The sequence below is a fragment of the Prionailurus viverrinus genome, chromosome E3 (genome assembly GCF_022837055.1).
Source record: "Prionailurus viverrinus isolate Anna chromosome E3, UM_Priviv_1.0, whole genome shotgun sequence".
Taxonomy (NCBI): domain Eukaryota; kingdom Metazoa; phylum Chordata; class Mammalia; order Carnivora; family Felidae; genus Prionailurus; species Prionailurus viverrinus.
This window is the reverse complement of record NC_062576.1, coordinates 23,838,242-23,975,000: the sequence shown is the minus strand read 5'-3', so window position 1 is coordinate 23,975,000 and position 136,759 is coordinate 23,838,242. Positions and strand designations below refer to the sequence as shown.

Genomic DNA, 136,759 nt, shown 5'->3' with positions numbered 1-136,759 from the left:
GAGACAAAGAGTGTGAGCGGGGCAGGGGTGAGAGAGAGGGAGACACAGAATCTGAAGCAGGCTCCAGGCTCTGAGCTGTCAGCACAGAGCCTGACGTGGGTCTTGAACCCATGAACCGTGAGATCATCACCTGAGTTGCTCAACTGACTGAGCCATGCATGTGCCCCAAGAGAATTTTTAAGAAGAAATCCCTACTTTGGAATACTTGAAAGGGAGTGAGACTGGATCACAGCAGGGGTGCTGCAGTCCAAGTGTGGGAGACAATCACCTGAGAGGCTTCCCCAAGCACACAGGTCCAAGTGCCATCCCAGAAGAGTATAATCTAGAAAGGTCAGGCAAGGGCTGAACAGGTACAAATTGAAAAGGCCCCCCTGATGATGCTGGTAAGCGCTCCCAGGGAAGAACCACTGAGCTAGATGGATGACCTCTAAAGCCCCAACCTCAACATTGGCAGTGACTCAGGTCCTTTAAAAAAAAAAATCTTCATAAATCTTCAAATACACACTGAAATAGAAACATAAAGGGCATGACCACCATGGGTTGGGGAGTATTTTAATACACACAAAGATGAGGGTAAGCCTGAAGCTCAAGATTCTCTGTTTCACTCAAACACTGAGGCCCAAAGGATTCAAGGAAAGAACTCTTTTCGAGGCTGTAGCACGTTCCCTGACATATTTGACACGTGACGTTTGCTTAAATAACCTCTTGGAAAGCCGCTTATATGCTTGTGTGAGTTTTTAGCTTCAAGCAACAGATACTGATGCTGCCTGCTTTAAGCTAGAAAGAATTCCATTAAATGGGTATTAGAACAGTGTAAGAAGGTTTTAAAATATGCCTGCCTTAATAAAGCATGATACATCAGCGCAATGACTTATTATACGGCCTTTAGAAACTATCACACAGATTAAAATGGATACATTTAGTGGGTGTGTGAAGATGTCCACAGTATAGGCCTCTGTGAGAAAATTAGGCTACAGAACAGGATGTAAGATAGGATGTAACTCATTTTCATAATAACATATTTATATTAGTATTTACATACAAAATCTGGGGAACATCTGAACCCTGGCCTAAATCTTATATTTTATAGAAGAACTTACTAAAAATGGATCATCCAAATAAATATAAAATGTAAACCTACAAAACTTGTAGGAAAAAAAAAACCCAAGAGAAAACATTCTGGATCTAGGGCCACAGGGTTCTTAGACATGACACCAAAGCCAACTCTGTAAAAGGAAAGATTGATAATTTTGACGTCATTGAATTAAAAACTCCTGTGCCGCAAAGAAACTGTGAGAAAAAAATGGAAAGAAAAGCTGCAGAGTGGGAGAAAAGATGTGCAAACCACATATCCAGCAAAAGACTAGTATTTAGACTATATAAGGAACTCCCAAGAGTCAGTAGTAAAAAAACAGACAAAAAAAAAATCAGAAAGTGGGCGCAAGACATGAAAAGCCTTTCCCTCATTAGGATATAAAGATGCAAAGTGAGCCCATGGAAAGATGTTCAACATGATTAAGTATCAGGGAGACGTAGTTAAAACCACAATAAGGGATCACTAGGCACTTATCAGAATGGCTAAAATAAAAAACAGCAACAACACCCGATGCTGGTGAGGATGCAGAGAAACTGGACGGCTCACATAGCATAAGACAGTATGGCTAGTCTGGAAAACAATTTGGCAGTTTCTTAGAAAGTAAACAGGCAATCACCATTTGATCCAACAGTTCAGCTCTTGGGCATTTACTTATCCCAGAGAAATGAAAAGGTATGTCCACATAAAAATCCATACATGCATGTTCCCAGCAGCTCTATTTGTAATGGGCAAAATTGGAAAACAACCCAAATGTCCTTCAGCGGGTGAATGACTAAAGAAACGGATACATCCATACTAGGAAACACTAGTCAGGCTCACTTAAAAAATATCTAAGAATAAAGGAGGGGTGACATAAAGAAATTTTATAGAAGTAATCCTATTGGTGCACGGACGGGTAGGGCAGAAATTATGAAGATGCCATGTAAATGACTGAAAGTCAAAACACCCTGTCCTGGAATGTGCCCAATTCCCTGCTCTCTCTCTCTCTCTCGCTCTCTAAGGAACCCAAGCACAGTGGAAAGGGCACAGAAAATTAGAGAACCCCAATAAATGCAATCCACATCTTTCCCCCTTCCCTTTTATTGACTCATACTTAGAAGTGGGGGGGGGCGGATTCTAGACATTAATGCATCACCTCCTTTATATGTTAATAAATGATCTGAAATGAGTGATGGTCCTTAGAGCTCCCAATATCATTAGACAGGGGTTAGGGAAGAGGCAGTCACTGATGAAAATAAGCATTTTCAAGGTCTGTAGCTAAGCCTCAAGCCATCACTGTATAAGCAAGGAAGTGTTAGGAAGTTGTTTGTGTGAAATGGAGTGTAAACTGCAAACATGTCATAGAGGTGGAGGGGAAAGGACAGAAGGAGTCACCCACAGAGGAAGCATTAGCCCCCACCCTAAGTGGGAGACCGTAGGAGTCTGGCGGTCCTTATTTATATGATACCAGATAACACTGCAGCTCACACTCCGTGTGTTTGCCGCCGCGTCTCCACCAACAGATGGAGGTAATAAAGAGGCTAAAAATGGAAACACGAACTGGTGTGTAGCTTTGTTACGGCAGTTTGTCACAGAACAGTCAAGAATCCCGCGCCGGTAAGTGTGTTTGTCAAGGTCACCCCTGACCTCTTTGGTATTAAATCTAACCGACACTTGGCTGGCCGGGCTGTAGCAAGGCCAAGGAGGCCCGTCTCTTGGGGCATGAGGTTGGCCGCTGCCCACTCGCGATCGGCCGGGCTCAAGCAATGGTTTGGCTTCCCTGGGGCTTCTGGAGGCTGTTAGTTCCAGCTTTGGTCAATAGCCTATGTAATTAATCAACTTAAAGGGAGTGCTGGTTAGCAATGGTTCTTGACCCTGGCTGCACACTAGAATCACCTAGGGAGTTTTAAAAATAATACTAGGCCTAGACCTCACCCAGAACCAACCGGTGGGGCTGAATATAATAAGCAAGGTGATTCTCATGTGTAGCCAGGCTAAGAGCCAAGAGGCTAGATCATTAAGGGGCCAAGTTCAGACACATGGGAGATGCCAACCTTGTTCCTTCTCTATTCTATGACCTCCTACCTCTTCCTAGTATACTTTGAATTGGGGTGGAGATATGGGATTGGCATTGAGAGAGAAGGGACTATAATTTATGTAAGCGAAAACCAATGGGATGCAGTTTTAAGAGAGTTTCTAATTTCTTACAAAAAAAATGCTCTGATGAACTAATCACCTTACACGCAAACCTTTGTAAGTATCCATAATGTGTTTTCTTGGGATAAATTCCTGCTCTGAGTTAAAAGGTATGAACACTTTCTAAAGTTTCAATAATTCAAAAATTTAATAATTCAAAAAAGTATTGGCCATCTTGGTTGGTAATAAGTTCTAGTTAATATCATTTTATCATTTGTTATCTTTCACTTCTTTAATGTTCATTAATTCCTTTTGTATATTAGTCATTTGTATTTCTTCTTTTCTGAAGTGGCTATTCATGTGCTTTGACCACTTTTCCATTGCGGTGGTCTTTTTTTTCTTATTGATTTTTTTTTTTTTTTTCAACGTTTATTTATTTTTGGGACAGAGAGAGACAGAGCATGAACGGGGGAGGGGCAGAGAGAGAGGGAGACACAGAATCAGAAACAGGCTCCAGGCTCTGAGCCATCAGCCCAGAGCCTGACGCGGGGCTGGAACTCACGGACCGCGAGATCATGACCTGGCTGAAGTCGGACGCTTAACCGACTGCGCCACCCAGGCGCCCCTCTTATTGATTTTTTAAGACTCTTTATATAGAGTGTATTAAACTTGTATGTCACATACATTGCCAATACTTTTCTTGATACAATATTTTTCTTTGTTTTTAATTTTATTTGAGACTTTTAGGTATACAAGTGTAAATTATGTATGTAGCCATGCAGCCAAATTTACCAGTCTTACCCTCCATGGTCTCTTCCATTACTTTTAGGTTTATTAAGTTTTTTATTGCAAATTGTTCTTGTAATTATTTTATGGCCTAATTTCCAACATTAAATACTTTGCTCCATCTGGAATTTCTTTCGGCAAAGAAACTGCCTTAATTTCAACAGCCAGATGGCATACCAAACACGAGGGCCCGGGTGTGAGCTTTCTCTTTCACCCCACTGATCATTCTGTCTGTCCTGTCTTGAGCTAACAAACACCACACTGTTTTAATACTGTAACTTTATCATTTACTTTAAGATCTTGCAAAAAGTACAGTTGACCCTTAAAATAACACAGCTTTGAACGATGCACGTCCACTGACAGGTGGATTTTTTTCCTGATGAATACAGTCCAGTACTGTGAACATATTTTCTCTTCCTTATGATTTTCCTAATGGTATTTTCTTTTCTCTAGCTTACTTTAAGAATACAGTACAGAACACATATAATGTACCAAATATGTGTTAACTATGTTATCAATAAGGATTCCAGTCATCACTAGGCTATTAGTTGTTAAGCTTTTGGGGAGTCAAAAGTTATATGTGCATTTTCGACTGCATGGGGGATTGGCACCCCCAACCCCATATTGTTCAAGGGTCAAATGTGTATCATTCTTATTTTTATTTTCCAAAAGCATTCTGCCTATTCTTTGATTCTTGCTTGAATATTATTTTGGAAAAGCCTTAAAATTATTACAAAATTAATGCATATTAAGACAATATTGTTTGCAAATATTGACAAATAGATCTATGGAACCAAAGAGAGAATCCACAGATGGGAAATATAGTATTTTATACCTGCAAGAGAAGAGGGGACTATTTAGTAATTGATTTCAGACATTTGCTTATCTAATTGAAAATATTAGAGCGCTACGTCAGATTACATACAAAAATAAATTCCAGCAAAATTGGCAAGCTCTGTGAATAGTCAGTTTATAGACAAGGAATTGAAATGGCCAAGAAACAAAAAAGAATCAGGGGAACGCATATAAAAACAATAACTAGATATCATTTTTCTTCCATACGAACTGGCAAAATTATTTTTAAAATATAATATCTTAATATGTAGAGGTGATGAGGTTGAGGGGAATTGCTGGGAGGGTATGGATTAGCATAAACAATTTGGGAGCATCTATTAAAATGTAAAACACACACACACCCTACGACCTAGTGTATCTACTCAGAGAAACACCAGCACGTACACATACTAAGGGCAAGTGTAGCCAGGACTCTACCAGTTGCTAAGATACGGAAATACTTCTCTTTTGGTTGGGAGACAGCCCCTACCTCAAGTCCTGCAAGCGCCCTTGACTCCCACTGCCCAGGCCACTTTAACCTTCTCCCCTCTGCCCCATACTGTTCTGTGATCAAGAGTTAATGGGTTAATTCCAGACAGAGGTTAGCTCCCAGATCCCCTTGCAGCTCTGGAAGCTATTCTAGTTGGTTGGGGATATTTGACTGTGATCCCCGTGTTCAAAGATGTTCGTTGAAGCATCGTTGTACGAACAGACTGGAAACGACTTGAAGCAGACACTGCTGACTGCCTGCCAAATATCCACCTTCTCTCTCAAACCAACAGAACCTAGTAACATTTCCATCCATCCACGGCTACCCCTTGCTGCCAGAGGTAGCCGTGTGATTGAATTCCAGCCAACGAAAGGTGCGCAACATTCATGTGGGATTTCTCGGAAATCTCTTCTCCTTCTTCCGTGCAGTTGCTGGGATGGAGATGTGATGATTATGGGGACCGCAGCACCCAACTTCAACCACAGGAAGGTGGGACACACCCAAGGTTACCAAGAGCCCAGGTGGCTGTTAACTTCATGGAACCCCCATGCTGATGATTCAGACCGCCTCCTTCTGGACTTCCTTTAAATGAGACAAATTAATATCCTATTCAAACTGCTGCTACTTTGGGTTTCTTGGTTATAGGCAGCCAAGTTTAATCACAATGGATACAAACCTAAACTCCTATTAACAGGGAAATGGCTAAATCAACCATGATATATAAACAATATAAATCGTAAATAAGCTGAGACATCACGTATTTGATGAAATACTTGGCAGGGACCGAGTTAAATCTACAGGCATTTCCATGTTGAGTGGAGGGAAAAAAAAAAAAAGCAAGGTGCAGAATGTCTTCATCGTACATGCCCTCTCCACTCCAAACCCCTATTGAACTCTGCTGGGTTTTCCTAGTTTTCATGAAAGCACAGAAGAAAGACCGAAAGTGTACCTCACAAACCATGCTAACATTAGGAACTTTGGGGGAGAGGAGAAAAATTGCTGGGGGGTGGCCAAAGGGCCTCTTATCTTTGGCCGCACCCTTGTACGTTCCTACAAAAGGGGTGATTCCTGTACTACTTGAATGGTACAAATTAATTAGGTTTTCCACCTACCCACCAGCTGACCTTCTCCAACTGTTTACTTGCCTGCTGCTTGCTGCCTGCAGTGTCCATATTTGAGAGCTGTCAGAGCTGAGGGCTCAGACCTGGAAGAGCAGCCTCGTTGGCACATAGAGATTAGCTTGAGAGCCCCCACCTGAGTGCTTTGTGTTGGAGAAGTTCAAGGTTCTTTCAGAACACCCCCGTCACACAGATTGTATACCATGGCGTCTGAGGGAATGAAATACAGGTGTTAATCCTCAAGGACAAAGAGAGTAAGAGGACACAACAGCTAATGAGAAATGACAAGAAAAAACCAGAAGCACTGCTTGACACAGCAGAGCTGAGAAAGTTGAACTGAAGAGAGGAACAACTGCCAGAGGGAATTGTCAAAAGCTCAGTACTTGGAGGCATCGGGGGCCTCAGAGGGCAGGGGACAGGTGCAGGGGCTGAGCAGCCGGCCCCTGGGTACCACTTGCCAGGCATACCACTGCGAACCCGTACTGTCCACCCTGCAGTCACTTGTTTTATAGAAAGCTTGACTAAGATGAGCTCCAGGCAGGGAGATCTCAAATGGAGTAGAGAAGAGAGGTGTGCTGGTATGAACCAAGGGGAGAAGTTAAAACCACCCACTTATGGGGTATTTATTCCTGGGTCCCCTGCCAGAGTCCTCCGATTAGTTCTCATTTTGGAATGAGGCCAAAATGAGATTCCTTGTTGCTGGAGAATAGTGGGGCGAGGGGGGCAGGAGGGAGGGGAATGATCTGGGTAGTTGGCAGTTTTCTTTCAGGCTTATTGTCTCCAAACAATTCTTACCATCTTGACAATTCTTTAGCCCCTGGGGTGGGTCCACCGTCTGAATGAGCTGAGAAGCCACAGACAGCTTTAAACAGAAGGGTGACCCTCACTGTTGAGAATGTTTTAGGAAGGCCAGGTGGAGACTATATTGATCAGTGTCTCATCGGGAAAACAGAAACATCCTAGGCATTTCAGACAGAAATTATTCAACATGGGAGATTGGTTCTAAAAGTGACAGAAGGGTGGATGGAGCAAGAAGGGGAGGGTGGGGTTACTCAGAAATTAGTAACTGCAGGAGCCAGCCCCAGGCTGTGGGAGCAAAGGGGAAAATGTTAGCAGAGCCCGTGACTGCTCCATCACTGTGGGTTCTGGAGGACCTGTGACTGTCACTGCTGCCCCAGGGACCACAGCCACACCCACCTGGCAACAAGCCAGGAGGTCACACTCCCACTAATACTGCAGGATCCTCCAGGCCCCAAAGGTGTCCATGAGGTGGAGGGCCTGCTACACCCAGGAGATCTGTGCTGCTGAGGCCACAGGGGTGCCCACTTCAACCTCCACGCTTCACGAACACGTTAGAAGCCAGCTAGGATGACAGCTGTGGAGGTGGTGAGAGGCAGTCAAGTTCAGTATGCATTTTGAGCAGGGAAACAACAAGGATTTGCTCACAGATCAGATGCGGGGGATGCAAGAAAGAGAGGTCAAGGCTAACTCTGGGTTATTCTTGGCTTGAGCAAATGGAACAGGAGAATTGCCATTTACTTGGATGACCAAAATTATGGTGAAAGCAGGTTTTAGGGAACTAGGAAGAGTTCAGTTTGGGACACGTTTGGTTGGAGACCCATCAACAGACACTCTGGGGGAAGGAGCTATGAATTTGAGATGCAGCAAAATGCGTTTGCTACACCCCTATACAAGGGGTGTAGACACCAGGAGACCCAAGGTGTCGCTAAGGGAGGGAGTGTTCACAGGAAAGAGATGATGTTCAAGGACCAATCTCTGGGATAGTCCCAAGTGAGCGGTCCTGGAGGTAAAAAGAAGCCATCAAAGGAAGCCTAAGAGAAGCAGAAAAGTGAGAAAAACACCAGAAAAATGCAACACCTTCAAATCCTGGTGAACAAAGTTTCAGGAAGCAAAGGGCATCCACTGTGTCACATGCTGTGCATGGGCCAGGTCCCACTAAGATGAAGAGGTGGCTTGAGTTTCGCACTATGGATGTCACTAGTGACCTCAAGAATAACTGTTTCAGAGGAGAGGAGGAAGCATAAGCCTGACTGGGATGGGCTCAATGGTGAGTGGGTGGAAAGATTTGGGAACCAGGGAGTAGAGCGCTCTTGAGGAGCTGAGCTATCAACAGGGATGGTGTGCCAGTCGGGCTGAGAAGTGAGGTCAAGACAGTATTGTTTTTCTCTTTTCTAAGATGGAAGAGATATCAATTCATTGATATGATGATGAGAAGGACCCAGTGGAGAGGAGGGGACACTGATCATGGGGGAGAAAAAAGGAAGGCTTGCTGGGGCCACGTCCTTGAGTGGGCGAGATATAGTACACAAATGGAGGGGCTGGCCTTATCAAGAAAAACATAGACCATGAACATTAACAAGAGAGAAAATAAAGCATGTGAACATAGCTACAGGCAGGTAGGTAGAGGTGATGGTAAGAGTTCTCTTCCAGTTGCTTCTATTTACCCATGAAGTACAGAGGAAGCGAGGCTATCAGATTGATCAGGATGGGGAGGAGATGTCTGAGGTTCAAGAAGAGGAGAGAAGGAACCAAATTGTTACATAGGAGAGTGAAGAATGAATGGACGCGGGAAATGGAGCATGATTGCCAGGAAATGTGAAGGGTCCACTTGAGATCCGGAATGATGAATTCTAAGTGAGATTAGTCACCATGCTTGTGCGTTTGCTGTGCTCAGCTGTGTGGGTGCAGGCACCGGGCACTGAGTGGGAAGAAAGTTGACTTTAACCAGAAAATACAGCAGTGAGAGAAGGTCAAGGGAGTTGACAGTGTAAGTGCAAAGTGACTACGTATCATGTTTATCTGTGCAGAGAGGGCATGAAGGGGGTGATCAATGAACAGAAAATTCAGTCTTTTAAGGTAAGTTATGCTCTATCTTCATGCTAAGATTGTTGTCCTCCAGGCAGAGGGGTCTTCGGGGGTGGTTACCTATTTATTTAATATTCATTTACTGAACACTTGCCATGAACTGGATCCAGGGTGGATAGGTGGTTACTTTCCTGGAAGCATCTAAAGTATCAGGTAGATAAGCTCAGGATCCAAAGCAAGAGGAGTGTTAGGGGATTGCTGAGAACAGAGGTTGACTTTATTGTACTGTCAATAAAATTTTCAAGTAGGTTGAAAGATGCAGATCTAGTTGAAAAGTACATACTCCTATCAATCAAAATAAGTAAGCAAAAAAGAATTTATGGATGCATGTAATTGAAAAGTTTGCAGTATAATAATGGCTGATGTTTATTGAAGGCTGTTAGCCAGGTTCTATTCTAAGTGCATTACATCTATAATCTTTTTTTAGTCATACTAGCAGAGCCAGAATTTGAACTCAGGCAGCCTGCTTCCAGTCACTGAACTCCTAACCACTATGCTTTACTATCTCTTGAAGAGACAGCTTCAGGCAAAGCTGGATCTAGGGAGTCAAGCACTATTACCGGGACTCAGTCTTTCCCTTTCACTCTGCTTACTTACATGCTGAACTAGTTCACATGTGTGTTAGGTTCTCTCCATTCATAGTAGCTGCAAATTTACACCATTCTTAGAAAGAGAGAAAGCTATTTTCTCTTTTTTAAGTTTATTATTTTGAGAAAGGGAGAAAGAGAGAGAGAATAAGTATGAGCAGGGGAGATGCAGACAGAGAGGGAAAGAGAGAGAATCCCAAGCAGGCTCCACACCAGCAGCATACAGCCTGATGTGGGGCTCGAACCCATGAACACTGAGATCATGACCTGAGCCGAAAACAAGAGTCAAATGCTTAACTGACTGAGCCACCCAGGTGCCCTACTATTTTCTCTTTCTGAAAGTACTAGACCTTCATAGGTCTGTATTTAATGATATAAAACAGATTCACAAGGGACGCCTGGGTGGCTCATTCAGTTGAGCGTCCAGCTTCAGCTCGTGTCATGATCTCACGGTTCGTGAGTTTGAGCCCCGTGTTGGGCTCTGCACTGACAGCTCGGAGCCTGGAGCCTGCTTCAGATTCTGTGTCCCCCTCTCTCTCTGCCTCTCCCCAGCTTTCACTCTGTCTCTCCCTCTCTCAAAAATAAACCTTAAAAAAATTTTTTTAAATAGATTCATAATATTGTCAAGTAAAAAAGCATTTTATAAAACAGTAGCTATGGGCTGACCCATAAACAAACAGATACATTTTTAATAGGAAGGATGTAAAAAAGCATTTGATAGTTACTTCTAAGTATCATGATTTGGGGGACTTTTTTTTTTTTTTTTTTTTTTTTTTTTTTGCTTCTCAGTATTTTCATTTGTTTCTACATCCAGGATAATATAATCTATAATAATAATGTTGAAAGGAAACACAAAACTCAATACAAGCCAACAATTGTATCTCCCTAAGTTGTTCTCTGTAGCTAGGTACTCTTCCTATACCACTAAGATCTATATTTCAGAAATAGATACATTGGGGGGCACCTGGGTGGCTCAGTCGGTTGAGTGTCTGACTTCAGCTTAGGGGCCATGATCTCATGGTCCATGAGTTCAAGCCCTGCGTCAGGCTCTGTGCTGACAGCTCAGAGCCTCCTTCAGATTCTGTGTCTCCTCTTTCTGCCCCTTCCCCGCTTGTGCCTCTGTCTCTCTCTCTCTCAAAAGTAAATAAACATTTTTTAAAAATGGGTACATTGGGGGCCACAATGGTGACATTCTCATCTGCTTCCATTTGGTTAAAGACAAGGAGATGAGAGGGAGTATAACCCGGGTATTCCAGGTCAGCCGTACCCCATTACTGCATAAGTGAACAGGTTAGTATCTCCCCCAATAGTCCATACAACCCACTGTGGATAAATTTTGAAGTGAAATATAAGTTTCTTTCTTGGAAGCCCTAACAGGGTAATATGTATTGGTCCGTGGTCCATCAAGGAGGAGAAAGGAGATCAAGAATCCAAGGGGGTCCCAACATGAATATGCAGGCCAGATTCTCAGTACGATGCTGATTTGTAACCAGCTGTTGAGTCCCTGCCCCAAGGGACAGTTGCATTAGGAAGGCAAAATGGTTAGATAAGGTGAGCGGAAGATTGTGTGGGTTACGTAAGGCAGATTGTGTGGGTTACATAAGGCAGGATGGGAGGTGGGGGCAGGTAACAGTTCTGACCCAAGGGAGGGTTGTGGCTGAAGCTGATCATTAGCCAGCCCATCGTGTTTTGCACTGGTTTCCTCCTTCTCCAGCCTGTATCATCTGGGAGAACACGGAAAACCTCCTTGAGATGGTTTCTGTAGGGACAGTAGTAATCCCTATCTTACCAGGTTATTGCAAGGGTTAAATTAGGTACTGTATCCAAATGCTTAGCCCAGTGTCTGGTGCTGAATAAACGCTCAATACGTGGTGCACATTATTACGATGATTATTATTGCCAACAGCAGAAGTAAACCAACATGGAGATGACAAAAGATTTGGAATCTTACAAAGCAGTACTTGCAATCAACCGCAACTGCTGGCCTTCCAGATTGGTTCCCTTCTATAGGCAGCATCTGGCCCCTTGAACTTCCGCCCTCTGACTTTAGCTAGAGGATGGGGCACGTAGAAAACCTTCTCTTTATCCTCACTTTCAATCCATTCCTAAATGGAGAGCGTTCATGCACACCCTCCTGCTCAGATGTGAACTCTGCCCCTCACACAGCCTGCAGACCTCGTGAGTCCATTTCACAGTCCTCTCCCTCTTAGGAACCACCCTCTTTGGAACATTTTCTCACATTTCACAAAACTCAGCCCTGGGGGGGAGGGGGGAAGGAAACTTACACTGAAATAAAACTGAATAATAAGGCTTGATTGGGTCCAAAGACTTAAGGGAAAGAAAATTTCCTTGTTTTGTTAATTTCCAATTCAAGGTCTTAAATGTAGGGTGTAAGGGTGGGAAGGAAGATTCAAGAGAATTCAGATGCAAAAGAGCAAACGAAGACTCAGGACGGGAAGAGAAGGATGTCCGTCCTGAGGTTCATTCTGTTGCTATTCTGTTTATGCACCCAGTCCACCTCCCCCCCCCCACCACTGCCGTTCCAAATCCCTCTTCTTGCTTATATTAGCCACAGTCAGCTTCTGTTGCTTGCGACTCAGTAGCCCTTCCTGGTTTATAAATAAAAGGGAGTAAAAAGGCAGTTAAAAGTGAAGAAAATAAACAAGGTCCAAAGAGGAACAGACAAGATGGGGAAAAGTAGCTGGATCTTAGGACTGTGTCAGATTTTGAAGGATTCCAGTCCTAGTCTGTGCGTACCTGCCCTCCCCGCCACCGCCGCCATGCTCTTAAAAGAGAATCACAGTACTTCTGGAAAAAAGATAGGGGTGGGGGGTGATGAGCAGGCACATCTGCTGTCTCACTCCTGAAAAATTCTATGCAAATCACGGTCACTACTGTGGTTGGAAATTTGAAGAGGCAAATTTGCCTGGCTCTGATGGGTTGGAATACCCAGGCATTTCACAGCTTATGAATTCAAAGGTAAAAATAATTTTTAAATTGAGCCAAGTAGAGAATTATGAGAAGTAACTACATTCATTTTTTTTCCTAAGAAAAAGTTCTTGTCAGAGTGGATTAATCCACGTTTAACCTTGTGATTTTAACAATAAGGTGCAAGAAATAAATAACAGGTTCACAATGTGAAAAACTTTTGAAGGTCTATATTAGAGCTACTTCCAACATATTTGTTTTGATATTATTATTAAAGACCTGAGTGAAGAATTAATTAAATTGCAATCAAACACGGAGATGACATAATGTCAACAGAGTGGTTCATACCTTGAATAAGGGAGCCAAAGAACTACACAACATCAGAAAACCAAGGTTTTCATAGTTAATCCTGCCTCCCCATTTTACAGCTGAGAAAACTGAGGCTCAGAAAGATCAACCCATTTGCCGAAGAGTAAGGCTGCCAGAATTCAACTTTTCTACGCGTTCTTTTTGAATAAATGAAAGCTGCATTGTGATTCAAGATTCAACTAGACATTTGTTAAAAACTAGAGCAGTGAGCTGATGAGACAAGATAAAATTTAATCAGGTCAGATGTGTAAGGACCTAACATGTTGGGTCCAAAAAAGCCCACTGTACAAGCACAGTATGGGGTAGATATGCCTTAATCAGCAGCGCTTGTAAGAAACACTTAGAGATGTTACTCAGCTGCGAGCTTGAGATGTCAGCAGTGTGATAGAGCTACAAGAAAAAGATAATGGAGTCACAGGTGGCATTACTAGAGACAGTTTACAGAAGGGAGGTGAGCATCTCGGTGAACTTTTCAACCTACAGCTGGAAGTCCTCATTTGGTCCCAGGTGTCAGGCTTTAGAAGTAATATAGACATGTTAGTTCACAGCTGGGAGAGGAGCCTGGGATGGAATTCTGGGAGGAATGATCAAAGGAAGATAGGGAATTGCAAAGCACTGTCATTAAGAGCCCAAATCCTGAGTCAGTTTACCACCCCCCCCACCCGGCCCTGTTGATTACTGATTGTGTGTTCCTTAAACCTTACTCTCAGTCTGTAAATTAGGAATTATAATAGTATCTGTTTCCAAAGACAAGGGAGGTAGTGCATGTCAACTGATATGCACATTATTGGCACCAAACAAGCACTCAGTAAATGTTAGCTACTATTAGAATTAAGGAAGTGAGGTGATGTGGGGATAATGGTAACAAACTCATCGGGTTGTGGTCCATATTAAAGGAGTTAACCCTGGGAGGGCTCGAAACAAAGTTGGTAGTTATGGTCTGTAGTAGAGGGACTGGCCTAAGGTTTCTAGGGATAGGCCCGTTTGGGGACAAAATATTCCCTGGCTAGGGCTAAAGTCCACAGAACCTGATTAGATTATTCTCTGAAGAAGGATGTTTAGTTTGTGGGGGGGCAGGCAGTGGAGGCGATGGTGGTCGCTCAGTGAATGGTGTGTGGGTAGCACTTGGTGAACACCTGGGCACAGTGATTTGGCATTCCTGTGGGGTGACAACCTAGCGTTCTTGGCCACGGTGATTTAGGTCTGTTCTGATGTACGGTTCTGATCCACTAGTGTGGTCACTCAGGGCAGCACTAGGGTTGGTCACCCATGCCTGTTCTGCGCATGGTCGCTGAAAACTGTCCTGCGGGCAATTGCCAGGAAATCATTCGAAGAGGAAATGCTCCTGGAAAAGTCCTCCCTTGCGTTTCCTCCTCATGCCACGGCATGAAGTCCACCGCATCCTGGACCTCAGGGACGCTGTGGGACCCCCAACAGCTCCCCGGGGAGCAGTTCGCCGCTAGGGGGCGGCCGCTAAGAGAGGAACCGGCCCCGCGCGGAGTCCGCTCCTTTGGGGTTCCCTCGCCTGCCGCGTCCCGGGAGCTGTGGAGTGACAGTGGGGTGGGGGCGCATGCTTCATGGGTGTGAGACAGAGCGAGCCGCCTGGATATGAGTCAGCGCGCGGGGGGCCAAGGAGCTCCGCGAATAGTCACGGAATCTCACTCACGCCCTGCTTCTCCACCCATCCCCGTCTAGAGCGTGTGTCCCAGTCCCGCGCGTGTGTGCGCACACGGCACGATGTCTGATTCCGGGCTGTGTGTGTCTGGTGAGACGGGGGTGAGGGGGACAGGGGAGGGTCCGTGTTGGTGTTTCCACGCCCTTGTGGGGTGAGGGGGTGTGTCCTGGTCAGGGTACGTGTGTACCTGTGTATGTGCGTGCGTGCGTGTGTGTGTCAGTGTGGTGGGACCGTGCATCCGTGTAGAGTGCTTGCGTCCGCGCCGGGGTCTGAGGCTGGATGTTGGCGCAACCTGGGCCGGGGTTCCCACCCCTGGGGGTGCTGGGGGCGTCCGGCCTCCTGGAGGAGTAAATGCCTCGCCACCCCAAGCCGGCCAGGGCTGCACAGGGAGCGGCCTGAACCGGGAGGGTCCGGGTGGCGCGTACCTGGGAGGGGCAGGAGAGTGGGGCGCAGGGGGCGGGCCAGGTCCCAGGGCGGGGCGCGAGCTCGGGGGACCCGCGCGGCTGACGTCAGGCGACTCCTTAAATAGAGCCGGCAGCGCGCGCGGCTCGGCATTTCTCGAGGAGCCGGAGCGGGGCCCGCGCCAGCGCCACCGTCCGGTCCGCCCGCCAGCCCGCGCGGCCGCGCCGCCGCCGAGCGTGGGGCGCCGCGCTCCGGGGACCAGGAATGGGGCTTCGGGCACTGAGCGCGCTCCGAAGCCGGCGCACGTGAGAGCCGAGGAGCGCCGCCCGGAGCCCCGTGGTCTGGGACGGGGAGATGTGGGACGCACAGCCGCCTGTCCCCCGAGGAGCCGCCGTCCCCGGGATCCCCGGGCATGGTGCGCGCCCCGGCCGGCAGTGCCCGGAGAAGACGGCGCCCCCCACGCCCGACCCGCGGGGCCCGGGTAGCGCGGCGCCAGCCCTCTAGGCGGCCGCAGGGCCACGACAGCTCCGCCGCCGGCGCCCCCCGGAAACCATGACCCCCGGCGCGGGCCCATGGAGCCATGGCCTATAGGGTCCTGGGCCGCGCGGGGCCAGCTCAGCCGCGGAGGGCGCGCAGGCTGCTCTTCGCCTTCACGCTTTCGCTCTCCTGCACTTACCTGTGCTACAGTCTCCTGTGCTGCTGCGACGACCTGGGCCAGAGCCGCCTCCTTGGCGCGCCTCGCTGCCTGCGTGGCCCCGGCGCGGGCGGCCAGAAACTTCTCCCGAAGTCCCGCCCCTGCGATCCCCCGGGGCCCACGCCCAGCGCGCCCGGCGCTCCCAGCTCGCCCGCCGCTGCCGCTGCCGCTGCCGCCCCTCGCCTCCCGGCTGCCAACCACTCGGGCTCGGCCAGGCTAGGCACCAAGCGGCTGCCCCAAGCCCTCATCGTGGGCGTGAAGAAGGGGGGCACGCGGGCCGTGCTGGAGTTCATCCGCGTGCACCCGGACGTGCGGGCCTTGGGCACCGAGCCCCACTTCTTCGACAGGAACTACGGCCGCGGGCTGGACTGGTACAGGTAAGGAGGGGGCGCCCCGCTCCGCGCGCCGGGGCCCCAGTCGGGTCCATCCTTAGGGCCATCTCCGGCGTCTCCTCTCCCTCTAATCCGGCTCGTTGTGTGGTTCAAGCTGACACGTGGGGGGACTCTAGCAGGATTCACCAAGAACTTCCCGGGGATGGTGTAGACGGGCACGCGCTTTGTCGAACTGCAAAGGGTGGTTGTTTCTGGAGTCGCCGGAAGGGAAGCGGGATGTCTAGCCACACCTCAGGGCGAGCTGGTGAGCTAGCTCCGTGTCCAGCCTTTGGGGTGGAGCGGGATGCCCGGGGAAGGGGCGGGCCGGGACACGTGCCGCTTCAGAACAAGGCCCTCTCCTGACCTTCGTTCATCTTCCCCGGCGTCTGAAGGACCCTGAGAAGGGAAAGTCAGAATAGGGCCCCCTTGCGGCAGGGCTCTGCGCTTGGATGAGGTCCCCGGTAGTTCAGGCACACGGAGAGGGCATCCCGTGATGAGTGGGGATGAGGTGGGGGGGGTCCCTTCTGGAGGGTCATTTTTTACCCAGACTGAGACCCCCCACCCTGCGCCCACCACACCCCGGTCGCTCTGACTCTGAATGAGTGGCCTTAGGGTAGTGGAAAGGAACTCTGGATTTGAGTCATCCTGTCACTTAGCTTGAGCAAATTCCTGAAATGCTTTGAGCCTCGATTTTTTCATCCATCCCAGTGGTCAGGAAAACAGCCTCGTCCTGGTGTGCCTCCTAAGGCCTTTCTAAAGTACCTTCAAAGTGTAAAAAAGACACCTGCGCTGGGTGGTGCTTCTAAACCCACAGCCAGGATGTGGAATTTGGGATACTGGTGGGCACCTCAGATAAGGGCTGGCCAGGGTCCTAGGGACAGCCAGTCATAGACTGTCTGCTCCAGTACACTGGCAGGGCTGAGAGTCATCTAGGTTGGTGATGTCTGGGGATAGCCTGAAGCTTCTGGAAGGTGACAGCCTCTACTGTTCAGTGCCCGTCTGCCTCCCAATCCCTGAATGGTGCTGAGGTGTAGGACTGGCCCAAACGTGGGCCGAGTCAGGGCATCCCTGGGAGTGGTGTCAGGTATGGGTTCCCCGAAACACATGGATCACAGAATTCCCATCATTCATCTGACCCTTGAAGACCTTCTAGAAATGTCTGCATAGTATTGGAATTGGGGAGGAATAACATGGTAGCTGTTACAGGAACTAGAGCTAATTTTTAGCAAATGTTTCTAAAAGTAAACCCTTTAGGAAGTAGCAGCCATAAGCATCCTGGACAGATGAAAACTTTGTTAGGGGAGCCAACTAGGCTCATACTGAGGGGCTCTGGATTTGCAAGGGGGCAACAGGGCCGATAGCCCTGGCCTGCACTGGTCGTGGTTGTGGGGGCAGGGGATGGGACACACACCCCCCCCCCCCTTAGGAGGCAGACACACACTGTGACTCCAGTGGAGCCCAGCAGGGGATACCTGGCCTGTTGGTGACCCCTGGCACCATTATGTTGGCTTAATGGAATAGGGCAACACAGTATGGGAGGTCTGGTACTTTCCAAACTGTGACCCACAGGCATCCCATTTGGGTGTTTGAGGTGTATAAGGACAGCGTCAGAGCCAGACCTCAGGGCGAGGGAGGCAAATTCATGGAGCAGCAGAGCCCTGTGTGGGTCAGCCATGGCCACACACTCATGCCCAGCAGGGTTTCCTCGATGGAAAATCTGAAGATCATTACGAAACCCTTGGCCAGTACGAAGTGCCTTTTAAGTGCAAAATAGCAAAATTCTGAGCATCTGGCTTTTAGATATTGTGTCCTCCAGTAAACAATGATAACCCTGCACCCAATGTTTACACTCCCCTCTCCCTGGCCCATGGGCAAGCAATTTACCTCCGGCTTCCTTCCCAGAGCCCGTGTCATTCAGGGATGGCTGCCTTTTATTTTTAACCTTGGCATGTGTGATTCTAAGCCAGCTTAGCTGTGAACCTTAGAGATGGGAGCCGTGCCTTTTTTTTTTTTTTTTTATAGCACATTTGGATTCTGCTAAAATTCTCAACTGAGCCTTGGTAGGTTTTATTTAACATCAAGCACACTGACAGCTCTACTTCTCTCTCTCCTCCACCCAGCTTCCCAGGGTCTGAGTTACCCTCCCTTTCACCCTTTGTATTTCTGGGAAAGGTTAGCCTGGAGGTCTGCCCTATTCCCACTACACCCCCAGGGGAGGGCTGGGAGCCTACAGCTCAGGAAAGGGCTATGTGGTTTGTGCATCTGTCCTTTGCAGACCCACACCCTGGGAGTCCAGGGTTTGGTTGTGGATTGCCATTTCTACGTAAGGTGATGCCGTCCCATTTGGATGCTGTTTGCATACTTTCCAGAACGTTTCTCTGAAAGTGCTTTATCCTTTATCATCGCTCAAGAGTTATGCATCAATTGCAGAAATGTCCAGGATTCCTGGGATCCCTTTTAAAATCCACGTTCTCACTTTATTCCTGCATTCTGGGAGTTAGGACAGCAGGTGATAAGATGCTCCTCTTTCTGCCTGTTGCCCTTGTCATTTCACACTTGTGAAAACTGCAGCCCCCCAAAAGTCTGAAATGGGGTCACAAAGCAGGCCGATGAGCCAGAAGTCACTGGCATGTAGTAGCCCATGGAGACACACATGCTCGTGTGTGTGTGGCTGTGTGTGTGCCTGTGCATTGCCAGCTAAGTGCTTTAACCACTGCTCTGCATAGCTTGCCACTATGGAGCCGGTGACCCCTGGGTAGACATGGCCAAAGAGCCCTTGCACCCAGAGTGGCGGACCATGTTTTACAAAGGCGGAGTTCAGAGTGGCAGAGTTACAGGCCATGGATCGCATTATAATCTGCCCACAGTTAAGCTCCTCGGGACAACTTCCTGGGTCCCGAGGCCTCCATATAGAGAGACGGGAAAAATCCAACTTCACTCTCAATGCAAAGGAAAGAGCCTTCTTTCTGTGGAGATAAGCCAGAAGGGGTCAAACAGTGCCTGAAGGCGGAGTGATACAGCCAGGGAGACCAGGAGGCAGAGTCTGTGTCCTCCTTGCCTCCAGCCTGAGCCCCTCTTGGGAACCAGCCCGGGAGAGCCCAGCCCTCTGCGGTGGGATCCCTCCCCTTAGAGGTTTCTGAGTTCCATCACCTGCATGTCTGGCCTGGCTCCCCTCTCCCAATTTCCTCCCCGAGGTGACAGCTGGGTCTATGGGGCGAGGCCGGCTGCATGCTTGGACAGGGGACAGGTAGGCAGAAATGACAGCAGGCTGATGAGGGAACCAAAGATGGTCTCCAGATGCTGTGCGGTTGGTTGAAAGACCGTGATCATCCTGTGTCTCGCCTTCCTCATGGGATGGGGCCCGTAGCAGTCGTCACAGAAGGCTGTTGTGTGGGAAGGTGTCCCGGAAGAGTCTATGGCACATAAAGGTATGGCAGCCATGTTTCTGCTGTTGCTGCGGTGGCTGCAGCTCCTCACTACCAGTGCTTCTGGGATCACCGTCACACTAGTGTGAAAACTTGGTTTCTGCCCCTGCTGCTATTACCAGATTGGGCTGAGGAGTTAATTAGTTGCTAGAAAAGCAGTCCCAGGATAGACTAGGTAGGGTCCCGCTCTTAATTCTAGTGTCAGCTCTGCTTCAGTTTGCTTTCTTATTTTACAGTCTTCCTTCTCTCTCTCCTTTCCTTCCTTCCTTCCTTCCTTCCTTCCTTCCTTCCTTCCTTCCTTCCTTCCTTCCGCATTGGTAAAAAGTCACTTCACACGTCTGGGTGTCCGTTTGCTCACCTTTAAAATGGGACTGATGTCTGACCTGCTTTCCAGTCTTGTGAAACTCAAGACGGACCATGTGAAAATCAAAGATTGTATTTGGGGTGCTATGATTTAGCAAGGGTCGGGTGTAAGGCAGAACAGTCCAGGTGTTCATCTTTCATAAAGCGATAAAAACTGTGCGTTGTCTGGTAGTTTTTAGGGTCTTAGAGGAAGCTGAGTTTTGTCCTAAGTGTTCTTGATTTTGCTAGTTTTCAGGGACGGCAGGGGGCTGAGGGTGGGGGGTGAGGAGGCAGCGGATCTTCTCTAAATGCACTGAAATGCCAACAAGAGCAGGTTAACACATGATAATTGACTCTGTGCTCAGGTGACAACATTATGATAGATAAGCCTGTTGGGTAAACTTTAGACTTCACAACTCGGGTTATTTGTTCAGCGTCCATGGTGTTGTTGGGATGGTGTAAGTCAGAGTAGACGTTTGCCCCAGAGGCGACGGTCCAGGGAAGAAAGAGAATCAAAAGCAGAGAATAAGGTCTGTCGCTGGTTCCAGGTCATTTCAATCAAGAAATCAAATTCTAACAGCAGAGCAAACAGAAGGCGAGGGGAGCGGTTAGTGCAGAAGACTCTGCTGTCTGAACAAACTGAGCAGCACCTTCAGGTCATGGTCTCACGGCTTTGTGAGTTCGAGTCCCGCATCGGGCTGTGCGCTGGCAGGCATGCAGACTGCTTGGGATTCTCTCTCTCTCCTTCTCTCTCTGTCCCTCCCCAGCTAGTGCTGTCTCTGTCAAAATCAATAAATAAACATATAAAAAAAAACCCTAAGCAATACCTGACACGGACCGTTCCACACTTGTCAGGTGTGCGCAGATGTATGCCCTTGCACACTCCAGATGTGCCCTTGCACGCACAATTGCAGTGTCTGTGCAGACACATGTCTTCAAAGGAGTTTTCCTGCCTCGGTCCAGGAGGATGTCATATGCGCTGGTTAAATGAAACCCTTGAGTCCATAAATCCAGCGTCCATGGTGTGCTGGCTGTCAGCCTTGCAGCACACTGGAGATGTAATAGTTAGTTCTAGCGCGCCTACAGTTGTCAGGCACCAAGAAACATTCGGGATGGGCAGGCAGAACTGTCATTGCTCAAAGACAGGTTTTGAAGAGCTGGCTTCGCTTGCCCCTAGAGCTTACAGGGACGGTGGGAGAGCTCGCCCTGGAGCGGGCTGTCCCCACGGTCTCTGGTATGTGGCTCTTTAGGGGGGAAAAGACTCTAACAGCCCTGGTGCTTTTCAGCTGTCACACATTGTTAAGCCTGCTTTGGGGTTTTGTTTAGTTTTTATTTATTTATTTTGAGAGAGCGAGAGATAGAGCACAAGTGGGGAAGGGGTAGAGAGAGAGGATCCCAAGTAGGCCCCGCAGTGTCTGCACAGAGCCCGATGCAGGGCTCGATCCCACGATGTGAGATCATGACCTGAGCCAAAATCAAGAACTGGATGCTCAACTGACTGAGCACTGACTCAGGCGCCCCTGTTAAGGCTGACTGAGCCCCTGTTGGATGGCCTGACTGAGCCACTCAGGTGCCCCTGTTAAGGCTGTTTGGGATGCAAAAATGCGAAAATACCATTTATCAAAGGTTGTAAGAGCACACTTTCCCCCCACATTTTAACATCTCTGAATGAGGATATTTGATGATTGATGGGGTCTTAGATTCAATGAGGTATCATGTTTCCATGTTCGATGGAAACTCTTTCCCCCAGAGGTGCCTTCTGCCGTGGGGACCCACTAGACCTTCTGAAGAGCCTGAGACTAGGTGGCAAATGCCGGGTCCTGGAGGGAGCCCCAGATTGCTGTTTCTGCAGCCATCAGGGGCTTCTTCTGATTGGCCAAGGAGCCGCACCCATCTTGGATCTATGTTACCCATGCCATCTCCCTGAAAGCACCCATCCCAAAATGAGAGAAAGTGCGGACTGATTCCCACAGGGAGTTAACAAGATGATGTGGTGGGCACGTTCTTGGTGGGCTGCTGGGCCACCCAGATATTTGGAGGCACGTCCTGAGAGTCCCTAACAGGCTCAGGGCAAAGGCAGTGTCCCACAGGTGCAATTACCTGCATGCCTGCTAATGTTCCGTGCATCTGGCGTGCAGGGTTATAGGACAACTTCTTTCCCTTTGGTCAGACCTCCATGAATCAGCCCTGAATGACTGAGTGACGGAGGGGGCGGGGCGGGGGTGGAAGCACACAGCTCCCCATTGATCGGGGTCCCCCGGAGGAGGACTCGGAGGGGAGGCCGTCTATGTGCAGAGGGCTTGGCAGCAGGGGGAGCGGGTAGACAAGCCCACAGCCTGTGAGTCAGGCCGGAGGGGCTGAAAGGTCACAGCTGGTCTAAGCCTATGGGACTCAACGTCTCCTCCAGAGCTAACCCCGGGCGGGTTAATCCATTTATTTGTCAAACGCCTACCATTTGCCAGGCTCAGTGCCAGGCTGCTGTAGGCCAGCTCTTGCTGACACTTTGTTCTCCTAATGGGCTGCAGCGCTTTGTAGTCCATGGGCAGCTTGACGAGGTGGGTAAAAGCCACCAGTGAGTGGAAATAACTTAGCATTTCAGAGGTAATTGCTGCCTGTCAGGCTACGCAGCTGGCCTGTTGGCTCAGTCCTGCATTCATGGGGGGGCTTTCTCAGCAGGATAACAGCAGAGGGAGAGGGGTGAGGGGTCATTACCGAGCAGGTTCTTCAAGGCGCGTGGGCCAATGGTACTGGTTGGGTTATCTGGGGCTTGAGCATCACGTGGTCTCCTGGGTGCAAGTCCACTGGGGGAGTGTCCTCCCGAGCTTTGGAATCAGAGGCTCCGCGCCCATGGCCACCAGCTCCCATGAGTGTCCGCTCGGGGTGGAGGCCGGGGACCCCTCGCCACTTCTGAGGGGTAGCATCGCTCCCTCATTCTCTGAGGGTGGCGATTTCCAGGCTCCAGGCATTCTCGAACCCCCTTCATGACATTTGCCAAATTCTGGCACGGCCTCTGCTCTTATTTTCTTAATATTTTGTTTAAGTTTCCACACTTAAAAGATTAGAATTTTTTCATAAAGAGCTGCGTTTATTTTTTTTTCTCCAGTGCATATATTTTGGAATAGAGAATATGTTCACATAATGCAAACTTGAAAAGTGATCAAGGCTGTCCCATGAGAAGTATTCCCCTCCTTCTCACCCCTGTTTGTGTGCCATGTGGTTCCCCTTCCCAGGGTTACCACAGGCATCCACTGTTGTGTGTCCTAGATGTGTGCTGCTCATTTGTCCGCCTAACGCACAATATGCGAATAGAGTGGGAACACACATATTTTCTTAAAACGACTTCATTTGAAAACCGCCCTATGTGGAAAACCAGCCCCACTTTGCCATCATTAGAAAGGAATCGTAAAAATACATAGACTGCAAACAAAAGAGTGCAATTGAAGTTTTGCTTCCTAAGGTGGCTGGACCGTTCCAATCCTGCAGCCTAATCAGTCTTTGTTTAAAAGTGGGTACTGGAGGGGCGCCTGGGTGGCTCAGTGGGTTAAGTGTCTGACTTCGGCTCAGGTCATGATCTCGCAGTCTATGAGTTCAAGCCCCGCATGGGGCTCTGTGCTGACAGCTCAGAGCCTGGAGCCTGCTTCAGATTCTGTGTCCCTCTCTCGCTCTGCCGCTCACCTGCTGCTGCTTTGTCTCTCTCTCTCTCTTAAGAATAAATAAGACATTAAAAAAAATTAAGTTTGAAATAGAGTACTGGAGATACCACTAAGAACAGCTAGAGAAATATTAATTGCAGCATGAGACTTTTCTTTCTCCTCGATGTAGGAGAGAGGAGAAATGGAAATGAAATGGAAAAGATACAGATTTTCTCACTGTGAGAAATATTAAGTGATATTTAATAAATATTTAATAAATAATAACTACCCAGTGGTCTTGGGTAGGTTGGTGGAGTACCCCCAGATTATGGAGATGGGCCACATATCCGACATCTGGGGAAACCCTGCTAGAATTTGCAGAAAATCCACCTTAAGTAAATCCTGAGAGGTTTCTAGCTTTCAGATTGCTTTGATGTGTTAATGATTGGAAGAGACAAGCCAATGGAAGACTCAGGACAAACAAGAGGCTTCAGAGAACTATTTCAACAAGCAATATTTACAAGGGAGTCTAGACTTCAGGAGAACAGCGTTCCCAGAATAAAAGGTGTAGCAGGTATTTAAAGGACCCCCCCCCAAAGTTGCCATTGGTTTCTTCATTATTCCCATGGGTGGAAAAATGATCAGATCTACATAGGTCATTGCATCCATATCTGCAGGCGTCAGTGTTGCAAAAATCAGATGTCAAGTTGTTTCCACTAGAGACTCAGCAATCTCTGGCAGTTTATGGGAATGGGTCTCAAGCCTCTTTTTTTTTTTTTTTTTTTTAATTTTGATGCTTATGCAAGACAGGGTATCTTTTTAAAATTTCAAGATGCAAAGTCCCTTTTCTTCTACTCTGTGATGCATGACGTGAGGCTTCAACCTAGGGCAAGGTGTCACTTTTGCTTTCTCAGCTCCGTAGAGGGAGCTCCACAGGGGAAAATTGTCCCTGGGACTTATTGTCCCTGGATGTAACAATACCCAGCAGCAGCCGTTTAGAGGGTGTCTGTGACAGCGGGACACCCTGAGCTTGCCTTCAGTTGGGTAGATAGCCATCAGTGCTGATGAAGAGGCACCTTCCTGCAAACTCAGGGCACCCCCTGGTCTCGGCGCTCATGGCTGGGAGAAGGAGACCCGCACCCACCCTGAGGCTGGGGAGAGGTGAGCAGGGCATTGCCGCGATGGCTCTTGGGAGAGTGGGGCTCCTTGTGGGGTGAGGGGGAGGGATGGACAGACGCATCTTATTGGAAGGAGGAGGACAGCCCAGATTCAAAAGGCATGGGCGAGATGACCTCAAAATGAGGGTAAGGAGGCAGAAAGCACCAGGGCAGGCAGCTTCAGCGCAGTGATTAAAAGCTTGGCTCTGGGAGGCGCCCAGGGGGCTCAGTGGGTTAAGCATCTTCGGCTCAGGTCATGGTCTTGCGGTCCATGAGTTCTAGCCCTGCATCGGGCCTTGTGCTGACAGCTCAGAGCCTGGAGCCCGCTTCAGATTCTGTGTCTCCCTCTCTCTGCCCCTCCCCACTGGCTCTCTCAAAATTAAATAAACATTTAAAAAAAAAAAAAGGAAAAAAGCTTGGCTCTGGAATCAGAATGAATGGGTTGGAATCTCCTCACTTGCACCACCTGCCAGGTTTGTGTCCAGCAGCCAGCGGCTTCTCTGTGTCTCAGTTCCATTGGCACACTGGGACGAGCCCTGTGCCTTAACCCCACAAGCTTGCCTTGAGGATCGAATGAGTGATAACATGCACAAGTACTCAGACTTCTGGCATGTGGAACGTGTCCAACAAGTGTTACCTGTCATTATTAGTTATTAATTCTTTTTCATCATATCTGTATGGAACCAGGTGCTGAGGGCCTAGAGGTAAATAGGACACAGGTCTTGTCACGGGGCTGTTCACAGTGTGATCCGATTTTGAGATGCTCATGGAAAATCAGATGCTGAGAGATACCATAATAGACATCCAGGCAGAGCTCTAGCAGTACAGAAAGGAAATGAGATCCACTTGGGAGAATTTTGGAAGGCTTCCTGGAGGAGGCAATATGTTATTTGGGTCTCCGTGGGCAGAGAGGATTTTCAAAGGGAGTGGCCGAAGGAATGTTGTTTCTGAATCCATTCATTCCACGACTGCTCTTCTGATCTCAGTCCCACACACCTTTATTGGCCATCTACTATATGCCAGCTGCTCTGCCGAGCCCTGGAAAAGTGCAGACGAGAAGTAGGATCCCCTTTAAAGAGCTGAAGGGCACACACGTCCAGTAGCAAGACTTGCAGACACAGAGAGAGAGGGTGCTCCCAGCACTGTGGGATCACGGAGGAGGGGGGCCTCACGCAGCGTGGGTTAGAGAGACATTTGGGGGAGCTGATGCCTAAGCTGTAGGGTGTTGGCATTTGCTGTATCCTAGATCTGGCTGCTTCTCATCATGCAGGTTCCAGCTCAAATGTCACCTACTCAAAGACATCTGTTTCAGACGCTGGCTACATCCTGGAGGTACATTTGCAGAATTTGCTGAGGGATTTCGCAGTGGCAAGGTGTGAGGGTGGGAAGTCAACAGGGTGGTGCTGCTGCTCCTATTGATGACACCCACTAAGGGCTTGCTCTCTTTCAGGCCCTGACAAGTGACATGCTGGGGTGGGACCCTAACATGCTTCCTAGTACAGCCCCTGGCTTGACTAACCACATGTCTACCTGCAGGTGTCCTTGAACTGTCCAAAGACCGGGAAGTCGTGTTCTGCTGTAGTGAGGTGGGGGATGGCACAGTCCTTCTCCCTCTCTCTGCGGGTCCTTGAGGCCCTTTTGACACCTGCAGCGTTCTTAAGTAACCGCTTGAGATCCTTTGAAGGTTGAATTAGCTTTGCTCCAACCCAGAAAAGGTATGCGTGTCGCCCAGTTTGTCACTGTCATTCCAGCCTCATCAATGTGCACGGCAAGGCAGCTGCCTTGATGGCATTGCTAGATCTAGGGGACTTACGTGTGTGGGGCCCTTCACATCGAACCGAACACCGTAACACCTGCCTGCAGGGTAATCGGGATCTGAATCTCTCCGACTTCCCCAAAGCTGCCGGAGCGTGGGGAGACGTGCTCTGCACTGGCAGCCTCTTTGCAAGTGTTTCTGCTTTGATGGTTTTAATGAAGATATGAAATCACCTAACGGCTTTCATTTTGCTCAAGCGAGATGGCTTAAAGCGGAGCCAGCATTTCCCAGGATCAATCCCCATTTTCAGAAGTGGTTGGTTAAACTCTCTGCAGTTTATGGCCACTTCTGGCTGAAGCAGTGGGGGATCTGAATTATTAATTCCGTGAAAAATGAGTTAAGTCACTGCAAAGCTCTGTGGTGGCAAAATCCCTACTGTAGGCCCCTGTTCTGGTATTTTCTCTAGCACAGACCTCTCCATTAACCAGAAATCCTTGGGCAACTTGTCCACATCGCTGTCTGTCTGTCATTTCTCCGGGAGGGGAAGGGCTTGACTGAATTCGGTTGTTCTTTCCTGCCGAGGATGAAGAAGAGGGGATGGGCACAAATGGCTCTAGGAGGTACTTAAGTCAAGGCCATTTTCACAGGCACTCGAATTTGGACATTGTTCAAATGACGAGTGTGCCAGCAAGGTCGTCTCCCAGACATGAACCCTTGAGCACCTCTACCCGATCCGGGTGGCTGATGGCCGGGAAGTGTGTGAAAGCATGGTGAGCTCAGAGCTGGTCTGAATATGGCCCTATGAACAGGAACAGTGACCGAGCTGCCCAGACCTTGTATCTTGCGGAGGAGCTGGTTGGGATAGGGGTGGCGTCCCAAACTCAGCATCCTCCAGGGACGCTGTAGGCACACACGTGAGTGAATGAAGTTGGCTGTGGGGCAGTAAAGAAAGAGAAGGGGCAGTAAGGGCAAGCCCCAGTTAGAGAGGGCGCTTGTCCCATTTGGAGGGGACAGCCACTAGTTAATCCCAACAGATTTTTTTTTTTTTTTTTGCCATCTCCGTATTGCCAGATCTTCTAGGTTTTCCCTTTTTTAGAACAAAGCTTGAAATATGGCACTTTTTAAAAAAAGCGAATCTCAATTTATAATTGTGACTTACTGATTCACAACTTCTATAGAACAGCTGTGGACCAAACTGAACATGTCTGTGGGCTGGATGTTACCTGTAACTGTCCTATCTTGACTTTGATGGGCTGGGTCGTGGAAACAGGCACTACTGCTTTTCCAGTCTTGCCTCTGGCACATATTAGCTGAGGGGTAAGTTGCCGCCTTCCTAAGCTTTGCTCCCTCCTATGCAAGATGTGGCTGTTGTGTGTGTTCGTCCTTCCCAGATTGTTGTAGTGATTCCATGTTGTAAGTACGCATTAGATTTTATTAGTCTTGTGATCCCCCTTCCTGGATTCTGCCTGGAGGAGGTAAGCTGATGGGCATGACTGGAAGACAAGAGGCCTAACATGGACCTTTGTCAAGGTGAGGAAAGCTGGGGTCTTATCAGTTGGACCAAGAGGGAGGAGAAGAATCTAGAACCAGGATGACCCATGGTTGGAGAAACCCATGTGCTTCTAGAACTGGCCCCCAGGGAGGGAGCCCGCAATCCCCAACACTCGTTGTCATCCGAGTCCCTGGAGGATGTTGAGTTTGTGACACCATCCCTGTCCCAGACCACTCTGTGCAGCTGGGTCACTGCCCCCCAGCGCACAGTGCCATTTACAACAGCTCGGGGCTCTCCATCCTTCTGCGCGCTTCTTCTGGCTTTCGTGACTGGATGGGGTAGGGAAGCTCAGAGGTCCGTGCTCTAGAGATGACCTTGCTTGCACAGAAGGTGACTGCCTCTCTGATTCGGTGGTTTGGTGTAGACAGAAGTCCAACCGGGAGAGTGAATCTTGCTAATAGGGAGAGGCTAAGGGATGGCCAGGGGTGGACATGAAGAATTTTTGTTCAGCCTTGATCAGTAGTTGGCACCTTCAGAACAACAGACAAACACAGGGATGGGGGTGCAGAGGAGCCTGGGGCCAGAGATCATGATGGAGCCCAGAAGGCATCCACCCCTCAGGAGAACCAGGTGTGTCAGAACCGGGCACGACTCCCTTTAAAGCCAAGCAAAGCCTTGATGAGAAGGGACATCCATTGGGATGGGTGTACGGTCAGTACTGAGAGCCCGGAGGCATGAGCTGGAGGTGGGAGAGCGGGCTTTGTCATGCCCGTGGGGCAGTCCTGTCCACGAGTCTCCTCAGCCATCAGGTCCTCAGAGCTCTATCTGAAATCTGACCACACATCTCCTCCCAACCTTCAGGCATTTGGGTACCATCTTCACGGTTTATTTTTGGATGTGTCTACAGATATTTTAATTTACTTCACATGACCTTAAAGTCCACTCATAACTTGTGCTTTAACATATTTACTGAAACGTGAAACTTCCTATCACCATCCGACATGAGAATCCCTACTTGCCTGGCACAGAAAATTGTCATAAACACAAATGTGGTAAAAACCAAACAACACAATTCAGTTCCAGCCCAGACGGTTGCCTGTGCCACCAACGGCCTTAGGCACACGGCATCAGGCAGCCTCCCGCTTTCTGAGGATGAGAGAGAGGAAGAAGCCCCTTAGAGAGGTGTTAACAACATTTTAGCACCTAACTAAGACTCTCTCCCTGGTGTAATCAGAAGATTTGAATAGAAAGGAAAAGGAAAGATCATTATTTTCTAATGATGTGATTAGGTGGCATTTCAAGTCGTGTCCGTGGGCCGCCTACATCTTTCTCTTTCAGCTGGTGGTACATATTGCACACATTGGGACATGCTGGCCGACCCACTTAGATCCCTCTTGCTTTGATGGCGCTGTATTATTTTATCATACTTGCTTGTCATGGTCCATCAACAGCTTGGGAGGGACTGGCTGACATTACGAAGTCTGGGTGGTTTAAAAAGCTGTGATTCCAATTTTAATTGCAAATTGATGGGGCATCATGGGAAAAGCGAATGGAGACGTGAAGAACTGGAGGAAAAGATTCAGCTCTGCAGTATTTTTAGATTTTTTGTCCCCCCCTCCCCACCTCCCCGGATGGGTTTTGTATAATTTTATCTGGACTCTAGGTTTGGTAAGTTCCAATACCTTCTTCCTACTGCATTACCCGAGGGCTAACCCAAACTTTCCTTACAATTCCAGTTGAAACGACCTATGTAAAACCTTTATCTGTGGTTCCTTTAAAAAACTGTGATTTGGATGAATGTCAAAGGCATTATGCCCAGTGAAAGAAAGGTTAGGTACTGTATGATTCCATTTATATGACACTCTCAAACAGACGAAACTGCAGTGATAGAGAACAAATCAGTAGTTGCCAGGGTTTAGGGCAGGGGGAGGGTTTGGTTATAAAGAAGCAGATAAGGGGATTTTTTTTGGGGGGGTGGAGGTGTGTGATGGGACTGTTCTGTATCCTGATTGTGGCGGTAGTCACGTGAATCTATACATGTGTTAAAATTCATAGAGCCGAACACCAGTAAAAAGTCTGTTTAACTGTGTAATACTTTTCAAAGATAAAGCAAAACTTTATTTAAAAAAAAAAAACACCCGGGATTGTAGAGCTCCACCGCTGATGGGCATCCTGTACGCCGAATCCCGGTTACCAGAAAGCAATCCTGTTCCCACGGGTTTGGAGTTCACCGGCCTCCTTCACTTCCATCCTGACTATGACGGAAGGGATGTAGGTGGCCTTTCAAGTCCTACCCATCCCAGCACCATCCCCCCACTCCCACCATCCCCAAACGATGCTAGGATCTGAAGCCAAGGTTGGGAAGCATCCGTTGAGGTCTGGGGCCGCCGTGGCCAACACAGACGTCCAGCCAGACTTTGCCCTGAGGGTCTGAGGTCAGGACTGTGGCAAGCGGCAGTGGGAAGTGCGTCTCATAATCTGAGTGCCTGCTGGTGGATAGCAGACCTGGCTGGGGTCCCAGGGACAGTTGGGGGGGGGATGCAGCACGGGGAAAAATGGGTCACAAACCCCAATTGGAAGAAGAATCCGAGGATTCCCCCTCAAACAAAACAATTTACAAGGTACTGACAGCATGTCTGACCTCCTGACTACCAGACAGCCTAAGGACTGAGCTAGAAGCTTCCCCTTGCTCACCCTACCCTCCACCCCAGCCAAGCCAGCAGGGACAAAAAGCTCTCAAATGCACCCTCTCGAGCCAGAGCGTCTCTGGATCTGGCTGGGAAAGAGCACCCTGGACTGGATGTGCCCACATTTCTCTCTTCCTGGTAGTTGATAAAGAACCCATGCTTCCCAGAGCCCCACACTGCTAAAGGTGGTCACCCAGTCGTGTTTTCTTTTCCCATGGCGTCTGAAATTGGACACAGACTGTGCATACAACAGAGAGCAGCCATGAAAGCCACAAGGCTCCCCCCATCCTTCCCCAAACCCCACTTTCTGCTGGGCTTGGTTTGAATGGGTTTCTTTTCCTTAAGTGACTAAGACACTACTTGGGTGGCTATAGTGAAGCTACCTGGGCTGGAGCAAAAAAGTGTGAGCATTGCCAGCCTGTGGGTGGTAATTGAATTCATGGAAGTGGCTGCAATAACTCAGGAGCCGGAATAGCTAGAGAAGGAGGTCACAGGTGGGGCGTGACCAGGAAGTAAATGAACACAGTGTTGGGGAGGGCGGAGTGGGGAGGGATTGTGCATAAACCACAGTGGAGCACAGGGCATGCGCACGGCACGTTCGAGGTACCCACCCCTCCAGCATCCCTCACTCGGTGCCAGCCCCTGAGGGAAACGTAGCTTTACATTTCTTGACTTTACCATTTTCCCATGGCTACCGGTCTATTTGGGCTCTTCCACACTCAGCTTTGGTAAATCCTATTAGCCTATTTAAAAAATGATGATGATAGTGCATATGAAGATGTCTGACCTCTGTTACAGTCATCAATGTCCCCAGCATACAAATCCTTGCACTTTTCTGATGATAAGCCATCTATAAAGTAAGGAAGTAAGAAAACACGCAAATAAAGATACAGCCACATGGTGGAATTCAACATAGCAGATAAAGAAAAATACATGCCCGTACGGGAAGTTGTCAAGATGTGCTGTTCAAGTACAAAAAGGAGCAAGGTGGAAAACATATTTCTGAAAATTTTGGCTGACTGTTTCTACTTTTGGAGATTTTTCTTTTTATTTTTAAAAAAAAAAATTTTTTTTTTCAACGTTTTTATTTATTTTTGGGACAGAGAGAGACAGAGCATGAACGGAGGAGGGACAGAGAGAGAGGGAGACACAGAATCGGAAACAGGCTCCAGGCTCCGAGCCATCAGCCCAGAGCCTGACGCGGGGCTCGAACTCACAGACCGCGAGATTGTGACCTGGCTGAAGTCGGACGCCTAACCGACTGCGCCACCCAGGCGCCCCTTTCTTTTTCTTTTTAAAAGAGATGGTTAGGGATTCAGGATGCTTATTCTGGGTTCCCTTCATACTTTTAGTGCCATCTTACTTCAGATGTGTTTCTGGGTGAATAGAACTTGGCTGGCTTTTGTATTTGTCTGTAGTCTGATAATCATCTTTCAGTAAGAGGATTTACATGTTTATGTGTGTTCTGATTATCAACGTACTTGGACTTTTTCTGTCATTTATTTTGTTCATTTTATTTCCTTATTTCCCTTTCTCCTTCTTTCCCAATTCTGGTATTGGATCAGTGAAGTTTTCTTTCTTCTCTTTATTTTTTTAATCTTTATTTATTTTGAGAGAGAGAGAGCATGAGCACAAGTGGAGGAGGAGCAGAGAGAGAGAGGGAGAGAAAGAGAATCCCAAGCAGGCTCTGCACTGTCAGCTCAGAGCCCAATGTGGGGCTTGATCTCCTAAACCGTGAGATCATGACCTGAGCTGAAACCGAGAGTCGGATGCTTAACCGACTGAGCCCCGCCAGGCGTCCCATGGAGCTTTCTTTATTCCCCTTTTTTTCCTTCTGCTGAGGTGGAAGTTATACAAGCTATCTATGTGCTCTTAATAGTTGCCCTTATATGTGACCAAAGCCTCAGCAGAGAGTAATAAAGGGGGTCTTGACTCCCAACCTCCCCTTGCCAACACGGTCCACGGTTATGGTTGCCCAGTATTTTACTCCACTTGCTTTTGTGATTTTTATATTTGTCAAAATAATGTCTACATCGTCTGAACAGTTAAATAATATCATAAGGCTTCTCACAAAAACCGCAGCCCACTGCCTGACCCCCGACGTTCTGATTCCTGTGCAATGGAGGCACCTGATTTTGATTCCTCTGACTCTGAGACTTCTGTGTTCCTCCATATTACTGAATAATATGTTTGTATTGCCATGTCTTACAAAATCACAAATAGCCTAACCTTGGGAGTTAAAATCACACCTCTCAATTGCTCAGGGAAATGAAGACTTTCAAAACTGCGGGTGTACAGTATGTGGAAAGTAATGATAACGCGTGTAATAATATTCGTTGAAACCAGTCAGGTGTACCCAAAGTTGGGTGCTGCAGTTGCCTCGCTTCTGTATGAAATGGAGAAGATGAACTAAAGATTCCACCCCAAAAGTTAGCCGAATGATAAATCAAACAAGGAGACAAGGAAGGAATGATTCGGAAAGATAAAAACAGAAAATGAATCTAGGAAAACAGTAACGTAGATTTAAAAAGAAAAAATAACAAACCCAAGGACTGATTCTTTGAAAGATTGATAAAATAGACAAAGAAAACACAAATAGGCATAATCAGGAATAAGAAAGAGCATGTAACCACAGGATTTTCAAAAATCCCCAAAGGGCTTAAGCATCTTTATGATGTTGTGAAAGAAGTAGATAAAATTGAATATTTAGTCCTCATAAGGCACTCAGTGTATCTAAAAGACATTTTCATAACATGATCTTGAAAACCATTCTCAAGCTAATTTTCAGCATGGTGTCCTGGGCGGATGGCAGTAACTTTGTCCCCAAACTCTATCTGCTGGTAAGTCGGGGACATGCTCGAGAAAGCGTAGGTCCCAGCAGAGTTAGATAAGGCGTGACAGCTAAAGGCAACAGTCTCAGACGAGAGCTAAAGAAAGGTCATCCCCGGGGGCCACAGAGGTTGGACAGTGGTAGCTGCTGTTGCTGACTTTGCTGCTAAGTAATTGTTATTGAATTGTCTCCTGTAACATGTGTTTCAAATACTACATTTGATGTCGTATTTCAGCTTCTAAACCATAGTAATAGCAGAAGTCTGCGTTTACTGGTTCTGAGCTTCCGCTTCCTTTCTCTGTAATTAATACCTTTCTTTAGTTCATTTTTATTTCTCTCTCAACCAGATGACAAACTCTTATAAGGTAAAAAAAAAAAAAAATCTTTTTTTGGTACGTGTTTTAATTTGAGCCCTTTGCAGATTTAGAGACTATCTTCCTGCCTTTCTCATGCACAAGCAATAGTTTGGCTGAATTAAAATTTTTAGGACAAAATCTTTTCAAAAACAGCTCTGAAGACACGGTCCTGTTGTCTTAGGGTGTGTACATGTCTGTGTGTGTGGCAGAGAAGTTTTATGTCAGCTGGATTTGCTTTTTTCCCTTTGCAGACACACTATTTCATTTCCCCCCCTGCCTGGATGCTTATACAATTTTCCCTATTGTTTATTTATTTTTTGAATGTTTACTTATTTATTTTTGAGAGAGAGCAAGCGAGCGAGGAGGGGAGGGGCAGAGAGAGAGGGAGACAGAAAATCTAAAACAGGTTCCACACTGTCAGTGCAGAGCCCAACACAGGGCTCAAACTCATGAGCCATGAGATCATGACCTGAGCTGAAGTTGGACACTTAACTGACTGAGCTACCCAGGCGCCCCTATAATTTTCTCTATTGTTTATTTAAAAAAAATTTTTTTTTAATGTTTATTTATTTTTGAGACAGAGAGAGACAGAGCATGAACAGGGGAAGGTCAGAGAGAGGGACACACAGAATCTGAAACAGGCTCCAGGCTCTGAGCTGTCAGCACAGAGCCCGACGCGGGGCTGGAACTCACGGACCGCGAGATCATGACCTGAGCCGAAGTCGGCTGCTTAACCGACTGAGCCACCCAGGCGCCCCTATTTTTTTTATTCTTTTAAAAGTTTTTAATTATTTTTAAAAATTTTTAACATTTATTCATTTTTGAGAGACCAAGAGACTGCGAGTGGGGGAGGGGCAGAGAGAGAGAGAAGGAGACACAGAATCCAAAGCAGGCTCCAGGCTCCGAGCTGTCAGCACAGAGCCTGACGCGGGGCTCAAACCCATGGACCATGCGAGATCATGACCTGAGCCAAAATCGGACACCTAACCGACTGAGCCACCCAGGCGCCCCTCTGTTGTTTAAATTAAAACATTGAATCTGGATGTGTTCGAGTGTGGTTCCTGACTTTGCCTCAGCACTTACTAGCACTTCTGATCAATAGCATCCCTCTTATCTATTCATCGGGATTCCCTGTTAAATTCTTACTCACTTTTACAGATTTGTTCTCTTTGGGTCTTACCTCTTCTATCCCATTTTTCCTTTGCCTCTGAACTGCCATTTCTCCTGAGTTGTCCTATTCACTGATAATGTAGCTTGAAATGTGGAACCTGGGCTTCCAGCTCTAGTTTCCCATCATTATTGCTTATTGTTTGCAGACGTTCTTGACTCTAGATTATTCCCTCCCCACAGTCGCAGGGATGTAATGTTTCCTTGAGTCCCGTTTAGAATGCAGCTGGCAATTTTCTAACATTACTTTTCTTCTTACAGCAGCTCTACTGCTTTGATAACATGTACTCTTCTTCCTCATACTGAATTCTTGAACTGCCTTATCCATCCGTATATCTGGGGATCTTTCTCTTTGTGGTGGTAGACAGGTGACCCACTTCCCTCCTTTATGTGGCCGAATAATATTCCTCTGGGTATACATACCACATCTTCCTTGTCCATTCACCTGTCGATGGACACTTAGGTTGTCTCCATGCCTTGGCTATCGTGGTCTCATCTTAGATACCTCTTGTGTAAAAAACAAAACAAAATCCTTGGAACTCCTGGCACGTGAGTTAACCGTGTCCCCAGGTCCCAGTGCCAACAAAGATATCTCCTCTGTCATTAGCAAAAAGGACCAGGAAGGTGGGGTGGGGAAGCTGAAGGTGCAAGAAGTCCTTTTCACCTGAAACTAGCATTATAATTGTCTTTTACGAGGCGCCTGGGCAGCTGTCAGTTAAGCAAAACTCTCGGTTTCAGCTCAAGTCCTGATCTTGCAGTTTTGTGAGTTTGAGTCCCATGTCAGGCTCTGTGCTGGCAGCATGGAGCCTGCTTAGCTTAGGATTGTCTCTCTCTCTCTGCCCCTCGCCCACTTGTGCTGTCTCTGTCCCTCAAAATAAATTAATTAAACTTAAAAAAAAATCGTCTTTTACCCCCTAGAACTACTGGATTTCTTTGCGGTGTTTCTCACTGGGGTACAAATTTTCAATCTAGCTGTCTTGCTTATGTCTTGCCTCTTTCTTCTTGTTCCTTCTGTCGTGTCCCTGGGCTTTCAGTGCGTACTCTCTCTCTCTCTCTCTCTCCAGGAAAGAATGCCCTCGCTGAGTGGGATAGGAGTTGCCCTCTAATACATTTTTTTTAAACATTTTCTTTTATTTTTTGAGAGACAGAGCATGAGCAGGGGAAGGGCGGTAAGAGGGAGACACAGAATCTGAAGCAGGCACCGGGCTCTGAGCTGTCAGCGCAGAGCCTGATGCAGGGCTTGAACCTATGCACCGTGAGATCATGACCTGAGCTGAAGTCAGATGCTCAACTGACTGAGCTACCCGGGTGCCCCTGGAGTTGTCCTCTTCTATCCAGTGTTTCTATCCAGCACAACACACACTGGCACCTTATCTGGAGTGCATGAGGCATTGGCACTCTTGACCTTCCCATGTGTCTGAGTTTGGACCAGCAGGGAGTTTATGTAGGTAGTAGTTCTGAAAGCAGGACGGATGGAGAGGCAGGGCTTGCAGGGAAGGAGGAGAGGCTGATTATGCATAGCTGGTCGGCAGTATGGTGATCGGAGCCCAGCCCTGCTGGGGAACCTGAGAACTTCTAAGGAATCACCTTAAGTCGTGCTCAGGGGTCCTGCACCATGAGGGAAGGGAATCAGTTCAACAGTGTCATCCAAAGAATAAGAAACCCACGTTCTAGGTTCAGTGAGTTCATGGACTTGCCTTTGACCTTGGGTGAATGACTTGAGTGTTCTTAGTGTCTGTGTCGTCTTTCATAGAATTACAGAGTTTGACAGGCTCGTGTTTCCTGAGAGGTAAACATGTCCCTAAACCAGGTGGTCTGGGGTGATACTCGAAGTGACTTGGGGTGACACACACTCACGTTACAGACACCAAAACATAGTGCTATCGTGATTTTTCTTTTCAATTTTCATTCCTTCCTCTGATTATATCAGAGAGGAGATCTTGGGTTCACGTTCATGGGCCTGTAACACCTCTCCAACGGTGAAACACCACCTAGGTAGAACTAAATCTTTTCTCCCTCTGTGTCTGGTTTTACTGTCACCTCCTGTTGGTGGCAAGAGATACTGTTTTTCCATTTACGGTTCTAGCAAAGTTTTAGAAAAAAACTAAAGCCATAGATTTATGTAAGTTAAAAAAAAAAAAAGGTGAGTGGATTTTAAAGAGAAATAAAAGTGAACATTAGAGCAAGAATATGGCCAGAATAGTAGAGGTCATATGTGAATGACTCAGTTTGGGGCAGATGAACTGAAAGCCCCTTCCAGTTCTAGGAGCTTTTCCAGCATAAATTCATCACACGGTTGGGACTCTGGAATGCAGTGTCCCCGGCCCGGGATTTTGAATGATCTGTTTCTGATTCCCTTGGAATGTGTCCCCAGCAAACCTACCAGGCACCACCCTTCAGACGCGACATCCCCAACATTGGATTCTAGAGGCATTTTTGACAGTTGGTGGAGGCCTCTCTCTCCGACAGCAGCCCCAGAATGAGCCCTTAAAAGTCATAACCGGTAAATTGCCTCTTTGGCTGCTTTGACATCCCTGTGTGGTGCAATCCAGGTGTGTTGTAGCTGAGTCGTCTGGGCCAGAGTCCTCGCTGGGGAGAAAATCGTTATGAAAAGCTATCGATTAGGTGTCCACAGCTGCTGAAATCCAGCCGCGGAAGCTCCTGGAGCTGCATTTATGAAAGGGCAGGGGTCATAAACAAGGGCGAGAATGTGATTGAGAGAGGAGGCAATTTGTTCAGAGGGCAAGGGTGTGTGGAGGCGGGCAGCCCCCCAAAAGTCCCTTCTTCCTCGCTGCAGGTGGTAGGGTGGGCGGTTCACTGTGGGCTGAAGCATGCCCTGGTGCCATTTGCGGCTGGGGGAGGAGACTGGGGTGCTGTTTGTTCCTAGGAAATCCTGCCTTGGTGTCATTACCATGGGCCTCTACGGGTATGGCGATGCTGAACTTCTGGTTTCACGGCACCATCCCGGGACTGCCCAGTCCAGCCCTGTGCTCCCCTTCGCTGCCAACTGCGAGCCCCCCAACGCCCCACTTCTGACGCTGTTGCCCTGTCTGCGCCCCAAACTGACGAGCATGGTACCTCCCCACAGCGCCCTTGTAGAACGCCCTCCCTCCCTACATGAGATGTTCTCACACACCTATTCGCTGCTGTGAAAACAAGGCACGGCCATGTCCCTGGCTCTCCTCTGTACCTAGCAAAGTGCCCGGCACCTAATAACTTCAATGACTGTTTGTCGAATGAATGAATGAATGAATGAATGAATGAATAAGCGTTTGTACCTGCCGGGCCAGGCGGGGCTGAGCACGGCTCACGGGCACCCACAGAAAGCACACGGCGCCCGCCCGTTTGACTCACGGCTGCAAATGCACGAAGGAGTGTAAAGCTTCTCAGGAAGTCTGGAAGGAGCTCTTGAAAAGAACAAAAGTGTAGGTTGTGAAGGAGGAGCACAACAGTGTTCCCTTCTACCTGTGGCTTTAGAACAGTGGTGATTTTGAATGGTCCGTCAATCACATTTGATACGTGAAATTGTACCTTAGAGCTGCACTTCTCACGTTTTCTTTTTGGCACGAAAGCTGCTGTACAGGTAACTTCTGCGAGTTGTGTGGAATTTTCTTTCCATGGTGGCCGTGTATTAAATGCTCTTTTCTTCTAGATGGTACAGTTTTGCCCCCTTTTACCCAAAGGTCTGATATGCCCCCCACCTGGCCCTCCTGCTAGTTAGAATCCATGCCTTTGATGCTTCTAGCCCCATTTTGCTCATAAATTTCTCTGACAATGTGCTGAAAGCTATATTCCCATCCCCCTCAAATTTATAAATATGTACACGCAATATTTTGCAGTGGATTCATCTTCTTGTAATGGAAATTGATTGCCTTCAAATGCACGCAATAGGAGTGTGATCTTTGCAAAGAGATCTTTTTACTGCAGCTTTTTATGTAAATGGTCATTTTCGGGTTGGGCGGGAAGCCCCAGAGTTGTACAAGATAAGACAAAGAGTAGCCTTCAAGTTTACTCCAAAGGAAGCCCCGTTGCCGGTGCCTCCCGTGTTTTTGGCTTGCACAGACCTGAAATTGTGCAGTGCACGTGTCGTCTTTGACATTGAATCGATTCTGACTTTTGGTCTTGATGGCGATGGGCGCCTGACTGAGAAAGGTAAGCAAAAGCAGATGGAATCAGAGATTCCACGGGTAGCTTTGCCCAAGGAGAGTGAGTGGCCTTGTGTCAAAGAGCACGAGATTTCCCCAAGACTCCTTAAGTGGCATTCATGCCACGTCATTTCCTTTGTACGTGTGTCAGGGAGGTCACCTCCAGCCCCGTCTGCGTTAGTCTTTGCTTGGCAGAGAAACTTCATTATTTTGGAGATGCTGCCTACTTTTGCAGTTATGCAAAGAAGCTCATAGAATAGAGATTCTTTGATGGTGTCAGGGTGCATACAGGAGGTGAAAGCGAGCAGCCTGCTGCACTGGGGCGGTGGGGGGTGGGGGGACAGCCGCACTGCCAGCCAGCTGCGTGCGAGGGACACTGACTGACGTAGTGAGCGGTTCCTCCATGACCTGCCTCACGCTATGGGGACAGGTCAGTGGTTCCACGGCAGATGACCGAATTCTCCAGAGGCTTCTGCTCCAAGCCGTGAGGCGGCTCAAAGCCTCCCTGATGCGTCCTCTTCATTGACTCTGGAAGTTCTTTCTTCTACCCATGTTCTTCTAGGGATCATCCTAATGTTTTACCAGAACCATCCAGACTGTCTCAGGATTGTACCTTCTTCCCGAATAATACAGGAAACGAGGCATACTAACTGCTCTTGCCCCCAGGTACTGTGTAGGACTTCACCTACAGCCCAGATCCTGTTATCATTACTGCCTTTTTAAAATCGTTTTTTTAGGGGCAACCTGGGTGGCTCAGTCATCTGACTTTAGCTCAGGTCATGATCTCACGGCTCATGGGTTCAAGCCCTGCGTTGGGCTCTGTGCTGACAGCCCAGAGCCTGGAGCCTGCTTCAGATTCTCTGTCTCCCTCTCTCTCTGCCCCTCCCTTGCTCACGCTCTCTCTCAGAAACAAATAAACACTAAAAATAAATAAATAAATACTTTTTTAAAGGTTATTTGTTTACCTTGAAAGAGAGTGTGCACACCCATGCAAGTTGGGGAGGAGCAGAGAGAGAGAGGGAGGGAGAGAGACAGAATCCAAAGCAGGCTCCACTCAGGCAGAGTGGAGCCTGACGAGGGGCTCGATCCCATGAACCAGGAGACCATGACCTGAGCCGAAATCAAGAGTCAGTCACCCAACTGACTGAGCCACCCAGGTGCCCCATTACTTTCTTTTTAAAAGACAGTAAATCTCTCTGTAGACTTATCCAGGCTTTCCTAATTACTTTGCTCAGATCACTTCTTTCTCCACTTCCTCCTTCTGAGTTGAATTGCTTTCTACTGAAGTATGCCCTGTAGTCATCTTGTCATTGGTAAAATCTCTGTCAATATCTTTTTTTTCCCTCTGAAAATGTCTTTATTTTGCCTTCACCCTTGATGATTTGTTAGCAGTACAGAATTCTAGGTCGATGGTTATTCTGCCTCCAATCCTGGAAGGTACAATTCTAGCATCTTCTGAAATTTCTAACTATCATTGCGAAATTTGCTGTGAACCTCATCATTCTTTTGTAGGCAACATGTCTATTATCTCTGGTTGCTTTTTGCTATTTCGTTGATGGTCTGTAGTTTCCCTACAGTGTATCTTAGTATGGATTATGTTTTACTTGATTTTGATCAAAACACATTTTGCTTCCTGAATCTGAGGGCTAATGTCTGTTTGTCAGTTCTGGGAAATTCTCAGCCATCATCTCTCTAGGAGTAGTTTTGCTTCCACATTCTCTCCTCTCTCCTTGGAGGGCCTCCTGTTAGACACATGTTGCACCTCTAATGAAATTTTCCTAACATTTCACAGTCTTCTGTTTTCCTTCCTTTAGTCTTTCCTCCTTTAGGCATGATCCCAGGGTCATGGGATAGAGCCCCATGTCAGGCTCTGCACTGAGCGTGGAGCCTGCTTAAGCTTGTCTTTCTCTATTCTCCCTCTGCCCCTCTCCCTCTCTCTCTAAAATCAAAAACAACAACAACAATTTGTGAACAGAAATGAACTCATATATTCACTGTAGATTGGAGCAAAAGATGGTGACTTTAGGTCCAGCTAAGACAGACCTCCTGCACAGCAATTATTTTTTAAAGCATCAGTGTTGAACTATAGACAATTTCCCTTGTAGTTTTCATTTGTTTGAGAGTATCTGTTTTTAACCAGAAAGGGATTCAACATGGGAAGGCCAGAGCTTTTGCCAAAACTTAGATTTGCCTGGGTTTTTCCCCCCTATTTTTTCATTTGTGTTCTTTTTTTTTCCTTTTAATCTCTTCAACTATGTTAAAGATTTATTTTTTGTCCTGTTTTGCACTTTTCAAAAGCTTCCTATTTGCTTTTAATTGAGTTATCACCTCAATTAAGAAAATATATTTATTTTATGTGGCACATGGGTGGCTCGGTTGGTTAAGTGTCTGACTCTTGGTTTCAGCTTAGGACGTGATCTTGCAGTTCGTGAGTTTAAGCCTGGAGTGGGGCTCTGCACCTGCTTCGGATTCTCTCTTCCTCTCTTATCTACTCACGTGTGCGTACTCTCTCTCTCTCTTTCTCCAAATAAATAAACTTAAAAAAATATCTATTTTATAGTTGCTTTTAAATTGTTTTATTATCTTCAGCTCTTGGGAAGATACATTCCCTTTTGTCCTATTTCTTACTTTCCAATATGAAGGATCATTTCCTGACGTGTTTTGTTATTTGTAAATTGCGAGCTCATTCGTAGCTGGGTTGTTTTTGCCCCGTGAGTACCATGTGTCCTGGGTGTGGAAATGTTTCTACTGAGTGACTTCGCATCTGCTGCTTCGGCACCAGGACAGACTCTTGTGCCAATTTCTTGCTTTGGGACTCATGTCCTACACACAAGTTCAGGGTTTCAGTTTCTTGAGACTTGGGTTTTCTCCCCAGGGCCCTGAGTAAAGGCAAAGTCCCAGGTGGTTCTCATGGACCAGCGAGAAGACTTCTCTAGTCTTCTATCACGATGATGGCAGCCCTTAGTAGCTTCCCGGCTCCGTGCAGGGATGTCAGTTCTAGGTAACAGTCTCACATGAGCTTAGGGTCACATATGCAGGGCCTCCTTTGGACATAACAGCTCCTCATCTAAAGCCTGTCTGTGGTCTGTTATGTCTCTGGGCCACTGTGGCACACTCTCACCATCCACGTTATCTTCAGTTTTGGCATTCAGGGATTTCCCTTTTCTGTAAACTCCTCTATGCACTTGCTATTGTAATATTTTATCTAGCACTTCTGTTAATAGGGAAGTTCACATCAACTCCGGTTACTTTGCTTTTGGGGCCTCATGATGCCTCTTTAATCGTGGTTACATTTGCTTTCAATAAGCAGCATAGCAGGACCATGAAGAGAAGGCTTTTGTGTTAAAGCAAATTCAACTTTTGGTAAAGTCCCAGTCTTTTGAAATGGAGTTTCCTTTTCATTAAGAAAAGATCCTTCTGGTCTGACGCCACTTGAAGATGAATAGATATGTGGACCCTTTAGTGGTTGCTGCATTGGGCCAAGAGGACTGGCCAACACCTGCTAATATGTTATTTTTGGCTTTGGACAGTGGTGTCCTCAGTGCATCTCACTTTAAACCCTTTCTGTCCACCCCCCTTTTTTTTTTTAAGTTTATTTATTTATTTATTTATTTATTTATTGTGTGAGAGAGAGAGAGAGAGAGAGGAGGGAATCCATGAACCATGAGATTATGACCTGAGCCAAAACCAAGAGTTGGACACTTAACCAACTGAGCCACCCAGGCACCCCATCCTACCCCCTTTACTACCTCCCTTGTTATATGCTTGGCCTTACTCTGTATCCTCATGTAAGCTTAGCAAGACCTGGGACAGTGTCACATATGTGTTTAGTGTCACCCACAGTACCAAGAACATAGTAGGTTGTTAAAAAAAAATCTGCATGCATGATTTGAACTCATTTATAATTGGAGATATGAAAATTAAAACAATTTGAGGTATCATTTCACACCTGTTAGACTAGCAAAAATTAAAATACCACCACATGTTGATGTGGACATGGGGATATGAGGACTCTCCACCCTGCTGATAGGAAGGCAGACAGGTGTGGCTCTGAGGAGCGGTCTGACCTTACTGCCACGTAAAACCTGTCAAATTCCAGAGTTCCATTCCTGGGCAGATGGCCTAAAGACACTCTCAGAGAACTCCACAAAAGACACAAAGACACTGCGGTGTGGTCATGGTGGTGGGGAGGCGGCCACCACCTCAGTGATCGGCCTGGGAAAGTGGGTGGGCACCGGTGGGGGCACACAGCGTGGAGGAGTCCTATGCCACACGCAGACTCAGCGGATTAGATGGACACAAAGCAACACGGACCTGCAGAGCATAGTGCCAAGTTGACAAATGCAGGAGAAGGAACAAGATTTCCAGCACAATACCGCTTATGTAAATTTTTAAAGACCCACATGCAAAACAATATACATTTTGCAAGAACATACTCAAGCAAAAAGATACACATTAAATCTATGAGGATGGATTGCCCATGGCAGAGGAGAAGGAGAATGGAGGTGAATACATTATTAATAAATAGGTAAGAAAGGGGACACTCACAGACCAGCAGTGATTAGAAAGCCAAAGAGCAAGGACTGTGATTAACTCTCAACACACAGTGTTTTAAAAAAAAGAAGGAAGAAATGAACATTTGTTCAGTTGGGAGTCTCATTTTCTCCTTGAATTCTTGCCTGATCAGGCCGGCCTCGTGTGTTTTCTGGAATCCTGTAATTCTTATTTGAATATGCGTCTTCCCCTCCACTCTCTTGATAAGCCCTTTAAATGCAGCATTTGTCGATTATTCTTTGTTACACGACGGCAGCAAGATGGAGTTGAAAGACGATGGATCTGGGGGCCAGGTGGGCCTCTTCCATGGACCATGTGACCTTGGGCAAGGTCACATCCTCTGTCTGAGCCTCAGTTTCCCCATTTGGAAAACAAGAATGAAAAGACCTCTGAGTGTTGTTACAGGGACTCAAGTGAGGAAGTATGAAATGTTTTTCCCAGTACAGAGCCTGTGCTGGATACTCAGTAAATAATTAAAGCATCCTCTTGTTGATTATGTTTTCTGCGGGCCTCAGCACATTATAGGTGTCCCATCAAGAATTTGTTGGGGCGCCTGGGTGGCTCAGTCGGTTGAGAATCTGACTCTTGATTTCGACTCTGGTCATGATCCCAGGATCGTGAGATCAAGCCCCGTGTCAAGGTCTCAGCTGAACGTGGAGCCTGCTTAAGATTCTTGCTCTCCCTCTGCCCCTGTCTCCTACTCACGCATGCTCCCTCCCTCTCTCTCTCTTTCTAAAATAAAGAATCTGTGAGCAGAAACGAACCCTGATGTTCACCGTAGATTGGAGCAAAAGATGGTGGCTTTAGGTGCCAGCTGAAACAGAACTTCTACACGGCAGGTTGTTTTGGTGATTGATTGATTGATTGATTGATTGATTGTCTCAGGATCGCTTCTGAGCGGTTGGGGAGTCCGCACGCCTCCACACGCCTTCATCACCTCACTCCCCAGCCCTGTGTCCCTGCATTCAGTCCTGGGGACTCTGTCACTTCTCACTCACCTTCCTCCCTGCTGGTCTGGGAGAGAAGTGCTCTGTGTATTCAGGTAGATTTCTACCTCCCTTTTGTTCTCCACTGTCTGTTAGCGAGACCAGAACTTGACGCGGGGCTGGGTGATTATCCCCACGCCTACCGCAGAGTGAAGAAACCCTGACACTCTCCCGTGGACGGCGGTGATTTTCTGAGGCCTTTAGATTGATTGCATTCATCCTAGCAGCAGGTTGTACGCGCTATAAAATTATCCAGCTGCTTTCTCAAATCTTGCATTCACCCTGAGAATCTGTAAAAGCTTTCACATGTTCAAACATTTTAAATCCAGCAGATTTGGACAATGAAACCATGTGATTCAGGCAGGTGTTTTTGTCTCTCTGTGCCTTGTTTTTCTCACCTAGGAAATGGGAGTGAACTTCAGCATGGTGTGCTTAAACGCCCCAAGGGCTGTGAAGTGTGCTGTGTGCCTGAAATAGTGAATTTAGTGGAGAGTTTCTCTCCCTGGTTCTCATTCATCGAAGACCTACACTTACCTCTTTAAAACAGTCCAGTCCTGGGGCACCTGGGTGGCTCAGTCGGTTGAGCATGACTTCGGCTCAGGTCATGATCTTGTGGGTCGTTGAGTTAGAGCACTGCATCAGGCTCTGTGCTGACAGCTTGGAGCCTGGAGCCTGCTTCCGACTCTGTGTCTCCCTCTTCCACCCCTCTCCCCTCGTTCTCTCTCTCTCTCTCTCTCTCTCTCTCTCAGATAAATAAACATTAAAACAATTTTTTAAAAAATAATAAAATAGTTCAGCCCTCCTCCATGTCTTTAAGATCAGCCAGCTCACCCAGAGACCAATGGTGTAAAAGAAGGAGGAAAAAGCCTTTTACTAAGATGTTGCCGCATGGACGTGCTGTGGCCCATCTTCTGTCTGTGGGATGGCACCCGTTTTGTTGTCAAGTTCTCGTGCTAGCTCCACGTACACGCACTGAGTAGGCAAGACTATGCTGTAGGTAACACACAGCCCCAGTGTGTCAGTGGCTTAGCACGGCAAAGGCTGGTTTCTTACTCATGCTATTGTCGTTCAGTATGAGCAGGGGATGTCTGCATCTCATGGTCATGCAGGAACCCAGCTCGTGAAGGCCTCTTCTGGATATGTGCTCCCTAGGTCACCACAGAAGTGGAAAGGGAATGTGCTAAACGGTGTGCACTGGCTCTTAATGTTTCTGCCTGGGAGCAGCTTCAGGAAAGGCTTGGTCCAGGGCCTTCTTTCGGATCTGCTCCCTCTGGGTTATCTCCATCCTCAGGTTCTAAGCTTCACATCATCACAGCACTCAGTTCAACAAGAGGGACAGGGTCCCCTCAAATAACTCTCACACGAATCCTGGGAGTCCCTCTCTCATTGCCCCAGATTAAGTAATATAGCCATACTGACATGATAACCATGCTATGACATTGCAATGCACTATCATCTTAGTGTGGGTCATTTCCACTTCTGGGGCTGCATACAGGAGTAGGGTTGCCCCCATAAAATAAAATTCAGGATCCCCAGTTAAATCTGAATTTCAGATAAAAAATATCTTTAGCATAAGAAAGTCCCAAATATCACAAGGGATGTACTTACACTAAATAATTATTTATTCTTTATCAGAAGTTCAAGCTTGACTGGATATCCTGTATTTTAATTTACTAAAACCGGCAACTCTATATGGGAACCCCTTCCCAAACCACATGCAGGGATAGGGGTGGTTCCTCCAAAGCAGAACAGGGATGCTGTATTATCAGAAAAAGAGACCGTGTCTACTGAGTGGCATAAAGCACAGTTGTTCAGTGTGATAACTGTGGTAGGGTTGAATGGGTGCGATGCTCCCCCTAGCTGCATACGGTGCTATAACCCTATAATACCTTACTACCGCATGACACTGTTGCGGCTGTCTGTGCTGTGTAACAAACAACCCCGCCCACTCCCCCTCCCCCCAGTCGCTTAAATCAGCAGCTTATTATCACGGCTCCTTGTTCTATGGGGCAGACAGGGCCCAGCATCTCGCATGCAGTTGCAGTCATGTGTCAGCTGGTGCCACGATCATCTGAAGGTCCTGCAGGGAGGAACATCCAAGGTGGCCCTCTCACACGGCTGGCAGTTGGTGCCCAGCAGTCAGCTGGAACTGTCAACCAGAGTGATGGCCTGTGGCCTCTCCACGTGGCTTGGACTCCTGGCAGCATGGCACCTGGGATCTGAGAAGAAGCATCTCAAGAGCAAGCATTGCAAAAAGTCCATGCAGAAGTTACAAGACTTCTTATGACCAAGCCTCAGAAGTCCCAGAACATCACTTTTGCTGTGTCTTAAGCAAGCCAGTCACTGAGGGCAGTCTAGATACAAGGGCAGGGGAATCAGAGCCTGTCTCTTCTGGGGGAAGTGACATGTATGTGCAGGGAGGCAAGGAATTGATGGGGTCATCTTGCAAACCGTCAGCCACGTGCATTTTATATGCATTACGTCACTTAACCCTTACATTAACTATTGGGTAGAAACGAACATAGCCCCATTGTGTAGATGAGGAAACCAAAGTTGTAGTGGAGTCAAGGGACAGGCCCAAGGTCAAACAGGTAGTAAAGAGCAAAGCAAGGACTAGAACTCAAGTCTTCAGGTTCCAAGTCAGTCGTTTTGTTCTCTGTGGTAGCCCGCATCCCCTCTTTGGAGTGGCACAGCTGTTGTATGTGGATTTAGGAATAAGGATGAGGGGCACCTGTGTGGCTCCGTCAGCTGCATCTGACTGTGGATTTTGGCTCAGGTCATGATCCCAGGGTTGTGGGTTCAAACCCCACATCCGGCTCTGCACTGAACATGGAGTCTGCTTAAGATTGTCTCTCCCTCTCTCTCTCTCTGCCCCTTACCCCCACTCACACTCTCTCTTTCCCTAAAAAAGAAAAAGGAATAATGATAAAAATTCATCCTCTTAAAGGAGGAAGCTCTCAGATATAATACATATTCTCCTGACCCATGGGAGGCCTCCACCCCCTGCCGGTTGTATCACATCCCCGCTGTGTCCTCTAGGGTAACGTTAAGATAAAACATAAAGAACTTCCTAGACTGATAGAATTTTACGCCAGCGATGGTGTTGATGGCTGGGATCGTTTGGATTGCCGTTCTGTAAATATTCACACGCCTCTTCCCTCCATCATGGCATAGTATGCTTCCTTACTCCAGCAGGGTTGGCCTTGGTCATGTGACACACTTTGCCCAAAGGGATGTTAGTGTTGATGTCACGTGAACAAAGACTTGAAATGTGCTTGGGTCACGGGGCTTGCTCCCTTGTGCTTCTGCACTCATTGCAAGAACATGCCCCAGGTAGCCAACAGGTCCTAGAAGGATGGGAGACATGTGGCGCAGGCCTGGCCCCGACTGGAAGCTTAGACCCAAGCACAGGTGAGCCCAGCGCAAGCTCAGCCTGGAGCAGCGGTTCTCACCTGAAGGTGATGGTAGCTCATGGGGGGATATTTGACAGTGTCTGGAGACTAGGAGGAGGGTGCTCTGTGGGCATCTAGTGGGCCTCTGTGGTCAGGGATACTGCTAGACCGCTACCATGCGCAGGACAGTCCCCCCCTCCCCGCCCCCCCCCCCGCCCCCGCCAAAGAATTCCCTGGCCCCAAACATCAGCAGTGCTGAGGTTGAGAAGCCCAGGGCTAGATCACCAAACTTCCCGCCTATCTATAGATAGCTGAGCAAAAATAAGTGACCAGCCTTTGAAACCTGAGTTTGGGCGGAGGTTTTTAATGCAGCATTGTTGGTAATAAGTGGCAGATAGGATGGCAAATAAGGGCACCGTGTTTTAGGATGCAAGCTCGTAAATGGTTCCCCTTAGCTGAACTTCATAATCTCCTTGCTGGCACTGGTCCCCGGTCATTTCCTTCAGCAAAGGGTGGCCAAGCACAGCAGCTTAGATTCTTACTAGTCCCCAGATACCCCGAGGGAAGGAAGGTACCACCTTGGGCCCCAAAGATTCATCCCTCAAGCTGCACGTCTTCCTTGCCTCCCAAAGCCCTTAATAACTCTCTGCCTCGCGAGACCTGCCCCTTCCCTTCTCTGTCACGTTCAGTTTGTCTGAAGACTTTTCTCCAGCTGGTTGTTACTGCTTGTTTTTTCTCCCATCATTTCAGGCTGGCCCCTCCATCCCAGACGACTCCGTCCATTCAACGGTGACTGTTGTCTCTGAGGAGTCTAATTCATTCTGTACTTTCTCAGCAAAGATGAAAATTGGTTCCTTTTGGTCCTTTATAAAATCCTCACATCCCCTAGGATCTTTTTATGTAGTTTGGTTCCCAAACTGAGAAAAGGATCAGGTTCTGACTAATCTGCACAAAAGAAATTATAGAAGCTTTTTTTTTTCCTTTACCTACCGAACAAGCAATTGCATTTTATATTAGCTTACCTTTTCCACCCACTTGGAAGGATGTTTTTTTCGAATTGAGGTATAATTTGCATATAGTAAACCGCACCAAACCCAAGGGTATGGCTTGATCAGTTTTTACATCTGTATGCACCAGTGTAACCACGACTCACATCAAGATCTAGAACATTCCATCAGCTCAGAAAGTCCCTTTGTGCCCCTCTCCAGGCAATCACTACCCCCTCAGAGGTAATCACTATTCTGTTTTCTGTTACCTAAGGTTAATTTTGCCTGTTCCCAGACTTCACATAGCCTGAATCATCCAATGTCTTGTATAGCATTTACTCATTTCTGTCTAGCTTCTTTATGTCCATGTGGTTTGGACTCTCAATAAATTCTTCCATAGAGAAGAGAAGGGATTTGGAAAAAAATTTCTACTGCTGCTATTTCAGGAGGCCGTGAATGGGTCAAAGAGAATCCCGGACTGTTGGAGAAAACAGGCACTGATGTTTTCCCCCTCCCCCAGTTTCCGCCTCCTCCCCTCCCCAGCCCACAGACATACACACACACACACATTCCCATGAGAATAGTCAACACAACAGGAGGAAAGTCTTGCATTGGTTTTGGATCCTGTTCTGCGAGTAGCGTCACCTGTTTGGTAGAAACTGTAAGGAATCCCTGCTGGACTGGTGGCCCTGAGGTTGGTGTGAAGGTGCATGCAGGCAGCGTCACTCTCCCCATCCTGAGAGGAGGGGACGGGGCCACAGGCAGGCCGAGATTTGTAATGCAGAAGCGGGCATGGTGGTTGGGCTTCCTCCAAGCCTGGAAGGCTGCCATGCACAGAAAAGCTCCATGGAAGGCATGTCCCCAGCACTGGCAGACAAAGCAGATAAAATCCATGGAGACTGGGCATCCACTGGGGCCGGCTGTCTGTGGAGTAAGAAGCCTGGCAGGCTTATTGGTCTAAGCAGGGTGACTCTTCTGGAGATGATTTTGGTGATTTACCTTTTCCTAGAAAAACATCCATTTCATCCAGCTTTTCGTTTATAAGCACAGACACACGTGGTCTCAGCATTGTATTTTGAGTCAGTTGATGATTGGCTGGAGGATTAGTTCAATGGTATAGAATGTTAAGTATTGAGCGTTCTGAGCCTTCTGTAGCTGAAACTGTCCTGTTACTGCATATGGGGACGGCAGCCTGGCTGTGTGTGGAGAGTGCTGGGCTTGCCAGCGGCTTCCAGGACCCTCAAAACTAGACATTGCCTTCTGTCTGATGCCACAGAGGTGACATCTGACTTTTTTCCTCTGTAGGTAGGCTCTTGTCCTGAGAATCTGTTGAGTTCTTTTCCTCGAAGTTAGAACTTTAACCAGGATATGCGTCTAGGTTTTAGTGTCTCTTAATGAATTTTTTTTTTCCTGATAGGATTTGCATTCGTTTTGAAGCACAGATTTGGTTTATCTTTATTTCAGGAAACTTTTTCCTTGTATCAAACATTGCTCCTGCTACATTTGTTTTGGTATTTTGTTCATCGATGCACATTTTGCGTGTGTGATGTCACATGGCTTGTCTTTAGGTATCTCCCGTCCCTCACCATTTTCGCTTCTGAATCCTAGTTCACTTTCTCAAGCTTGGCCTTTTTACCAGTGAATTGCTTTTCTGCATTGCTAATTTAGCTATTACTGGACCAAATGCATTGTTAAATAGTTTAATTTCTTTGTGCCTCAAAACCATAATGATTTTCATCTCTTTTTAAATCTCATCTATGTTTTTGATTCACAATGTTTGCATTTTCTTTAATTTTATGACAAGTATGAAGTAAATGCTATTGGAATTTGCTTCTGTTTCCTGCAGAAAATCATTTTCAAAAGCATGTTTTTCCTGCCCATTTTATGACTCACTTCTCATAGGCTTCATGTTTTTTCAGTATTTTTAGTTGATGAGACTTCTATCCAGGTCTGGCATTTCCTCTCACGTGGAAGTGAGTGGACTCTTCTAGTAACCACACCCCCACCCTGGATCCTGAGCTGGAAGATTTTGCAAGTTCAGGGATTGAGCATCCTGGGGGAACAGAGAAGGAAGAGAAGGCCACAGACAGTCTCAGCACTGGATTGGGACTTCTCCACATTTGACAAGGGCACCATGGCATGGTTCCAACACCCCAGGTGTCCAGAGCCCTCACGGTGAGGGTTTTTGCAAAGCTTGGGACTCTTGTGTGGGAGTGACATAAAAACAAACCCAGACTGGCTTAAGCAAAAGAGAATTTATTGTCTCATGTAACTGAAGTGTTTGAGAGTTATAGTGGCTTCAGGGATGGCTGGGTTCAGGGGTATTCGAAACAGTGCATCAAGTGTCTGTCTGTCTGTCTCTTCTTCCTTCCCCTCTATTCTCAGGATTCTCAGGCTTTCTATGATGGCAAGATGCCCACTATAGCTTCAGCCTTCATATCTTTACGGTTCCAAAAACGGAAGGAACATTCTCTGTTCTCCCAGCATTTTCAGGAAGAATCTGCTTGTAGACTCATTGACTCTGATTAGGTCACGTGCTCCTCTTCGAACCACTCTCATCACATAGTGGGTGGGATTTCCTGCCCAGTTTAGGCATGGGTTATATGCCCACTTCTCAAGCAGGGACTGAAATCTGCCACATCCAAATCCTGAAAAGAAATGTTTGGGTACTGTTACTGTAAGATGGATGAATGAATGGTAGTGGCATGGACAGTAGATGTCCATTACAGAAGACTTCTCTACTTAATTCTGTAAAACTTCTATTTCCACAGAGTAGCAAGCTGTGAACTTACCCAACAGGGCTGCTCTGTATGGTTGGGCATGTTGTGCACAATACAACCATGCCACATCCCCTGGAGCCCAAGTCATATCATAGATCGTATAGATTTGTATAACTTTTAGTTTTCTGACAGATGGAAGTATCAGATGGGGCATCTTTTGCTAACTGCATAAAGGCACCTTAGAGGCTAGTATCAAATAGCAGGCCTCTTACGGTCTTGTTACTCAGTGGTTCTTTTGGCAAGCTTCAGTTCCTTTTCCTGAGCTACCAGGCCTGATGTGGTTTCTTTAGCTTGCTTTTGTATGTTTAAATATGTAAGTCCTCGTGTCATTTCTCAGAAGTAGAAACCTTATTGCTAACATAGGATGATTCTTCTCCCCTGCCCCTGTGCTTAGCCCCCAAACATACACCCTCACTAAGAAACCATGCTTTCCCCATCCCTTACCTCTTAGCATTTCTGGTGGTAGAGAATGGGGGTAAGTCCATTCTGGGACCAGTGGGTTAGGCCCTGGAAGAGCAGGAGGGGCTCATGTCTGCTTCCATGTGGTAGCCGATAGATCATCAGGCTGGTAGTAACTTCAGAGGACCCCAGGAAGCAGCAATCTGGATTTTTCTCTGCCTTGGGCATGCCATGTCTCTCCTCTGGGCCTTTATAGGAGGAGAAGGGCTGAGTAATTTCTGTAGGCTTTTCCACTTCTTAGATCGGATGCCTGAGGGTATCATTCAATTGTAAGAATAAAAACATTTCAACAGTTGTGACGTAATTTCAATAACCTTTTATTCAATACTAATATATAACATAATATATGAGGTGCTTCCCTGGGTGTTTTATATATGCTATGTCATTTAATCCTTACAACAACCCCCCCAGATATATGTTACTATCACCCCCATTTTATAAGTGAGGAACGTAAGGTTCAGAGAGGCTAAATAACACCTGTGTGTTTTAAAAAAAAGATTCTGTTTGGTCTCACACCCGTGACTTTATGTGGTATTTCCTAATGCTAAGTACAGTGACAAAATAGTATTAATTTTAATGACTCCCATTTGTACAACAAGTGTGGATGACCGTGCAATGTGGATTCAGACAGGGCTGGGTTCGGTTTTGGTTTTGTCACTTGACCTCAAACCTTTGTTTTCTCTTCTGTAAAGTGGAGATGGTAATACATGCCTCATAATATGGTATAAGCACTCAGTAAATGGCCTTCCTTGGGGCTCCTGGGTGGCTCAGTCAGTTGAGCATCAGAATCTTGGTTTCGGCTCAGGTCATGATCTCATGGTTCATGAGTTCGAGGCCCGCATCGGGCGTGTGGAGCCTGCTTAGGATTCTGTCTCTCCCTCTCTTTCTGCCCCTCCCCTGGGTGTTCTCTCTCTCTCTCTCTCTCTCTCTCTCTCTCTCTCTCTCTCTCTCAAAACTAAGTAAATAAACTTAAATGGTCTTCCTTGGTTATTTACATGTATTTACTTGTTAACCATGGGTTTCCACGGTCATAATTTTTATATGAGAAAATAGCCTGCATCTTTCTGCACGTACGTTATGCTGGATGATTTCTCTTTAAGAAAGCACCCCCTTCTTATTCCCAGCAAAGCCTCTTGATGAGTATTCGAGATGATTTTAAAGCATAAACAGTGGAAAACGCGTTAATATCATTTCCTTTCCGGGCCCATTTCAAAATGAAAGGGAAATGTGTTTGGGGAAAAATTCACTTACAACTTTGGCCAAATGCCCAAACTCTCAGAAGAGCCTGACAAACAGAACAAAGTTTGACTCTCTCTAAATAAAATCCCCCCATCTTTGATTCCATGCTGGGGAAAGCTTTTGCAGTGATCCCTTTGCTAATGATAGCCCGCACATCAGTAATGGAACGTGAAAGACAATCTTCCAATCAATTTGTTTTTTCTGCTGGTTTAGATTAAAGCACAGAAAATGCCCAAATGCTCCGTCTGCTTCCTCTAAGATTTCTGGTAGGCTGGAGCCCAATTATGGCTGCCTTATCCATTTTTAATAATCTACTTATGATCATGCAAACACAGGGTGTGATTATACCCACATCAGCTCCTGTTTCAGAGCCTCCGTTTCCATCCATAATTAATAAGCCACTCGGTGCATCGGAGGGGAGCTGAAGGAGAGCTGTAAGGGACCATCAAGTAGGATGGCTTTTGTGTTGCTGCTCATTCATTCGTTTTGCAGACCTTCCCTGACGTCTCCAAGGCGCCCGGCGGGCGCGAGACACCAGGGGTGAGAGGACCACACCCAGCTTGGCCCCCTTGAGCGGCTCAGGGACTGTGGAGGCAGATCTGCATAAACACATTTGCGGTGTGGACGGCCCTTGTCTTTGAACCAGAAAATTCAGCTGCTGAAACGACCAAGGTGTTTTACATTCTCGAATCATGAAGTAGGGGATAATTGGATTACTGTATTACTATGAATATAATTCTAGGAAGACCCATTTTAGAACCGGTTTTTTCTATTTGAGGAGCGAGCTATTCTGGGGAGGTAGTCAGTTTAGCAAGGAAACCCGACGAGAAAGAGCATGAAACGTCCCGTCAGCCTGGGTTCAAGTCCCTGCTTTGTACTGTGTGATCTCAGACAGGTCCCTTTACCCCTCTGAGCCCGTTCCTGTGTTGTAAAAGGAGGGAAGTGGCTCTCTTCGCTGGCCTTCTGTGGGATGATGATCATGAATTCACCACATGGATTGCAGAGTGCTACATCAGTATAATACAGAAAGCCCAAAGTCTTGCCGGTTGGGAGTAGGATGAAACCACTCTGTTCTTGGTTTCGGATCCTGTCTCCTCTCCCAATTTTCCCCATCAGATGTTCCCGGCACCATGCTCTGGAAAGAGCCGGGCCCTCACAACAGAGACAGGTATGAGGTGTTTGGCACCACTCACGGGTCTTGTTCCTGTCTGCAAACAAAGCAAACCACCTCTCATCATTTTGGAAGAGATACTGGAGACACACACTTGCAGAGGGCTAAGCGACTGAATTTAGTACCAGCCCTGTAATTATTTGTTGTGAATGTAATTGAATGAAAACTTTACCACTCATTCTCATTTTTGGTGTAGCAGCTGCCAGACTTTGCTGATCTCCTTTCTGGGCTTTTACATCAAGACTCCACCATGCTCACCCTCCTGTCTTAGTCTCGAGCCAGAGCAGGCCTCTTAGACGAAGGGTCCACGTCTGCCTTCAGAATTCCCACTGCCCGTCTTGACGGAAGGTTCCAGCAATCTATAACCTGCGGCTTTGTAGCTGAAGTAAACCTGAAATCTTAATCTCCAGCAGTACCTGGGCCTGACAGGTAGTGAGTGGGACAAGGGGGCTGCAGAGCCGGAGTTCTGATGATGCGCAGCCCCAGGTCTGCCGGACCCCCCACCCCACCGCCGATGTCCAGCACGTCGCTCCTCCCCAAGCGTGTCAGGCACACCCAGCCTCACAATCGCCCTTCGCCGGACTCCTCTCCCCCAGGATAGCCACGGGCCTTGCTCCCCTGTTTCACTCGAATCTGCTTCAGTGTGCGACTCTCCCTGACCGCTCTATTTGAAGTTGCGACCACCCTTCCGTACGCGTCGGAATTCCCCATCCCACTTGTGCTTTGCTTTCCTTCAGAGCAGTGACCGCTTTGTGAGATATGATTTGCTTTGGGGGAAGGGCGTCTCTCCCCCTCTTGGTAGGAATTGACTTGTTTGCTCGCTGGGGCCGTCCCTACGGCGTGGACCCACCTCTGGCACATCGTAGCTTCTCAGTGAATCTTTGTGGAGGGAATGGCTGAGACAGCCAGTCTCGTCCCGGGCTTTGGATGTGGAAGCTACTGTTTTGGCCTCCAGGGCCCCAGCCCACTCTGGGGGTCCACCAGGGGCTCCAGGCCCGTGGGCAGCAGTCTCCACCGTGTCTCTGCTTGTATCCTGCAGCGGCTGGACAGAGCCGAGCCCAGTCCACTGATGGTGCAAACTGCGTGGACATCTGTACCTTCTGGGCAGGTGGTTCTTGTTTCAGAGACACCCGTTGGGCTGGGCTGTGCCCCAAGTGTCTGCGGGGGGGGGGGGGGTGAGGTGACTGGGTGTCAGAGGAGCCACAGTCCCAGGACCAGCCTTAGTCGTCTCTCAGAGGCGGCCACTCTCAGCAGGCCTCTGACTGCTAATCAAATTTTAATCTAGAGGTGGGGAGGGGAGCCTCCTTCTCGAGTCAGTGGAGCTTCCAAGTAATGAGATACAAACCTCTTACCTCGGCCTCTCAGACCTTGGCCACCGTGAGCCTCTGAGCCTCACCTCCTGTGCCCACTTGCCCACTGCGCTCTCGCTGCTGGCCTCCTGTGTTTCCTGAACCCGCTGAACTGCTTCCCCGCCTCAGTCACCCTTGTTCCCTGGAATGCCCTGCTTCCCGGTCGTCTTCACAGCCGAGCCCAGTATATCCCATCAGAGAGACCTTTTCTGTCCAGAGTAGCCTCTCCTGTGCTGTTGATTTTCCTTTTAACACATTTCACTTACCTGTTAGATTTTCACTCCTCGTCCACCCCCACCTCAGCAACAGGAGCATTGTGACAGCGGGGTTTCCTTTACCACCATTTTTCATGCCTAGCACAGCACCCTGCGCTCCCTAGGTGCTCAGTAAGCATTTGTAGAATAAATGCATGAATGAATGGACTCACGGGCCAATTAGGCATTCTTGTTTCAGGATCTAAAGGCAGCTGGTGTGGGTGTCTCATTCGCAAGGCAGGCTTCTCCTCCATTTCTTTGAAGAGAAGCAGCCGTACAGGTTGCAAGCTGGCAGACCGTGGCGCTGGCTGGAGCCTGTGGATCTGTTGAAGTGGTTTGATTGGCCTCCCACGGTGTTTTAAAGGCAAACTAACCAGCCACCTGTTACTCCTGCAATCCCGGCCCTTGGCATCGATTGTCTTCAACTTTTCCCATCTTCTCCGTTTCCATTACCTGCCTGGTTCCTGTAGTGCTTGAGCTTACCCACCCCGGCTGCTGGATCATTTAGACTTGGAACACTCAGACACCTTCTGCGGCCCCCGCTGCTGTCCTTGTGGATCAGAGCCTGTTCGCAGGAGGCCGGCCGGAGAACCAGCTTTCTCCACGTCTGTGACGTTCCCAGGCTCAGGGGGTAGCAAGGCGTGGTTGGTGGCTCTCACTTTTCCAGACAGGTTGAGCAGGGCTGACAGCCAAGAGAAAAGGAGGATGGGCTGGAGAGAAAGCTTTGGAACGTGTCCTATGGGAACGCGGAAGGCAGCCTGTGAGAGCGGGACCCAGGACTGCTCCATTCACTGCAGGTGTCTCTGGTACCTAGGACAGCTGGGAAGATAGTAGATGCCAAGGGAAACTTGAGTTACACTTCTTAAATGGCTGTGGCTAAAATGACAGTGTTTGCTTTTGAATTTATGGTATCCCTATTTAGTTAGACTTTATTACTTTCCCCATGAACCTGCTAAAAGCAGAGAAAGCAGATAACGATTTTGCTGTCCCGTGCTGCCTTTAAGATGCAATGGGGCAAAAGTGACAATCAATACCTGCCAGTGCCAGTGTGTCCTAAGAATTCCTGGGCCCAGTCTGCCTCGTTCTGTGAACTTGAACTTGACAGGAAACAACTCCACCTGGGATAAAACAAAATAAAAAGCAACCTTGTGACCCTCGAGATGAAGGCATGTGGTTGAGACTTCTATGATTATTTCCACCACCTACCCCTCCAACTGAAATCTCAGTCTGTGCACCACCGCCCAGCTTTTTGCACCTCTGCCCTCACACCCACCTCCAGGTCTCACACATCTGAGAACGTCCATTCTCCGCCCCGGGAGTGGCGATTGGTTCTCGGCACAAGCCAGCAGTAGCGTCTGCCTCAGGACAGTCCTGACAGAGTCATCAGGATGCCCACATTCTTCGCTGGGGTTGTTGGGCCAGTAGGATGTCTGGTCCTGCCACGTGGGTAAAACAATGAGGGAGTCAGATCTGAGAAGAGCAGAGAGAGCCCAAGCTCCGAGGGCATCATCTGAACCCCTGGGTCCCACTGGGTCTGCATCTTCCCATTTTGTGGCAAAAATTCTCTCCCCTTTTTGTTTCAGGTTGTGGTTAGTTTTTTAGCACGACCCATAGTTTTCCAGGCCATGCAAGAAGTTCAGTGGCAAATGGCCACCACCCTCTTGACTCCTCATAACTCCTGGCACCCGTGACCAGGCTCCAGCGTTCCTTCCTGTGTTGAGTCTGGCAGGTTCCTCGCTTCATCTGAAAGCCCCTAATCATGGAGCTCTTGTGACCACATGTTAGGACTTTGCGAAATTAACGTTTGTCAAGTGGAGCACAGGGCGCCAGATGGTGAGGAGGTTCAACAAGAGACCACAAGAGAAATTGGAATAGAGACATTAATGACACACGGGTCGTGGAGAAAGTACACGGCACATCATGAGGGGTCACATGGGGAGATCAAGGCAGGGCACAGGCAGAGAGGCAGAACCCGGGGCACGTGCCATTATTGGGGGGGTCCATATGTGGAGGGCTTTGGGCTTCTGGGCTAAGGCCAGAAAACCTAAAAAAGAGCAAGGCTTTGCTAAGCTCTATGAGGGTCTTATCTAAGGAGTGCACAAGGGGAAGGCCCTTATTCAAGGTAAAGCAGAAAATGGGATTTATTAGAGAATTACAGGGGTATTTCATGGAACTAAGTATAGGAAATATGGCGGCACCTCACAAAGCACTGCAGCCAGGGACCAAGGCAGTAGTTACCTGTTTGAGCAAATGACAGACATGCGCTGGCATCTCTGATGCTCAGTTCCACGTTCCCAGGAGAGATTGTTTGGCTGCTGTAGCCTGAACCATGTGTCTGCCCCTGGTCCAGCCCAGATCAGTGAGGGGAAGGCTCTGCAGTCCAAACGTGGCCACAGGGGGGCAGTCCTGTGGGTGAGGGGCTGCTCACCGAGAGGGAGGTGTCAGCCCGGAATATACCTTTTGTAGTGACTGCGGGCGTACAAATCACCCACTCACTACTTCTTCCAGGAGCATGGCCCTCAAGACCCTATGGCTAATATCCCCAAGTACTGCTTTTTTTAAAAGGCAGAATAGGTCTCTGGATAGGTAAATCAAGGGAGAAAAAACCCTCACGTACACAATGTTAGAAAGGCAAAACATTTAAAAAATACTTATGGCACTTATTAGGGAAAACCTCATTTAAGCAGATGGTCCTCTGGGGAAAAAACTGACTCAAAAAGATATAGAAAAACTGAAAATGTACTGATGTGTACATATTTGCAAATAATGGCTCCCCAAAGCTGCTAGACCAAAAATATTTGATGTATGAGTTCAGTCAGATCCTCAGGGAACTGGATTCTTTATGCTGTTCCAGACATATGTATGAAAAACATATTTCCCTGTTTATTTTACTAGCAAGTAGCCAGATTGCCCTGATACCAGATGCTGAATACAGACGCAGGAAACCTGACTGATGCAGGAGCAAATAGTATTCGGCTAAATTAGCAAAAAGAAATACGTATCTAGAGAATAAAAGGGGACCATGGCATAGCCACGTAGTATTTCTTCCAAGAGCACTAAGACTAGCTTGTCGTCAGGATGCCTGCCAACGCCATCAAGGCACTACAGCAGGTGAAAAGAAAGAAAAAAGCTGAATTTGGATGGCTTTTAAGTCAGTGGTCACAAAATACTGAATTAGGACTGGAGAATGCTCTTTTTTATTTATCTGGTTGACTCCCTACGTCACGTTGAAAGCCCAGATCAGCACTAGAATAAGTGTATTTACCTACTATCGTTGTAGAAGGTATCACCAATGCAATAAGAAAAGAAAAAAGAGAAAATAGACACAAATCCTGAAAAGGAGTCATTTTTTTTTTCCAAGAAATAGCAGATGATGGTATTGTGTGTGCACAAAGCCAAACAGAACTGGCAGTCTGTTAGAAGGAATAAGAGAGCTTAGCAAAGTTTGGCAAACGGGGAAACACACACGCACGTACGCAGTAGCCAGTTCAATAATACGGTGTGTGTGTGTTGTGGGAAGGTGGTTTATAACAGAAACAAAAACATTAAACACTTAAATAAATACACACAATGAATCTGTATGAAGGAAACCATAGAACTTTACTAGATACTGTAAACAGAAGGTCTGAGTAAGTGAGTAGTCTGGCACATACCTGGATGTCAATTCTTCTGCAGTTCCTTTTATTCAGTGAAATGGAAACTCCATGAAAAGAAAAAACCTTGACTTCTTTTTTCTGTTTTTTGAAAAACCTTGACTTTGAAGGTTCATCTGGAGATCCGCGTGAGCACTGGAGAAGATGGTAAACACGGGGAGTAAGATTGTTATATTAAAGTCTACATTTGTAATAATTAAAAGAGTAGTATGGCTATGGAAGATCAGTGGAATAGACAAAATCCATAAAAATTTGAACTTAATATATGATAAGGTGACATTTAGATCAATGGAGAAGATTTATCCAACAGACGGTGCTGGGACAACTGGCTAGCCATTCGGAAAAGAAATCTTCCTTCACGTGTATCAGCACGCCTAATCGTCATCACAGATTTAGATTTTAAAGATAAAACCACTTTATAGTCACCGAATGGTAAAAAATTTCAAAACACGACACCCAAGACAGAAAACATAAAGGAGACAGCTAAGAAATTGGACTACATGAAAGTGTAAAGACATTTTTACGCTAAGAAAAATTCACAAAGGTAGAGCAGAAGGCAGCCCGAGTAATAGAGGACAGAGCACAGAGTGTGCAAAGGCAGAAATACAAACGGGCAATTTACAAAGGAAGGAAAAATGCCCCATTCACTAGTCCTGAGAAAAAAGTCAAATTTTGGTAGCATTCTTTGACCTGTAAAGTTGGGAAATGTGAAAACTATCCTCTTCTAGTGCTATTTTGGATACCAACTGGTGTAACTATTCTAGAAGGGAAGGTGGTGGTTTGTTGAGAAGCCTGATTAGACTTAGTCACACCCAGAAATTCTGCTTTTTAGAAAAACCGTTTCAAGGAAAGGAAGAATAGATTTTCACCTCGAACATGTTTTAGTTTTGTTTGAATATTTAAAAATGCAGGGATGCCTGGGTGGCTCAGTCAGTTAAGCATCTGACTTCGGCCCAGGTCATGATCTCGTGGTTCGTGGGTTCGAGCCCCGCATCGGGCACTGTGCTGGCAGCTCGGAGGCTGGAGCCTGCTTTGGATTCTGTGTCTCCTTCTCTCTCTCTGCCCCTCCCCCACTTTGTTCGCTCGCGCTCTCTTGCTCTCTCTCGCTCTCTCAAAAATAATTGTTAAAAAAATAAGTGCAAACAGCCAAATATCTAACGTAGGAGATTGTTACAGAATATGGTGCAACTGTTGACATAAATGAGGTACATACATGAATGCAAACTGTTAATACGGAATATCATCCAGTGTGTATTAACAAGTTGTAAAAAGTTTTGGAACACCGCATTCATTGAGTGCGATTCTCTTTACTCTCCGAAAATTCTCGATATGTGCAGAATCACTCAAATAGAAACATAAAAAGTCTGGAGGAATATACACCACACTGTTAATAGTGTTTATCTCTGCTTGGTGGGTTTAGCAGGATCTTCCCTGTTTTCCCTTTTTACTTAGCCGGTATGTTATTTCCATGTAAATCAGCCAGAGAATGCAAAGTCAGGAAATATTTTAAAGTCAGCAGCAGTTAAGTTTCAGAGCCATTTCTGAGCCTGGGCCCTCCCCAGGACTGCTGTTCATCTAAAGATGAATTCGTCCACAGCCGTGCCCCATCTTACAATTCTGGGCATTGGTTTGTTTCTTTTGGGAGTTAATTGTGCTGCCACAGCATCCTGGGGTCTCCCGAGCTGGGGGTGTCTCTTTAACTACCAGTCCTTTGTGTCCCCTGCCAGATTTATTCAGCAATTCCTAATTGAATAAAACCCATAATTTCATTTTTAAAATACATGGGCCCATTAGTGTCAGTAATTAGACATTAACAAGTATGAAGATGGCCCATTAATGAAGCAGCAGTTTTAAGAGGCTCCACCGGTAGAGTCTACAGGGGGAATCACTTAGAAATGCTGTCCCTTGAGGATTTTTGATGGACCTGTTTGTGATCATCTGAGCAGCAGTGGGACCTGCAATGAAATTAGCATTTTCCTGACAGGTATTACACAGTGAGAGCTGCAGCTGGGATTTATGTTGTTCGAAGAACAGAAGGAGGCCCAGTGAAGCCAGAGAAGGGGTCTCTGGAAAACTAGCCCTCCAAGGCAGGGCTGGTGCTGCCTTTGCTGCCTGTTAGAGGCCGCCTCGCCAGCCCTGCTGGACAAACCTTTGAGAAGTCCTCTACCACATTCGGGAGGCGGTGTGGCCTTGTTAACGATGGGGCTTTAGCATTCGACAGCTGTGGGTTCGAAGCCAGCTCTGCCAGTTTCTAAAAGCTCTGTGATCTTGGGTAGGTTTTTGCAAACTACTTAAACCCACCCAAGACTCAGTTTCCTGGTTTAAGATTATAGAGCAGGCCTGGACCATACCCCCCAGATCTTCAGCCTGCTTTTAATTTGAGCCGGGGGAGCAGAAGGAACCCTTTTACATCACCTGTGGTCCAGCTGAGGTCTAAGGTCTTGGCATCTCAGCCTTATTTGGGTCACCAATGCCTTCAGAAAATTGGATTAAAAAAATAGCTGATATATATTGAGCACTTACTATGAAGTGTTTTACAAACATAGCCTTAAATTCTCACATTAAACTCACAAGGTGGGTACAGTTATTCATATCCTTGTGTTTACAGGTGAGGATCCTCAGGCTTAGAGGTTTCAAAGCTTGCCTAGGGTTATAGAGGATGATCTGGACTCAGGCCATTTGACTGTAGAGCACAGTTTACAGTCCCTGGGATGCACTGCCTATGCTGACCCTCCCAGATGCGTACCAGACACAAACAACATGTAGCTGACAATTTCAGGGAATCCATGCCCCGCCCACCCCCCCCACCCCCCCCACCCCCCCCACCCCCCCCCACCCCCGCTCCCGAATCCCACCAGGAATGCCCGATAGGCTGTGGTGGGTGGAGTAACTGAGGCTTTGGGGACTAGGATGTCCCCACAATCTGACTGCTTCTCAGACACACCACCATCATCTCTTTTGTGAAGGACGCTGAACAGCCTCCTGATTCTTGCTGCTGCCCCTTTCTAGCCCATCCACCCCCTGCACTGCAGCCTGTGGGAGCTGCTAAGACGTAAGTCACATCAGGTCACTCCTCTGCTGCTCATTTCCTTCAGAGTAAACATCCAAGTCCTTCGATGACCTCCAAGGTCCTGCACCCCCGCTTCTTCCACTTTGTCTCTGATCTGCTCTCCCAGCACTCTCTGCCTTGGCCCTTCTGTGCCGGGAACACTGGCTTCCTTTCCACTCTGAGCACGACCCACCTCCACCTCGGGGACTGGGGACCGGGCACCTGTGTTTGCACCTCCGCCTGCACTGCCCGCTCCTCGGAGAGCCTCATGCTCCGCTCCCTCCCTCCCTTCGAGTCTCTGCTCAAACACCCCTTCTGAGCAAAGCCTTCCTTGAATGGCCTTTGTAAACTTGAACCTTCCCGCTTTATTTATTCTCCTTAGCATTTGGAATCCTCTAAATGATGTACATTTGGTTTTTATTCACTTGTTTATTGTCCAGCTCCCCAAAACAACACAATCCCCACGAAGGCAGGGATTTTCATCTCTTCAGTCTCCTTCTGGTCTCTGGAACATGGGCCTGGCATATGTAGATGCTCAGTAAATATTTGATGAATGAAGGAACCTGGTCCATTTTCCTTCCCCACCCCCAACCCACCTCAGGGGCCTGGAATTTGGAAGCCGAGTTCCGGGAAAGCTCGTGAGGCTCCTACACTGAGAGCAGCCGCTGTTGGAAACACTTCACTGGCTAGAAACCTGTGTGGCTCCCGACTGTGATGTTTTGCGGGAACCAGAATTCATTTCCAGGGCCAGGGGAGCCTTGCCTGGGAGGTGCACACAGGCCTGGAAGAGCCCTGTGGGGAACTGACCGGGCACGCAGACATTTCACTGGGTGCCAGTGGAACGGTTACAGATGGTGCCTTGTGCTTCCCCAGACAGTCTGTTTGTTGTTGATGGGAATGAGATCTGTATACCGTAGGTACCCAAAGAACCAGCGACACAGCAGACGCTCCGAGACGAAAATTTCAGAACTTGGCTTGTAAATCTGCTCTCTACACAGAAGTGGGACAGCTTTGCGATTTGTCAACTGAGTATTAGGATGTCAAATGGCAGCCCTGGAGATAAACCCAAGTGAGAGACTATTTAATAATCCACCCTTCACTTCTCATATCGACCCTAAAGATGATTATTCCAGACTTATTTTCCAGGAGATAGGTTCCTCCTTAAACTCATTCTGATTTTTATTGTCATTTACCCTGAGTTTTATCTTCTATACCAAATGTAGCAAATGCTGCTCTTGGGCAATATTTGGCCCAGACAAGTTTTGTTTGGCTCACATGGTATTTTGAGGGAAAAAAAATTTTTCCCGCTGGGTGCTGACTTAAAAATAGCACATGTTATCAGTAAATTTCTGGCCGGTCTTGAAAAAGGGGAAAATTGGGCAATGGTGGACCCACATCTTTGCTTTCTAACAAGCAGGTAGAGAGAAATGCTTTTGTCTTTAGGTGAGGTGTGCAGCCAGCAGGCCAGCCAGCCCGTCCCACTGACCCTGGCTGGTGTCTGACCTGGCGGGTGTCTTTCCTTGCCGTTCCGGCACCACCACCGGATGGTGGGCTGCTCCACTGAGAGTGGAAGAGGGGGCACCTCTGGACCCCAGACACAAGATTCTCCTGTATCTCATCTCACAGAATCCCAAACACGGACTTCTTAGGCATTCCACTTCTCTACCTGGGGCCCTAGTGTTGGTTTCTTTTTTTTCTTTTTTTTTTTTAAATTTACATCCAAGGTAGTTAGCATCTAGTGCAACAATGATTTCAGGAGTAGATTCCTTAATGCCCCTTCCCCATTTAGCCCAGCCCCCCACCCACAGTCCTTCCAGCAACCCTCAGTTTGTTCTCTGTATTTAAGAGTCTCTTATGTTTTGTCCCCCTCCCTGTTTTTGTATTCTTTTTGCTTCCCCGCCCTTGTGTTCATCTGTTTTGTATCTTAAATTCCTCATAGGAGTGAAGTCCTATGATATTTGTCTTTCTCTAATTTCGCTTAGCATAATGCCCTCTAGTTCCATTCACATAGTTCCAAATGGCAAGATTTCATTCTTTTTGATTGCCGAGTGATTCTCCATTGTATATATATACCACATCTTCTTGATCCATTCATCCATCGATGGACATTTGGGCTCTTTCCATACTTTGGCTGTTGTTGATATGCTGTTATAAACATGGGGGTGCACGTGCCCCTTCAAAACAGCACACCTGTATCCCTTGGATAAATACCTAGTAGTGCCATTGCTGGGTGGTAGGGTAGTTCTATTTTTAAATTTTTGAGGCACCTCCATACCGTTTTCCAGAGTGGCTGCACCAGTTTGCATTCCCACCAACAATGCAAAAGGGATCCTCTTTGTCCGCATCCTCACCAACATCCGTTGTTGCCTGAGTTCTTAATGTGAGCCATTCTGACTGGTGTGAGGTGGTATCTCATTGTGGTTTTGATTTATAATTTGCCTGATGATGAGCGATATTGAGCATTTTTTCATGTGTCTGTTAGCCATTTGGATGTCTTCTTTGGAGAAGTGTCTATTCGTGTCTTTTGCCCATTTCTTCACTGGATTATTTGTTTTCTGGGTGTTGAGTTTGATAAGTTCTCTATAGATTTTGGATACTAACCCTTTATCTGCTATGTCGTTTGCAAATATCTTCTCCATTCCCCTGGTTGCCTTTTGGTTTTGCTGATTGTTCCCTTCACTGTGCAGAAGCTTTTTGTTTTGATGAGGTCCCAATAGTTCATTTTTGCTTTTGTTTCCCTTGCCTCCAGAGACATGTTGAGTAAGAAGTTGCTGCATCTGAGGTCAAAGAGGTTTTTGCCTGCTTTCTCCTCTAGGATATTGATGGCTTCCTGTCTTGCATTTAGGTCTTTCATCCATTTTGAGTTTATTTTTGTGTCTGGTGTAAGAAAGTGGTCCAGGTTCATTCTTCTGCATGTCGCTGTCCAGTTTCCCCAGCACCATTTGCTGAAGAGACTTTCTTCCATTGGATATTCTTTCCTGCTTTGTCAAAGATTAGTTGGCCATCTGTTTGTGGGTCCATTTCTGGGTTCTCTATTCTGTTCCATTGATCGATGTGTCTGTTTTTGTGCCAGTACCATACTGTCTTGATGATCACAGCTTTGTAGTACAGCTTGAAGTCCGGGATTGTGATGCCTCCTGCTTTGGTTTTCTTTTTCAAGATTGCTTTGGCTATTCGGAGTCTTTTCTGGTTCCATACAAATTTGAGGATTGTTTGTTCTAGCTCTGTGAAGAATGCTGGTGTTATTGTGATAGGGATTACCCTAGTGTTGGTTTCTAAGAGGCAGATGAGAAGGAGCTATTCATGTAATGACTTCTAGACTTCGAGTCACTACTGTTGAACAATCCAGTTAAACTGGGCTCTCAAGGCAGACGGTCCCATGTCAAATCCTGGCTTGACCGCTCATCATCATTTGTGACCACACACAAATTTCTTAACCCCTCCGCACCTCAGTTTCTTCACGTGTAAAGTGATGACCACAGTGGTTCCCACACTGTTGGGTTAGAGTTAAGGGTTATGTTTATTATTCATGGAAAGTGCTCAGAAAAGGACATGGTACGTGAGTAGTGGGGAATAGGTGTCCACCAGAACGGGAATCCTGTGCTGTCATGAAAATGCTGAACTGTGGGGCACTGGGTGGTTCATTGGGCTAAGCATCTGACTCTTGATTTCGGCTGAGCTCGTGATCTCATGGTCCTGGGTTTGAGCCCTGCATCAGGCTCTCTGATGACATCATGGAAACTGCTTGGGACTCTCTCTCCCTTTCCCTTTCTGCCCCTCCCCTGCACGCACTCACACTCTTTCTCTCTCGCAAAATAAATAAATATTTAAAAAAAAAAAAAAAGAGGGGCACCTGGGTGGCTCTGTCAGTTAAGCGTCTGACTTCAGCTCAGGTCATGATCTTGTTCATGAGTTCGAGCCCCGCTTTGGGCTCTGTGCTGATAACTTGGAGCCTGGAGCCTGCTTCTGATTCTGTGTCTCCCTCTCTCTTTCTGCCCCTCCCCTACTCGTGCTCTGTCTCTCAAAAATAAATAAAACATCTAAAAAAAAAAAAAAAGAAAAAGAAAGTGCAGAACTGTGAGTTAGCGGAGATTTCACACCCTGGCTCCTCCATCCTGAGGGAAAACAATGCCACATCCCCAGGCGGGCCTGGGCTTTCGAACCTGTGGAAGCCTCCATGCCGTGGGTTATCAAATGGGGTGGTGGATGCGAATGACATGGAGAATGGGGTGTTTAAAACCCCAAGTTCAGAGCCTGGCACATAGTAGACACTTAAATGTCCATTAAGTCTTACTTTGTTTTAATGTCAACCTCCTTGGACCATTTTCCCTTGACTTCTACTTACCGCCAACTAAAACTTCTGGGGGAACAGATAGATACCTTAGGCTGGAAGCGAGGAAACAGTACGACATGGCTTTTTGTTCCTGGTGCAGGTAGTTTTGAATACCCGAACGCTCCCTTTGTCCCAGACTTTATACAGAACTAATCGGGGATGTTCTGAACAGATACAGGTCTGAGTCTGGCTCCCCTCTGGCAGTCTCTGACCACATAAAACCCGTGTGCTTCCGTTGTGCCACTTCAAAACTTAAAGAAACGGCTGTTGATGGAGCTTGGCAACTAGGCAGGTTGGCGCTTTGGCCTGAGCTCCCCTGGGCGGTTCTTCTGGTCTAGGCCAGGCTCAGCAGCTGTGGCCAATCACTCGGCTGACCGGGGCTGGCTAGTGTGTGGGGCTTGGCCCAGGACACCTGAGACGGCGGGGGCCCCGTCCCCAGACGGCCTGCCATCCTCCAGCAGGTTAGCCTGGGCCTGCCCCGTGGTGGCCGTGGGGTTCCGGGAGCCCCGATGCACGGGCGCTTTTGACGTGACGGTAGCATGTGTCACACTTGCTACCGACCCGTTGGCTGGAGGAAGTCAATGTGGCCGACTTTTGGGGGCACCGTGAGAAGGTTCTCCCAAAGGAGGTCACTACAGGAAGAGGAGTAACTGTAGTCAGTTGTGCAAACAGTTGACCCCACTTCAACTGTAAGCCAAGCTGGAAAACCCTTCCCTCCATTTCCATTTGGTAGAAAACCCCGAAGGTGAGTATTCTTCCCCGGCACCCCGTCTCCAGGTTCTGGGCAGCTGTACCAGGCTGTCCTCTGCGCAAGCCTAGTTCCCAGAGATCCCTGTTCAAGCCCCCCAGCCCATGCGTCCCGGCGTGGCCTGACTTTGCCAGAATGGCTCAGGTGGTGAGCCTGTCCGGCCAGGAGTCTGTGCCTCTTGAATGCCAAACTCTGCCAAGGCCATATGCTGTCTGGGAAAAGGCATTATTTACTGTGAACGTCATTGCTGAGAGCTGGCACAGGCAGCTGTCGGGGCCAGAGTCTGTGACAATCAGGACAAACATTGGGACCCATTGTACCTGCAGGCCCAGGAGGCTGAACCAGCCTGACCAGCAACAGATCTCCGGGTTCTCCTTGGATCTTTGCATTCTGTATACCCCTAAACCAGGCACCAAAGGGGGTCCTCAGAAGAGACTCTCCAGGGTTTACGCCCCACGCACTTTGTAGGTATCTGGACGGTCTGGGACTTGCCTATCCTTTTACCCTATGGGGAGGCAACCTGGCTGTTTCCCTCTGTGTGACTCCCCTAGGGTGGGGTGAGGCAATGCGGGACTGCAGCCCGGAGTGTGGATGTCAATACCAAATCACAACATGGGGTGTTGGGAGGCCAGGGCTGCAGAAACGTGCCCTATTGGGACAGTCACAACAGTAGCCGACATGGATGGTGTTTGCAGTGTGCCAGGCACTGTGCTGAGCACGTCCCCTGTGGGGTTCATGTTATTGGTGGTGAGATTTTAAAGAAAGGGAAACTGAGGGGCACCTGGGTGGCTCAGTCAGTTGAGTGTCTGACTCTTGATTTCAGCTCAGATCATGATCTCATTGTTTGTGGGATCGAGCCCCGTGTTGGGCTCTGTGCTGTCAGCGTGGAGCCTGCTTGGGATTTTCTCTCCCTCTCTCTCTCTCTTCCACCCTCAAATAAATAAACATTAAAAAGAGAGAGCGAGAGGAAGGAAGGAAGGAAGGAAGGAAGGAAGGAAGGAAGGAAGAGAAAGAAAGAAAGAAAGAAAGAAAGAAAGAAAGAAAGAAAGAAAGAAAAGAAAGCGGAACTGAGACAGGGGGAGACGGAGTCACTTGTGTTGGCTCAGCCAGCAGTAAGCAGAGAGGATGATGAAGCCGTAGCCTGTCTCTCTCTCTTGGGTGCCCTTGATCCCTACACCAGGACGCCAAGGTTGGGCGATTGAGGTTGCCATGAGAGGTTGGCGGGGCAGCTAGGAAAGACGAAAGCCAGAAGTGGGGGTGAGTGAGCCCAGAAAGGGTGGACACTTGCCATGGTGCGGTTCTCACACAGCTCATCTGCCTTGAAAAGGGCCAGGACTCTGGAGCTTTGGCTGGGGCACTTCGTCTTCCAGCAGCACCCCCAGTTGGTGCTGACTGCCGATTCCCCTGGGGGAAACTCAGGCCCAGGTCCTCTGCCTGCACTTGTGACCTCTGGCCTCCGTACACTTCCGAGACTTCACACCTGTTGAAGGTTGGGGCGGGGAGGAGGGCAGTACATAAACTGGGTTCCTCTCCTCCCTTCCCAAGTTCAAAACCAGTGGAGTCAAGGGTCAGAAAGCAGGTGATCAAGATGTCGGCCCTGTTATTGATGAAGGAGGCTGGAGAACATGGTCAGGACAGCCTGCTAATCATCCTGCTGAGTTAGACCCATCCACCTGGTCGTCTTGGGCACTGATGGCCTAGAAGGGTGGACGATGCCCTTGTTGGGGGGCAGCTGGTTCTAGCAGGGCTCAGGGATGGTTGCTGACCACCGTGTACTTGGCTGCTTCTCTCGAACTTGCCAGCTAGTTAAATCAATATGAGGAGTGATAGGAGGGTGGGAGGGACCAGGAGTGGGTCGAGCTAAAGCCTTTCCCCATGGCTAGAAGTGGGCAGGGAGATGGAGGTCCCCTCTGACACTCGTGGTTGGCCAGGTGACAGCGTAGAGGGGACGCCTGTCCCTTTGTGCCAGCAGGAGAGATTCTCACTTGCATGGGGGAGAGGATCTGAAGATCTGAGGGTGTCCCATGGTCACGACTTACCCGGAGGATGGTGCAAGCCAGTATCAGCTTGGATGGATTGCACCCCACGTCTGTCTGCAACCCCAAAGTGCCAGGCAGTCAGCTTGCCCGACTAAGTGTCTGTGAGATGGTGTTTATTTAGCGCCTGGTGTGTTCCAGGCACTGTGCTGGGTGTGGCAGGCAGGAAGAGGAACGGGACGCCTCTGCCCTCAGGGAAGTGCTTACACAGCCGAGCGTCTGATCAGTGCAGCCCTGCAGGTGTGAACAGGGTGCACAGGCGGCGGAGTGAGGGGAAGGACAGCCCCTGTCGTGCACAGAGGGATAGCGGGCGGCTTCTCGGAGGAGGTGTGGCTGACGCTGAGCTCCGAAGCAGGAGCAGGAGTTCACTTGGAGGACAGTGGTGGGACGCCCCTTCTGGGCGGGGGGGTGTGAAACCGCAGAGTCCAGGGGAACCTTAAATACCCTTGCATTTCCAGGGTCAAGGGTCTGCGAAGGGGAGCATCTGAGGGATCAAAGCAAGTACCTGTGACAGAGTATTTAGAATTGGTTGTATACGTGACGCTGTCTTAAACTTCTGTCATTTGTGGAACCCCTTGTTGACTCTTCTTTTTTTTTTAATGCGTCTTTATTTTTGAGAGAGTGTGTGAGCGAGCATAAGTGGGGGAGCGGTGGAGAGAGAGGCAGAGAGAGAATCCCAAGCAAGCTCCACACTCGGTGCTGAACCCAATATGGGGCTCAGTCCCACAATCTGTGAGCTCATGACCTGAGCCGAAATCAAGAGTCAGAGGCTTAGCCGACTGAGCCACCCAGGTGCCTCATCCCTTGTTGATCTTTCTGTGTGTGTCAGGCATTTGGGTTTTGTATGTGAATTATTCAGCAAGTAGTAAACTCTTTATTGCTGTGGTGAGTGGAAAACTAGTAGGTTTTGTCAAAAAAGTCGATATAACAAAAACAAAATATTATTGAATTCTGATGGACAGTGTTGCCTGCTGCAGGCTTGGAGCCTGAGACGTGCTCTCCCTTTGCTAAAAGTGCAGGAGAACAGGTGTCAGAGACGCTGACACCAAACTGAGACTTTATCCCTGACTAAGCAGCAGATGTTGGAAAGGGAATAAATAGCCTTTTGGTCTGTGACTCAGTGTGAATTGATGCTGAGCGCGGGACCACCCGGATCACCCCACCCTGTGGGAGACCCATGAGTTGTGGGAACCGATGAAGGATATTAAGCGGTGGCATAACAGGACTCAAATACCAGAAACAAGTCAATTACAGAGTAGTTAGAAGGTGTTAAGTGATACAGAGAAAAACAAAACAAGAAATGACGATAAGGAGTGCAGGGGGAGGGGGCTGCACTTCTAAATAGAGTGGTCTGGGGTGCCTTCCCCAAGAAGGCGTATTTGAGTACAGACATGAAGAAGGGGAGGCGTGGAGCTCTGACGGGAGAGCTTCCCATGTACAGAGAACATCACATGCAAAGGCCCTGGGGTAGGAGTGTGCCTGGTGTTCAATTGCGGAAGAACCTGCGAGGCTGGAATGAAGAGGGAGGGAGAGGGCAAGTGTCTGGAGATGAATTCACAGAAGGGGAAGGGTGCAGATGGTCTCCTGACATTTGCGCAAAGCCCTATCTGTATATCCCTACAACAACCTGGGGGGTGGGGGCAAGTGAGAAATTAAATCAACCATTTTGTACTCCGTCTCTGCAAGCTGAACACCTGCCTTCACTAGCCAGTGTCAAGACCATCTGCGCAGATCGTCTGGGCTCTGGCTACACATGCAACATTGGTACTATGTCATTACCAACCCAGCGTCTGTGTCCAGACAGCCCCAGACTCAGTCTCTGCTTTCCGAGTGCATACCACTCGGATGATCTCTCAGGATTCAGGCATATTCTGCCGAGTCTCGGCATCTTGTAGACCACCTTGGGAGCCTTCAAGGCCCAGCGCCCTATAGGCCGGGACCGTGATGTCAGGAGCGTTGCTGTCTTCTCAGCCCTTAGCTCCCCGGGGTGAAAGGTAATGGAGCTCCGCTTGTGGAATATGTTCTTGCCAGGCACCCTGCATGTCTGCGCCAGGCCCTTGGAGGGATGGATGGTGGACGGAGGCGCGGGGGGTAAGCACCCTCTGCCGTGTTGGTAGGCCAGTGGGTACCCACCCCAGGGGTCTGCCACTGAATGCACATGGCCCTAGCGAGCCAGTCCCATTTTATGAGAGAGTAACCGTGTCCGAGGTGTGCGGAGGAAGGGGCGGAACCCGGGGGTAATGAGCTGAGTCTGTGGCGACATTAATGCGGCTGCACACCCAGCAGACATTACCATCCATCAGTCTGTCAGCGTCTCTGGGGGCCGCTGGAGTGTAAATTAATCTGGAGGTACCAGCTCGGCTGCTGTATTCTCCCTGCAAACGTGTTTGAGTCTGAAATCTTTCCTGGGCTCCCCAAGTGGGTGAGGCAGCCACTCTCCCCTTCTGCCACCAGAGCATGAGGATTTTCCGCGGCCAAGCACCATGGACTGGGCTCAGGGCCGCTGGCCCAGGAGGGAGCCCGTGACTGGCAGCAGTGGACGGGGTGAGCCAGGGCGAGAGAGAACAGGGAACCCCCGCAGCCCCACAGAGCTCTGGACAGCATAGAGCCCAGCCCGTGGGACAAGTTCAGGACCTTCTCCCAACCTACATACTAGAGAGTAAGCAGGCAAATGAGGGAAGGCTCAGATCTGCTAAGTCTCTTACCCTGATTTGTTTTCTTCCTAATAAAGATGTGGGGAAAGCTTTGACACAGGAAGTGTAGACAAGATTCATTGGTTTTGCCTGCTCAGCATCCGTTTCCTTCTCTGGCTGATACCAGACTTGGACGTTCCTTTGGGAACCTGCATTGTGCTGTGCGGTCCTGGCCGATGAGCATATAAGGCTGCCCCCCAGCTGCTGAGATGGGCACGTGACCCAGGCCGGCCAGTCAGGGAACCTTATTCCTTGGCCACTGAAATTTGTTCAGGGGATGGCATGTGATTCACCCCGGGCCAGTCAAAACTTCCCTAAGAGAGTGGATTCTGATAGAAATAAGTCCCTTTCCCTCTGGGATCTCAAGCTGTGTGTGCCAGCGCACATCTTGGCCAGTTGCCCTGGGGCGTGGTTTGTCACGTGAAGCCGGAACACCAGGGATGGCAAAGCCGATGACGGAGACACCCTTGATGACGTACTTGGGCCCCTGGATGAGATGGATCTGAGACTGGATGAATCACTGGCCATCAGAGTACGGTGGCAATACATTCCGTTGCTGTTTGCGCTAGTGTGAGTGGCTTCTCTGTCCCTTGCAGCCAAGGGACGGACCTCAGTTCAAATCCCAGCTCTGCCATCTGTGAATTCTGTGGTCTTGGGAGAGAACTCACCTCATCTCCACTCGCTTTGCTGATCTGCAGAATAGCAATATTAATAGCATGTACCTTGTGGGACTGTTGGGAGGGGTCAGTGTGAATGCCCCCGACCATTCTGTGACATTAACAGGGGCTTGGCGCAGTGCTGGTTCCCTTCCGTCCCTGACTGATGAACAGGGAGACCTGGGAGGTCACTCTGCCTCTCAGCAGGAAGTGCGGACGTCCGTGCTGTCAGGATGACGCACATTGGAACCCATGTGAACACTGCAAGTTTGGAGGGCTGATCTTGGGTCCTGCCTCTTGCACTATCTCTACTCCCTTCCTGTTTCCCCATCTCCCCTCGGTCACCAGCCCCCTCCATGTGCTAAAGAATGTACCAGAATGCATGTCCAGCCGTATGAGAGTGGCAAGAAGCAAAGGTAATGACTTGAGAGAAAGTAGAGCTATTGAAAAAAAATTTTTTTAATGTTTATTTATTTTTGAGACAGAGAGAGACAGAGCATGAATGGGGGAGGGTCAGAGAGAGAGGGAGACACAGAATCGGAAGCAGGCTCCAGGCTCTGAGCTGTCAGCACAGAGCCCGACGCGGGGCTCGAACCCACAGACCACGAGATCATGACCTGAGCCGAAGTCGGACGCTTAACCGACTGAGCCACCCAGGCGCCCCGAAAGTAGAGCTATTTTTGACTGGAGTAGGAACAAAGGTTTACATGAGGGTAGGTGACTTCTATGGCAAAATCCTAACTTCTCACCAAAATGAGGACAGGGGGGTTTCCAGTGACCTTGGGAAGCTGGAGAAGACACTTCATAGCCTCTCAGAGACTTACGCCCTGGGTTCTTCGCTTAATCCGGTTCTTTGCAAGATCTGCAATGGCGAGAACTGTGGGGTCCTTTGCTAGCTTCTCTGCTTCCCACGTCTTCTCCAGTTATTGGCATTTCACTGGTCCTTAACAGACATCTGGTAAAAGACAGGAAGAAAATGCCAGCGGCCCAGGCACACAGGTTGCAAGCTGGAAGGCAGGAGGCTGCAGCATTAGGTAGGGGACACGTCTGACTCGGTCCTTATTGTATTTTTCTGTGGCTGTTGAGGTTGCTTAAGAACACTGGCCAAAATTTTATAATTGAGAAATTCCATGTGAACATCTTTATTTCTGACTTCACTTTCAAAAAAACCAGCATATGTGGGATTTCCAGAAGAGTCTCGGGGATCAGCGAGGCAGGTGAACTGAGCTGCGTTCAGATTCCCAGACCATAGCAACATCCCTGCTAACCATATGCCGCATTCAGGGCCAATTTGGATCGCCGTGTAGTGCTCGCAGGATACCGTAAACTGCAAACAGATGCCAGCTCCCGGACACAGTGACCATTTGTGATGAAAGGAAATGACAGTAAAGAAGGTCAGCGAACATTTCTCAGCCTCATTGTGTCAGGAAAGTGTTGTCCTGAGCACCAGCCTAGCAGTTCACAGGGTTTCACACCCTTAAGGGTGAGCCAGGTAAACTGGGAGAGGCCAGAGGACACACACACACACATACACACACACACACACACACACACACACACACACACACCCCAAAACAACTGGTCCAATGGGCAAGAGTTGAAGGAATAGGAGTTTTGCTCGAACAAGAGTTCTTTGATAGAAGTTTGTTACATGAAGGCCCACCATGCCGGGCAATGTGGGTGGGAAGTTCAAGGAATGACCGCTATCAATAAAAAAAGGAAGTGAGCTGTCTTAGAAAGTCACTGCAGAGGCTGGAATAACTACCTCACCAGGTTTTTGTTGTTGTTTTTGGCTGAGGATGAAATAATGGGTGATAGTTGTACTTCCCTTCTATTGAGATTTGAGGTTAGTGATTAATCACACCCCTCCTCACTTCCTGGTTCGAAACTAAATTAAAAAAAAAATAGAGTCAGGTAGAAATGAAAATGTAATTTTTATTTGTGTTCTGGTTAAGCTAGACTGAAGAATGCATCTTGAACCCAAGACCAAAATTAGGCATTCTACAACTACCCATCATCACCCTTAATCCGGACTTTGGGGCCAGCCTATGGGAGAAGTTGGGGCACCCACCTAGCCAGCCACCAAGAGGGCCTAGACCAGCCTCACACTTTTCTAGGTCCAGTAGAGAAAAGCCAGAGGGTTCCAGACTGGCACCTAAAAACCAGAATAGGTGGGTCCTGCCCCAGGTGGGGTAAGGGCTCCATTTCTAGGCAAGTCACAGAAACCGAGGAAGAAGGAGAAATACAGGGTCAAGAAATACAATGAAATGCTACTTGGCAATGAAAAAGAATGAAATCTTGCCATTTGCAACAATGTGGATGGAACTGGAGGGCATTATGCTAAGTGGAATAAGTCAGTCAGAGAAAGATACCATATGTTTTCACTCCTATGTGGAATTTGAGGAACTTAACAGAAGACCATGGGGAAGGAAAGGGAAAAAATAGTTATAACCAGAGAGGGAGGCAAACCATAAGAGATTCTTAAATACAGAGAACAAACTGAGGGTTGATGGGGGGGTGGGGGGGAGGGGAAAGTGGGTGATGGGCAATGAGGAGGGGACTTGTTGGGATGAGCACTGGGTATTGTAGGGAAGTGGTGAATCATGGGAATCTACTCCTGAAACCAAGAGCACACTGTATACTGTATGTTAGCTAACTTGACAATAAATTATATAAAAAAGAAAGAAAGAAAAAGAAAAGCTGAGCCATACTTGACCCAAATGTCACTATATAAATATTACTTCTGACATCTAACACAAAGTGCTTATTCTGTGTCAAGGACCATTCTAGGGACTTCACGTGATCTGATTTATCTTGCTGTATTATCTCATCTAATCCTTGCAACAACCCTATGGAGTATTACTATTCTTAGCTCTGTTTTAGAGATTAGAAACCCGAGGAACAGAGAAGTTAAGTCATGTGCCTAAGACCACACTAGTAAGTAGTTAAGCTGAGCTTCAGATCCATAAGCTTCACCCAGATCCATTTGACTCCAAATTGGGGCTCCTGCCAACATTGAAGGAAAAGCAGAAGCTTCATTCAAGAGGATGCAAGTTTTGGCCGGAATCTCTAACCCTGGGCACAGGCTCCATAACGGAGGGAGATCCATATCCAGGGTCTTCTCCCTAGACCCCAGGGACAGGCCCTGCAGTATCACCCTCCAGGGCAGGCTCTGGGTCTGATAGAGACGGTTCAAACCTCTGCCACTTCCAGGCTGGATGACCTTGGTTCTCTGTTCTTCCGTCTGTAAAACGGAGAAGATGTATCTGCTGTCAGCTTTCTCCCCCGTGTAAGTTAGGCAGCGTCCCCAGTCCCACCTAGACATCTACCTTGACCGTCATTCCTTGTTTCCAGGTACATCTTCAGATCTGAACCACCTTGCTTCTCGCTCTCACACAACATACCACCACCACCCGACCCCATTCCTGCCCCCGTCACTTAACCTTTTGCGGGAGGTGGCTTGGAAGAGGAAAGTCTTCTCACCTCATTCCCTGAAGCCTCCAATGCAGGGGAATCCCCCAAAGGCCAACTAACCCACAGGCCCCAGAGAGGGAATTGACAGAAGCCAAGAAAACCCCAGGAAGAACAGAGCATTTGAACTTGGGGCTCTTGCCCTCACATCTCACTTCCTGCTGGTGTGATCTCACTGTCCCTGTGGATTCCACTTTGTCCTGGATTTTTACCAGAGGTGCTCCTCTGCTGGGGATAAAGTAGGGACCTTTCCCTGGAGAAGCATCAGCTCCCTTACCATGGTTGTCAGGAACAAGTGAGGTCTTGGGTACAACACGAGGGTCTGGCACACAGACACCGGTCACTCAGGTGCCAGAAGGCTGAGGTCAGAAATATCTGCAGACTCTCCATGACCCAGCTGAGCTCTCTGCAAGGGTCAGGTCATGAGAAATTGGCCTTTCTCATGGTTCATGTCGGGCTCAGGCTCCCTTGCACCCCAAGACTGAGAGCTGAATGTGCATCTTTTTCAAGGGTGCTGTTAATGCGTAGATTATCTTCTAGGCAAGGTAGCCTGGGAGGCTCATTTGCTGCTCCCTCAGAAACCTTTCCAGGCCACCACAGATCCCGCTTTATGGCCCAAGTTAGCTGCACAATTAAACCCAAAGCAGCCTGTTTATGAATATGAGATGCCAAGTTTCCCTGCAAAACATAGCAAAGTAACAGATGCTTTAGAGCAATAAACAAACTGAAATATAGCTTTTCGTTTCTCTCTCTGATACTAATAGGCAGAAAGCCTTTCTTGGGAAGTACGACTTGGGGAGGGGTGCTGTCGGGGGAGGGGGTGCTCGCATCACTCCATTGGACATGGGCCCTAGATGACCCACTTTGGAGGTCCACATTTGGCCCAGACCTTGGTGGATGGGATCCTTTGTATTTAGCCCAAGGCTACTACCAGCCTCCTGCGAAATGGCTGGAGGCACCCCTCCTGGTGAGCCCAGCTGCACAAGAGAGAGCATGAGGAACCAGATGGAGCCTGGATTCCCCCCCCCCCCCCCACTCCTTCCCATGCTGGGCACCCTTGGGCCTGATGCAGGTACATTCACACCATCCAGAAAGAGGCTTCTGTCTTCGTAGATTTTTTTAAAAACAAACTCAAGAACTCAAGGAGACATTTGTCCCAGTCTTCTTTGCTGGTTCGTAACCTTTCAAAAGCTGCTACTGTGATAATTGATTCCACTTTTGCATTCTGAGTCAGAGTTCATCAGAGCCCCTGGCATTTCTGAGCGTTGTTTGGCGCACGCCTTGTGGCCTCCCACACCCACCCCCCAGCGGTCATTTCAGAACTTTCCTTTTGCTTTAAGACTTGCGCCATATCCTTCAGCACAAGTGCTCCCTCGAATCCTCCCATCTCCCACCTACCCATTCACCCGTTTGCACGCACCTAGAGCAGACACGGTCAGTGATTTGGCCTGGGAAGGGCAGTCAGAATGCTGGTGAGTCCTCAGCCCCTGGAGACAGCACTCAGTAGAGACTCGGTGGATATATACTCCAGCTTTCTTGTTATTCCGTCGGGACAACTCTGGGGTATATTCCACACGGTCTCTCAGACTTCCCAGCAGGATCACACTCCAGTTGCCCACGGTGGCAACTGACTTGATAACATGTCTTTCGTTGTCTTTTCGGTGTTTACCTCCTTTTCCTGTTCTCTGGTATCTCCCAATATCACCTTCCCTTGCATTCAGTATTGCCCTTCTTGCATTCAAATCTTTGTCTCAGTGGTGGTTTCTGGGGGGAAATTGAACCTAGATAATGCCTAAACCCATCACTGGTCTTCTTTCTTTTTAAAAAAATGTTTATTTTTGAGAGAGAGACAGAGAGAGAGAGAGAGAGAGAGAGAGAGAGAATATGAGTGGGGGAGGAGCAGAGAGAGAGGAGGACAGAGGATTCAAAGCTGGCTTCGTGCTGACAGCTGTGAACCCGGTGCAGGGCTCAAACCCACTAACTGTGAGATCATTACCTGATCCAAAGTCGGACGCTCAACCAACTGAGCCACCCAGGTGCACCTGTCTTTTTTCTTTTATTTTTTTAAATGTTTATTTATTTTTGAGAGGGAGACAGAGTGCAGGTAGGGGAGGGGCAGAGAGAGGGAGACATAGAATCCCAAGCAGGCTCCAGGCTCCGAGCTGTCAGCACAGAGCCCGACACGGGGCTGGAACTCACAGACCACGAGATCATGACCTGAGCCAAAGCTCAACTGACTGAGCCACCCAGGCACCCCCGGTCTTCTTTCTTATTCAGAGCTGGCCAGCTAACCAATGCCCTTAAACTCATTTCTTGCTAAGACCACCCATGATCTCATGATCTCATAAACACCAGGGGCTACTTTTCAAGAAATTCTTTGGCTTATTTACAGCATTAGACACCACTGATTATTTGCTCCTTCTGGAAACTATATTATCCCTTGGCTTTCATTTCACCAGAGAGTTGGTTAAGATATAGACCTTGCCAAATTAATACTGGCTTGATGAAGACAGAAGTTTATGTATCTGTTACTTAACAATGTGGGGAACAGTCCAGGGCCAGCTTGATGAGAATCTGTTCCACATCAACCAGGGGCCCACACCTCTTCTATCTTGTTGCTCTGCTATCCCTGGAGTGTTGTTCTTACCTCCACAGTCCAGGGTGGCTCACTAGGAAGCAGGGTGGAGGCGTGGACCTAGGGATGGGGTGTGGGCACATGTGGATGTTGCACACATCACATCTGCTCACATCTGATTGATTTAAACACATTGGCCACACTCAGGTACGAGGGAGGCTGTGAAATGTAGTCTCTCCCTTGCTGCGCATATGCCCAGCTGAAAGTCAAGGCTTTAGTACTGTGGGAAAGGGGGGTAATAGGTTTTAGGGGGCAACCAGTAATCACACGTTTCTAATTCTCACCTTTTCTCAACCTGCTCTTCAAAGTCTTCTGCCTGGATCTCCTTCCTTTGCCAGCCAATTAAGCTTTTGTGTTCACCAGCCTTCTCTTACCACTCATAGTCTGTTACCAGAGGAATGCCTCCATACCCACCACCTCGGACTCCTCCTCCAGGCTGCACCCCCTAGATCCAGCCTTCCAGGTCTCTCCTGCCATCTTGGCTTGGACTTCCCAGCACCTACTGTAAATTATCTCCTCAGTGTCCCAAACTCGGTCATCAAAACCAGAACTGATGGCCTCCTCCTCTTGCTCCTCATCTTCTCATATTCCCTAACTTGGTGAGTACCACTTCCCTCCCTTAGCCATTTGAGTCAGAAGCCGGAGAGTCACCAAAGACTAGTGCTAATGCTCCCTCTCCGACCACATGGTAACTTAAAACCATAGTCATTCCTACTGTATTAAAAAAGTTTGCAAACCTGTCTCCTTCCCTCCAACATCTGCCCCTTCTACATTGCCATCAACGGTTGCACTTTGGAGGTCTTGAGCTGTAATCACACTGGACGCATGAATTTCTTGGTCTACATGGTGGTCATTTGATGTCAGCATTTAAATATTGAGATATTCACGTGAAAACTCACATTTCCATATTCAGGCCTGCATAGCAGCAATTCCCAGAGCTCAGAAGTCGCTGCCTTATTAAGGTAGGACATAGGCTCCCCAGTTCACCAAGAACCAACTCAGTGGGCTTCTTATATATGTCCTCTCGTCTGGCCCCCGTAGGCACTTTAGGGGCTCCATTCTCAAGTATGGATCTGATTATGGTAAAGTCATGCCGTCGCTCTGAAAATTGCTACCCATCAACTACCACATAAGGTCAGACTCTAAAGGATGCCATGAAAAGCACCCCTCTGTTTGGCCCCTACCTGAATTTTCCACCTCACTGGATCATACTCACCTTTCATGCTTGCCACCCTGGGCTCTGTTTCCCTAGAAAGTCACATGCTTACTCACATCCCATGCTTGCACCTAATGCTTTCCCTTCCCTTGCCCATTGGGCAAATTCTTAACTTTTCAAGTTCAACATTTTCTCTATGAGAAGTCTTCTCACCCTTGCACTCCCTGGAGTAGAGTCACACGTCGCCTCCTCACTTGCCCTCATCACACGTTCAGTGTATGTTCACCTTCGGCATTTCTCATTGTTCTTTAGCTAGAATATGAGCCCTGTAATTAAGGCAAAAATTTTGCTCTCAGCACCAAGGACAGCGCACAGCACCAACAAGTTAACTTCTCAATGACTACTGAAGGAAGAAATTGATGAAACTATAACCATTGCATCATGAAAATCAAGATCAACCCATCTTCCTTTATGCCCTAGGCACACATAGATGTGCCAACCTTAAATACCATACAAAAACAATATGCAAAGATGAAACCAACCGCAAAATACAAATAAGACTAACAAAAACACAAATACAAAATAACCTGGAGACACACACACACATACGCACACATTTCTGAAAATAAACCAAAGAAGGAAGCACAGAGAACAATGAAAACTTCTGACTTAAAAATTTGGATAAATTTACAACCAAAATCAAACATAGTGGCAATGATAACAAGTAGAAAGGGAGGCTGAGCGGAGCATTATTACATTGTTCAGATGCAGGGCACTGCGCTAACATTTTATATACATTTTATTTAATCCTCACAGAAGCCCTGTAAGAAATTGTATTTGTCAGGGTTCTCCAGAGAAACAACCAATAGGATATATATAGATTATATTTAAGAGGAGATTTATTATGGGAATTGGCTCACACGGTTATGGAGGCTGAGAAGTCCCACAATCTGCTGCCTGCAAACTGGAGAACCGGGGAAGCAGGTGGTAAATTCGGTCTGAGTCTGAAGGCCTGAGAACCAGGGGCCCCAGTGTCCGAAGGCAAGAGAAGCTGGACATCCCAGCTCGTGAACAGAGAGCCAACTGACCCTTCCTTTGCCTTTTTATTCCAGATAGGATGATGCCTGCCCACGTCGGTGAGGGTGGATCTCTACTCAGAATTTCCTCTGCATTCAAATGCTAATCTCTTCCAGAAGCACCCTCACAGACACCTCCAGAAATAATGTTTAACCAGCTAGCTGAGCCTCCCATACCCCAGTCAAACTGACACATAAAATTATCTGTCCATCTCAGAAATACATTACTTTCTCCATTTCATATGTGTGGAGACTGAGTCAGCCATCCCGACTTGCTCCGTGTGCCTTCACTTCTAAGTGGGGGACACTGGACCGCCACTCAGGCCTGAGTGTTTATTACACTGAAACATTTTCCTTGGGGTCTTGCTTTACACATTGGACAGGTTTTTGTTTTTATTTTTGCCATAACTAGGAGGTGGGATAAGACCTGGGATTTGGGGAATTGCCTATAATCCTTTCCTGGGAAATAGTGGACTTTTTAAAAATTAAGTTATTTTAATTCCAGTGTGGTTAACATACAGTGTTAGTTTCAAGTGTATAACATACTGATTTAATACCTCATACATCACCCGGTGCTCATCATGAAAGGTGCACTCTTTAATCCACATCACCTGTTTCACCCATTGCCCACCCACCTCCCCCTCTGATAACCGTCACTTTGTTCTCTATAGTTAAGAGTCTGTTTCTTGATTTGTCTTTCTCTTTTTTCCTTGCCTCATTTCTTTTGTTTCTTAAATTCCACATATGAATGAAATCATATGGTATTTCTCTTATTTCTCATAGCATTATATTCCAGCTCCAACCGTGTTGCTGCAGATGGCAAGATTTTATTCCTTTTTGGTCAATATTCCATGTAATACATATATTAATATTATTATATATTATATGTTATATATATTGTACATATACACACATCACATCTTCTTTATCTGTTCATCTATTGATGGACACTTGGGCTGCTTCCATTAAATGGTTATTGTAAATAATGCTGCTATAAACATAGGGATCCATATATCCCTTTGAACTGGTGGTTTTGTATTTTGGGGGTAGATAACCCAGTAGTGCGATTGCTGGATCATAGGGTAGTTCTATTTTTAACTTTTTGAGAAACCTCTGTACTGTTTTTCAGAGTGGCTGCACCAGTTTGCATTCCCACCATCAGGGCATGAGAGTACCTCTTTCTCCATATACTCACCAGCACTTGTTGTTTCTTGTGTTTTTGGTTTTAGTCATTCTGACAGGTGTGAGGTGATATCTCAGTGTGGTTTGATTTACATTTCCCTGCTGATGAGTGATGGTGAGCATCTTTTCATGTGCCTGTTGGCCATTTGTTCATCTTCTTTGCAGAAATGTCTGTTCATACCTTGTGCCCATTTTTAAGTGGATCATCTTTTGGGTGTTGCATCAGTTCTTTATATTTTTTGGATACTAACCCTTTGTCAGATATGTCATTTGCAAGTATCTTCTCCCATTCTGTAGGTTGCCTTTCAGTTTTGTTGATTGTTTGCTTTGCTGTGCAGATTTTATTTTGATGTAGTCCCAATAGCTTATTTTTGCTTTTATTAATCCCTTGCCTCAGGAGGCAAAGGTAGAAAAATTTTGTGATGGCCAATATCAGAGAAATTACTGCCTATGCTCTTTTCTAGGGTTTTTATGGATTTCAGGTCTCACATTTAGGTCTTTCATCCATTTTGAATTTGTTTTTGTGTATGGTGTCAGAAAGTGGTCCAGTTTCATGTTTTCACATATAGTTATCCAGTTTTCCCAACTTCATTTGTTGAAGAGACTGTCTTTTTCCATTAGTCTTTCCTGCTTTGTCAAAGATTAATTGACCATATAAATGTGGGTTAATTTCTGGCTTTTCTAGTTGATCTATGTGTCTATTTTTGTGCCAGCACCATACTGTTTTAATTACTACAGGTTTTCTTAAATTAAAATTTTGGTTTTGAGAGAGAGAGAGTACAAGTGAGGGGGGTGGGGAGGGAGAGAGAGAGAATCCCAACAGGCTCCATGCTCAGCGTGGAGCCCAACACAGGGCTCAAATCCCATGACCCTGGCACCATGACCTGAGCCCAAATCAAGAGTCATACGCTCAACTGAGCCACCCATACACCTCCGATTACTACAATTCTGTGGTGTTCCTTCAAGTGTGGAATTGTGATGCCTCCAACTCTGCTTTTCTTTTTCAAGATTGCTTTGGCTATTCAGGGTCTTTGGTGGTTCCATACAAATTTTAGGATTGTTTGTTCTCGTTATGTGAAAAATGCCGTTGGTATTTTGATAGGGACTGTGTTAAATATGTAGATTGCTTTGAGTACTATAGACATTTTAACAGTATTTGTTCTTCTAATTCATGAGCATGGAGTGTCTCAGAGTACAGGTCTTCATCTCTTTGGTTAGGTTTATCCCTAGGTAGCTTATTATTTTTGGTGCAGTTGTAAATGGGATTGTGAATTTCTCTTTCTGCTGCTTCATTATTGGTGTGTAGAAATGCAACAGATTTCTGTAGACAGATTTTGTATCCTGTGACTTCACTCAATTCCTTTATCAGTTCTAGCAGTTTTTTGGTGGAGTCCTTCGGGTTTTCTCTGTATAGTTTCATGTCATCTGCAAATAGTAAAAATTTTATTTTTTCTTACCAATTTGGATACCTTTTATTTCTTTTTGTTGCCTTATTTCTGTGGCTAGGACTTCAGTACTATGTTGAAATGAATTGGTGAGAGTGGACATCCTTGTCTCATTCCTGACTGTACGGGAAAGGCTCCCAGTTGGGTAATGATGGACTTTTGACAAATATATTTCTTTAAAAATAAAAATAAAACATGGAGCTCCTGGGTGGCTCAGTCAGTTAAGCGTCGGACTTCAGCTCAGGTCATGATCTCACAGTCCGTGAGTTCGAGCCCTGCATCAGGCTCTGTGCTGACAGCTCGGAGCCTGGAGCCTGCTTCGGAATCTGTGTCTCCCTCACTCTCTGACCCTCCCCTCGTCATATTCTATGTCTCTCTCAAAAATAAATAAACAATAAAATAAAAGTAAGTAAAAATAAATCAGACTAAAGAGCTGCCTTTGGAGCAATGACTATTTTTAGGTTTGGTTTGAAGATATAACAGTTAAATAGTGCCTACCTTCTTCCATTTCAAGATTCTTAGTATTATAAGGAAAAACCTATGTCTCCCTGAAGACAGTCTTATATAATCAGAAAGGGAAAAAAAAGCTTCTGACATCTCTCCTTTGACCTCCTGACTAATCAGTAAATTACTTTTCTAATAAGTGTGTAGAGTTAAATAACAATCACATCTATATGACATCCCATCCCTTGAAAATGTTGATATATGAGCGATCCCATTAGATAATCACAATAATAGCCAGACTTTGGGGTTTTCTAAAGGGGTTTTATTCTTAAAGGAGCATAGCCTTATTTTTCCCCCTTGAAACCATTGAAATGTTTGTGTTTTTGTTTTTTATTGAAGTATAGTGACACACAGTATTACATTAGTTTCAGGAAATGGCTTTCTTATAGTGGAATCATACCTTTAAACAGTTTTCTTTCCTTTTTGTCTTGGAGATATTTATTTACAGAGTTCCTTAAAGAGAGCACAGCTACATACATCTTGTGTTGAAAAGCTACGTACATCTTTTTGTAGATACGTCATACATCTTTCTCTCCATTGCATTCATGAGGACACTACCCTGCCCTGGATCTTCTAATGCAAAAGCACATATTTCTGTTTTGTTAACATGTTTTTGAAGCCTTGCCCAGCACCATTGATTTAATTAATGGTATACATTTAATTCCTAGCCATCTTTACCTTTAATTATTAGAATAATCTTATGAGGGAAGTCCCATAATTGGCCCCATTTCACAGATGAGAAAACTGAGGCTTACAGAGCGTCAAGTAACTTCAGTGTCAGTGACTTCTCAGTTAAGAGGTGATCAATTAGAAGTCATCTCAATCAGACTCCAGAGTCTGGGGATTTAATTGCTAAGTTATTGTGCCTTCCTAATTTTAAGGAGCTATCACAATGACCTATGGCACGAGACATGTCTTCCAGTGAGTTTAGTAAAAGTTGGATTTTGTTTTCTGTTCAAATCCCCAGGCATTCGGCATCTTGCTGGCGGCACTAGTGGGTAGAAGAAATCGCCTGTGTTTAACAGAAAAGGGCCAGGGTTTGCTGACATGTTTCGTTAATCCACAAGGAGATTGCTGATGAGGATTCTGGTTAATTAGTTGTGGAATTTTAAAAAACGAGCAGATGTACCATGGTAAAATGCATTTTACTTCCCAAATCCTGGGGGAAGGCACTGGGTATGTTCCGCGGCTGTGTGTACTTATATATCTTGATTGAACATTCAACAGCATGTTTTGCAAGACTCAGGTATCCTGGCTTTGTTCCAGCATGGATAATTAGATTCTTCTCCGGCTCTCCCTACAGTCTCAGGCAGGTACGAGATTCACCTTAATAACAACTAGCAAGCACCTACTATGCACCAGGCCAACACACTGGCACATTGCCATGCATCATCTCCAATCCTTTGCACAATCCTGCGACCAAGTTTTATTTTCTCCCCCTTTAATGGGAAAGCTGAGGCTCAGAGAGAGGTTAGTGACTTTCCCAGAGCTGTACACGAGTGAGTGGCAAAACGGAGATTCAAACTTAGACATGCCTGGCTCCAAAGCCTGTATTTTTCCTCTTCTGCACTCTTCATTGGGAAAAAAAATGCATTTGACAAAAAAACATCAGGGGCGCCTGGGTGGCTCAGTCAGCTAAGCGTCCGACTTCAGCTCAGGTCATGATCTCATGGTTCGTGAGTTCGAGCCCCACATCGAGCTCTGTGCTGACAGCTCAGAGCCTGGAGCCTGCTTCGGATTCTATGTCTCCCTCTCTCTCTCTACCCCCCCCCCCACCCCGCCAAAAAAAAAAAATTAAATTAAAAAAAAAAGTCAAAGGATACAAAAAAGATATGTAATGGAAAATGAGTTACCTCCCAGCCCTTAGCCCTTCAGTTTCCCTTCCTGGAGGCTCACCCTGATATTCTTCTGTGTCATCCAGTATAGTCCATGCCTCTACTCCTTATTTTCATTTTGAAGTTACTGTTATAAGTTATTTGGCTGAATTGGACTCTTGCTCTATACTGCATTTTCTTATTTAAATTTCGTAAATGCTTTGGGAGCCAAGTGGGGATGGGTTTTCTATGAATATCAAAGAACAGGCTTGTTCTGCACATCTTTCAGGAAAAGTCATCCCAAACGGCAGGTCATGTATTTTTACATTTAGTTGGGAGTAGAGAATACCAGAATATCATGGGGTAATAACCGTGCCCTTCCTTTTAATATCCCAGTATGCACGCGTGCACACGCACGGGGAGACAGCTATCATGTGTATGTAGTATTTTCTAACTTCTTTGTCTTACCTACCACTTTAAAACCAGCTCCATGTCTTTTCCCCATGTCTTATTTTCTGAAACATTATATATAATCACAGCGTAGCGTTTCATTAAACGCGTATACCATCATTTAAACCAGCCTAATATTGCATAACATTTAGGGTGTTTCCAGTTTTACATCTGTAAACAGATACCATGTTGCACATCCTTAAAATACATATCTGCCTGTAAATATCTTAACATTTTGATCAGATAAATTCTAAAGAGTGCCTTCCATAAAATTTAAACTTATTTGCAATCCTAGCATTGTACGAGATGCATATTTCTGCTCACTGTGGCTAACACTAAATAATTCTTAATTTTGTGATAGGTCAAAATGCTATCTTCTTTGGATTGAATTTGGATTTCTTTGATACCTGATGAATTTTAATATTTCTCCAATTTTATGTCTTCTTTCAGGAATTGTACCTTTTGCTCTGTTTTCTAGTAGGGTGTTTTCCTTACTGATTTATAAAACTCTATTTATTAAAGGTATTAAATATTTATCTGTTATATACAGAACACATTTATTCCTTTGCATTTTATTTCCCCTTATGGTGACTTTTTTTTGTCTCCCAAAACTTTAAAATTTTTATGTGGTCATATTAAAGTCTTTTTCTTTGCTTTCTTCCTTTGGTATTATGGGTATAAAGCCTTCCCAGTTCTCAATATACACATATTTACTGATTTTTTTAATGTTTATTTATTTATTTTGACGGAGAGGATGAGCAGAGGAGGGGCAGAGAGAGAGAGAGGGAGAGAAAGAATCCCAAGCAGGCTCTGTGCTGCCAGCATAGAGCCTGATGGCAGGGCTTGATCTTGTGAACCATGAGATCACGACCTGAGCCAAAACCAGGAGTCGGACACTTAATCGACTCAGCCACCCAGGCGCCCCTACATATTACTGATATATTCATCCCTGACAGCGTTGTTTTCTTTTTCCCTTTGAATTACTTCATTGATCCTGAATTCACCCTGGTGTAGGTGTAAATGAAGAAACCTGATTCCATTTTTTCCCAGACGATTCGCTGATTGCCCCCACAGTGTTCCCATGAACCATAATTTCCCCAGCTGACTTGAAATGCCACCTTTACTGCGTTGCTTATTTCTGATTTCAGATTCTGTTCATCCATTTGCCTATTCACAAGCCAGAACCACACTGTTTTAATTAGTACAGCTTCATAATATATACTGTATGGCATTGAGTTTCCTGCCCATGATTTTTCCTTCCAGCACAATGCATTAGCTCTTATCTTTAATTTATTCATCCAAAAGAAACTTGGTAATTGTAATGTCAAATTCAATTTTTTAAATCCCCTTGGGATTTAGATTGCTATTACATTTGATTTATAGATTAATTTGAGAAGAATGGATGTCTTTCTAACGTTATGACTTCCCATCTCTCCATTTATTAACGTTTTAATTGAACTGTCTATAAATTATAGAACAATATTAAATATTAATCGTGTTAGCAGGCATCTTTCTCTTGCCTAACTTTAATGAGACTCACAGTCTGTGGGTCACCAGCACAGAGTCACTAGATTCAAATGCCTGGGTTTATATCCTGGCTTCACCAGTCAGTGCCTTGGGTCTTTGGGCAGGTTACTTCTCTGTGCCAAATTTCTTTACATGAATAATAAGATTAATACAAATACCTACCTGGTGATACTGTGGTGAGGTTTAAATGAGATAATACATGTGAAGGTACTTAGAGCCATACCTGCCCCATGGCTCTCAATGTTGGTATGATTTCATCCTTCAATATGCTAGTGGATGTCCTTTTTTCATGTTAAAGAAGCAGCCTTCCTGGTTTCTGAAGATTATCTTTTTCTTGATTAGCAATGGATGTTGAATTTACTAAGCGCCTTTCTGGAATCTGTTGAGATGATCATTTTTTCTTCTGACCTATTTCTGCGCTGAATTATGATTTTGTATTAAATGTAATGATAATGGATCTCAATGGGACGTGACAGCTTTTCTTTTAATAAATTATGCTTTGGTAGATACTACTCGAAATCTCTACTGGTCAGGGAGCTTCCGCTTGTCAGCCTGGGGTAGATGGGCCTGCCTGCCCACGTTCTGGCCAGCGTCCTGCCCCCTTCCACCGTGCCAGCGTCTGGGGCTGCTGGCTCCTGGTTCCCAAGCATAATCTTGCCCCCTCCAGGAGCAGGGCAGTGGCTTGGCTGTAGGGCTGGGGAAGAGGTCTGCAATGTGGCTGCTGCTTCTAACACCGCCTCTAACACCGACTGTATGTTTGCCTGTGCCTCTCGCCCCACTAGGCTCTTGGTGCCTCCAAATCCAGAAAATTCCATGGCAAGAATCCACTTTCTTCTCATTAGTGATACCCTCCCCACCTCACAGCCTTACATTTTGGCTGTCTCTTCCAATACCCCTCATGCTCAGCCTCCCTTCTTCCAAAAATATGTCTCGGGGCCTGGGTGCCTCAGTCAGTTAAGTGTCTGACTTTGTTCGGCTCAGGTCATGATCTCACGGTTCGTGAGTTCGAGCCCCACACCCGGCTCTGTGCTGACAGCTCAGAGCCTGGAGCCTGCTTCAGATCCTGTGTCTCCCTCTCTCTCTGCACAACCCCCCCCCCCCCACCTCTCTAAAAAAAAAAAAAAAAGAATGAATGTTAAGAAATTTTTTTTCAAAAATATGTCTATTGTCTGCCACCAAGTCCTCACCCTTCCCTTAATATGTGGACTTTATATTTTTTATCCATTCGTTACCAATTTAGTGGTGACCCGAGAGGGAGTGGAGATGAACACTGTGCTTGCTTCACCGTGTTCTGCAGCAGTCCTACTAGGACTTGAGCCCATTATTGACATTAAATGACACACTTTGTCTCATTTAACGTCTTTGGCTTGGATTCTGCTTTTCCTGGTACTAATTTCATGACTCTGGCTCTCTTTAGACTGGCATTTCCCTGATGTATCTGAACCTCTCCCATTTTCATAGAAAACGTTTCTGTCCTTGTGTCCTGGGGTGGTCTTGAAACACGAATATGACTAGGTTTTATTTTAGAATGAGAAATCTTCATTGTTGTCATTTCAAAAAATTGTGGTGTTTAGCCTATTTTCAGTAATTTTTAATAGTAACGCAAGTGTTCCTACTTGAACACTTCTGTCATCTGGCTCTACAGTTTTGGCTGGTTTTTTTCCCCCCTGGCTTTCCTTTCCCACCTCTTTTGTTATATGAGCTGCATTTGCTTTGCTTTCTTATTTTCTGATGTTTTGGAAGGCCCATGTCCTGTTTTTACTTGTTCGTTTTACTCTGCTCTCATACGGCACGTGAGTAGGCAGTGCCCTTTGGGAAAAAGCCTCATATCCTTCCATTCTGCTCCCCCCACTCCTTCCTCTGTCACCAACTTCTTGGTTAATTTAATCTGGGATATTAGATTTGATTTGTCAGACTACTGATTTTTAACTTTATGGAGGTATAAATTATTGTTTATATTTTTTAAAGAAAAACCATGATAACAGGAGCTAAATTTATTGGTTATCTGGGATTCGCACTTGTTTGCTCCCAATCGTTGCCCTTTTATGCCCTACCTCCCGAGTCTCAAATTCTTTCTCACCACGACTTAGGTCATTGCTTTCATTTCAAGGAACTTTCTGGAGAGCAAGGTGGAATGCTTTTCAAGCTGTTGCACATCTTGTAATGCTTTGCTTTTGCCTTCACAAGCAAATTGGCCAAGTACTGAGAGTCACAATTTTTCTTCCCCCTGAAAAACTCTCTGGATGATAATCTGTGTTTTGCTAGCACTTAGTGCTGCTGCAAGGTCCTCGTCTGGCTTGAATTTGTAAAAAACCCATTTTGTTTGCTTTATCCATTTTGGGTACCTATAATACTTCAAGAACTTTTGCAATTTTGTGTAACTTAAAATGTTTAGCCTGATGTGTGTTTGTACAGATAGATGATGGGTGGATGGGTGCTTTCCTAGATGTGGGTTTTATCTCGTTAAGACTAAACTGGGCTTTTGATCTGCCCGGATAGCCATCTTTTATCTCCAGAAACGTCTCTTTAATGAAGTCTCAGCCTGTTGCTCTGTCCAGTTTGTTTCAGGTTTCCTCTTCAGCAACATCACAGACTGGGTGTCGCTTATGACAACTCTGCCTTCCATGTTGCCTTCTCCCGCATCAGTTCAATCCTGTGGACCCTTCCTTGAGAAGCTGAAGATCAAGCTCAAGTGTGCTCTGATTTTTATTTTCTGTGTCACTAGGTCTGCTCCCCCCAGCCTCTTTTTTTAGTTTATTTATTTATCTTGAGAGAGAGAAAAAGATAGAGTGTGTGCACAGGAGGGGCAGAGAGAGAGAATCCTAAGCAGGCTCCACACTGTCAGCACGAGGAACCCGATGGCGGGGCTGGAACTCACGAACCTGTTGGATCGTGACCTGAGTTGAAATCTGTGGTCAGACACTTAACCAACTGAGCCACCCAGGCGCCTCCATTAGGTCTGCTCTTGACTGCTACCAAGTGTCATTTACTAAAGCATTTTTAGCTTCTCTGCAGGACAATCTTACCTCACCCATACCCAGTTTTTCTTAACCTGTTGTCTTTCCCTCCCATCCTGTGTCTTTTCATCCAAGCCTATGCTCACCTCTTGACCTTCTGCTCAGATGTCTAGCCACTCAATTCCTTTTCCTTCACCCCGTGTAGTAATTCTGTATTTATTTGTCCATATCTCTTCCACCAGACCAGAGGCTTCACGCTTCACCTGTTTTACTTAGAGCCATGCCTCAGCACAATGGCACGTGGCTAGCAAACAGTAGGTGCTCTATAATTATTTGTCGACTGAGTATATCTCCACATTACCCTGGCTTGGATTCCCTTTGGCCCTGCCAACATTGCATTGAGCCAGAGGTTCCCAAACTCTAGTCATTGAAAGATGAGCTTTTTTTTCATGTTCATGTGCCATCTGTACTGTCACTTACTTAACATTCGTCTTTAGATCAGTTCACATTTTCCGCCTCATCCTCATATAAGGCTCATATTTAAGCCCATCCTCAGCATTGACATCTGCGAAATAAAGGTGATGTCTTACCTCCAGTTTTCTAACATACATTAAACACGTACCTGTAAAAAAATGTAAGCTCCACCCACGAATCCCTTGCACACCACAGGTGAGAAGTGACTACACTTTGGGAAACCTTTTCCCAAGACCTCCAGCTGCTCTTTAGAACAGAAATCCTTGAGATTTCCTTAAGGAGTTTAGGTCTTCTTGATTTGGGCTTTGATTCCTACCCATGTTCTCCATTCGATCAGCATGAGTCCTTCTCTTCTGGCTGCCTGTGATGGGATGGCACGGTGACAAGGACCAAAGATACCACAGTCACCAAGGACGACACCACCCTTTACCAATGGGGTTTGCAGGCCAGCTGGGGAAAAAGGCATTAGATATACAAACAGATAAGCAAGATGATTACAGATTCTGCTTAGGACTCTGCGGGAAAGAAACCATGGGGTTTAGGGAGTGGAGACATTTGAACAGAGACGGGAGAATGAAAAGGACTGAGCCATGGGAAGACCAGGGGAAAGTGTCCCGGGCGGATGCTGAGGGGAGGAAGAGGTAGGATTGGGGCTTTAGGAGTGCCTGCCCGCGCCTCGTGTGGGGCATCCTGAGTGCTTTCCAGATCTGAAAAGCAGGGCTGAACCGTTGAGCACCACAGCCTAGACAAGAATCCGGGTTGGTGAGGTTTGGGCAGGCCTTGAACCCTGCAGAAGTACTGGTGACTCAGTAATCATACATGTGGCGTTGGGCACATCAGGGGTCTGGATGATATTTGAGCAGCTGATTGCCAGCCGCTCTGCCCACTGCTTTCTTTCCTTGCCCCCCGCATGATCAGAAAGCCGGCCCCAGCTCACCCTCTGCAGCCATGGAGCTTAATGTATTCTGAGACACTTGCACGTGTGGGAGACAAAATGGAAAGGACTCCTGTCGGGGCTGATTCCTCCCAGGGGAGCAACAGGGACTTGCCGAGAGGCAGCAGGGGGTTCACTCCAACAGCTGCCGTTGGCTCACCTCCCACGAGGGGGCAATGTTACGCCGCAGGAAGTGGGGCAGGCTGGCAACTCTCCCTGCCAAACTTAGGAGCCCCGGGACGCTGGAGTGGTAGATTATAAAGCGTGGTGTTAAAAAAACAAAAACAAAAACAAACCTCACTGACTCATCCAGTCATTGGTTGGGAGTTTGCAGATGCCTGGGAAGCATTCAGAGCTGGTAGGGGCTGAAAGGTCCTTAAAATGGATCCGGGCACAGGTGGAGCAGGGTGGAGGCTCCATGGACACCGCAGGCAGGGAACACTGGGAGGTGGAGGTGGGGACAGGGGCAGCAGAAAGCCCCTGGGCAGACCACCTCCAGCCTCAACCTGGGGCTGGTCACTGTGGAAAACCTCATGCGTTTGGCAGCAGGAGAGCAAAGCCATGTGCAAGCTCGTCTGCAGAGAGGGGCAGGAAAGGGCAGGCTTTGGTGGTTGGCGCGGAGTGAGAAAGGTCAGGAGCAGCCGCTGTGCAGAGCGGGCGAGTGGCCGGGCCAGAGGAGCGGGGCGGAACGGCCGGCTGTGCCGAGGCCCCGGTCGGGCGCACTCTTAGCGGAGTTGCCGTGCAGGTTTCAGACGCCCTCGGGCGGTGCTCCCCTCCCCGTGTCTTTTCACCTAGATTGTCTTTGAGAGACCGAGGGGAGTGAAGATCCCCTAAGCCACCACTCGGTACCATCACTGGTAGCCTTGGCACCGCTTGGCGTAGCCCCCAGGTACTGTCCCGCTTCCTGGATGCCGGGGTCACAGGAGAGCGAGCTGGCTCAGAAGGGGTACTGGAAGCCAGCGCCTCGCTCGAGAGAAGGGCGGATCTGCTCCCTGCAGCTGTGAGCTTGGATGAGCAAGCTGTGTGGTCCTGAGCCGCCTGGGGCCGGTGTCAGAGGAGACTGGATCAGATGTGGGGGTGGCCTGGGCGCCTGGTGGTCCGTGGAGTCATCGACTGAGACACGAGGAGGCAAATGGTAAGCCGAGGGAAAAGAACTGAAATACGTACGGAGGAGACCAAAAGAGTGTTCCCGAAGCCAAGAAAAAAACCACGTTTCTCACGAAATAGGGAGTGGGCGCCTCCGATGCCACAGAGAAATGTGACGAGACCGGGACAAAATTGGGATTGCCTCTTGGGGGTGGACTCAGCACCGCCTCAGGGGGTCACAGGGTGGGTGGCAGATGGGACAAGTTGGGGGCGAGTGTGAGGAGACGAAGTGGAGCTTTATTTCAAGAACTTTGGGGGAGAGAAGGAGATACGTAGGACTGTGGCGGTGGGGTTGGTGAAGGGATAGATGATTAGCTTTTCAAAAATCAAAAAGACTGGGACGCTACAGCATGTGACTGCAGTTAATACTGTACATCTGAGAGCTGGCTAAGAGATCAGACCGTAGAAGGTCTCATCAGGGGAAAATTTTTGTCAGCGTGTTAGTGATGGATGTTAAGTGGACTCATTGCGGCGATCGTTTTGCAACGTATACCTGTGGCGAGTCACGTTGCACCTTGAAGCTGATACAATGTTACATGCCGGTTATATCTCAATAAAAACTAAATAAATAGGGGCGCCTGGGTGGCTCGGTCGGTTAAGCGTCTGCCTTCGGCTCAGGTAGTGATCTTGTGTTTTGTAAGTTCGAGCCCCGCGTCGGGCTCTGTGCTGTCCCTGTGGAGCTGCTTCAGATCCTCTGTCCCCCTCTCTCTCCACCCCTCACTGCTCTCTCACTCTGTTTCTCAAAATTAAATATTTTTTTTAACTTTTAAATTAAAGAACTAAGTCAATAGAAAAAGAATTAGCTGATTCCACTGATTACAGGTTCACTGAGGTGCCCTCTGTGCCAGTGTCACCACAACTCCTGTAAGACCTTGCTACCCACACTGTGGTCCACGGACCAGCAGGTCAGCCTCAGTGCAGAGCCGGTCAGCAATGCAGAATCTCAGGCCCCCTCCCTAGCCTTCCCCGATCAGAACGTGCATTCCAGCAAGACCCCCAGGTGGCTCAGAGGATGCACATCAAAGTATGAAAAGCACTGATTGAAGGGACCCACCCCCAAGGAGAAGGGAAGGTGGGCTTAAGTGTAGGGAAGGAGCCAAGCCCAGACTGAGAAAGAAGGTGGGGATCTGGAGTTACCCCCAGAAGGCGCCCTGATAGTGTCCCCACGGTCAGGCCAGGCTGGCCACACATGGTCCCTGAGAAATTGAGGTCCAGTTGCCTGGAAACTTACCGAGCTATACACGCAGCAGCAAAAACCATTCATCCAACACCCAGGCCACACTTCCTCCCTCTTGAGAGCGGAGCTGAACATTCTGGGCCTCCCACAGCCTTGCTTCCCACCCACACCTCGGCTCCTCCAAACACGCTTCCTTCCCCCCACCGCCTGCCGCACGAAACCGCTACCATCCAGGCCATCTTCTTCCTAAATGGTATCAATGGAGACTTTTTAACGTCATTTTTAATTAGCTAGTTGTTTTTGGGGTTTTTTTTAACTACAAAGAACACATGGTTATGGCAAAGAAAAACCCACTGAGCAGCAGAAAGGGAAAGGTGGAAATAAGGTCCCATTCTGCACTACAGTCCATCCCTCTTCTGGGACCTCAGGAGTTCCCCGCACTCAGCTAGTGGACAGAAGGGACAGTGAGAGGGATGCATCTACCTTGTGAGCACAGCACAGAGCCTGGCTAAAGGTCGCACACTGCATTTCTACTCACTGTCCGCGGCAGGAACCAGGTGCAGCGCCCCTCACAGATGCATTGGGTGCTGGGAAATGTGGTCCTTGGCTGGGCAGCTGCCCTCTAGAAACAGCTCTGCTCTGGGGGGAGGAGCAGGGGGTCTTTGGTCAGGTCTCCCCATCTCTGCCCCAGATGCTGCAGCAAACATCCATGCACACAGGCCTTCACCCACCTGTAAAGAAAATTTCCAGAAGTGGAATTGCTGGATTGGAGGGTGCATTTTAGGGCACCTGGGTGGCTCAGTCTGTTAATCATCCGACTCTTGATTTCGGCTCAGGGTTCGAGTGCTGCATCAGGCTCTGCGTTGACAGCTCGGAACCTGCTTGGGATTCTCTCTCCCTCTACCCTGCTCGTGTGCGTGCGCGCTCACTCTCTCAAATAAGCCTAAAAAAATAAAGGGTGAGTTTTGCATTTGGCAAGGCAACCTCTACTTGCCCTCCTGAAGACCACACCCATCAACACTCCTACAGATATTGGAGAGTACTTGTTAGTTCAACACGTTGCCAGCAGTAACTGTTATCATTTTTTAATTTTTTTTTTCAACGTTTATTTATTTTTGGGACAGAGAGAGACAGAGCATGAACGGAGGAGGGGCAGAGAAAGAGGGAGACACAGAATCGGAAACAGGCTCCAGGCTCTGAGCCATCAGCCCAGAGCCCGACGCGGGGCTCGAACTCACGGACCGCGAGATCGTGACCTGGCTGAAGTCGGACGCTTAACCAACTGCGCCACCCAGGCGCCCCTGTTATCATTTTTTAAAAATATATTTTTCCAGTGTTAAAAGTGAGTAATATCTCATCATGTTTTTTTTGAAAAATTTTTAATGTTTATTTTTGAGAGAGAGAGAGAAACCTAGTGTGAGGGGGGGAGGGGCAGAGAGAGAGGGAGACACAGAATCAGAAGCAGGCTCCAGGCTCTGAGCTGTCAGCACAGAGCCCGATGCAGGGCTCGAACCCACCAGCCGTGAGATCATGACCTGAGCCAAAGTCGGAGGCTCAACCGACTGAGCTACCCAGGTACCCCTCATCATGGTTTTAATTTGCATTTAACATTGCGAGAGATGGAGAGTATCTTTTCATGTATTTATTTTAATTCGAGCTCTTTTATTATTAACTCTTCTTGTGACCTGTGGGCCTTTCTTCTACCGGCTGGTTCTCCTTTTCTGATTGATTTGCCAGAACTTTGAAACAATACAGATGAAGTCATCCCATCGTTTCCCTGTCTTGCATGCTGCAAGTATTTTTCCAGGGGGTCCTTTTCCTTCTATTTTATTTGTGGTGGGTTTTTCCCCCCATCCCAGAGACTTGCATTTTTCACGAGGTCTAACTTTTCAGCTTCTTGCTTCATGATTTTTGTCTCATGCTTAGAAAGGCTGTCCTTGTGCCAAGATTAATTTTATGTTCTCACGTTTTCTTCTAGTGTTAGAGTCACACTTGAATCCAGATTCTGCAACTTGCTGTTGCTTTGGCGATGACGTTGGTTCTCGGTGCCCCAGTTTCCTCTGCCCGCAAGCAGGAATAGTGAGGGTGGCGGCCTCTTGGAGTTCACGTATAGACGGAGGGAGGCAGTTTTCCCGTAGAGCCGAGAACCGCTTGGGCCCCCCGGCCACTGTGCAGCAGGCGCTAGCTTATGTCCAGGGAGTCAGTGACCGCGTCTCTGTCAGCTTGGGCTGCTGTGACAACACTACCGTGGAGGGGTAGGGGGGCTTCAGCAACAGGCATTTGTTTACTTCTCTCCATTATGGAGGCTAGAAGTCCAAGATGAGAATGCCGGCCAATTTGGTTCCTGGTGAGAGTTCTCTTTCTGGTTTGCAGACGGCCGCCTTCTTGCTGGATCCTTACATATTATGGGAGTGGGAAGAGATCCTCTTTCTTGTTTCTCTCCTCATAACAGCACTAAGCCCATTTGTGAGAACTCCACTCTCATGACCTCCTTACCTCCCACAGGCCCCACTTCCAGAGACCATCACATTGGGGGCTGGGGTTAGGGCTTCAACATGTGAATCTGAAGGAAAAAGTCATAAGCAGACCATATGGACAGCCAATGTGTGTTGCCTTCTTTTGTATTTTAATGTTTATTTTTGAGAGAAAGAGTGTGAGTGGGGAAGGGGCAGAGAGAGAGGGAGACACAGAATCTGAAGCAGACTCCAAGCTCTGAGCTGTCAGCACAGAGCCCATTGTGGGTCTCGAACTCACGAACTGTGAGATCATGACCTGAGCCAGTCAGAGGCTTAACTTACTGAGCCATCCAGGCGCCCCTTGTTGCCTCATTTTTTTAAAAAGATACAGAATGTGAGGATTTCATACATGTGTACGTTGTGAAATGATTACCACAATCAAGTTAATTAACATATCCATCACCTCATGTAGTTGCCCAGCGTGTGCACGCATGTGTGTGTCTGTGCACTGAGACTTAAGATCTACTCTCTTGGCAAATTTCAAGTGTACAATAGAGTATTGTTAACTGGAGTCACCATGCTGTAATTAGATCCCCGGGACTTAATTCATCTTCTAACTGGAAGTGTGTACCCTTTCACTAACGTCTCCCCCTGGCACCCTCCCTCCTCCCCTGGCATCCACTGTTCTACTCTCTGGTTCTCTAAGTTCTACATAGGGAATCATATGGTATTTGTCTTTCCGTGTGAGACTTATTCCCCTCAACCATATAAAAGGAAAGAAACCCTGCCGCTTGTCACAGCGTGGATGAGCCTGGAGCACATTATATGCTCAGAGAAATAAGCTGTACCCCATTTCTGTGGGTAGCAAGGGACAGGACTCAAACTCAGGGCTCTTTGACTCCAAATCCCATAGTCACAACCAGCCCCTAGAGTAGCCCACTGCCCCGTGAACATCTCTGTGTATCACATAAGGAGGGTCCTTTTCTGGTCTGTCACATGGCAGGACCCGGGACAAATTCCCCAATGCACGAGGAGTGGAAGAAAGAATAGTCTTTACTGGGGAAACTTGCACACCAAGGGTCGCAATAGAAGAGGCAAGTGTGGGGTTACTGTTTTCTGACCGTCACACTGAGAGATGTGCCAGGGCCTGGCTAGACTGGGTTTATGCTCCAGGGAAGGGACTCTGCCCCCACGCCTCCATCAACTTCTCTTCTTATGGGGGAACAGCCCTGCCAAGTGGGGGGTAATCACACTACTGGGACACCAGGCAGGCTGCTGTTTACAGGAGATGCCAGCTGCTCCCAGGAGTTATCTGGGAAAGCCCACTGCCCAGCACCTTGATGGCCTATAGGAAAAAGTGGGTTCGGGCATAGGCCCTCTTGCCAGAGAAAAGAAACCCTCCTCCCTGCGCCCCCTCCCCCACAGCCCTCGTAGGGAGCCAAGTTCAGGTAGGGACCCCTCCCACTGGGAAATGAGGACCCTCCCCCCACCCCTGTTTCCACAAGGCTGTGTTAACTCCCGGAGGATAGAGGCTTGCTTATCTTTGTATCTCTTGCATACAGTAGGTGCCTAATAATGCTTGAATACATGAGTGCATACCAGATGTAGGATAAGCACTGTCAATGTAGAGACGTGACAGTCATGATGCCTGCCTTCCATGATCTTACACTCTAGGGCTCTGATAGACACAGATCATGTATCCGTAGCGGATACACCACAAAATCACAAGTGTTAGCAAATGCCTAAGTCTTTCAGGAAGGGGAAAAGAAGGGGGGCCTGGAAGGCTCCCTGGTGGAGGTGATGAGTTGAGAGCTGAAGTTTCACCCAACAGGCTGCAGGGGACGTCGCCCAAAGGATACGATGTGTAAACGGTCCCTTAGCACGAAATAGAGTCTTGTGGGGAGAGCCTTGAATAGACCACGCTGGCCGCCCAGGTGGCCATGGGCCAGATTAAGAAGAGCCACAGAAATCCTGTCAAGGCCTTTATCCTGTGAGCAGTGAAGAATGGTTGATGGAGTTCAAGCTGGGACTTCATGTTTTGCTCCAGGGTCACCTAAGTGTGAGGATTCGGGCCATGGACCTGGAAGGAAGTGGTCATTTCTCTTCTCAACCAGATGAGGAGAAACGGCCACAGGTGCTGTGCCTGCGCTGGGCTCAGCACACGGGGGGTTGGCAGGTTTTGTTTTAAGAACCGGTTTCCTGCAATAAAGCCTTTTTCCTCCTCTTCCACTCTTAATTATCCCCCTGGAGACTGCAATGATTTTCAAGGAGCCTGTTGCCCAGTTAGGAGCTAATAAATCACCCAAGTCCCCCAGGCAGCCAGGCTTCCAGAACACATACATGGAGTGCATAGATTTAGTAGAAAATGAAATCTTCCAGAGAATCCTCTCGGTAATGATCAGAGGTGTGCTCGTACTCCAAGTTCCCAGGGAGGCCCTGCTGAGGCTCCCGTGTGCGGACACGCATAGGATGTCTCTTGTGTGGACAGTGGGGGCCCAGGGAGTGGTCTCTGCCCCACGGGGTAGGTGTAAAAAAAACAAAAACAAAACAAAACAAAAAAAACCCTTTCCAGCCTCAAGCTGCCAAGAGGGTTAGATGTTTTTTTCTTTTTCTTTGGTAGGGTCCTCAGGAAGTCTGTGATTTTCCCTGAGGAAGCAGGTAAGAGTACAGACTTGGTCTGCATGGGGAAGAGGCCCACGTCTCCAGTGGCACTTACAAATGGCTTCTTCCTCACTCTTCCCGGATTAAAGCCCTCACTTTGTTTTTCTGTACCCCCTACCACCTGCCAGTCTTCTTGGTGCTGAGAGTAGGGAACAAGACCGACATCAACCCGATTCTCTTAGAACTTACAAGAGAATAGTGGTTAGGGGCGGGGATGGGCAGAGGCCTAACATACGAGTAAACATATATTAGAGAGTAATGAGCATAATCACATTATTCGTGGGAGCCCATTTTAATAAGGCTGCGCTTCCCAAGCTTTTCTGATGGTAAGAATCATGGGGAACCCACTGAATCAGAATGTACAGGGGAGGGGCCTGGGACTTTTTTTCTGTAATGTGCACCCCAGTTAATACTCGTGAACAACTGTATTCAAGGCTAAGTGGCTAAAGCAACAGTGGTTCTTGGCCCTGGTGAGCCACTGGGATCATCTGAAGGGCTTTCAAACTGCAGGAGTCCAGGGCCACTTCCAGAGTTTCTGATTTTAAATAGTCTGGTGTGGGGTCTGGCCGTTTAAATATCTCCAAAAACCCTGCAGGAGGTCCCAGTGGGCAGCATGACTTTACCCCCCACGCCCCTAGCCTCACTGCAGACTGACCACAGCCGGGTTCTCACCCATCACCGTGGGAGTCCGGGGCGAAGGACAGGGTGTAGGTAGCAAACCAGAAAGGGCACAAGATGTGTTCCTTCTTACATGTCATTTCACCTTCTTAGATATGGAGGTTAGGTTGAAGCAGAGCCTGGACCTCCCTCAGTCTCTGTGCCTGAGTGCCTGTGGCCTTGATAAAATCTTGAAAATGGCACCGTGATCCCCCCTCCCCAGGACTGTCTACTGAAACCGTCCTCTGCCCAAGGCCAGAATGCCCAGAAAAGGCTGTGCTTCCTGAACTAACACTGGTAACTTGGGAGGACTCAAGATGACCTCTCAATAGGCACTTGCCTTTGACACTGGATCTTTGACCCATTTACTGAGCACCTGTGGTTTGCTGGGTATTGTGCTAGGAAGGCAAAAACAAATGAGAAACATGCCCAAGTTGCTGACAATGTGGTGATATAAGTGAATGCATATCTGCTAAGTTCTGCACAATGGGATGAGGGTGCTGGCAGTTGGATGCACCAAATGTCATGAAATTACAAGAAAGGGTTCACAGAGGGTGTGACTTTTGGTTCGGGCTTGGAGAGATGAGTCAGTGTTCACTAGAGTGAGAGAGACAAAGAAAGACGATCCAGAGTCTTAAAAACAAAAAACTCAGCGAGTTGCAAAAGCACATGGCGTGCTCTGGGGAGTGGATCTTGTATTCAGCATGACATGAGCATTGGGTTGCCAGGACGTGGCAAGATATTAATTCTAGAAAGGCAAGGCAGTGGCCTTAAGTACCAAGTCAAGGAATACGGGCTTTATTCAAAGAAGAGTTGGTCATTGATAAGATTGGATTTGCTTTAGAGAGATTTCCCTGGTGGACACAAGATGCGGAACAGACTGAAAGGGAAGAGAGAGCGGAAGCCTGGAGGTCAAGCAGAAATATATGACAAGAGCCTGAGGCTGTGTGAGCGGGCTGGGAGAGGCAGGGCCTACTTGAGAACTTTCCGGAACGAAGAACATTAGATGCGAGAAGGAGTCAAGAATGACTGTGAACGTTTTCTGCTTTGTGAGTGGGTTCTCGGTGACATCATCTGCAAGGACAGGCAAAAGAGAGAAGTGAGTTTGGGGAGGAAAATGGGGAGTTCCGTTGTTGAGGTGAGGTGTCCAGTCTGCAGAGGGTTGGGCGTCCCAGTCTGGAGCATGGGCGAGTTGGATCGGCAGTTACAGACCTGTGAGTCAGCAGCTCCTCAGTGGTGGTTAAAGGCCGGGGGAGGAGTGAGGTCGGCCTGGGAGATCGCGGGGAGTCGGGGGAGTGCGAGTTAGACCCTTGGGAAGATCCAGAATGGCTCCCTGCCCTCATGGAGTTTAGGGGAGCGTGGCCTCCACAGAGAGGAAGCCGGGTTGTAAAAGATAAGATTTGCATTCTCAGGGCGCCAGCACCAGAAACCAACTCTCACTGACTTCAACTAGTAATCCTTTATCGGAAGGACATGTAGGGACTCACAGGGCCCGGAAGAAAGCGGAAGAACCGGGTCTCGGACGGGGTGAGCGTGAAGACGGCCACAGGGACTTGGAAGCACAGGCCGGTGAGGTAGCTTCCAGGCTCCCGTGCCTGGTTGGAGGATTCAGCCCAACGGTTTCCAGTCCGAAAGATACGTGTTTAGTCTTCATGACACAATTGGCACTGATCGTCTTAACTCCAGTCACGCACCCACCCCCGGGCCTGCCAAGATTTTAATCCAAAGCAGGAGGGGTAGTTCCTCCAAGAGAAATCTGGGGGCTGTTGCCAGATGTAGGAAAATTGCCGCTGAGCAGGTTAAAATAACAGATGGGAGGTGAGTGAGTCCAGACTGTGAGTGTTAGTTCTTCCAGTCACTTTTGCAGAGCCACAGTGTAAAGAAAGGAGGCCGAAGCTGAGAGAGAAAGGTTCAGCTGTTTTTAGCGGCCGGAAACAGGTAAGCAGAATTTATACAATGACATGAGGAGGAAAAATGAGCCTCTAGGAAAAGTCTGATGCCCCCAACACCTGCCTGTGCAAAGAGCAATGAGGCATGTAGAGTCTCTTGCACATTATGCTCGCACAGGCCCCCCGCACTCGACGCTAGCGAGCCCAGGAGAAACAGGTAAGGGATGGAGAAAATGGCAGTGCACAGGAGCCGTGCGACTCGTGGTGTGATCAGGGCTGCGCGATCCCGTTTTGCAGCCGATATGCCAGTGAGGAATTGGCAAGGTGGAGCTTCTGTTTGGGGGACAGCTGGGGGAATGATGTGGTTCTCCGGAGATCACTGGAATTGGGCAGAATTTCCCAAACTGGTAACAGAGAGAGACATTCGCTGGTGTTCCTGGCAAAAGTATCCTTAGATAAGCTTGGGAAATGCCGTACCTGCGCTTCCTCTCTCGGGTATCCTTTAGTGTCTTAAAGGGTAATGCAAAGAAATCTGTTTAGTAGCTTGTCAGGTCAACTTTTTGGTGTTGCAGAAAACCTTTATATCAATAACCCCCATAGGGTTTGGAAAGTCCTTAATACTTATTTTTGAGAGAGAGAGAGTGAGAGCAGGGGAGGGTCAGAGAGAGAGGGAGACACAGAATCTGAAGCAGGCTCCAGACTCTGAGCTGACAGCACAGAGCCTGATGCGGGGCTTGAACTCACGAACCGTGAGCCCGAAGTCAGACATTTAACTGACTGAGCCACCCAGGTGTCCCTGGAAAGTCCTTAACTTTAAATGCACCATCACGGGGCACCTGGGTGGCTCAGTCAGTTAAGCGTTCGACTTTGGCTCAGGTCATGATCTCACGGTTCGTGAGTTCAAGCCCCAAATCAGGCTCTGTGCTGTCAGCTCAGAGTCTGGAGCCTGCTTCAGATTCTGTGTCTCCCTATCTGCCCTCTTCCCCTCACGCGCTCTCTCTCTCTCTCTCAAAAATAAATATTTTTCAAAAGTTTTACAAATAAATGCAGTCACATCTATATAATGTCATCTGCTTTTGTCCTTAAGGCCAACACCTATTTACAGTGTGGGTCAGGTCATAATATAATACAGCCACGTTTCTAAGAAAATCCAGCCAAAGAATTCTAGTCATGTGTACTTGTGATTGTTTGCTAATGACGCTATCCTGTTGTTAAAAACGAATGGCCTACTCCCTGTTGATAAATCTCAAACTTCCAAGTCACAAGGGTCCATTATGGACCTTGAGCCTGGACACGAGATACCAGTCGTGTCAGCCCGTCAGGTACCCGGTGAATTTGAAGGTTCCGGGGGTAATGTGCAGGTTTGCGGGGAAAGCACCAGGGGCAAAGATCTAGGAGCACAGGTGGACAGGGGAGGCCACCTTGTCCTCCAAGACCAGCGGGAGGGGTGCAGGATGGGTGCAGGTAACAGTCTGAAGGTGGATGAGAGGAAGGTTGAAGGAGCTGATGTGTAAGTGGTGGAGACTAGCTGTGTGTTGATGCGGAGGAACAGGGGTCGAGTTGGGAGCTCATGGTGAGAAGGTAGAGCACTTTGACGAACTTGAGAGATAAATATAAAAAATGAGCAGTGTTTGAGAGTTCAACTGAAGCTAGAATTCATAAGCATATCAAGGATCCAGCTGTCAGGGTCACTGGTTTCCTTTGCTGCTGTTTGTCATCCCCAGGACAGAATGGGAGAGAATGAAAGGTTGGAAGGACACATTGCTAGCGATGGGAGAACACAGAGTACAAGGAAGTGGACGAGGAGGAGGATGCTCATGACCGTGACGCTATTGCAAGTTATTCATGGGTCCGGAGCAGGCATGGAGGAACGTGAAATCAGAGAGAGTCAGATGAATTTCAAGATCAGGTATAGTGAGTTTGAGACTGTGTTAAATAAAGGTAGGAAGAAATAAGGGTATAGCCTGTGTTAGTTTCCTGTGGCTGCCATAACACATGACCACAGACGGGGTGGTTTAAAACGACTAGCTTGTGGTGGTTGCCAGAATCCTTGGCATTTCTCAGCTTGTACGTATATCACTCCGCACTCTGCTTTCATCTTTACCTTCTCTCTTCACCCCTGCTTGTCTCTTGTAAGGCTACTTACTGCTCATTGGATTAGGGCCCACCGGATTCAGGATGGCCTCATCTCAAGATCCTTAACTAACTTCTATCTGCGAAGACTCTTTTTCCAAAAATAAGGTCACATTCAGAGGTTCTGAGTGGACATGTCTTTCAGAGGGTCACCGTTTGGCCCATCCCATGGTACTAGAGTGGAATTTCAGAGAGAACCATTTCAGAACTAGGTCAATTCCAATGACAAGACCCAAGGTATGGCCATGAGGAGGAGCTGCCAAACGGAAGGAGAAAAATGGAGACTTGGGTTAAAGAACTGTGAAACTGGGTGATTGGATGGAGATGATGATGGGACCTGGGAAGAAGACCAGGAACTAGGAATGTGTGAGCCAGAGGAAGGTGAAGATGATGAATGCTTTGGGGGTTGGTGAGTCACGGTGGGGAAAAGATGTGGTGGTTCTCAACTCTGCCTCCACACTGGAACTATCTGAAGAGCTTCTGAAAAGTACCCACCCCATAAATTTCTCATTAGTTCATCTAAGACGGGTCCCAGACATCTGCATTTTTAAAAAAATTCTTTGGGTGGTCTAATGTGCAAAACACGGCCTTCAGAAAGAAGTAGAAACTGGGAGCCAAGGGTGTTCCCCTCCAGCAAGGCTTGAAGGAGACACATCTGGGAAGGAGACTTCAGAGCTTCCCACCATCATCCCTTAAAGTCTTAAGCACAACCAGGGAATTAAAAAGTAAGGGAGCAAGAGGTTGCATCACCTGACTTCCTGCTGAGGGCACGACAGGACTGGAGTTCCGTGCTATTTCAGGCTTATGCCGAGGATGTATTTCAGATGTGTTCCAGCAGAAAAAGACATCAGAAGGCATTTCTAAAACACTTGTTATTCATACAAGACTTGCCCCAAAAAGGTTTTCTTAATATATTTGGAGAACTATCTTTCACCGGAATAATATTTAGTAGCTTCCTACTAAATATATTTTTGAATATGTAATAAACGACATTAAAATTTTCAAGTAGCATAAAATACAAATACAAAAAATAAAAATTGCTTTTTAGACAAAAAGTAATTCTTGGGGCACCTGGGGACTCAGTCAGTCAGGTGTCCACCTCTTGATCTCAGGTTAGATCTTGATCTCAGGGTCATGAGTTCAAGCCCTATACTGTAGGGCTTTCCACTGGGGTGAAGCCTACTTAAAAAAAAAAACACTTATCCCTCACCTTCTCACTCTGCCCCCACCTCAAGACTCCCCCCAGAAACAAACGTTTTTATTGTTTCTTGTGTATCCTTCCTGAGGTGAATGTGCTATATATATCTTGCCTATGTAACACCGTACCTTGGAACTCATTCCCTATTTGTACACACAGATCCACCTGATTCTATTAACTGGCTGTTCTATCATTTATTTAACCCATACTGATGAACATTTAGGTTGTTTCCTCTCTGAAAGCAAACCTGTTAAAGAATTTTTTTAAACAACCAGCATGAGTTGAAGTGGGTCCCTCACTGGAGATCTAATACAGCGTAGCGATTATAGGCCGTGGTGTACTATTGTAAACGTCAAGCCTGCTGAAAGACTAGTTCTTAAAGTGGGTTCCTTACCAGGTGAATGCAGGCGGACCTCCAATGTCACCGAGGTCGGGGGGTGGGGGGGGGGCTCCACTAGGGAGCAGGGTGTAGGGAAATGATCTGACCCTGCGCTGCTTCTGCCCCACAGGAGCCTGATGCCCCGGACCCTCGAGAGCCAGATCACTCTGGAGAAGACGCCCAGCTACTTCGTCACCCAGGAGGCCCCCCGACGCATCTTCAACATGTCCCGAGACACCAAGCTGATCGTGGTCGTGCGGAACCCGGTGACCCGCGCCATCTCGGATTACACGCAGACGCTCTCCAAGAAGCCGGACATCCCCACCTTCGAGGGCCTCTCGTTCCGCAACCGCACGCTGGGCCAGGTGGACGTGTCGTGGAACGCCATCCGCATTGGCATGTATGTGCTGCATCTGGAGAGCTGGCTGCGGTACTTCCCCCTGGCTCAGATCCACTTCGTCAGCGGCGAGCGCCTCATCACCGACCCGGCCGGCGAGATGGGCCGGGTCCAGGACTTTCTGGGCATCAAGAGGTTCATCACGGACAAGCACTTCTACTTCAACAAGACCAAAGGCTTCCCTTGCTTGAGAAAAACAGAATCGAGCCTCCTGCCTCGGTGCCTGGGCAAATCGAAAGGCAGAACTCATGTACAGATCGACCCTGAAGTGATAGACCAGCTGCGGGAATTTTATAGACCTTATAATATTAAATTTTATGAAACTGTTGGACAGGACTTCAGGTGGGAGTGAGCCACCGACATGCAAGGGCTCCTCCTCGTCTCCTCCGTGGGGTTTGCCCGTCCAGCCTGTGAGCCTCGGCCCCCGGCAGACCCACGCTCCAGCCCCCTCTCCCAGCTCGGGTTCCATCATCCTGGAACTGGGAAGCCCAGCTAAGGCCACGAGACCGGGGGGTCCCTGCCACTAGCTCTCCCCAGTCTGTCTCGGCAAAGCTGACCTGCTTCTGGCATGGCCAGTCCATTCCGAATCATTTCCCTTCCGCCCACGAGAGGCCTTGGGAAACTGCTTTAAGAGCAGATCTTCTGATTATGATAGATCCTGTAAGTGGTGATGGTTCTGTTGCTGCAGACACAGCAGTCTGCCCCTGTCACTGTCCACCCCGGAGGGGGCTTGCTAATTCCGAGTGGCATGTACCTCCCCTCTGAGCTTCACTCTCCCTAGCCTCCCTGGGGGGTGGGATAGGAGACCATCCTCTTCCTCCTGACCTTAGCCGCTCATCGAGACATTGCAGAGCCCGAAGCACTCCCTGGCCACTCCTAGGAGACAGACCCTCTGATGATGAAATAAACCAGAGATTTCAAAGCCTGTGGTCTCCACTCTGCTTGAAGGGTAACTGTCTTTGAAAAACCACTTTGTGACCCACCCTGCTCCCCATGGACAAAAGCACATTAATTCTGCTGTTACGGGTACTTGCCTCACGCGAGCTTTCATGTTCGGCATGCGAAGGAATCATGCTTGTCCATGTGAAATAAATATGGCTCTCTCGTGTCCTTAATGCTGGGCTCTTCTCTGTAAGCCAGGCCTGGAGCACAGCTCATTCATTCGGCTCCTCCTGTGTAAGACAAGGGGTCAGTGCTGAGGAGGGTCCCGGAGAGGGGCGGGGGGCGGGCACGCTCCGGGAGGGCAGCGAGGGATGCACAAACCACGTGGACAAGAAGCAAGGGCGTAAAGATGGGGAATGGGGAGAGAAGGTTCTTGCTGGCAGAGGCTGCTGCAGAAACATCATGTGGAGACCTGTGCAGACAGTCTCTTTCTGAAACAGAAGTCTGTCAGCTCTCTGCTTAAGCTTTATATCTGAAGTGCCAAACTAGAAGCCCAGGGACTGATGGGATGTCAGATGTTTTTACTTGGCCAGCACGATATTTTGGAACAATCTCCAACATTTGAAACTTGGGAGTGTTCATATAAAAATAGGGATTTCCATTTATTTTTTAACGGGAACTTGGCAACAGTCGGTTGCCGCCTTTGGATGAAGCCTGTGCTCCCCAAGCTTCAATCCCCACGTGGCCCACCTCACTGATGGACATGCTCTGCCTGGCCCCTGTTGGCGTGTGAGTTCCCAACCCTGCCTTGGGTGTGTACTGGGACCTCAGAATAAAGCTCAAATCCTCCAGCATGGGGCCCAAGACAACCCCAACTGTAGTTTCTGCATCATCCCCTTCTCTACCCTCTCGCTCTGTTCCAACTCTCAGAACTCCGTGCCTTTTCTTAACTCTCTTCAGTCTTTCTTAAATCTCTTAAGCCTTTGCCTGGAATACTTCCTCTCCCTAACCTCTATCCCTACCCCGTGTCTCCAGCTAATGGAAGCTTCCATAAGACTTCACTCAAGTGTCACCTGCTTGATATCCATGAAGCCTTCCCCAACCAAGTTATCTGCTCACTCTTCTGTGTTCACTTGGTAGTTTGCACACGTCTCAATTACAGCTTTTATCACACTAGATTAGTGTTATTTGTAGAAATGCCCCACCGTGCATCATGGCTTCTCCAGGGTCAAGGTTGTATCTTGCCAACATATAGCACACAGCAAATGTTTGATGGATGAAAGTGTGAGTGGGTGGATGGATGTTGGAGGCCTGGGGACATGGGCAGGGATGCTCCAGAGAACTATACTTCTGGGACACGATTCCCAGATAGCCGCAGAGTTACTCACAGGTAAGCTGAGAAGGATCGCTGAACCTCCAGAAGCCACTTGGCCTTTGTTCTGTCAGGCCTGGTGCACGTTTCCTGGAAATGAGAGTCTGATTTACAAGGCTGAAGGACACAAAGCCTAAGACCTTAGTTCTGAGTCTTGGCCCATCTTCCTGTCCCAAGCATCTTAAAGGAGATCAAATGATTGAGAGTGGTACCAAGGAGCCAGTCCTGAGAGCTGCCACCACCCAGAAGCTGGGGCCCTGAACCTCCAGTGACCAGAAGAAGGATGGATCGGCTGTATGTGGACATTAATGAACTGCCCTTATACCTTCCCCATCCACGAGTGTTTGGTGTCCCCTGATCCTGCACCACGTGGTGGCCAAAGCTGTGTCCAAAGGGAAAGACTTACACTGGGGACACAAAGGAAACACCCAAGAAAGAGTAAGTCTCGCTTTTTTATCCCTATTGGGGGTGGGAGTCTGGTCAAAGCGGACAAAAATTCTGAATTCTGTGGGCCCCAGTGCAGCCTTATTCCTCTCCGTCATAAGCATTCCCAGGCTGCTGGGAGTAAGTATGCTCTAAGTACTAATGAATAGGTCAGAGTCTACTGTAATTAGCATATCAATCATTGTATGCAAATGAAGGAGGCTAAAGTACCTCAAAAATCCCAGTTGAAATGAGTGAAATCTGGTGTACATGCATCTGCTCGGCAAACTCTGATTTTTAATCCAGTGCAAATGTACCATTTTGCCCGGGGTGCTCCAGGGCAGACTTGCACAAGTTCCAAATTAGTAGTTTAAGTACATGAAGTTTGTTCAGTCTAAGACCAAAAAGCCGCCTCTGGGCGTGTGTGTGTGTGTGTGTGTGTGTGTGTGTGTGCTTCTAACGGTCCAGGGTATGTGGCAATTCTAGAACACCAGGCTCATTCCATGCGAGTGCTCCTGATTTGCCCCGTATCTGCCTCCCACTCAAGCATTAAGGGAGTCTTGCAATCCAAGAAGACCCTCCCAAAAGAGAATAGAGCCTACGGACACAGAGCTTGCAGGGCAAGGGGTCCCGCTTTGGGAAGGCCCCGGGTGTGCCCCGACTGGAGGCTGTCAGCATGGGGAAGCTGAAGGCAGGCTAGCTAACTAGAAGTGGGGCAACCGATGTAATTGGTTTGCAGAGATACTTGATTTTCTTCTGGTTGGTTCTGAGTTGGAAGCCCAGACAGAGAAGTAGGAGTGAAGGCCATCATGGACCAAGTCCTGATCGTTTTGCTACAGAAGTGGCAGCTCAGAGTTCCATTGTCCTATTTAGCCTGGCTTTTGTCTACTCAAACATTCAGTCTCCTGGGAGGAAAGCAGGGCACAGGCAGGACAGGCCTCCTCCATTTGAGTCGCAACATCCTTCCTACTCATAGCTTCCTCGTATTATGAATGATGCCCCCTGGGGTTGTGCCAGGGTCGCGGTACCACTTTCTCACAACCCTTTGGGTAGAACTCAGTCCTCCCTAGGTTGCCTTTCTTTGGTTCTGACCATTTACTATCTGTTACTTGGATCTTATCCTGAACTCCAACACCAGCTTATTCCTCTTAAAGGGCTGATCTTCCAGACATCGCCGTGGGCTCCTTCCCAACATCCCCTTCTCTGTTCTGGGTAGAATTACCCTCCCTCTCCCCTGCCACTCTCTCATTCTGTCTGCCTTCCGTTAGGACACGAAGCACTATCTCACATTATATATTAGTTTCCTTGTTTGACGTCTGACTCCTCCACGGACCTGTAAGCTCCCTGAAAGCGCAGTCCAGGTCCACCTTCTTCAGCGTGGTGCCCAGCATACAGTAGGCACTTAACAGTCATTTGAGTAAATGGACTCCTGGGGCTCTGTCCCCTAACCACCAGCCTTTTTGATTGCTGCTTAACCCCAAGTATGGATGCTCTCCCTAAGGCTCTGTCTTCTGCCTGGGATCACTTAGGTCTCTTGGGCTCTTACTGCTGTTACCAGCTCATACGGCATCTCTGTGGGTTTTAGAAAAGTTACTCCCCTTGGCAGATACATGAGAATAGGGTGGGGTGGACGCAGCCTTTCAGGTGCACAGTATGTATAGCAAATGCAGCGCAGACAGGATATCGGCCCCCACTCTCCCCCACCCCCTAATATCCTTGTGTAGGACACAGATGGCACAATCATGCAAGGCGGCCCTGACCACCGTTGCTCCCATTCACCGGGATTCCCTGGCCGAGCATGCTCCTGGAATTAGCACGGAGACATTCAAGACGCTTTCAATTCTGCTGGCTGCCTGCCCTGTCTCTGAGGTGCCGCCCGATCTCTCCTGGTGTCCTGGAGCTTTGTGATGGCCACACTTCACATTTGGTCTCTCTGGTATGTGCATGCACGTGTCTCTGTGGACGCATGCTCACGTGTGTGCCTGTCTCTTTCCCAGTAACCTCGTTCACGCTTATTAACACTCAAAACTATTCAACTGAGTGCTTGCCAAAGGAGAGTAAGGAGTAGGGACAGCCAACACTGACTGAATGCTTTTGGTGTGGCAGCTGTTGTGCCCGCCATATCTTTTCAACTCTGTGAAGCAAGTACTATTTCCAAGTGTAGTGAATGCGGGATGTTGAGCACAGTGGCTAAGAGCATGGGCTGCTTGGGGCACCTGGCTGGCTCATTCGGGAAGAGTGCGCGACGCTTGATCTTGGGGTCGTGGGTTCGAGCCCCATCTTGGGTGTTGAGCTTACTTAAATAAATAAATAAATAAATAAACTTAAAAAAAAAAAAGAGAGAGAGAGAGAGAGAGCCTGAGTTCTAGGTCTAGCTCACTGCTCTCTTACTCTGGGACCTCACGCAAGCTATTTTCTGCTCCCTGTGCTCTGTTTCTCCCTCTAGAAAATGGGGGTGCCACATTGCCGATTGCTGCTATCCGGAAGCTGCCCTGGAGCAGATCGCACGAGCGAGGCCCAAGAGAGCGAGGCAAATACAGTAACTGAAGCCGGTGCAGGAACTGAATGGAATCAGTGAAGACTCCATAAAGGACATGAGCTCCTTTGAGCTCCTTCCCGCTCCTTCCTGCTTATGGCAAATCTCATGGCCTCTTGGATAAAGTTCAACTTTCTCATTAGATACCACAGGTCTGATCATGTTACGTCCCCCAGGAACAAGAATGGCACAATGTGGACCATTCCTCAAATTTGGGGTGAAGAACCTACTAGATGAAGTACAAACAAGTGAATCATCAGTGGGATTTCGTTCACTCCACCTAATTTCCTGAACACTCTAGGCGGACCAGCCAGGCACAGAAGATACACGGTTGTGTTGGGCTTCCTATCTGCCCCCTCCTGGAGTGCTCAGACTCATGAGGCGGAAAGACACATAAGCAAAAAATCACTACCTAGGGTAATAATCTGACACTGCATGACGAGGGAGAAAGAGCAGGGACTTTCCCAGGGGAAGTGACAAGGGAGCCAAGCCTTAAAGGGTGAGGAAGAATTCGTCTTTTGGAGAAGAGTGTTCTAGGCCAGTCTGAAATGCCCCCAGTGCATGGTTTTTCTAGGTGGGGACAAGTGGGGCCAAGGAATAAGAGCACCGGGCTAAATTCTGGTCACTGGATTGGACCCATCTCCACCACACCCCGGTTCCAAAGCTACTCTGTTTTTCCACCAATTCAGAGTGAATCTCACACCTGCCTGCTTGATACTAAGGGCAGAAATGCAGACCCAGGCCTTTCCCAGATAAGGGAAACCACCAGTCAGCTCCCAGAGCCCAGCACTGGAAATCTGAAGAACCAAACCAGATGGATAAATAGGTGCCCCCGTGGGGCTCCTCACGTCTTGACAATGAACTTGGCTCTTGCTTGATACACTTGGCTTTCTGATAAATAAGGAGGACATGTTGCTTTTATCAGGAAGGAAGGAAGGGAGGGAACATTTGTACCTCAGCTGCCAAAACAACTTAGAACTTTATTTCTTTTTCCTAATGTGAAATGGAAATATCAATGTATCATTTACAAATTATTTCTGACTTCCTTATACTGACAACCGATGCTTCAACAAATTAGGGATTTATTCTCTCAGAAAGGTCATTGAAAGAAATCTTGGGGCGCCTGGGAGGTTCAATCAGTTAATCCCCTGACTTCGGGTCAGGTCATGATCTCACAGTTTGTGAGTTCGACCCCTGTGTTGGGCTCTGTGCTGACAGCTCAGAGCCCAGAGCCTGTTTCAGATTCTGTGTCTCCCTCTCTCTCTCTGCCCCTCCCCCACTTGTGCTCTGTCTCCCTCTGTCTCAAAAATAAACATTTAAAAAAATTAAAAAAGAAAGAAATCTGGAGCTGGACAGGCAGGCACAGCAGCTCCATTTTGTTATCAAGGACTTAGGCTCCTCCTCTCTGCCACATCATCCTTAGTCCATGGTTTTTATCTTCCATGGCCCAATATGGATGCTGGTGCACCAGCTACCGCATCTGTGTTCCAGTTAAAAGGAAAAAGAAAACACTCCTCCTAACCAAGTCAACTCTGAGGAGATTGCCCAGAAATCCTACCAGTAATTTATATCTCATTGATCACCTCTAGCTGAAAGGGAAGCCTGAAAATGTGGCCTCCTGGACAACCTTCCTGGACAACCCAGGATTTCGATGCTAAAGGAGAAGGAGAGTGGGTACTGGGAGGCAAATAACAGTCTCTGTTACAGTGAAACTCCAACTGTTTGAAAAAACTGTCTCTTAGAGTCCCAACATTTTCCAACCATCTTCAAAACCTCCTAAAACCATCTGCTAGTATCTCTCACATCTGAGACCTCCACGTTTGTCTTCCTGTCACCTCCACTTGACTTCTCAAGGCAAACACCCCCAGCACCACCTTCTCCCTGCCCTCATCCCCAGCTAGTAAACTGGCTGTCTGAGGGAAGAGAGGGAGGGGACAGCCGATCTGCCTCATTTGCTATTTCCCTGGTGTGAATGCACTCGCCCTGGGCAACTTCAAGCTATGGACGTGATGCCTCCTCTCTCCAAAGGCTGCACAGTCAGCACTAACGAGTCAGTACTAGCCGGCCCGGCCACATGAGTGGATCATCTCTTGTCTCCCTGCCTCTCTAGCCAGGAAACACCTGAGAGAATAAGTCAGAGGCCCTGGAGTCTGTTATCCAGACACAGTGCCCAGTATCTGGACTGACCCTGAGCTCCGGGCACCAGGCTGAGCATATTTCTAACACCTCTGTGACGGGTCAGATTACATTTCATGTGATGATGCAAAGGAGTCACGTCATTACAAGCATTTAATTCACCTAAATTCAATTATATTATCTCGGGGGGGGGGGGGGATTTAAACAGCGTGAGCAGTTTTGTCTGCCATTTTGCTCCATGAGCATATATTACGGTGACCCCACCTGGGCGCCAAGGACCTTCTATCCCTTCCAGCCCTACTTCCCCATCACAATGTAAGCATTCGGCTTCGCTGATCGCAATTCTCATGTCGATGATTACTTATATTTTTTATACTCCATGGCCCCGACATGCAAGCCAACTATTTCTTCAGACACCCGCTGCGTAAATGAACAGAAATCCACGGCAGCGATGGGAGGGGAAAGTGGCAATGTTGGATTGAGGGTTTTTCTCAAGGTGATTTTGCCTTTGCCACGTGACCTGTTGACTTCAGAACCCGGTGTCTGAGGAAGAGGCCTTTGCCCCCACCCCTTGGCATCCGCATCCCCCGTGCACAGGCACTCAGACTGCTGAAGAAGGGACCAGAACATGAACGAAAACTGGCAAGAGAAAAGCAGGGGAGGACAGAAAGGCTTCCGGCAGCTTCTTTATTCCTAGGACATCCTTCCTCCTGCTCCTGCATGCTGCCGGGGGCACATGGTTTGCACCCCTTCCTCACTCAGTCGAGTTTTGGGTGGAAATGCACGCCATGGGCATGCGTGTGGCCGACATTTATTTTATCCCCGTGTGCCTCGAAGGACTGGAGAGGAGTCTGTGTGACTGACATGTGCCTAGCGGATCCCCGTCTGACTGGGACATGACTGACTACACACGGCTAATTGGATCATGGCTGACTGACACCTGCTTTGTGGGCACAGCTCGCCTGGCGCTCGTCTGCGGGTATCGGTCTGACTGACGTGCGCTCAACATCGCGGCAAGGCTGGCATCTCGCCACCTGCTGATGGGCCTTCAGTCCTGCCCTCAGGCTTCCAGGGAGGGCTCTCCAGGCCTGGAGCAAAGGACGCGTTTACAGCGTGGCTGTGGCTGCTCTTCAGCCCGGAGCTGGCCCTCCTTCCAGGCCGGGCATCTGTAGCAAAGCCTCCTGCATCCAGATAAACCCGGGCCTCCCGGGGTTCAGCTCGAGGCCCCTCAGAGGGTTTCAGAGGCACCTCGTGCCACCTTCAGGGCCCTGAACCCTCTCTCCAGAGGCTCCAGCTGTTCGGGCCCTTGGGCAGGGGCAGAGCAAGGGGACTCGGGGTAACATGGAGACACAAAGGTCAAATGGCAGAGGGAAAGGATCCAGGAAACAAAGGTGTTCAAGCAGGGCTTCAGTCTTTCTCCTGCCTCTGAATAATGATTGCATGAATTGTAAACTGATTTAAGGGGACAAAGTCCCTTTCACACACTTAACAGCCGTTTTCTCTTTGTAAAAACTAAGATTTTTATTCCCGTTTTGTAGCGGGATGAAATTGAGGCCCAGAGAATTTTTTTTAAAGCAACTTGTCTAAGGTCACATAGCCAGGGCTCAAATCTGTAACTTCGAGCTCCAGATTCCTTTCTTTTATGAGGAAGAGACTTTCTACTGTCACACTAAAATTTAAGTTGTGTTTTTGGAAAGCACTTGACATCAACAAAGGTCATCGGGTCTGGGAATGAGGAACAGCTATGTGTTGTCTTTTAGCTAGCATGCTTTTATTATTTTTTTAGGTTTATTTATTTTGAGAGAGAGAGAGTGCACATGAGTGGGAAGGGGCAGAGAGAGAGGGAGAGAGGAAGAGAGAGAATCCCAAGCAGGCTCCATACCGTCAGTGCAGAGGCCGAGGCAGGGCTCGATCTCATGAACCATGAGATCATGACCTGAGCCGAAATCAAGAGTAGGATGCTCAACTGACTTAGCCACCCAGGCACCCCTTAGCTAGCATGTTTTAAGGCCAGTATATTAATACTTGAGAAATGGAGAAATAGTAAGAAATTTGACATAAATCCTTGTGTTTTGTGTGTCACAAAAAAAGCAAGAGAGGGGTGAGGATTTGACCTAAGCCTGCCCTTGGAAACTAAACCGACATCCTGAGAGCAGAGTAGCAGCAAGAACCAACATAAAATTGCATATTAACAGTCAACTCAGCAAGAGGAAGATAGCATCACATCCAGAAATGTGTGTGATACATGACGTACTTATATATATGATATCACATCCAAGTATATGATAAAGGTTCTGTGTTGAGTTCAAATATAGCTCTGAATTTCTTAGGAGTTAAGGGAAAGAGGAAAATTGATAGGTAACGTGCTTCATGTGATCTAATGATATGACCTCAAAGCAGAGAGAATCAATTTCCTGAGGGAGATCTTTACCTAAGAGCTGCTGGTCAACATAATGGATCCTCGTCAATTACTTCTACAGGAAGTCCTGGGATAATCCACATATTAATCTTTCTCATATAAAATAATAAACAGAAATAGCAAGAATACAGAATAATGAGTCTAGCATGGAGATTCTATGGGAGATCAAGGGGATATTGTGCAGGACAGCCAATAATGACTGGTCCGAATCGGCAGAGGGATAAAGTCTGGAGAATTCTGAGGGAATAATTACCACCTTATCCTTCCTGGAACATTGGTCATCTGCTTTTGGCATTAGCTGTGGGCAAAGGATTCACCACTCAGGTCACTAGCGGGCATAGAAAAGACAACTATTCTAACAACTTCACGTGCAAGAACTTCTACTAAAGAAACGGAGGAAACAGTGAACAACGTTTATAATTGGTAACGAAAACAACTAAAAGCTTGATTATTCTAGAAGGAGGATTGCTGGTGAAACAACTGGCGGAGCTGAGTCTGTCTCCCCAAATGGTCCTCAGTTAATTAAAATTCAACAAATGCCCCATTAAATCTCTGAAATATCATCATGGCCCGAGCCTTAAGCTTCTTGTGGCTAGAAACCTCCAAGGTCTTTGCCTTGAAGTGGATGTGCTTGCACATCAGGTGACCCCGCGGTGGATGTGCCCGCACGTGGGGTGACCCCGTGGCAGACGCACTTGCACACAAGGAACACAATCCACCATTTCTCAAACATACATTTGTAAAGTGTCTTGTCAGCTTGAGTTTATGAAGTTGGACCGTGTGAAACTGCTGTTTTGCCCTGCAAAAATGGCAATTTCATTCCGTTCGACCTAATATAAGCTTCTTAGGAATTTAGAGGACGTCGCTACTTGTAATGTCTCATTTATTTTAGTTACTCAGAAGTGTTTAAAATGGCATCATCTGGGAAAATATATGGATTTCAAGACTGCTTTCCCCCCTTCTCATATCATGAAATGATATTATTCAAGTTCTCACTAATCTTTGGCATCAGGGCCTTCCTTGTTTTGAGTTAACCTAACAGCGCTCTGCCCTATTTGTCTGTCGAGTCCCACTGTTTGAACCCGTGTGTGGTGACACCAGGGGAATTGTCTCCCTGTCCCTTACACCCACTCCCAGGACGTTAGGACGGTTGGCTTTTCAGGTCATTGGTAGGGAAGTGGGGGGGTCATGATTCCATCAACATAACCACCTAACATCTCACTTTGTAAGATAACCTTCCAATGGCTTGATTACATTCAACACTCGCCTTGGGCTCATATCACAAAGAATGATGACTACATCTGTGTTACCTGCCTTCTCTCGGACCAGGTCCATCCAGCCACCTATATAAACATCTCAAATTAGCACTGAATTCGCCTCAGGACATACAAACAATACGTCATGGTTCAAAATTAAGTAATTTAAAGGATGTCCTTTACTGAGGAGACTTAATAAGGACTCAAATCTAAGATAACTTCATCTTTTCTGAGGGAATTTTTTAGTGGGGGGAGCTTTCATCCCCCCCAAGTAACCATATTTGGAGACTGTTTCCAGTTTTGAGTACAAGCATACAGCAATTAACTTTCCTGGAAAATTCGGCAGTAAAATGGCCCCCAGGTAACTGAGTGAATGAACCTTTTGAGTAAGTAATTTAATGTTTCCTATTTGGATGCCAAGATTTTTTTTTTTTTTTTTTTTTTTTTTTGCCAAATGTTGGTTTTCCTTTTTTGGCATAAGTCACATTTAGCTAATTCTACCTGGCATCATTTAGCCAACCAGTTTGACTGTTTCATGTTGTCTCCTGGTATTTGTGAATATAACCTTGACATCCAATGGATAAAAGGATACTGGTCTCCCTGTTTGCCAGGACAGTAGGACGTGTTTCTAGTTCACTTAGAAACTGTGTCAAATTGTCGAAGGACAGTCTCCTTTTATACCACTAAAAAAAACACCCAGAATTTGCTATCCTACCCACCCTTCTGAGTCTCACAGTGAATTTAGAAAAAGGAGAGGGAGAAACAGGGAGAATTAAAAGCCTTGGATCGATACTATTAAGATCATATGACTTGACCCATAAATGATTTATAGACATGAAATCGAAGCCAATAATATATCAAGGGCCTTAGTTTATTCATTCTAAATGTTCTCTATTGAGTGAAACAGAATCAGACCATGACCACTGGTCAAACAAATGAACCAGAGCTGCCTGTCCCTCATGGAGAACATGAGAACGAGTGGCCCTGCAGTTTGTAAAGACGAAATGTGACATTGAGATTTCAAGGAATATTAATTGGACCTGTGTTTCCCAAACTTTAGGCATCTCCTTTTTATTTACCTACAATTATTTTAAAAGGAAACCTTATGTTTCTGTCATAGATGGAAAATCAGTCCCACTAACCAGAATTAATTAAAATACAAAAGCACAACTGTCACTATGAGGGGATGTCTTTGTCCCCATTCCTCTGGTTTCGAAGAGATGGGATTTTCATGAAACATTCCTAGGTTCTTTTTTTTTTTTTTTTTAATTGAAAAACATTCCTAGATTCTTGCCAACCCTTTCTTCTCTTACCAAAGGTGGCAAGAATTTACCTGGTGGGTGGGCATAGTCATTGGTCCAGATTTCCTGAATGGTGGAGCTCATTTATTTTTAAAATCCTAGCTTTTGTCTCTTTCTCCTTCCCAACACACCCGCACTGGAATAAGGCAGTAATCTTCCACAAGTGGCTCTGTTCCTCACTCTTCTCCTCAAGGGTGCTTCCCAAGGTGCCCGCTAGGGGGTGATGTGGGAGGGTATGAATGAGGCTAAGGAATCCCATCCACCTTGGGCTTCTTTTTTTCCTCAGGTGATTCAGAATTCAGACAGAAAGAATAGAGTTGGGTCCCCAAAACTTACATCACTCAAATTCCAACAAATATTAACATTTTAAAGAGATTATCAATATACAACCTAAAATCCTCGCATACACCAAGACATTCGTCCTGCTTTGGGATACACCAAAAATGGGCAATGCTTTGGGAAGTTACAGAAATTTATCCTTTTTTTTCTAGCTTGAATATACTTTGAGTTTCCCCTGATGGGTTCTATGCAAAGAATTAATGACAATAATTTGTGAGAACTGGGGCACTCAAAACTGTGAGCAATATCTAAAGCATTCTAGTGGCCAAATATTTTCTCCAGGAGGGGTACCTGGGTGGCTCAGTCGGTTAAGCATCCGACTTCGGCTCAGATCATGATCTCATGGTTTGTGAGTTTCAGCCCCAAGTTGGGCTCTGTGCTGACAGCATGCGGCCTGCTTTGGATTCTCTGTCTCCCTCTCTCTCTGCCCCTCCCCTGCTCATTCTTTCCCTCTCTCTCTTTCTCAAAAATAAACATTAAAAAATTTAAAAAATGTATTTTCTCCAGGAGCAGGGTGATATTCAAAAGATTTAAAAACCAGTACAACATTGGGTGGGACCAATGAGAACAGATTCCAGACTTTTACAACTAGCATGGCCTCCTTCAGCTTGGGGCAATGCAAAGTCCTCTGAGACCTTCCTACCCAGAGTGCCTCCTGAAGACCAGCATCAGCAGCCTTTTGGGAGCTTGGCAGAAATGCAGACTCTCAGGCCCCATTCCAGATCTGCAGGATTAGAATCTGCATTTTAACAGGATCCCCAGGTGACTCATGTGCACGTTAACATGTGAGAAGCACGGTGCATTTCTCATTTCTAAAAAGCTACCTGGGGGTGGGGGTGGGGGTGAGGGGTGGAGATAGGAAAATGGGGAGTTGCTATTCAAGGAGTCTACAATTTCAGTTATGCAAGATGAATAAGTTCTAGAGATTCGCTGTAGAACATAGTGCCTATGGTTAAGGACATCATATTGTGTACTCAAAATGTTGCTAAGAGGGTTACCTGGGTGGCTCAGTCGGTTGAGTCCCTGATTCCTGATTTTGGCTCAGGTCATGATCCCAAGGTCATGGGATCGAGCCCCGCACTAAGTGTAGAGCCTGCTTGAAATACTCTCTCCCTCCCTCTGCCCCTCTCCCCTGCTCTCTCTCTCTAAAATAATAATAATAATAATAATAATAATAATAATAATAATAATACAAGAGTGTTTTTAAAATGTTGCTAAGAGGGTAGACCTCTGTTAACTAGTGTGTTTTTTTAAATCACAAAGGGACACAAGGAAACTTTGGGAGGTGTTAGCTGTGTCTATTATATTGATTGCGGTGATGCTGTCACAGGCATATGCACACAATCCAAACTCATGAAACTATGCATTAAACATGCACAGGGATTTTTTGCATATGATTACGCTTTGATAAAGCTGTTATGAAAAGATAGTACTAAAGGAGAAAATCCCCCTTCAAAAAATAATTAAAAAGCTGCCAAGGGATACTAGTCTGTGGACCCCACCTTCTACCTCTGGGAGGTCTGGAAGGCAGGGAGTGTATGTCACTAGATTCTGGAATTGGGAGAAACCCAGGCACCAGGCTGTGCGTGCACCCCCAGCTTCCCTCCTGAGGGCTGCAACAATAGCAATGGTGCCCCGAAATCTGATTCGGGTCCCAGGACAGCCAGGTTACGTACCTGGCCTCCCAGTGACAGGGTTAGCTTCCTGTTTCACTGTCAAGATGAGTTATTTTCAGAAGGGCTTTACGGGGTCCCTGAATTCACTTTCTCTGAGTTTTGAAGCCTTTGATTACAACAAGGAATAGATGCTCTTAAAAAAAAAAAAATCTACAACCAATAGGGCAAATGCAAACATTGGTTAAATTTCTGTGGTGGGTACCTGGATGTCTGTTATGTTATTTCCTGTATGTTTGAAACTTTGAAATTAAAAGACAAAAAAAAAAACATTAAGTAAAAGCAATAGATACCAGACTCAGACCAGAAGAACTGCAAAGAAAAGGATAAAAATCACCCATAATTCCGCTAGCCAGATATACCTTCGGGTATTTATCCATTCAGTCCCTCTTCTTGTTATAAAGGAAATTTTGGTTTTGCCTTTTTATTGTAATTATTTAAGCACGTGCTTTTAATTCCTCTTCTTCATAAATCCCAGTTGAAGTGGTCACAGCAAAATAAAAAAAAAAAAGGGTGGGTGGGGTGGGGAGACTTTCATCAGCACTGACAGACAGACAAGCTTACCAGGCAACAAGCCTAATGCAGAATTTCCACAAAGAGCCCCCAGCTCAGAGTGACAGGGACAGGGCAGGACTCAGGACATGAGACGTGGGCCCAGGGAGCTGCCGGCCCTGGCAAGTCCCCCGGAAAGCATGCCAAGCCACGCGGAGGCATTTCCGCAGCGAGCTGCTAATGAGGGCACTTAGAGGGGAGGGCAGTGCCCTACTAACTTCTGCTGCCAAAATAAACTCCGAAAGGAAACTGCTTTGTCCGCCAGGAAACTTCTCTCCTGCAATGCTGACTCCCCCGGAAGCTCACTTCCTACTCATTGCCGGCAACCAAAACCCCAATCCAGCAAAAAAACCCAAAAAACCAAAAAACCTACAAAAATACAAGCTTCCCCATCTCCCCCTGAGATAAAAAGACTGAACAAGGACCAACAGGCTCTTTTCTATTTTTTAAAACCCAGGAATGGACAGGAAGCGCTCCCTCTGAAGCCCAAGGAGAGAAAAATTACAGGGGCAGGGGGCAGCAGGGATGGGGGTGGGGGTGCCACTAATACCAGAAGATTCAAGAATTTAAATCAAGACCGTGTCAGACCTAAGCCAGGAAAAATGAGGAAGATTTATGTAATTATTCCTATTCATTTCTTTTCTTGAGATGTGACAAGACACTACATTTTATAAAAAGACAGTAATTAAGTAAGACTGTTTTTAACCAAAAGAAAGCATGGGTTAGGTTCCAAGGACAGGCTTTGGATTGAAACAACCTGGGTTCAAACTCTGGCTCTGCCATTTGGCAGCTATGTGATCTTGACCACTCTCCGTCTCAGTTTCTTCATCTGTTAAAAGGGCTGGTAATGATAGTCCCTATCTCTTATACTTCTCAAGATTCATGTGATGATACACATCCAATGTTTGGCAAGGCAGTCAATGGTGTTACATATTCTTCTTGCTGGTTTTTTTACATCTTACCCAATTTTAAAATCCAATGGACAGCTTCTGCTTCCTAGAGACTGAAATTAGCCTACATATGTTTACCTCTCCCCAAATACGACTGAAATAATAAAAAGCAAAAGTCTTAGCAGCGCCGGGAAAGAGAGAAAGCTACTACCGATACTCAGAAACTCTGGGGAGTTCCTGGAAGATGTAAAATGGATGCATACAGACTGACAGAAATTTCCAACAGGGCTGATCACTCCAGCTCTGCTGAAGGTGGGAAGAATCCTTGGCCACTGGCTCCTCCCGTCCTCCCCCCTTCCAGGGAAGGAGAGCTGCCCAGAGAGGAGAAATGAAAAAAGCAGAGTTGCTCACTCAGGGCTTGAAAACAGAGCGGAATATGCTCTTAATTTTTTTTTAATGTTCATTCATTTTTGAGAGACAGAGAGAGGGCATGAGTGGGGGAGGAGCAAAGAGAGAGGGAGATAAGGAATCTGAAGCAGGCTCCAGGCTCCGAGCTGTCAGCACTGAGTCCCACGCGGGGCTTGAGCCCAGAAACTGCGAGATCATGACCTGAGCCAAAGTCTGACACTTAACCTGCTGAGCCACCCAAGCGCCCCAAGAATGGACTATGCTCTTAAAGAAGTTTTGCAAGTGTTTCCTTGGATCCATGGCTTATGTTGATTCTTTCAGAGACAGAACGGTTGGCAGGAGTTACACAATGTGTGTGTGTGTGGCACACGCATGTGCGCGTGAGTGAGTGGTGGTGTACGTGCATGTGCTTGTATTCCAGGGCTTCAGGCACAGCCACGTAGGCTCCTTTCTGTGGCAGGTGACCAGATGGAAATGTGAGGAGCAGAGAGAAAGAAGCCCTCCCTCCGCCAGATACAAAGGCAGCTGTATGTTGTGGCAGAACAAGTCGTTCCAAACTTCCAGGCAGCTGTCTTGGTTCCTCCAGGTCCATACATCTTGCGCAGAGCCAGAGGACTCAAAGAGACATTGTTGCTTGTTAGTAATTTCCATAATCTTCAGTATCAGCTACTAAGCCAGCAGCCTACTCCACATAGGCAATAATAATTTATAGTTGCAGTTAATGGGCTGTTTTATAGGAACCCACAATTATAATTGGATGTCAAGTGTTGTGAATCTCAGCGGATGGAAAGCGACAACTACTGGGGCCTGGTGTTTAATTTTTTAATGTGATTATTAAATTTCCCATCTCCTTGCTCCTCTATCTTCTCTCAATGTGGCTTCCAGCTGTGGTCCCATCTTTGTCAGTGCTGTCTTCTCCTGCCCAGAATCTTGAAATTTACTTCTGTCAGCCTGTATTTGGTCCTTTGGCTTTTTACTGAGCAGAGGCAGACAGCTACCCACAGGCCTGGACCCCACAGAAATAGGGCACCTAAAAACTGTTCTACTTGGGGCCCCCACCCTCCAAAAAAGAAACCCACCCAAGAAAGTGTCCCAGGTCCCCAGGTCTGCTCAGCTCTCAGGTTGCTAGCCCCAGCCCAGTCAGAAGGTGACCACCTGACTCCTTCAACCCAGTGGTCACAGGCTCTTGGAAAGGACGACTTTGGCATTTTACAGTTAGAATCTGTCCTTAGAGTTCTCCTGTTCTGGATTCTGGACATGGATTAACAAGGGACTCACTAATAGCAAGGGTCAGGGAGGTGGTACAATTGTTTGAAGAAGTAACAAACAGGCTGAGGAATCATGCAGAGCATGCTTTTACATTTCCACCCCTGGGTGAGGGAGAAAGGATGGCCTTCTTCTAATGAGGATGAGGAGGGGCGCCTGGGTGGCTCAGTCGGTTGAGCGTCCAACTTCAGCTCAGGTCATGATCTCACACTCCGTGAGTTCAAGCCCCGTGTTGGGCTCTGTGCTGACAGCTCAGAGCCTGGAGCCCGTTTCAGATTCTGTGTCTCCCTCTCTCTCTGCCCCTCCCCTGCTCATGCTCTGTCTCTCTCTGTCTCAAAAATAAATAAATAACATTTAAAAAAATCTAGTGAGGATGAGGAAGACTTCCCAGGAGATGAGATGTTAGGGGCTGTTTGAGCAAGAGAAGGAAAAAAACAATCAAACCTTGGTTAAGATCCCAGCTTAACCAAGACCCCAGTGTCCAAAGTCAAGTACAGAACATAACGGGGCACAAAACTTAGGTCCCAGCCTCGCCAAAATCAAAGGCAGGCAAGGATCCAACAATTCCCAGGCCAATTCAGACACAAGCCAAAACCTAATCTAAGTATAACCCTAGAGCCTTCTTCATAACCCATTTGAGAACCCTGCCAAATCCAGAACCCAACAGAATAGTAGCCCTGCATTCAATCTTGCCTTAAATCCATAACCAGGGTCCAAATCCCAAGCCCATGTCAGGATAAGGAATTAGGTGGGCAGGCAAAGGCATCGGGTTATTGGAAACCATCATCCATTAGTCATTACCTGAATCCACAAGCCTCTGACCCAGCGTTTCTCTACTGGGAAGGAACCACACTCTGAACAGACTTGACTCATGGCATCCAAAACATCTTATTTCCGTGGACTTTCAGTTCTGAGGGCAGAGACTATCTTCCCTCCACCCAGGAAACCCCAGGCTGAGCACAAGGCTGAGCATAATAAATACCTGCTCCATGATGAGGTGGCAAATACAGAATTGATGAAGAAGAAGGCGATCTTTGAGGTTCATCAGACTTGCATGAGAATCTCTACTCTGCCATTTTCTAGCCATGTGACCTTGAGCATGCCTCCTCCCCCACCCTCAGCTGTCAAATGGCACCCGTGGGGGTGGCTGTGAGGACAGATGGAACTGTGAACCCAAACTACCTGGTGCAGAACATTGGTTTCCTTTTTCTTTCTCCAAGGGCAGTGTCTCCAAGGATGGCATTGAATTAAGTCTATTTTCTCCTAAGCATCTCTGAGCGCAGAATCCTCACGGGGTTTCAGATTCCTAGAGTCCTCGTGACCTGCTGAATCTACATCACCATCCTGCTGTCCCATATTCTACTGGGCATCTTTCCAGGATGGAGTCTCCCTAGCTTTCTGTGTTTGTTACCTATTGCCACAATAGAACTGTGTAACAAACAATCACCAAATGTTGCTCATGAGTCCCTGGGTTGGCTGAGCTGTTCTGCTACTCCGGGCTGTCATTGGCTGATCTTATTATGCATGTGCAGTCGGCCAGGGTCCTCAGCTCTACTCCATGGGGTTCCCTATCCTCCAGCAGGCCAGCCTGGGTTACTTCACATGGTAGTGGCAGGGATCCAAGAGATGAATGGAAGCCTACAAAAGCCCCCTGGGGCCGGGACTGAGAGCTGACACACCATCACTTCTACAGTGAGTAACCAGGCCAGCCTGGTCTGCAGGGCGAAGGGCCTCTTGATAGGATGAAGTTCAGAGTCACCTTGCAAGGCAAAATGATTCAAAGAAGGGAAGGGCTGTGGCCATTTTTTGCTAATCAATTCATTATATCTTCTTTGCCCCTCTTCGGTCTCTTGAAGGTTAAGGTGCATAAGAGGCTAGAGGGAATGATGCACTTGCACTACAGTCAGAAACATTTGGGTTCTAACCCCAGGTCTGGCACATGCATTACTTAGGCTTTCTGAACCTCAGTTTCCACATTGATACAATAATGTCAGTAGCCAGAACTTCTGACCCCTTGGTGAATTCCCATTACTCTGTTGGGGCATGCCCAACCCTCTGGTAATAAGGACAGGAAGAAAAATCTAAGCAGCAGATTGCCAAAATTGCTATCTGGTGGTGGTCCTTCCCTGCCTGCAGAGGCAAGGACTGACTTTATAGGGTCCACTCAGATCCCAGATCAGCTGTGACCCCAGTGACCAAAGCCAAATACAGAGCCACGTGTCACCATGAAGATGATCTTTCATGCTTTCCCAGGAAAACACTTCAAGCCGATGGTAGAAAAGGAAGTCCATGTGGATAAGCAACTGTATGATTTATTATTCCTTCCTTTATGTTTTTCTTTAACCAAAGTCTGTGGGAGAAACCCACATGCCATACCCAGTTCTCTCCAGGTAACTTTTGTATATAGCACAAATGTTTCCCTTCCTGCCTTCAAATGTGGTCTATCTTCCCCCAAGGTAGCACTCACTGGGCCACATGCGGCTCTTTCTCTAATTATGGTTCATGTCATTTGCATTTTCTCATTATAACGTTATTATCCTAAAGCTAGAGTCCTATTACCTGGGGCAACCGGAGGTGGTGCCTGTGTGAATTCAGTGTTTACTGGGACCAAATTCTACTTGGTTAAAATTCCACTCTTAGGGTCAAGAGTTCCACAGTTCCTCCTGCCTTATCAGTTCCTTACTTTTCTTTCTCCAGACAACTATGTACTTGACCTCTATGATTTCTCCCAAATGTACCACATAATTCATTTTACTTCTACTCACCAGCCACAATCTCTTATCTCCTCCTGTAAGCAGATTCCCCTCTGATCAATACTGCCTACTCATGACCTACCTCGTGGGGCTGCAATGAGGTTAGATGGAGAATGTATTTAAGTTCTTAGTACTGTGGACCAACCTCCTTAGTCACTGGAGTCCCTACATTAGCTGTACCTCCCCACCCTACGTTCTCTTTTCCCAACAAAAAGCTTCCTGCTGCTCAGATTCTTCAGTATTCCCATCACTCCCCCCACCCCAACCGAGGATATGCCCCTCAACTCTGCCAGGGTCTACACCAGCAGCTACACCCAGGTCAAGGAACTATCACTGTCTCAGCTGGAAAAGAAGCTTCTGGGCCAAGTCCAGGGGGACAGAGAGAAAAGGCCGCACCCTGCGTTTTCTCTGTTGACTCCTGATCCATGCAGAGGCCAGTACCATGGGGACTGGGTGGTCCTGGGGAGGTACTTATGGGTCTCCCTTGGGAACTAAGGTGAGGAAACCAGCAGCTGGCAGGAAACAAATATGATATCAGTGCTGTGCTGGAATAGCTATAAATAGGGAAAGCCAATGGAGTGGAAAGGAAAGCATTTAACAGCTTAAGTGTTCTTTGCAACAGCAGGCTCACACCTCATTCTTTCAGACATTATTTACACAAAGAAGGTGTGATGGTGCGTATGGCATCATTAGGCTTGGATTACTTCCTTAACTGTGAATACAGAAGCCCAGGGAAGCGGCGGCTCTAGAAGTCCTCAAGGACACCCCGGAAACCAAGCACAGACTCAGCCACCCCCTTAGACAACCAGAAATGTGGTCATCATGCCCATCGATCATTTCCTCTCTCAGCTCTCAGCCCACAAATAGTAACTATCGAGTGGATATGAATCCCTGTCTCAAAAGTCAGGGGTACACGAATGGTCACACCTCTCTCTTTTCAACAGCCAGCCTAGTTCCCCATTCCGAAGCTCACAGTGCTGGCGGGAACCTCCACTGCATCTTCTCAGGGCTTCCCTCGGCTCAGCCCAGGCTATGGTGTCATGGCTCCGGGGTTTTATGCAGTGCCAAGGCAAGGGGTCATCAGTTACCCCCGAGAGTTCCATCATTCCATCTGTGTGGTACCTTTAGCTCTGGGCTGCTTCCACCCCCAGAGTGGGACATGGGACAGGTGGCAGGTCCTTATGGCCTATGTCCATGGACACATCACATACCCATTTCTCCCTGGGCTTGCTCTGCCTTCCTACTGCTCTGGGGCCCCACTGGCTCCCTTAGCCCAGCCCAGAGGATATCTTTGTTGTTGTTTTCAGTCTCTCTCTCCTTTCTAAGACTTCCAAGGAGTTCTGAGACTTCCAAGAGTCTTCCACTCTACCTCCTCCCACAAACCTATCCTCAATATGTTTAGGCTTTCAGCAACAACAGCAGAAATCTCGGGGAATACTTCTCCCTTCAGCCCTGACACATTCCTCCCCCAAAGCAATCAAACACCAAGCCTGCCACCTGCCTGCACAGCAGAAAGGAAAAGGGAGAAAATACAAATTAATATCTCGCAGTATTTTCTGAACACTAGCATTGAAGAAACTCTTGACTACGTGTTATATCCACCCAGATAGTCTGTCCTCTCAGGAGTATGCAGTACGCTCAGGGTGTGAGTGGTGTTTTAACCAAGCCTTGAAGATAACTGACTTGCCCACCAGCTTCTTGCTGGATCTGATGTTCATGCTGGAGTATGTGAGGTGGTCTAGGTAGGAGGCAGGTGGAAGAATCTCTGGAAGCTGAGGATAGAGCTGGGTAGTATCCCTTGTGGGCTGACCCTATCCTGCAGTTGCCCACATCACTCTCTCTTGGATTTCAAAGACCCCTCTGATAAATAAAATCACTGTCCCGCGTGTAACCGAAACACAGATCCGTAACACAAACAACAACTTGAAGCCACAGCCAGTCTCGGAGTCCATTCAGTCCCTCGAAAAAGTCAGTGGTTGCCTGCTGTGTGCTAGAGGCTGAGGGAGCTCCAAATATTTGTTCATTTTCGCGTGCCTTTCACTGATATTTCTTGAATGTTCCCTCTGTACCGGATGCTGTTCTGGGCTCTAGCGATACAATGTGAAGGCAAGATAGCCCAGGCATCTTGTGGAAATAACATTTTACGGGAGGAGGCAGAAAATAAATAACGAAGCAAATAAGTTGATGACAGAAAGAAAATAAAGTGACATGGGGGTGGAGATTGCTGGGGGTCTCTACTCTTATATAAGCTGCTCAGAGAAGGTTCCCCCGATGAGGTGAGCTTGAGCAGAGATAAGGATGACAAGATGATGGGAAAGAACAGCATTGCGTGTGGAGGAAGAAGCAAGCGGCATTGTGCTCGGCTGTGTGTGAATGACTGGAAACAAGCCAGTGTGGCTGAGCCTAAGTTGTGAAAACAGCAGGGTAGGAGATGAAGTCAATGAGACATGAAAAATCCCAGCCTGTAAAGCCTCTAGACATAGCAGAAATTCTGACTGTATTCTAAGCACCATGGGAAACCACTGGAGAGTTTCAGTCAGGAGAGCACAGGATTCGTATCAAAACGATCACTCAGCCTCAAGTGTGCCGAATGGACTGTCGGGGGAGAGATGAACACAAGGCCAAGCCAGTTTGGTGACTGTATGACAGGCAGGAAATGATGGCAGCCTAGACCAGGGTGGAGGCTGGGGGAGAGGGAAAGAAGTGGATACATGCAGGGTGTATTTTGGAGATATGGAAGGCAGGGCACACTGAAGTGCAGGAAGTTGGGGATGAGAGGCAGAAAGGAAGGAACAAAGCACGTTTAAGGCCTTGTTCCTATCCTAGAGAAGTTCACAGCAGACCACAAAAGACTTTCGTAAAATACATTATTGCCATCAAATGCCAAGGACCAATTTCTTATTACCTGGCCTTGGAACTTTCTAAAAAAATGAACACTCATGCTCCTTAGCTGCTGTTCAGTATGCTGTAGATGCTGTAATCCTGGTTAGATTACTAACCAGGTGGTCTCCTGGGATTGGAAAGTTTCCCACCAACTGGGATCCCACTGGGTTTAAGCATAACTAGTCTTGGGGATGGAAGTAATGATGCCTGGGTTTTTCCTCCAGCATCCTGTGACACCACCCTCTGCTCAAACACCTCTCAGTGATGGGTAGCTCACTACTTCGAAGACAGTCCATTCTGGCTATAGATCGTTTTGACTACTAGCTTGATTTCCTTAATGAAATATTTCTTTGAACCAAAGATGAGTCCCTAGAGCTCTTGCTTGAACTTATTTTCCTTTCATGTAAAAGGAGTTCGAAGATCAGAAAAAGGAGGTCTTCATAAGAACCAGAGATTATTCCTTGTACAGTGTCTTTCATTCTGTTTTGCTTCATTTACTAGATGCTCCTTGTAGAAGGGACTCCTTTACAAAGAAGATGCAAATGAGCCCCTACACTTGGGTCACAACAGGGTGTATTTTTCAGTATCGGCCAGCTAGTCTAATAATCCCAACATCCCAGTAGCTTAACAATAAAACTTTGTATCTTGCTAACGTCATAGTCTGTGGCAAAGTAAATTCTTGGTCCCTCCTCTGGCATAAAGATGGAGTCTTTTCCCCCTCCCCTTCAAGCTGGGTTAGCACCTGACTTGGTCAATGGAATTTGGCAGAAGTGATCCCATGGCAGTTCTAGGTCTAGCCTTTAAGAGAGTGAACACCCTTTGACTGCACACTTGGGAGGAAGCCAACCCCCACATAAGTCAGATTACCCTGAAACTTCCATGCTGTGAGGAAACCCAAGCTAGCCAGAAGGAGAGGTCACATGAAAAGAGAGAGAGAGGGACAGAGAGACAAGAGAGAGAGGTGCCAGCCAGCATTTAGTTCTTTCAGCCATCCCAGCCCAGGCACCTGTGCATGAAGAAGCCATCTGGAACATTCCAGCCCCCTACCTTACATCCCCTCTCTCCCTCACCTTAGTTCAAGCTTTCAGTAACCCCCCACCCAACACTATCCCTCTTGGCCAGAACCTAAATGAGATGACCCCAGCTTCTGGGAGGAAGAATCCAGACAACAGAGGCCTCATAGGAACAGCTCAGGCCTCTTTTGTTTTCTAAGGATGACACCTCCAGGTGTGTGTGTGTGGTATTACATGTGTACTCACCTGTCACCTAGTTCTCCAGGCAGGAGGCCCTAACAGGAACTGTTTTTCTTGTTTATTTATTTGTTTGAGAAAGAGACAGAGAGAGAAAGCATGAGTAGGGGAGGGACAGAGAGAGACAGAGGGAGAGAGAGAATCCCAAGCAGACCCTTGATGTCAGTGCAGGCCTGACATGGGTCTTGAACCCATGAACTGTGAGATTATGACCTGAGCTGAAATCAAGAGTCAGATGCTTAACCGACTGAGCCACCCAGGTGCCCCTGGAACTATTTTTGATTTGGATTACCAGACCTCAGAGTCAGGATGTCTAGAGGTCAGAGGTGACACTAATCAAGGGCCAACAAGACCCCAGGAAAACATTATACACAAACTCATTGTTGTTTTTTTTTTCTTCAAAAACCCACTCAATTTTATTTATTTTCATTTAGCCTCACTCAAAATTTCTTCTCATAGACATTTTGGTTGTTTTTTCAATCAAATTCTTCTATTTGCCAAGAATAATGCACTTCCCAACTGATCTGTTGCTTATGTCAACAGCTCTTGCCATTTAGTTACTGAGTTCTCCTGGGTGCCTTATATTAATTGGCTACAGAGTGCATGATTAAGCCCAAACTCTGGGGTGCCTGGGTGGCTCAGGAGGTTAAGTGTCTGACTCTTTTTTTTTTTTTTAATTAAAAAAAATTTTTTTTAACGTTTTATTTATTTTTGAGACAAGGAGAGACACAGCATGAACAGGGGAGGGGCAGAGAGAGAGGGAGACACAGAATCTGAAATAGGCTCCAGGCTCTGAGCCGTCAGCACAGAGCCCGACGCGGGGCTCGAACTCACAGACCGCGAGATCATGACCTAAGCCGAAGTTGGTCACTTAACCAACTGAGCCACCCAGGCGCCCCAAGTGTCTGACTCTTGATTTTGGCTCAGGTCATGACTGAGACCTGCATTGGACTCTGCATTGACAGCACAGAGCCTGCTTGGGATTCTCTCTCTCTCTTAAAATAAATAAACTTAAAAGAAATACCCAAACTCCAAGAGCCAAATTGCCTAGGTCTAAATTCAGGATCTACCACTTACTAGCTGTGGGACCTTGGGCAAGTCACTTGACCTCTCTGGTTCTCAGATTCTTCATCTGCAAACGTGAATAAGAGAAGCCACTTCATAGAGTTACTTGTGAGGATGGAATCAGTTCATGTATGTTAAGTAACTGTTGTAGTGACTGGTACAAGTGTTAGCTGCTATTGATGTAAGCCTGACCAGCACGGGTAAGAGTGCTGCTGAGTTCTGATCTGTCGACGGGGCTTAGAATCTGAGTGGTCCCAATATCAGTGAGTAATGGCACTTGCCCTAGAATGGGTTCTGCAGAAGCAGCCCTAGAAACAAGCAGTCAGGTGAAAACCATTTATTAGATGTGCTCCCAAGAAAAGCCTGCACGTGGGGGCGGGGTCAGGAGAATGGATTGAAAGGGAAGTGGGTAAGGCGTGGGCATGACCTTATCAAGCAGAGTAGTTTCTACTTACACAGCAGAACCTAATCCTAACTAAACAGTGATGCATGCTTACACCCTCGGGGCTGCAGTCCCTGATATCTTAATATTAGTGCTAGCTTTTTACCGAGCACATGTCATGCTCTGGGTACTGTGCCAAGTACTTTACATATATTATCTCATCTAATTTTCAAAACCTGATGAGCTGTTACATCATCGTGATAGGTCCTAACAGGCAAATGATACACCAGAGTTTCCATTTAAGTAAATATCTGATGATGCTTATTAGATTCTGCAGATGGAGTGTCCTCAGGTACATTATCTTCCTCTAAATAATGTCTGAGAAGATATGCATGTTTATGCATAAACACCCTGGCTGACACAAACCTTTCTAGTGCGGTGAAAGCTGGAACATGCTTATGGGTAACAAGTGTAGGTTTATTCATTCTTAAGTGACGCTACAAGGGTATAACTGTGATATAGCTTGAAGCCCTTGGTCTGGCAAGGCCCCAGGTCCGTGAGGGACCCTTGGTTTCATCCAGAGCCCAGCCCTGATTAGGCAGCTCTCAGAGCAAAGGCTGAGGCTCTGAGGCCTGCAGCTATCGATTAATCATGTCTGCAGGGCCCAGTGGTAGTGTCTTATTCCCTTCAGCCGCTGTAACAAAAATACCATAAACCGGGCCAGGGGAGGGGAACGCTTATAAACAACAGAAATTGATTCCTCACAGTTCTGAAGGCTGGCTGCAAAGTTTCAGATCAAGGCACCGGCAGATTTGATGTCTGGTGGGAGCCCTCTTTCTGGTTCACCAACAGCTCACTTCTTGCTGTGTCTTCACAGGCTGGAAGGAGAGAGGGAGCTCTCTGGGGCCTCTTTTATGAAGCCTCCTCCCTCATGACCTAATCCCCTCCCAAAGGCCCACCTCCTAAAGCCATCGCTTTGGGCACTAGGCTTCAACATATGAATCTGGGGGGAGGGCGGGGAGAGACACAGGCATTCAGACCACAGCAGAGGGACATGCACTGTAGATGTCAACCTAGGAGAACATGTCAACTTGAGCCACTACCTTGCAATTCCATTTTGCAGATAAGGAAGGGAGGTCCAAGGAAATGAAGTCATTTCCTCAAAGTTGTAGAGCTAAAGGTGGAATCACACACCTAGACTTGTTGCCGGGGCTGATGCCTGCAGTCACTGTCTTCTTATGGCCTCCTAATTTGACACCAGCCCCTGAGTGGCCCCTTTTCAGGAAGGGGACAGTGGAGGCTGCTTCGGGCCCAGGCTACGGCCTCCCTTCAGACCCAAGATCCGGGGCCATCTCTGCCCCCTCCCCCAAACACTCCCTCCGACCCCAGGATTCCTAGTACGCAGGGACCCCAGCCTCCTCAGGGAGGACAGGGCCTCGCGGTGACCTGGCTTCGGCCTTGCCTGTCCGGTCCGGAGCGTGTCTGGGCCTCCGCCCCTCCCGCGCCCCCACGCCCCACCGCAGCGCCGACAATCAGGCCCGGGCTGCGCCGCCCAGAGCGCCCCTCCGCAGGCCAGGCTCAGCTATTGATCCCGAAGCTCCCCGCAGCCGCCTCTCCCGCGAGAGGCAATTTACCACCAGCTCGGAGGTCACCGGAGGGGCTCAGCCGCCTGCTGGCGCTTTTATGCCGCTATAAAAACCATTTAAAGGGCCACTTTGTGGGCCGCAGCGCTGCTTTCACCAGAGGAGGAGGGGAGCGGCCGAAGCCGCGTGCCCGCAGGCCTCCCCCATTCGGGCTGGAAACCCCAGACCCTCTGCTGTCCCTGCCCGCCTTCGGGAGAGGCTGCGGGAGTTGCGGGCAGGTGCACTGGGCCTAGGGGGCCCGCTGGGCGAGCTGGAGCGGAGCCTAATGCCCCCACACCCCGCTAAACCCCGCCTCTCGGGCTGAGCGGCCCTAAGTGCCCGAGCCCTGCTCTGTGCCTGGCGCCCCTGCGCGCTTTGCTTCCTCCGCCACTTTTAGCATCTCTGCGAGGGGGGCGAGTGTTATTACCATAGTGCCCGTGTGTCAGAGGAAAACCTGAAGGCTCAGAGGGTAAGTTAAGTGGCTTGCTCCAGATCTCCCAGCCGGGCAAGTAGCAAAACCTGGATTTGAACTCGTAAGTCCACCTCCAAAGCCAATGGTTTTGAGTTTAATCACCGGGTGACTGCACAGCACCCACTTTTTGATAAGGGCCATCCTTCAACTTCAGAAGGCAGCTGCATCAGTATAACATGGCTTACCAGCAACGCAGGTGAAAACCTCTGGGCAGGAGTGAACCTGTAACGGCCTCCCAAGCTGTTTCTTTCTCCCACCTGTGAGCTCTTCCCACTCTGCTCTGCCTGTTCAACTGCCTCCACCTGCGGGTAGAGTCCATCACTGTTTCTTTTGGGCCACTGTTAAATTCATTCATTTATTCCGTCATTCGGTGAGTCATTTTGCAGACATGTATTGATTTCTGCTCTGTGCCAGGAGCACAGAATTGGGCTGCGGGCCCGGGGACACAACACTCCTCCAGTCTAGTGAAGGAGACGGACCTTCAAGCCGGCGATTGTAATGAGGATAGACAAAGGGAGGGAAGCAACGAAGGCTGTGGGAGCGGGGGCCATTCAAGTTACAATCCGAAGGATGAGTAGAAATTACCCAGGCTAAGAAAGGTCAAGGATTCCAGGCACAGGGAACAGCACAGACGAAGACCCAGGGGTGAGCACCAACACAGCACGAAATCTCCCTCATCAGTTGGTCACTGGAGCAAGTTCCATGCCAAGTTCCACACACGGCTGAAGCCTGAAGTCAGAGAAGCCGGTGGGTGCCTTCTATGTGTTGGTCCCACCACCTCCATTGTTTGGAACGGACAACGGAGGCTGTCTCAGTCTTGGGCAAAGTGTTGTAAGCTTTCATGCCACTGTAAAAGCTTGTATGGCTTGGAGACAAGTGCCCTGCCTTCTACACAGGAAAATCCGAGGCACCTCTGGGAGGAAGCAGGGCCAGGTCAGCATGGCCTTATAGGCCAGGTTAACTCATTTGGCCTTTCTCAAACAAAGGGCAAATGGTAAGTCATCAAAGGGCTGAGTGATGGGGAGCTGACCAGATTCTCCTCCCACACAGTCACTCTGGGGAGAGAGTGACAGCCAGGATACTTTTAGGTTCCTAGGAAGCCTGGGGCAAAAAAGGAAAAAAAAAAAAAAAAAAGGTCTGCTTCTCAGATTAGAAATCATGTGAATTCTTTAAAAAAACAAAATTTTAGGGGGTTGAGGAGGAAGGCAGTTTCTTAAAAAGGCAAGGAAGGAGAGAGTGTTTCTGGCCAGTGTCATTCCATAGGTCTCTTGGCACCTGTTGACTCCACAGGCAGAACCAAGGGATCAGACCGGAGCTGCCCTCACTCTGCCAACCTTTCCCGGCCACTTCGAGCTGCCACATCAGTGCCTCTCCCTTCCGGAGACCACGGGACCCTTTAGCTTCCTCCCCCACTCTGCCTCAAGATCCCTGGGCACCTTGGCGCTCCAGCCCTGGGGCTCACCACTGCCTCTGCAGAGCAGCT

The 136,759-nt window shown here is 47.5% G+C and overlaps 1 protein-coding gene across 1 annotated transcript; it reads left to right on the top strand.

Moving 5' to 3' along the window:
* The first annotated feature begins 15,460 nt into the window (after positions 1–15,460).
* HS3ST2 (heparan sulfate-glucosamine 3-sulfotransferase 2) lies at positions 15,461–108,318 on the top strand. The gene is made up of 2 exons (XM_047839569.1): positions 15,461–16,357; positions 107,130–108,318. The coding sequence occupies exons 1-2, from the start codon at positions 15,867–15,869 to the stop codon at positions 107,746–107,748; spliced, it is 1,110 nt and encodes a 369-aa protein (XP_047695525.1). The 5' UTR covers positions 15,461–15,866; the 3' UTR covers positions 107,749–108,318.
* Positions 108,319–136,759: the final 28,441 nt, after the last annotated feature.

Coding starts and splice junctions, on each gene's coding strand:
- HS3ST2 (XM_047839569.1), top strand. CDS start 15,867: ATGGCCTATAGGGTCCTGGGCCGCGCGGGGCCAGCTCAGCCGCGGAGG. Junction 16,358..107,129: donor CGCGGGCTGGACTGGTACAG/GTAAGGAGGGGG, acceptor TCTGCCCCACAG/GAGCCTGATGCCCCGGACCC.